This window comes from Petromyzon marinus, chromosome 5 (assembly GCF_048934315.1).
Source record: "Petromyzon marinus isolate PM22_M1 ecotype Great Lakes invasive population chromosome 5, UKy_Petmar_22M1.pri1.0, whole genome shotgun sequence".
NCBI classification, from domain to species: Eukaryota; Metazoa; Chordata; class Hyperoartia; order Petromyzontiformes; family Petromyzontidae; genus Petromyzon; species Petromyzon marinus.
In genome coordinates this window covers 1100430-1229285 of record NC_133671.1, presented here as the reverse complement: position 1 = coordinate 1229285, position 128856 = coordinate 1100430, and the positions used below count along the sequence as shown (strand labels likewise).

The window sequence follows — 128856 nt, the reverse complement described above, 5'->3', positions numbered from 1 at the left end:
AGCTGTTATTTCCGACTCTCTGTCTCTCTCTTTCTCTGTGCCTGTCTCTTGGATCTCCCCCAGTGACTCAAGTGCTGCTGCAGAGTCAGAGTCCCACTTTCTGCCTCCCCCCCCTTCTCTTTCCCCCCTACAGCCGATCTCTTCGATTGCACTCTCATGCTCACAAGTTCCTCACAATCGCTGGCCCCACCCCCTTGCCCGATGCGGCAACCCCCCTCCCTCCCCCCCTTTGCTATTGATGCCCCCAGGGTCTGGAATGCTATTGCCAATAAACTGCAACTTGAATCGCCACCAATGAGATCTTCTCTCAAAACTGCTCTAGAGGAGTTGTACACCCCTAGCTGCCACTGCTATTCATTGGCGTAAAATAATATTAAATAATATGACGCTGCAAAGTATTATCTGTATTTTGATTTAGCGTGCTGATCATAAAGGTGCATTGAAAAAATGTGATACTCCGACTGATGCTTCTGTTGTTGTGGAGTAACTCATGTAGCCAACTATGGCTCTAGGAATTAGTGTTACATGTTATTTATTTAGTTAATTGTAAAAATTTGGTCACGGTCCCTATGATCACTGTTACGTTGCAATTATGGCTTTATTTTTTGGTGATTTCAAAAACGTATTTTGGTTTGGACATATTTGTTTTGTTGTAGTACGGAGTTAGACTTACCGCCTTAATCTAAGTTTTCGTTTTGTTGTTGTTGTTTGACTTGCCTCTCACTGGGATTTTTTGTACACAGCGTTGGTGTAAGGTGCTTTTTTCAGGAATATTTTGCTGTGTTTTTTTCATGGATTTTCTATTTGCACAGTCACATAGTCACTTTAAGATGTTTTCTTGTTCGTGTTTTTTTGTTTGTTGTGGTTGCACCCGATTCAAGAGCCAAATGGCTCACAGGGCTATACCAAAATAAATAAACTGAAAACTGAAACTGAAACCCTCTCGGGTCAATATAATGCCTCGTCCACAGCAGTCTGATTCTTTCACCTGAAGACGGTCGCTTGTTGTTGCGATCGAAATGTTGTGATCTATTATTTTTTCTACCTACGTGACTTTACCGAAATAACCCGAGTACTGTTAATGGTGGTAAATTGGTTACCCTGGATCGGTAGCCGTACAGACATCAGGTGGTCTGAATGGCCAATTGGAAGGCTCAGGAGTCTGTCAGCGATGGTGTTTTCCATCATGAGGCTAACGTCTGATAGGCATCTCTCCTCTTTGACTTTCCATGACCAGAACAGGGTGTAGCCGCCCCGTCTTCAGTAAGGGATCCATGCTCTGCGAAGTGAACTTTGCTGAGTGCTGCAATGTCAATGTCAAGTTTCGCAAGCTCCCTTGCCACAAGAGCTGAGCGTCTTTGTAGTCGGTTGTTTTCATCCGAGTCCATCATTGTGCGAACGTTCCAGTATGAACATTTTGAGAAGTTTGGTTTCTTTTTTTTCTTTCTGACCACATAAAGGAATGCCTGTTGGCTGCGGTAAGCCAACCGGGTGAGTTGAGGCCAGATTTGTTTTGGCCACATTTTCTAGGCCTCTCTTCATCAGGAGCAAGCAGTGCTGTTCATAGAAAAGGCTGTTTGCTTGCTCAGGATGCTGCCCGATGATGTTGTTACCTCTAGTCAACAGTCAAACGACCAATACGGCCGAGCTGCCTACAGGCAGGTTTTAAGCTGCATCTGCCAGTGCCATCTTGCACCTACCGTTTTCGCCTTTCCCCCATCGATGTAGATGTTTTCTTTTCCTCCCACATGCGCTAGAGTTAATTTAAGGCACAGATCAGCTCTCGCACACCGATCCGACTCTTTAGTCACAGGGTTACTCCACAATGGCTCAGCGAGCTAAGACGGCTATGGGAACCACAGAGCTGTCTGTTTTAATTTGGAGTGGCCTTCTCCTAGGTGAGTTGCCGCACAAAGCTATAGAGCCCCATCTATCCAGGGGGGTATTTGGAATTCTGTGATCGTACTTAATCCGAGACCACCCGCTCGACCTTACCGCCATGGGTGACCCTACCAGGAGCATAACTCCCGACGGCTTCGCTCTCTAGATCATTGGAACAGTTTCCTGCTCTTTTTTCTTTTGAACCAAGCTGACCAATCCCAGTTCAGTATTGCCTCTGGCACCTCCCCGGGTTGGGCCTGCCCTCTGATGTTGAAAGACTCCTCCCTCTCTCCCTGTTCCCGAGATGTACTCCTGTCCAAGTATACTATCCTTACACAGATAGAGTGCACAGACTAACGTTTTGGCTCACATGCACGCGGAACAAAAAAAACGCGCGACAAATAAACCGCCAAGGAAAACATTCGACAATAATCATTAACGCACACTAAGAAAACACCTAGATATATTCATCCACGAATAAAGATCCGTCGGATAGCCCACACCAGACTACGAGCACCTACCTTCAAACACATACATATTTTCACACCAAACACACAAATCTGACTACTACAAAGACAAAGATCCCTCGTATAGCCTTATGGACTGTTGGGGCAAGTCCTTTTAGCGAGGGGTTGGATGGCCAGCACCACGCTCGACCACCACTATCACCACTACCACCATTACCAACACTACCAGCAGCGCTACCAGCATCATCACCACCATCATCAGAAACCATCACCTCCACCACTATCACCATCATCGCAAACACCAATACCTCCACCATTTCCACCGTCCCCCATCGCTCACCTGGCTGACCAGGTAGACCGAGTGGTGCACTCCCTGTCTCTTGAGCATGGGGTGCAGCTGCTTGAGCAGCAGTGCCAGGTGGCGTTCTTGATCTCGGAACGGAATCACTGTGGCAACGCACTGCTGGGACCACTCACCCCTCAGGGCGGTAGCTGCCCTCAGGTCTCACCAGGGGGTTGGCATGGGTCACCGTCTCCAGGCTGGGAGTGGAGGAGACCTGGACATTCATGGGACCTATTGTGTGGGTGTGAGTAGGTTTGTATGGGGGTTTGGTGGTGTGTGTTGGTGTGGATATTTTTCCCCCCCAAAATCCCTACATCTCTGCTTTATTGACCTGGTCAAGGCCCTTGGTACCATCAGTAGGCCTGGGCTCTGGGTTGTTCTTCGTGTTTTCAGAGTCTCTCACTCTCTACTCACAATCGTTAAGGACCTTCATGATGGTGAGCAGGCCCTGGTAAAACTATGTGGCTGGGAGTCGGATCCGTTCCCTGTTCACCTTGGGGTGCAAGAGGGATGTCCACATTATTTAACATCTATTTCGACCACGTAGTTCGTGAAGCTTTTGATGGTTGTATCATAGAAATTGACATCTGGTACAGATACAATGGGAGGCTGATCGATGTCTATGTGTGGTTAAGGGATGGCTCGCTATTGGTCAATGATGTTACGTATGCGATGAACTGGTGATTGCTGCTCACTCAGAGGAAGCGTTGGAGGTGCTGCTGCTGAATCTGGAGCGTACCTCTAAGAGGTGGGGCATTACCATCAGCCCCACCAAAACTAAGCACCTGCCTGGGTATTTGGTGCCATCACATACTACACCCCGACAACTCCCAATTGATGATGGGGGAGTTGGGGAGAGAGTGGAGAGTGTTCCATACCTGGGCAGCGTGCTCATGACCGGCTCTGGTTTGACTGCAGAGGTCTCACTCCAAATTTGTTGAGAGGCATGATAATTTAATCGGCTGCGCAACACTCTGGGAAGCTGGCTGGTCTGTCACTCCACACGAAGCTTGGGGTTTTCTCGGCCATGGTCATGCCCTCCCTTCTGTACGCTTGTGAAACGTGGACCCCACTAATGGAACATCTTCGCCGGTTAGAAACGTTTAGGCTGGCCTTCCTACGATCCATCCTGGAATTAATCAAGCTGCTTATGTGAGGAACTCAAAATACTTGAAAGATCTGGACAAAGTTACATCGGGAAGCTCTATCCAGCAGGCAAGGCTGCGTTGGCTGGTTCATGTAGCCCGCATGCCCAGCCACGGCATGCTTAATCAGCTTTTGTTCGGCTGGATAGAGGGAGCTAAATGGGCGCGACATAGGCTCGAAAAGAGATGGAGTGAAATGGTACAGTAGGATGTGGAGCTGAGTGGACTTGCCAATGACTGGTACTAGCAGTGTCAAGATAGGCCTCTGTGGAGGAGGTTCGTGAAGGATGCTACTCGGCAGTTGGAGGCGGTTGCCTTCCCACAACAACGGAGGGCAAAGGAGCGACGTTCACAACCCACAGCAAATTGGCACAGTAGGGGGCACAGGTGGTACATCGGCCAGTCATCTCAGTCAGTCAACCCATGGCACCTGGTCTGCCCCGTGACCTCCTTCCAGCAGGCGTTCGACACTTCACGTGCCTTAACATGCACATAGCCTGTAGTGACGTCACTGCAACTTAGTGGCGAATGGCGGTTGTTGGTGAGGAGGTGAGTTGATGTGCGTGGGGAGCGGTAGTATAAGTGGTTTTACGCACTCCGCTAGGTACCTTGCAAACCGAGTTCGATTCCCGCTCACGGTTAACACCAGTAACGTTTATCTGAACTGTTCCTGGGCCTCCCTTAGGCCGACTCGGTCTCAAATAAGTACTTAGTGAGGTGTGTAAAGATCGCGACTAGGGAGATAAAGGCGCCGGGCGTGGTGCTGGCCACGCCCGGCCCCTCGTGTGCCGTGCTGTCCTTCATAGGTGCTCACTAACAGCACTTGACCCAGCTTTCTTTTAGATTATCGGAGGGATCTTTATTTGTGTAATTGTGTGTGTAGGTGGCACAGTGGGGAGAACAGCAAGTTGGTGCAGCTGCCAGTCATCTCAATCTACCCATGGGTCAGTCCCGTAATCTCCTGCCAGTAGCGAGCCTTCAACACGTCACGTTGATTAAGGTGAACCTAACCTAACACAAGCTCCGTGGTGACATCATTGCCACTTAATGGTAAACGAAGGCTGTTGTGTTTTTTCGATTTAAAGCTTTCGTGACTGCAAGGATTTATCTTCTTTGGTTCTTTCGGTAAAGTCACGTAGAATGAGAATAAAATAATAAAATAAAACAATGAAATTCTCATGACGTTTCGGCCACAACACAAGTAGCCGTCCTCAGGTGAAGAAACAGGACTGTCCAGAAGACAGCGCTTGAGTGAACCCTGTCAAGCTTGACAACGTCTTTTAAGCTGTGTGGGAGGAACAGAGAGCCTTGACAAAGGAGCATTAACTGGGAGATTAGCATTACGGAGAGCGAACGAGTACATAAAATCTGTGATCTGGTTCCATCTGTGAAAGATGCTGTTCCAGATATACAGTACCCGGGCGTTTACAAACTAAAGTGCCTCTGAGGTAGCAACTACATTGGGGAAACCAAACGACATATCTCGGACCGCATCCGCGAACATAAAGCAGACTTGAAACACGGCAGGACGAACTCTTCTGCCGTGGCAGATCACTGATATAATTCAGTGGGTTCACATGACATTGACTTCTCCAAGACGCAGGTTCTTTGCAAGCCAACCGGCTACCATGAGAGATTCGTTCATGAAGCCATCCACATATACAAACACGGAGACAATTTCAACCGAGAGGATGGATTCTGGCTTTGTAACCATTGGAAAGATGTTTTAAACCATTTCGGTTCTTAATTAAGTGTATTTTGCGGTGACCGTCAGACCGCAGCTCTTTCGCTGGCATTGTGACTGTTTCTCCCTCCCCCCTCCTCCCTTCCGAGTATGGATTGACCCGTCAGCCTGAATGTCACTGTCCTTGGTGCTGGTTGTTGAGGAGATGGGAAAAACCGCCATTTTTTCTCTCCTTGGTGCTCTTCTTTCCCTCACACCAACGCTAATCCCCCAGTTACATGCTAATTTATATGTAAACTCCTCTCCCCCCGTCCCCCGGTCCGAGCTCGTCGTTCGCAGTGGTGCTAATCCCTCACACCAACATCATGCTGATCCCCCAGTTACATGCTAATTTATATGTAAACTCCCCCTCCCTCCTCCAGTCCCAGCTCGTTCGCTCTCCGTAATGCTAATCTCCCAGTTAATGCTCCTTTGTCAAGGCTCTCTGTTCCTCCCACACAGCTTAAAAGACGCAGCCTGCTCTAGACCAATTCCGCGACCACATCAATTCCATACACCCAGCCATCAGATTTACCATGGAGGTCGAAAAAGATGGCAAACTACCCTTTTTGGATGTCTTAATTAAAAGGAGACATGATGGTTCAATGAGCCACTCTGTCTACAGGAAAGCTACCCATACAGATGCTTACTTGAAACCGGATTCCCACCACCATCCATCCCAGAAGAACTCTCTCATCAAGACTCTATACCATAGAGCCCAATACATTTCCGACCAGGAACACATTACCAGTGAACTCAAGCACGTACACCAGGTTCTCAGGGCTAATGGTTACTCCGACTACACAATCCGCAAAGCCATCACTCCAGTCATGAAGAAGGTTCCTCTTGTGGAGCCACTCAAAACCATCACCTTACCCTACATTGCAGGGGTCACTAAAAAGATCTCCAAAATCCTGAATAAACACAAGATCCAGGTCCGATTCAACACAGTACATAAAATCCGTGATTTAGTTCCATCTGTAAAAGATGCTGTTCCAGACATACAGTACCCGGGCGTTTACAAACTAAAGTGCCTCTGTGGTAGTAGCTACATTGGAGAAACCAAACGACATATCTCGGACCGCATCCGCGAACATAAAGCAGACTTGAAACACGGTAGAACGAACTCCTCTGCCGTGGCAGATCACTGTTATAATTCAGTGGGCTCACATGACAATGACTTCTCCAAGACGGAGGTTCTTTGCAAACCAACCGGCTACCATGAGAGATTCGTTCATGAGGCCATCCACATATACAGACACAGAGACAATTTCAACCGAGAGGATGGATTATGGCTTAGTAACCATTGGAAAGATGTTTTAAACCATTTCCGTTCTTAATTAATTGTATTTTACGATGACCTTCAGACCGCAGCTCTTTCGCCAGCATTGACTCTTAATACCTCTCACACCACGGTTAATGGTATGGTTTACAACATGGAGTATAATAGCGCCTCGCAGCTGTCTCTCTCCCCCTCCTCTGTTCCGACCATGGATGAACTCGTCCATCTGAACGGGGCCCGTAGCTATCCGTGTTGCTAAAGTTGTGGGTAAGAATCCACCCATTTTTTCACCATATAGCATTGTGATATATAACGACTTATTGTTGGTAGCTTAGCTGATTGGAGAATATAGAGTTTATTGATAACATTAAGGTAATTTATGTTTTAGTTTTTATTGGTTCACTATGTAGTATTCATTATATATTGTATACCCAGTTACTGTGAATAGCTCAGATGTGTAGGCCTTGACTTCAACATAGCCATTTCTGTGACCAGTCACTAGCTAATCACTTAGTTATTTCAATGCTAAATTCGCATAGTTATTTCAATGCTAAATTATCCTGTTTGATTTATACTAGGTGCCTCGGTGAATGTGTATGCTCTGACTTTAACATAGCTATTTCTGTGACCAGTTACAAGCTAATCACTCAGCTATTTCAATGCTAAATTCTATGCTAATTCCTTTGTCAAGGGGTGCCTCTGCGGATGTGTATGCTTTAACTTAGCTATTTCAATGCTAAATTCTATGCTAATTCCTTTGTCAAGGGTTGCCTCTGCGGATGTGTATGCTTTAACTTTAACATAGCCATTTCTGTGACCAGTCACAAGCTAATCACTCAGCCATTTCAATGCTAAATTATATGCTAATTCCTTTGTCAAGGCGCTTTGTTTCTTCTCACACAGGTTAAAGGTCGTGATCTGAGCGTAGCTTTTTCACTCCAGCGCTGTCCTACCAGACAGTCTCGTCCCTTCACCTGATGAAGGCCGCTTGTGTTGTGGCCGAAACGTCGTGAGAATATTATTGTGTTATTTTATTTTATCAATTTATTATTTTATTCTCATTCTACGTGACTTTACCGAAAGAACCAAATAAGTTGAAAGACGATGTCAAGCTTGACAGGGTTCACTCAAGCGCTGTCTTCTGGACAGTCCTGTTTCTTCACCTTGAGGACGGCTACTTGTGTTGTGGCCGAAACGTCGTGAGAATTTCATTGTTTTATTTTGTTATTTTATTCTCATTCTACGTGACTTTACCGAAAGAACCAAAGAAGCTGTTGTTTTTGTTTACATGTGTGTCGGTGTGTGATGTTGATACCGCTGATGATGTTGGTGATGGTGCTCCTGATAATAATGCTGATGTTGCGACTGATAATGATGCTCTAATCTTGGTTCTTTCGGTAAAGTCACGTAGAAGGGAAGCAACAACATAATAACAATATAAAACAATAAAGTTATCACGACGTTTCGACTGCAACACAAGCAATCATCATCAGGTGTGAAAACCACAGCAAGAAATTTTGAAAGAAGTGGCGGTTTTTTTAAGGTTAGCACCACGGAGAGCGATTTGGCAGTTATTCAGATGTACGAGTCCATCTATGTTCGGAAAAGAGGAGGGGGGAGGCGAAAATAATGGATGCGGTCTGAAAGCCACCATAAGCTTGAACAATCAATTAAGACCCGAAATGATTTATCAAATACTTCCAATGATTGCTAAGCCAGAATCCATCTTCTCGGTTGAAATTTTCTCTGTGTTTGCTAAAATAAGCTTCAAATCAAGATTGAATAAAATGTCTGTTTAATCGGTGAGCCGAGAGATTGGGACCGGAAAAGAGGGGTCCCCCCCCCCTCTCAGCAGATAAAAGAGAGTGGAACTCGGTAACGCTCAAGCGTTCTTTCTTCCCTTCCTCTGCCCTTTCTCCTGTTTCCCCTCACTGATACTCTAAACGTTCCTCATTAGTTTAGTTATACTTCCTTACCTCCACCCCCCCCCCCCTGCACATTTAAAATGTTGATGGCCTCCCTCAGCTTGGGCAGCGGGCCCCCCCATTCAAACCCCCTTCCTTCTCCCTTCTCTTGTATAGAGCTCAGTTGCATCGGGACGGCTCTTTGCGACTGTTCACTCATGGACTTGATTTGTAAAGTGCTCGTGTTCTGTCAAATTAAAGCCTAATAATACAAAAATAACTGCTGTTTGCGTTTACTTTGTTGTCCTTCCCTCTGCACTTCCGATTAGCACGGTTGGCTGGTGCAAAAGAAGTTCAACATACATAAATACGGGTCAGAGCATTGAGCTGGTACAGTTAGATCCTGGGTTTAAATCTACCTGTGATTAAACCAGCTTCTTCAGTGTCAGTGAGTTCATGGTCTCAGCCCAGTCATTAACAATAATGCTAAACAACCCATTTAATTAAATTGGTTACGTAATGTGATGGATGACGCCGTGTGGTATAATGTTGTGCTGTGTACGGTGGGAGGTGTTAAGTATTGCCGTCTTGGTGTGCTGTCTGGTTTGAAGATTTGTCCATTATTTTATTATGTTTATGCAGTGTTTTGTGCTGAGTTCTGTCACTTGAGTTTGACAATCGGCTTGAGAGTTCATCACGATAAGGTGGTGCTTAAGTGATTGTTGAAGATGCACAGTGGTTGTGAAATGATTAAATTTCTGTAAAACTGTCGTGGTTAAGCGTCGTGTTGAGCTAAAGTTGGAATTACAACTTTGCTCAACATTTTTTAAGTTTTTCTTTGATATACTTGTTTTAGTTGGTAAATGACTTGAGATAATTTATTTCAGGATGTACATCTACGGAGCGTTCGTTGGTAGTGTGCTGGATGACTTGGACTTCAGCACATACACGGAGTGAACTAATGGGGTAAATAAATGATAAAATAAATGGGGAAGCAAGGGGAGCGATGCACTTTTAAAACTAAATTGAAAACGTATTTCTTTAGAACTGCTTTTTGTGTTTAGTTTGTTGTTCTTCCCCCTGCACCTCCAATTTGCACGGTTGGCTACGTACGGTGTGAAATTAGTTCAACACACATACATACATACGCTGCCAACTGTAAAACTTGTTTGCAGAAAATAACGAATTTAGTTCTTGTACGGTGTGTCCTCTAAACTCCATGGTAATTCAGTGGTTGGGTGCCCGTGTCCATTTTCCTTGCAAACAGTAATTTCCACAAATACCCATTTACAGCTTGTAATGTTGATTTAAAACATGTTTTTCACAACAAAACCATGATCCATGTAAGTTTTGGTTAAGGCCACATATTCGTTTATTCCAAAAAGCTTGTAATGTTGTTTGAATTTCATTATAAAAATATAGTACAATAAAACCCTCTCTATCTGCGAGGGTTACTTTTTAATCTTGGCAGAAAGTCTCAGATGCAGGATTCTGTGCTCACCTCCCGGGTGTCGGTGGTTTAGCACTACGTATGCTCGCAAATACAAGAGTCTGGTGGGTCGCGAATAGGGAATTGGTATACATTTAGTAACTCGCGAATCTGCAAAACTCAAGAATCCAGAGCTCGCGAATAGAGAAGGGTCACTGTACTGATGCCACTAAAAACGAGGCATTTCTGGAACATACATTGCAATGCAAGTAGCGACTGTGCAGTGCAGTAGTACTACGTTTGGATTACCCGATTCGTTATGGTTCTGCGTAGCGTAAATATGCAGCAAACAACAGATCACTATTGTCTTGCGCGGTGTTGAATGTGTTTACATCAAGAGTGTGATTTTCTTTCTAAAAAACTTTCGTGGTTACCAAAAAATTACCATTATTTGCAGGGCATGGTATATCCGCCCACGTTATTTTGAGAATACACGTACGCTGAAATTGTTCAACATTAAATATTGTGCATATACCACACATACACACAGAACATTCTGTATAGTGGAATCAGTGGCGCACTTTCAACAGAATACACCCAAAATACACATACCATAAATCGCATAGTGGAATTTATCCAACGTTAACATCTCCAGGTACACACCATTATAGACACATACGTTGAAATATAATAACGTTAAAATAATAATTCCCCCGAAATGTAGAGGTGCCTAGAGTTATAAAATGTAGGTTTTTTTTGCAATGTTTGTACTGTATACATAAAACAACGATTTTAAAAGTATAATTGCAAGTCAATGTCGAGTGAAATCTCATGACAATGTCTGTGCGTTGTGTAACTTCAGCAGTTAACGCAGGAATCCCGTATTTAGAGCTTTCTAGCTCACTGGCACCCTATTGCAGGAAGAGGGAACTGAAATTTATTTCCCTCCTTTATAATGAAACCACTGCACTTTAGTCTAAGATGACAAAAAACATGGTGCACAATATTTATTTATTTAAGTATTGCCTCCTTCGATTAGGCTGAAGCCTCATGCATATCACAGTTTAATACATTTCCATGGTTTTACATTTCTGTCCTCTGGAAATGTGAATACAGAAGCAACTTTATTAAATTATTTCAAAGGCAATTGCGTGCAGACTTTATCAGTCAAACCAGCACACATCACTGTAATGTGACGTGACGTCACAGCCCGATATGATTGAGTTTGCATGGCGTCGGCATAGCCAATCGCTGTGATGGTATTGCTGTCCATTCTCTGAATTACCATACTGGTACAAAGGTGCGCTTTACGTTGTAGCGGTAAAGACAAATAAAGATCAGGACTTTAAATTGACGAAGTTAATTTTAAATGCACGTTATTTACGCGGTACATCTGCTGGGGACGTTTAGAGAAAACAAAGCATTAATGCAAACAATATGTTGATTTGTTGGAGGTTATAAGCGAGGCAACAAAATATTATAATAGATTACCTGCTTTGCCATATGGATCAGAAAAATGGATGGTTGACCTTGGAAATGTAACAATATCTGAAAGGTGTGCAAAGTAGTACAAATGTAACTATTTAAACATTTTTTTGTATTATACCAGGTAAGGCCCACTGAGCTATACAGCTCTTTGTTAGGAGCAACCTGGTCACCAATGATCGCTCAACGAAGTAGATTATCACATGGAAATGTAAAGCAGCCAAATAGTTTTGAAGCTTTCGTGACTGCAAGGATCCATACTCTTTGGCTATATTCGGTAAAGTAACGTAGGTAAAAAATAAACAAAAATCACGACGTTTCGGCCACAACACAAGTGGCCTTCATCAGGTGAAGGGACCGTACTGTCCAGAGGACAGCTTGGAGTGAAGACAGTCAAGCCCAGGTCGCGTCCAATTTCAACCGAGAAGATGGTTTCAAATTAAACAATCATTGGAAAAATGTTCTAAATCATACCAAACATTAAACTAATTTTCAATGGTACAGTACATTTATCCAAGTAGTGATATACTAAACTTTCACAGCAGCTTATTTACCTTCACACCAACATTTGTAAACTCCCCTCCCCCGTGTCGGTCCTCTACGTGCTTTACGGTCATTTTATGCTAATTCCTTTGTCAAAGCGTTTTGTTTCCTCCCACACAGCTTAAAGGACGCGACCTGGGCTTGACTGTCTTCAGTCCAACTCTGGACAGTACGGTCCCTTCACCTGATGAAGGCCACTTGTGTTGTGGCCAAAACGTCGTGATTTTTGTTGTTTTATTTTTTACCTACGTGACTTTACCGAATAGAACCAAAGAATAAGCAGCCAAATACTTTAAACGTGTGACGTTGATTCAAAATGTGGAGGGAAAACCGGAGGACCCGGAGGAAAATCTACGAGACCTCAGGGAGAACACACAAACTTCAAGCATGTTTCTCTCTCCTCCACATTTAGAAGCATGCATTTAGAGTTTTTGGCTGCTGTAAATTTCTATGTGATAAACCATTTCGTTGGGCCATCATTCATTATAGGCAGGTTGCTTCTAAAAAAGAGCTAAATAGCTCAGTGGACCTTAGCTGGTAAAATAAAAAGTAGTTTTTAGTTTTACACAGGTGTCAGGGTCGCCATCGAGCCCACAACCTCTTGTATACAAGGCGAGGTACATCTCCCAGCCACCGTAGCGCCCTAGAGAGGGTAACTAAAGTACGCTTGGACTGGACCCTTTGTGGGAAGATATGATAGTCAGCGGTCGACGTTATTGGTGGAGACGGAAGGATGAAATCAACTCGTAAGCATCAGCTTCATGGGTTGTTGTATTGCGAGACCATGAGGTGTAGATATGGATTGTAAAGTCCTTCACCTAGAAGTGCGCAGATCATGGCTGCGCAGATCAATTATGATGTTTCATCAGCCATGGAAACTATCTTTGGGTCTTCACTGGGGTGTGATGAACGAGTGGGTAATTGTAATGCTATTCAAGGATTCCTTGTCATTAAAAAATAAATGCAGCCTCATGATAACTTGCTGGATTTGCCAGAGGACCATCTTGCGAAATTGGAGTATCTGGTGAAAATGGAAGCACTGCAACACAAAGACAAGCACATGAAAATATCAGATTTATGACATTTAAATGTGGCGATATGTCAACTAAATATTAATTCACTTGCCTGGTCTGCATGATGTCATGGGTTCGATCCCGACACTGATGCCTGCTGTATATTTGGAGTTTCATGTTCCCCCCATGGTTGTATGGATTTTTCTCCGGGTCCTCCGGTTTTACCCTCCACATTTAGAAACATGGTTTTAGAGTATTTGGCTGCTATAAATATCCACATGATAAGCCACTTCATTGAGCTATATTTATTTCCAGGTCACTTCTAAAAGATAGATATATGTCTCAGTGGTCCTTACCTGGTAAAATATAAATAGTTTACAGTTCAGTTTATACCTAGCTCACTGACAGATTTATACTTCAAGTCTGCTGCCCCTATAGTTGGAACCTCATTTCCATAACCATCTGTGCAGTTGACTCCCTACCTATGACTGACTACCAAATATGAAACAAATGTCCACCGTTTTTGTGTTCATAATGAGATGATTTATAAAAAAAAACCTACATTAACATAACGTCACGGATCTGTAGTAGGATAACGATGAGAAGAAGAAAAAAGAAAGCAAATTATTTAGAAAGCTGTGTTAAGAGAATGTGATAGGTTTGACACAGGCTCAACAGTTTTGAAATTCCAATTTACGGGTCCCACGCGGGGACCCATAACTCAGCCCCTCACCTCGTGTGCTTTCTCATTAAATCACTAATTACATCGGCATTGGGTTCCTATGACATCCTGCATCATGTGCAATTAACTATTTTACGTATGTACTGTATGTTGACATTATTTCGCACCATACAGAGATAACCACGCGAATGTGAGGTGCGGGGGGAAGGACAACAAACTAAATACAAAAAGCATTTCTAAAGAAATTAATTTTCAATCAAGATTATTCAAAAGTGCATAGCTCCAGTGGCTTTCAAAAATCGGAAGGCAGAGCGTTCCAGATGGCCGCAGCAGCGCATCTGAAAGTGCGCGATGTGGTGCCCGTCTTTATACAATAGCTAACCACAAGCCACTGCGATGGTTTATGCTCCTTGACGATAGTATACACAGTACATGGTAAGGTTATGTTAACAGACCAGCGTGGTATGGGGTCAGGCAAAGTGAGGTTCGCATATAGATTAACACGCCCGTGCATTGTGCATGCGTGGGAAATAGTTATAACAGCAATTTATATTTAAAAAATGGTAGAAAACTTTGACATTTCTAAACAAACCTGGAAAATGTCGATGACAGATTATGTTTATTTGCGCTGAACGTGCGCAAAAAACAATTTAAATGGGATCAACATCATTGTGATTTGAACTATCTCCCTGTGAAGTACAAACTCGACTTCAAGATTCTGCTTCTCACGTTTAAGGAATTCAATGGGCTGGTTTCTAAATATCTCGCCGATCTGCTCAAGTTGTATATGCAATGCGAAAACTTAGATCAGCTAAATTTGGTCCACTACTCGTCATTCCAAGCATAAAACTGTCATGTCATATGGAAGATGGAGCCTCTCACGGCCAGGCTGGGTAAATGTGGAATCCCCTTACTCGGTCCATGAATTACATCTTAAAACTCACCTATTTGTACAGCAGGTTTGTCCTGTAACTTTATATTGGTGTCTGATTGGATTAATCTGTAAGTATGATCATTCGCTTTTAACATAGCTCCTCATTTTATTTGAATTTAGAGTGTAGTCATTGATATTGCTATCAGCTTTCTATTTCGTTGACATGTTATCTACACTTGTGAGTGTAGTTTTATTTTCATTTACAGCGTTTTGAGATACCTAAATATGAAAGGCGTGTTATAAAATATATGTTATTATATTTAATATTACTATTGTACTATGAGGTCATCTGTGGCAAAAGCTCCCGGCCAAATTTTCGTTAAAGTTGTTGGGGGTGCCTCATCCCGAGAGTCAACACACCTGCCTAGTTGTATGGAGATTTCAGATATCTGCAAGTCTATGTGTCTTCATAAATAATCCCGGGCACTAGGTGTGAATCTATAGGGCTCTATGCCAGTCATTGGTGATGAGCCACTAAAGTTGAGTACCTCATTTGAATCACAGGTGGCGGAAAAACATCTGAGCCACCTCCTCGAGACTTCTCTGTTGCATAACTCACCCAGCGAGGTTAGCCACTCGCGTAGCCTCTGATTGTAGTGTTTCTGCACGGCTGTCAGAGCTACCAGCAGCTTCTGATATTCCTCCTCTCCACTGATGAAGTGCTTCAGAATGAAGGCCGCACACTCGCCCTTGTCCTTGATGTCTCTGGCCGTGTTATAGACATGCCGCTGTATGTACCACTTGCTATCCAGCTCGTCCAGCAGGACCCAGGGGTCCTTAGCGATCCACTGCTTTAGATCTTCGCGGCTGGTGATCATTCTCTCTCGCGTTCCCTCCTCCACAATCACAATCGCTGCCTTATTTTCTGTGGCGCAGTTAAACAATAAATACACATTTACATGTATTACTTGGTTAAAGATGTACGTGACTTTCATCCAACGTTTAATATTCATAATACATACGTATGTGGGACTTCTTTCGCACCGTGCATAGCCAACCGTGATAATCTGAGGTGTAGGGGAAGGACAACAAACTAAACACACAAGGGCATTCCAGACGGTAGTATATTCATCCAATTTCAATGCATAGAGACAGACCAAGGGTGAGAAACTCTTTCCCTGAATGAAGGCCAAAGATAACATTCAAACACGTTTAGAAGGTAAAACAAAGCCTGTAACAGACTATTGGGGTAAGTGCTGTTAGCGATTAGCAGCACCCCATGAAGGCCAACACTGTGGCAAACGAGAGGGTCGGTGGCCAGCACCACGCTCGGTCGCATTTGTCTCCCACGTGGTAATATTTACACACTACACCAGATACTCATTTGTGGCTGAGTCGACCTAGGGTATGCCCAGCACCGGTTCAGATTATCTTAATTGGTGTTGGCCGTGAGCGGGAAGCGAACTCGGGTCATGAGGTTTATAGCACAGCGCGCTAACCACTACACTACCGCTCGCCATATAGAGGGCAAGCGAACATAATCAGATGCCTCCGTGACTTGTGTCACTGCAATAGGCTCTGCAGTGACAGCAGTGACTGAGCACGGGTGGTATCATAATAGGTGTTGGGCCTCCGCTTCACCGATGAGTAAAAACAACTTTTTTATTTTACTATATAGTTTTTTGTCAGAAGCGACCTGGCTATCACAAATGATAGCTCGATGAAGTGTCTTATCACGCAGAAATTTGAAAGCAGCCAAATACTGTAAATGCGTGTTGATTATAAATGTGTAGAGAAAACACGGAGCACCCGGAGTAAAAATCCACGTGACCACGAGGAGAACATGGAAACTCCTGAGATGCATCTCGTGGAGGCCTTTCCTGCAGCAGCGGCGTAAGCAGCAAGCAATAACATACCGAGAGAGCTGAGCCACTGCTTGTTCTCGGGGAATTCGTCCTTGAGCTCCTGGAGTGTCTCCAGCAACTTTTGACACTTCCTCTCTCCTCCGTCGATGAGATGGAATTTCGGATAGTTCCGAGTTATCATTTTGGTCAAAGCCATCAATGCGACCGTATCAGGTCAACACTCCCTACCCTTCTGCTAGATCCCGCAGCTGCTGTAAAGTAGACACGTGACCTCCCAACATCTGCCCTAACAGTAATCCCACCAACCTGGTCTTCATGGGAAAATAATACCAAGGTTTTATTCTTTCTGGCAAAAAAACAAGATATGTTAAGATGCACAAACGCCAAATAGATACTTTTGCAAGGCATCAGTTTGTAATAACCACATGTACTTGTGGCAAAACATGCAATAAAACATCCTCTGAAAATATTGTCATTGTTTTTTAAGCTGATTGGCCTGTACCATATTATCAGAGCATGTTTGTTTGCATGTTTCTGCCACAAGTACTGTGTGTGGTTAATGCAGACTTTATTCCTTGCAAACGTATATATTTGGTGTTTTAACATCTTAATGCTATTTTATTTCCATGAAGGGTAAAACCTTTGTTTATGTTTCATACTTGGATACTGGCAAAGAGGTCCCATATATATAACCTGGTCTTAGGTCTATCCCTGGGTCGCCAGACTCGTGGGGACCTTTATTAATTCCTTCCTCGGTAACCTGCCATCCCACACCCTACATAATCATATCTACAGTGCTCACCATGTCACATTTCGGCACAGCTAATCCTGTATCGGCACGGAATTCCCAGGATCAGTCTAAGACATGTGTTCAATGCCAACAAACTCCTTTACCAGCTACTTCGTTCAACTCTCTCACCCATACAATTTTACAGAAAGCAATACCATTTTTTTCTACTAAAATCCATCTATTGCCTTCCAAAATAGTTTCCATAGCACATCAATAGCCTGCCCTGCCAAAGAAATAAGCCTCTTGGCCTGCTTCTCAACCCACCGCATGATGGACATTGCTGCCTAAGTAGATTACTACCTCGACCTTTGCTTTTCATATCCGGTCTGGTGATCCTGCTGTAGGAGTCCTATTTATAGCTGCTGTGATTAACTTTGTCTTAGAAAATGTTATCTCAAGACCCCATTGTCCAGCCTCATTGCCTAAGACTGCCTCCAAAGCTGCATAACATTAATATTCCAAGTCCTGCACGCTCATCACACTTTGAATGATTGCTGAGTTTTCTACTGTGCTAACCCCATTCATGGTGCAAGTGTATACGGAATATAGCATAACGATGAATACGAAAATATTCTTAATAAAGAATAATAAAATACAATTTTAACGAACACCTGCCCTAACATCAAATCATTATGAATTTTTACCTTCTATCCATATACAGCCCTGACCATCATCTTAGAAGTTTTTGTATCAGCCAACTTATTTTGTGTTGCCATGAGTCTAGCAGTTCCTACAGACCCTCTTGCCACACAGTCACAGCTCCCTTGACCTTCACAAAGCAAAGCCAAGGATCCTTCCCATACTTCCAGCTGTTCTATCAAACATCTTACTGAGCATTTTCGAAGTTTGCAGTTTGACTGCGGCACAAAATGGCATCCTCAATTCGAACGACATCAAAGATCTTTAATATCCACTGTGAAGCAAACGGAACGTGTTTTATGTTTACTTCGTTATAAACCAGTGCGGGCTTTTGGAATTAAAGTTGTGAACTTCTGCAAACAAGCGGCAAATGTTCCATTGTTGGTCCAAGTTTCATTAAGGAGTATAAAGCATCACCACGTAAACTCCGGAAATCGTCGTTTGCAGGGGGTTTAGGCTAATCATTGAACAAAGACGGTCGGCATATTGCGCACTTTCAGATGCGCATCTGCGGCAGTCTGGAACGCACTTCCTTCTGATATTAGGAAGCCAACTGGAGATACACACTTTTACATCATCTAGATTGACAAACTAATTTCTTTAGAATCGATTTTTGTGTTCAGGTTGTCGTCGTTCCTCTGAACCTCAGATTTGCACGGTTGGCTTCGTACGGTGATAAATAAGTTCAACTTACATACATTCATCCTCGCTGTTGCTTTTGGTTAACCATACTTCTCACTATAATTTATAGGGATTCACTTTTACTTTAACTCTGGGCAGCCCAAACAATACTGATGGTGGATCTTCTGTCATATACGCTCTTGGGGTCCACTAGGATCTTGTTCCTTGCATAATAAACGACTTCCACGACGAATCGTGACTGGTGTCTTTTATTAAACTTTAATAAGGCACGACTCCACTTTCTCTCTTCCTCCGCATTAATCACAACCGTCTATTGCCGTGGACAAGGCGCTCTCTCTCCATTCCATCATCGAGGGTCGCGCCTCTGTCTCTCTCCAACCCACCGCTGGTTGACGGCGTGCTGGGGAGGAGAGGTGAGCTCTGATGGTGACTTCGCCACGTGGCCGCTGGTGAGGAGCAGAGGCGCAGCCCAGACCCGAGGCTTCCCACCCAACCTTGAGTTCTCCTCTGGCTCTGATTATATACCAATTGGTGGAGCTGAGCTCCACCTCTAGCCACGCCCCCTCGTGGAACCTTCCTGATGGTTCTCGGGTAGTCTTCCCAACTGCCTTTGGCCCAGATGTTTCCCTGCTCCGGGTTGGATACCAATGAACCCATAGAGCCCGTGCAGTAACTCTCTATATCTAGCAGATGGCGATCTCTCATTACACTTGCGTGGTTATGTTGAAAGGACTATTTACAGATAATTCCTGATCTTACCTGGGGGATTGGTGCTGTTGGTTTCCCTTGTGAGTTCTGTAAAGAGACACATACACACGGTGCTTGTTACAAATGAACCACAATACCTCGTTGATCTTGTCAAGGAACACAAACCATCATCACGTGAACCCTGCTCATCCTTGCAATGTCTTTTTGCTCGCCATCGAACAAACATGGTCACAGCATTGCGTGCTTTCAGATGTGCTTCTGCAGCCGTCTCGAATGCTCTTCCTTCCGATACTAGGAAGCCACGAGAGCTATGCAAATGATCTAGTTTGAAAACTCAATTCTTAATAACAAAATGTTTACGTGCGTTGTCCTTCCCTTGCACCTACAATTATCACGGTTGGCTACGTATGGTGAGACAGAAGTTCAACATACATTCAAGTACATGTAATTAGATAGAACATCACCAGACTAGATTGCAACGAAAAGGTGCAATAAGTATTCATCTCGCAATTAATATAATGGGCAATACTGATAACCATTATCATCATCACCATCCATAGTGTCCCCTGCACATTTCGTCATATTTCCACTTTCCTCCGTCTTATGCCAATATCTTCAAGTCGTGCCACATATTTCCGGCACCAATCACTTCTCATATCGTTGTCAAGCCTTTCTCTGTTGGGTCTTCCCTCTCTTTCCGGTTCCTTCCATTTTTCCAAAGAACACACTTTTAATTTTGCTGTTGTTGTCCATCCTACTACATGTGTCTAAATCGTGCCAGTTTCCTTCTTACTTATTTGATGACCATGAATTGCCCATTAATAAGAAGAACTAGCTGCCACGAACAACATAACAAATTGCACACATTTATATTTATATCGCTGACATGACATGGTCATGTAGGGGCAGTTCTAGGTCACCCCTGTCCACGATGCGCACACAGCGGCAGATTGGGGCACAAATCAACTTATCTATTCCCTTTGGAAATGCGTAAAATTCAGACGAGGAAGAGCGAGACTTCCCATGCGAGTGTTAACGTGGATGTGTGCAACCGTACGGATTTGGTCTTTTTGTCCATCTCCTCCCACCTCTCATTCTCCTCCTCCGTTCTCCTGCCGCTTTCCACATCCTCCACTCTCTGCTCTCCCCCACTCAATCCCTTGCCTCGTCATATTTGATTACTCCATACCTGAAACCCTGTCGGTTTACCTTTTTCTTCCCTCCCTTGCTCCCTTCTACCCCTTCTTGGTACAGTTCTCTAATCGCTCTTTTTCTTCCTCAGCTGCTGTACAGTTTTTTGTCCCTCTCCCCATAGTCTCCCTGATTTGTGAGCCCTGCCCACTCCGGGTGCCCCTTCCCCCCCCCAATCAGAGGTCTCCTCCCATTTAACCTCCCTTTGCCTGCCCCCTTGGTTCAGTTAGTTGACAAGGCAGGGAGTAACGGAGTCATCCTGGGCTAAGGCCCAGGAGACCGAGATACCCTCATATCCACTTGGTGTTCTTCATTCCTCAGTCTACACTCAGCTCTCTCCCTTCCTGTTTAACCCTTGTCATACTCCTCTTATCCCCTGATTAGAGCTACATCCAAAGCTCTCTTATCATTACCATATGTTCAGATTTCTTTGTTTGAGCCCAAAGAAGACAATTCCATTTTCCCTTGACTACAGTCTCAACAATATCAAGGGCTCGGGCCCGTTTACTACCCCATCCTGCCATCCCCCGCCCATTGTTGTCTCCTCCCGTGCATTTAAAGCGTTGGGAATGATGCTGCAATGGGCGCCTTTATTTGTTCGTCAAGATCACTTTGTTATCCATCGACTTATATTGTTGGTTGTGTTCTGTTTATTCAATTATGAGACGAAGTTAGATGCTGCACTCGAGTCTCACCAGAAGCCAAGGTTTTGTTGGGGGGTCCGGTTTGAACCCAAGGGTTTTTATTTTGGATGGGACTCGACTGTGCGTAGTTCGGTTGTATTTTGTTTTTCCCCTGTATCCCTTTTATTTCATGCAGCAATGGTCCGCAGCCAAAGTAAGCCTCCACCCTCTGAAAGGACTCCCAATAAATATGACTAACAACAGACATTGGGTCCCTCTCCCCTGACCCACAGTAACTCTGAAAAAAACCACTCCCCCCCTCTGTGATCAACTAAATATAGTCTACCTCAATGTCAATGGCCTGAACGACCCTATCATGAGACAGCGTACCCTTCTATTTTTTTAGGCAAGCATAAGGCAGATGTTGCGTTCCTGTAAGAAATGCATCTCACTGAATGAGAGAAGTAGCTATTCTCATTAATGAAAGGATATAAATGACCCAAGAGACGCTCAAATTAGACCCCGAAGGGGGTACATATATCTTGTAGGAAAATTGTAGGGCAAGGATGTCACCCTTCTGAACGTCTATACACCCACCCGGTCAATTCAAGTTTTACCTAATCACGGCTCTGATTGAGAAAAGGAATGGGGACATTCTCGCAGGAGGAAATTGGAACCTGGTTAAGGCTCTCGTTCTTGATAAATCACACTCACCTGTTTCTGACAAAAATGCGGCACAGCAGCTTCTGCTCGCTGAAACAATCACTCAACACCAGTTGACAGACCATTGGAGGACCCAACCTACTGAAAGAGATTTCACTCGCATTTCTAGAACCTATAAGACGCTTTCCAGAATCGATTATTATTAACTTATCTCCAGGCCCCTGTTACCACACGAAAGCAGATAAAAACTAATTATTTGTCCCTAGACCATTGATTTTTAGAAGACAATCAACTGGTTAAAGATCAAAGAGGAAACTGAGGAATGCATTCAGATTCATTCTGCTCTATTCTTGCCTCTCTCTTCTCAAATACTATGGAACACTCTTAAAGTGTACATATCAGAGGTTATCTAATGGAAACAAGAGCACGAGGCTTATAAAAAAATATCTTGGAAAAAACAACAGCAGACTCCCCAGAAGATATGGTGGGTAGCTAGAGGTCACTATCTCTGTTAAATGCAGACTATAAGGTATTAGCTAAAACTTTAATTGGTAGAATTAAAAGGATTCTGCCAGCGATTATATGGACAGCTCAGACAAGTTTCTTCAAAAATAGAGACTCTGCTGAAAACGTCAGCACCCTCGACAATGCAACAGAGATTATTAACAGGCACAATCTCGCCGCACATGCCTTGATGCTGGATGGGGGAAATGCGTTTGATAGAGTTGAATGGGCCTTTCTATTTAGGGTAATGAGTAAAGTTAAATTTCCCTGACAATTCATAGACATGTGCAAACTCATATACACACATCCCACGGCCTCAGTTATGACAAACGGAATAATATCTGAGAGTTTTTCGCTGGGGAGGAGGTCGAGACAGAGCTGTCTGCTTCCCCCTCTACTCTTCATCCTGTCAATGAAACTACTCCCTGCAAATGAGGATAGGTTTTCCCCTTTTATCTGGCAACAAAACAGGTGTTAAGATGTTCAAACACCAAACTGAAACCTTCTACAAGGAATCATGTCTGCATTAACCACAATACTTGTGGTCAGAATGCAAACAAAAAATAGTATATGCATTGTCATTGAAACTGATTGGTCCACACCAGAGAGAGCTTTATTTGGAGCCTAGTCTCAAATGGTGTTAGACCAGAGGACGCCTTTTGGCATCCTCTTGGCGTCCTCTTGTCTAACACTTCCTCTAGTCAATCAAGATGATGTAAAAGTGCATAGATTCAGTGGCTTGCTAAATAGCAGAAAGAAGAGCATTTCACAAGGTCGAAGGAGCGCATTGGAAACCTGCGATGCTGTGACCATATTTGTTCGATGGCCAGCCAAATGCTGCTGCCGCGAGGATGACCTGAGTTCGTGTGATGGTTTAAAAACGTAACTAGAGTATCACTTACCTAGGGAGCTTAGCCAAGTACGTAGTGCATCATCGTAATGTAGATGCACGGCTTTCAGAGCTACCAGCAGCTTCTGATATTCCTGATCTCCACTGATGAAGTGCTCGAGAATGAAGGCGGCACACTCGCCCTTGTCCTTGATGTCTCTGGCCGTGTTGTAGACATGCCGCTGGATGTACCACTTGCTGTCCAGCTCGTCCAGCAGGAGGCAGGGGTCCTTGGCAATCCACTTTTTCAGATCCTCGTGGCTCTTGGTGATTCTTTCTCTCATCCCCTCTTTCACAACCACGATCTGCGAGTTGTTTTCTGCGGTACATTCATCACCGTTGTCGTCACGCTGGTGCGGGGTTTGTCGTTAAAAATGACTTCATCATATGCTAACTGCAATACCAGCTTGCCTAGGAATACTTACTCTCTGATTCTCTCGGTAAAGTCACATAGATAGAAATAATAATAATAAAAGAACACGACGGTTTGGTCGCAACACAAGCGTCCATCATCAGGTAATAAATAATGATCTGCTGTTGTCGCTTCATATAGGCACGGGAAGGGGGGGATTGGGGGGGTTGGGGCTTTGTAGAGTTGTGGCTGCAGGAGTTCACTGGGCGAGGGTTTGTGGCGCGCAGGGACGGGTGGGGGCTGCATAAATTAGCATGTCCATGAGCTCTCCCCCCCATGAACCCCTCCAGCAACGACTCAAGCTCATGGACATGCGAATTTCTCCAGCCCCCACCTGTCTCTGCGTGCCACAAACCCTCCCCACTCTCCCCCCGTGAACTCCTGCAGCCACGACTCTACAAAAACCCAGCCCCCCCCCCCCTTCCACCCCCTCCCGTGCCTATATAAAGCCACAATATGAGATAATTCCTTCTCACCTGATGACAGACGCTTGTGTTGTGACCCAAATGTGGTGTTATTTTATTATTATTATTATTATTTTCTATCTACGTGACTTTACCGAAAGAACCAGAGAGTGTGGATTCCTGCAGTCACGAAAGCTTCAAATCAAGATTTCCTATGAATACATTCACATTATGCTGAATATCATAACAAAATGACCTGAATTACCGCCTCATCTCATTAGAGATGGGGCGGTATAGATTGAGAACAAATTTCTTTAGAACTGCTTATGTGTTTAGTTTGTTGTCATTCCCCCGCACCTCCGAATAGCACGCTTGGCTACATACGTTGCGAAATAAGTTCAACATACTTTCGACATAAATAAGCACTGATAGTAAATATTGTACAAGTGCGTTCCCGTACCAAGTGAATCCAGCCATGTGTCAACTTGTGGGTAGTGCTCTCTGAGCTCCTGAAGTGTCTCCAGCAGGCTATGACACTTCCTCTCTCCTCCATCGATGAAGTGATCGAGCAGGAATCCGGCTTGTTCCATTGTGACCATCCCCGCAGCTTTGGAGTGGATGTGCTCTGAGATGTGTCGCCTCGTCTTCAGCTTGTCCAGTAAAGTAAATGAGGAGCTGTTACTGGCAATCCACTTCTTCAGTTCAGGCTTTTTGCCACGGATCATGTATAGCGCATTGCCGTCAACGACCACAATCCTCGCCTTCTCAACTGCAAGAGAGTTGTTTTCGCAAACAATGCAGTACCATACAATATGGGATTAACATAGCATCTCAATGCGAATTTGTCTCAGGAAGCAGTAAAGAAAGAGTGGCTAGTAGACTTGCATAAAGAGAAGTGAGTCTGCCGTATCGAGAACCTGACTTTATTAAATATTTAGGCTCTTTATTTTATATACTTCTGCTTACATAGGCCTATCTAAACTAAAAACAATAAACCTAAATATATTACCAGGTAAAGCCCACTGCGCTATATCGCTCTTTTTTTCAGAAGCGACCTGGCCACAAATGATAGTTCAATCAAGTGGATTATCATGTATAGATTTATAGCAGTAAAACACTCTGAACGCATGTCGATTCTAAATATGGAGGAACACACAGGAAGACCTGAATAAAATCCACGCGACCACGGGGTGAGAGAGAGACATGCATATACCAAATACACAGCAGGCGTCAGCGTCGGGATCAAACCTACGACCTCCTGTATACTAGGCGAGGTAGTTAACATATCCTAGCCACCGTGGCGTCCCACGGTGTTGAGGGGTCTATTCTCTTAATAAGATGGTATGACCTTACCTTGATTCAAACTATTCTCTTCTTTGTAAAGATCCGCCTCCATTTCTATTGGGTCAGTAAAAGTATAATGTTAGAAATTTAATGTGAACATAATCAATTTTACAAAGCAAATATGTGTCAGAAACATGGACAACTGATACAAATAAAAAGTGCATGAAGAAGAATGGACATGTAGAGGAACACGTGGATTAGGGAACATAACGTAATAAGAATCTTTATTTAGACTAAGGGAACAATCCAATGAGCTATGATGTTCTTTTTCACAGATGTCCATTATGGGCAGATCTTGAAGTTACAACAGCAAGCAATACAAAACACGATAGGAGTGAAAAATTGAGGAAAAGGGTAAGCAAGTCAATAAATAGTAATTACTGTATATAATTGCTGTATATAAGTCGATTAATCAAACTTGGGCAAGTCAGCAAAAACAACAGCAAATACAGTCCCTGACCACATCGAGATACCACACAGCAGTAGTAGTACCTCAATAAAATGGCACATGGACATTGAACTATCGATACGACACGGGTAAGAATCAAAGTTTTCCAATGTGACTTTAATCCAACACTAATCTTCTGCTTCACACTTGGGCTACGCCCATCTCAAAACCTTTATAAACAGTTTGCCTTTAGAGGCTAACCCATTTTCCTGATGACGACCGTTTGCGTTGCGATCGAAACGTCGTGGTATTTTTTATTCACTTGATTTTTATTATTTTTTCTATCTACGTGACTTTACCGAAAGAACCAAAGAATATGAATTCCTGCATTCACAGACGTTTTAAGTCAAAATTTATCCGTTTATGTGGTAGAATGCATACAAAAATCTGCTCATTGTCTTAGAAATGTGCAGTTTACCTTTCAATGCATATATTTTTTAAAAATTTAGCTCCAATATACGTTACAGGTCTGAACGTTTGACTCTCAAGCCTTTCCCGTTCCGAGATGACTGCAAGTCTCAGGGTGGGTGTCATCTTCACTGTCAAATCTCAGAATATCCAAGCGATTCAGCATTAAATGTATTTTGAGAGGCATAGCAGTACCATTGTTTTAAAATACTTAATAACTCACTGCAGAGAACTGTAGCGACAAGACCACACTCTATGATAGCTGGCGCCAAACTGTGCCACACATTGTCCCGTATGGTCTTGTGGGAACCTCGGTACCAATCACGTTATTTTATTCTGATAACGAACACGGACGTCATCGGAATGGGAAAGGGTTTATATCAAGGGAGGAGCACACGTTGTGTAAATGAGGATGGCATGATCAATCTTGGGGATCGCAAAATAGGATCAGGTCAGGAAAAAACGCACTTTGAATCAAAATGTGGATGGAAAATCCAGAGAACACCGGAGACAAAATAACCGACCACGCGAAAAACATACACACTCCAAATATACAACAGGCATCATTGTTGGCATCGAACCCACGACTTCCTGTATACCAGGCGAGGTGGTTAACATATCGGCACCGTGGTAGTCTCGTACACACTCATGTACTTACCCAGGATGCTCATCCATTTGTTAACTTTTGGGTACCTGAGTATGGTTTTAAGCACATCGAGGAATTCCCGACACCTCTCCTCCCCACAGCTAATAATGTGATCGAGTAGGAAGCCGGTGACTTCTAAAGAATTGCGCTGATTCTTGGCCTCGTCGGAGGCGTCCTTCTGAATGATAAATTTATTCTCCAGCTCCTCAATGAGGTAGTCTGGGTTATCGCTGATCCACCGCTTCAGATGAAGTTTATTTCTGCGGACGAGATGCATATTTCTTCCTTCAACGACCACAATGGATTTACGTTCTGTCAGGACACACACAAATAAAACATTTAAGATTATAATTTGTTTCATATTATACAATATATATTTATGTCCTATATGTGTGAAAACTTGGAGAAGGATTTGATAACGCCTTGGACATATTGTTTTTCGTGATTTGCTTAACTTCCCTATACTTTGAACGCCTTTCATGCCTTTGTATTGTTTGTTATTGTAACTTTCTGACCCCGTGCCCCTACTGGACATCTGATGATGATTGCTTGTGTTACAGTCGAAACGTCGGTAGAATTTTATTGTTTTATATTTTTATTATTTTGTTTCCCTTCTACGTGACTTTATCGAAAGAACCAAGAATATTAATCCCTGCAGTCACGAAAGCTTTAAATCACAAGCTTAAAAGCCCTTCAGATTCCTCCAGCATAAATATTTGGATTCTAAAGTAGTCCATGAAAAACCCACCGCAATAATGTATGTATGTTGAAAATTTCTCACACCCTATGTAGCCAACATTGATAATCGAGGTACGGGGGAAGGAAAACAAACTACGCACCAAGTGCATTTATAAAGAAAATTTGTTTTCTATTTAGTATAGTAGCGTATTGTAGTGTATAGTGTATTGTATAGTGCAGTGTATAGTGTAGTGTATAGTAATGTATAGTGTAGTATGTATGTTGAACTTCTTTCGCACCATACGCAGTAAACAACCGTGCTTATCGGAGGTGAGGACGGAAGGACAATTGCATGTCATGATCCACAATGAAGCTACATACCGAGGGAATCCAGCCAGTCCGCAAGGTCCGGATACTTGTCTCTGGTTGCGTGGAGGGCATCTAAGAGGTTCTGGCAGGCCGTCTCGCCGTGGTTCAGAAATTGTTTGATCAGATTTGCCGCACGGTCAGAGCTGGTGCGAGTGTCCTGGACCTCTCGGTAGACGCTGTGAGAGATGGTACCCTGGCTGTCCAGTTCATCGAGGAGGTGTTGAGGGTTTTTGCCAATGGAGCTCTGCAGCCTTTTTATGTTCTTGTAAATCAGTTTCTGTCTAGACGTCCAGTGTCTCACCTGTGATCATGCGAAAATAACCAATTATACTTGTGCATGATAAAAAATAGACGTATTTGTTTTAAACTTATTTCGCACCATACGTAGCCAACCTGAATTTAAATGTTGTATTGCCACAGTTATAGTGGAGTGTTAATGCCTTTTTGCCAATTTAGCAGGAGCTGCATTTCTTATGTGCCCATGGTCAGAGTAGTGGTCCTGATAAATTCTTAGATCTTTTCATAATGTACTCTCCAAATTTGACACTTTTCAATTAACAATACAGTTCCAGGGCGTGCAATTCAACACAACCTTAAAGTTAACGGTGATTTTGATACACACTTCACTATCTTTAATGCTGACGTAGGGTGTATACATTTACCGGAGATTTTCATTTTTTATTGTAATGTTACTTCGAATTACTATGTAGTCATAAACACAATGAATCGGACTGATTTACCACGGAATTTGTCGTGCATCTTTGGAAAATATTACAGTTAGACGTTGAGTTGTTTTTCCAGATTCATAATTTGTTGAATTTTAAACGGTTTAGGTATAAAAACAGGTTTAAAAAAAGTATACTCACGTTGAAAAGTCTATCAATCAGAGAGACTTCTTCATAATCCCTTCCATTTAAAACTTCCCACGGTTGGGTTTCCATACAAATGAGAGATACAAAGTTGGTGAGCAGTGCGGTAGTGAACGATAAAATAAATAAATAAATCCGTGAAAAAAATTTCGAGCTTTCATGTATCGCTCTATTGGCAATCCACTGCTGGATCAAGGCTGCCCACACTGTTTAGATCATGGGCGGCGCTGGTCGGCGGTGGGGGTTTTGTAAAGGCGGGAAGCGTCGACATGGAGGGGTAGAAGTCCAGAACCGGCATGAGCCGGCCTTATTTTCAGAACTGTAATAAGCCGGCCTTATTAATAAAAAACTACTTATTATTTTACCATGTGTAAGGCCCACTGAGCTACATAGCTCTTTTTCCAGAAGCGACCTCGGCATTGAAAATGATAGCTCAACGAAGTGGATTATCGTCATCACGTGGAAATGTATAGCAGCCAAATACTCTGAACGCATGATGTTGATTTGAAATGTGGAGGCAAAAAACTGGGGGACCCGGAGAAAAATCCACATGACCACGGGGAAAATATGCAAACTCCAAATATACAACAGGCATCAGGGTCGGGATCGAGTCTTCGCCCTCCTGCATACCAGGCGAGGTAGTGTGTGATGAGTGAGACCTTATAATGTATTTGTTTGGCAACCGGAAGCCAATGCAGCTCAGTGAGTACTGGACGTATCTAAAGAACGATATAGATGGACATATTCTTAGCTCCCCCAGTACCCTAGTGTCTACAAACTAAGTTGCCTCTGTGGTAGTAGTTACATTGGAGAAACCAAACGCCATGTCTCGGACCGCATTCGTGAACACAAAGCAGACCTTAAACACGGTAGGACCAACACCTCTACCGTGGCAGATCATTGTTATAATTCAGTAGGCTCACATGACATTGACTTTTCCAAGACAGAGGTTCTTTGTAAGCCATCTGGCTACCATGAGAGATTCGTTCATGAGGCTATCCACATATACAAGCACAGAGAGAATTTCAACCGAGAAGATGGATTCTGGCTTAACAATCATTGGAAAGATTTGATAAACCATTTCAGGCCTGAATTGATTGTTCACGCTTACAGTGGCTTTCAGACAGCATACATTAATTTTTCGTCTCCCCCCTCCTCTTATCAGAACATATATGGACTCGTCCTTCTAAATAAACTGCCAAATCGCTGCGCGTGGTGCTGACGTTTTTTTATAAATAAATAAATACACCGTTTAAAAATAAATACATTTATGCAAACCGACACACCTGATGACGACCGTTTGTGTTATGGTCGAAACGTCGTGAGATTTTTGTTGTTTTATATATATTTTATTATTTTATTGTTTCCCTTCAATGTGACTTTACCGAAAGAGCTAAGCATATGAATTACTGCAGTCACGAAAGCTTTAAATAAAAATGAATGGACATGTTTTTATTTTACCAGGTAAGGCCAACTGAGCTATGTAGCTCTTTTCAGTAGCAACCCGGCCACAAATTATATCAGCTCAACAAAGTGGCTTATCATCACGTGGAGATTTATAAGAGCAGCCAAATACTATGTATGCCTGACGTTGATTCTAAATGAGGGAAAATTTGAGGGCTAGGAGAAATTTTAAGATAAACTTTTACTCAAACCATAAAGATCTTAACCTCATAGGATATATTATTTGGTCAAACCCCATTTCACTGGTATTTGTGAGCTCGTAATTCCTACGGACGCACTATTACGTGTTGTATGTGTGTGTAGAACTTCTTTCACACCATATGTAGCTAACAGTGCTAATTGTAGGTGCGGGGGGAGGACAACAAACTAGCAAACCGCCAATCTTATGAGTTTGAACTTCTATGGCTGCAATCTTCATGAACGGATAATGAGAACCCCTGTGACGATGTACCATAAACACACGTGACATTTTGCATGAGGCAGTATAGGATGCAGTATAGTATGGGATGAGAAATTATCAATGTTTTCCCCTATTCTTTTTTGCGCACATAGAACCAAGACTTGTTTAGGACAAAATCCTGAGTATGTCCCAAAATGGGTAGAGTTATTGGGGTGTGGCAAAGGCACAGCACAGAGACCATCTCTTGGAAGAATAGGGAGCCCATGCCTGGAACCTGCTCCATAAACCTGCGACAACACCACTCGGGTTGGATGAGAACCCAGCTGCTTGGACGTGTCTGCTACTGTTGAGAAGGCATCTTATTATTATGATTATTATCTGTGTAGCTCCTCTGCAAGTGCTTCCAGCATCCTCTTATCTGAAGCGGGTTGCCTCCCTGAAAAGTCCAGAAGACCTCCCCTCTTTGCCAAACGCGGTTTTCTGCTCAAGAAGATTGTGAGTGAGAGTGTCGCGTGTCTCCATACTTTTTATTTCAGAACTCTTAATCACTCTTCCTCTTGCTGTGAACTACCTCGTCTGGTATACAGGAGGTCGTCGGTTCGATCTCGACCCTGACACCTGTTGTATATTTGGAGTTTGCATGTCTCTCTCCCCGTGGTTGCGTAGATTTTTCTCCAGGTCCTCAGGGTTTTAGAATCAACGTGCGTTTAGAGTATTTGACCACAATACATTTCCACGTGATAAGCCACTTCATTGAGCTGTAATTTATGATAGCCAGTTTGCTTCTGAAAAATAGCTGTAGAGCTTAATGGGTTTTAGCTGGAAAAATAAAAAAGTTTCATTTAATTTATTTTAATGCGTGGACCTTAATAATCTTTCATGACCCACGCAGTGGCCAAAATGTTGTTTTGTTTCAATCTGATTCATAATTAAGCCGTGGTATTATCAGCATTATCGGTGTGGTGGTTAATACCTTTGCATCTCCATTTTCGGTAAAAATAACATAATGGCAGAATTAAAGAAATGATGATCAAAATCAATGTCATAATTAGACCAACCACCATCCAACCTGGAAGAAGAAAACAATAATAAGCATTAGTTTCATGATTTAACACTTAATAGCATATCTATTACAGGATCGATTTCTCATCAATGAGCTTAAACCATCACGCAAACTCCAGTCATCCTCGCAGCAGCTGTGGCTTTTGGCTGACCATCGAACAAAGACGCTCACTGCATCGCGTGATTTCAGATGAGCTTCTGCGGCCGTCTGGAATGCACTTCCTTCCGATATTAGGAGGCCACTGAGAGCACTGTTAAATTATATTCATAGCTCTTTCGGTAAAGTCACGTTGAAGGGAAACAATAAAATAATAAAATATATATTTAAAAAAAAATCTCACGACGTTTCGACCATAAAACAAACGGTCGTCATCAGCTGTGTCGGTTTGCATAAATTTATTTATTTTTAAACGGTGTATTTCTTTATAAAAAACGTCAGCGCCACGCACAGCGATTTGGCAGTTTATTTAGAAGGACTCGGCCATCTATGTTCTGAAAAGAGGAGGGGGGAGACGAAAAATTAATGTATTCTGTCTGAAAGCCACTGTAAGCGTGAACAATCAGTTAAGACCTGAAATGGTTTATCAAATCTTTCCAATGATTGCTAAGCCAGAATCCATCTTCTCGGTTGAAATTGTCTCTGTGCTTGTATATGTGGATAGCCTCATGAACGAATCTCTCATGGTAGCCAGATGGCTTACAAAGAACCTTTGTCTTGGAAAAGTCAATGTCATGTGAGCCTACTGAATTATAACAATGATCTGCCACGGTAGAGGTGTTGGTCCTACCGTGTTTAAGGTCTGCTTTGTGTTCACGAATGCGGTCCGAGACATGGCGTTTGGTTTCTCCAATGTAACTACTACCACAGAGGCAACTTAGTTTGTATATATATACTATATTATATAATATATGCCCAATATACACATTATCAACGTATTCTGTGTTATTTTTTTATTATGAAAATGCCATAATAAAGGAACATATGTTGAACTGAGCTGAATAATCTCAGCGAATACACAAAGCAAATTCTTCATCGCAGATAGCATTACCTGGTCCTGGGATTGTCTTTTCACACTTCTCTGAGTATGTCGATCTGCAGTAGCCTTCCTTACACTGGCAAACAGTATTATGTGTGCTTTTACAAGGAAGCACCTCCTCTTCACCTGTTGCAGATTACAAAAAAATAGTAAAAATCACCACTTATTTTCCCCTGCTTCTCCAAATATAAACCTCCGATTAGCACGTGTGGCTCTTCATGGTGCGCAGGACGTTCTGATACCACCTTGCCCCAGCCTACATCATTGACATGCTTCACCCATGTCCCCTTAAGGTCCCCAAAGTCTGGGGATGCAGACCTTCTCTGTATTCCCAGGTCGAGGTTTTGGTCTATGAGTGACCAATAATTTATTTCCTTGTAGTCCCTAGGCTATGGAACGCTCTTCCACGAGAAATCCGGTATCTCTGAGCTTGTGGACATTTTTTAAATGCGCCTTAAAACCTACATATATGCTTCCACTTATTAAATGTTTAGTTAATTTAGTAAATTATTTTTTAAATGTATTCATGAAATTATTTTGAAGTGTCTGCTCCTGCTGTCCTATACAGCGCTTTGAGATCCTAGATGAAAAGCATTCAATAAATGTACGTATTATGATAATCTTCCCATAGGCATCTGTCCTGTTGCATAGATCGTTTAAACCCGCAAGAATGACTCTTGGAGTGTGAGAGAGCTGTGAGATCACCATAACATTGACTCATCACTAAACTAAACTAAAACCAAACTAAATTATAATTTGTATTTCATCAAGTAAGGCCCACTGAGCTATGTACGGTGTCTCTTTTTCAGAAGTGACCTGGCCACAAATGATAGTTCAACGAAGTGGATTATCACGTGGACATTTTTAAGGGTGCCACGGTTGTGAGATATTATCTACCTCAAATCCATGACATCCTGCCTCTCTCCCCGTGGTCACGTGGATTTTTCTCCGGGTTCTCCACACTTTGAAAAAAAATCACACGTTTACATAATTTGGCTGCTATAAATTTCCACGTGATAAGCCACTTCGTTGAGCTATCATTTGTGGCCAGGTCGCTTGTAAAAAAGAGCTGTATAACTCACTGGGCCTCATCAGGTAAAATAAAAATTGTTGAGTTGGATAGTTTAGTTTATAGCAGCCAAATACTCTAAATGCATGTTTCTAAATATGAAGGGGAAAACTGAAGGACCCAGTGAAAAATCCACGTGACCACCACAGAGAGAATATGCACACTTCACATATACAGGAGGCATCGTCACGGTCGGGATCGAACCCTTGACTTCCTATATACTAGGCAAAATATTTAACATATCCTAGCCACCGTGGCGCCCAGCGAAGGCTCACCGAACAAATGAACTGGCACACCTGTTGCACTCACCAACACTGCAGGAGCTGCACTCGTTGCAGTTTGCTAAGTGGTTTTGTTCTTCCGTGTACGTTTCACCCTCCACGCAGGAACCGCAAACTGAATCTTCACCACTGGATTTGCACTCACTTAAGACAAACGTCCCTGAGAAAAAAACATAATTTAGTGTTTTGGGAGGTGAAGAGACACATTTTTGTTACAATTATTAACAACACATAGTGCCTTAATAAAACTGCACGTACAAATGTAACAATCAATACATGTTCTTGGTTCTTTACCCAAAGAACCAATAATATGAATCCCTGCAGTCACGAAAGCTTTAAATAAAAAATCAATACATGGTTAAGAATTAAATAATATTTTAGGTTTCATTTTTAAAATATCTGTTTTCACTTGCATACACGTCTGTGTAGGTTACGTGCCTTTTACTAAACTATTTAGCTATTTTTATTTCACCAGCTAAGGCCCACTGAGCTACGTATGTAGCTCTTTTTCAGAAGCGACCTGGCCACACGCGATGCTAGCTCACCAAAGTGGCTTATCGTGTCGAAATGTATTGCATCCAAATATTCTAAACGTATACCATAAACTAAATCGTAACAAAATATTATATTGTGTTATTTTATTTTATCAAAATATTATAATGTGGGCCAAATAATGCACTCAGTTAATGTCATTTACATTTTAGGATTAACACATTTCTAAGCAATACAAAAACGGGGTACTTGACCAAGTGAAACAATACTTTAATGGATGTTTAATGGACAACTTGTTACCAGGTTACAAGACTCGCCGAAAATTAATTTCTCATTTCACTAACTCACTTTTTTAGAAGTGCTTGTTGTTGTGTTTATTTTGAGCGTGGTTGGTTACGTACGGTGCGAAAGAAGTTCAACATACATAAAAATGATGGCAAGGTTTCATGTCATACACTTCAATTGCGCGTTGGTTGCTATGTACTTCCGTGTGCTGTACATTGTTGCAGGACGGGAGAACAAAAGAAAAATGATCCGTACTTAGGGGAAAATCTAAGTTTATAAGCAAAGTAGCTGTAATCCTGGGCATTATAGCATTCGAACCGGGTAATTGTTGATCATAACTTTCTGGTGGATGACAGAGCCCGCTGAGCTGCACTAAAATGGATCACAGCGCTTGGTGTATCAGCCACCACTTGCATACACCCCTGTACATGTTAGAGCAGTGGTTCTCAATCTGTTTTGGCTACTGCTGTACCCCCTTGTTGAATTTTGTTTCAACCGAGCACCCCCTTGCCTGACCCAACTTTGGTTCTGAGAAAGAAATCTACTAATAATGAACGTCGATATTTTAAAAGAATTGCCAATTGTTTGAGGTATATACCCTAACTAGCTGCTAGTAACTGCAAGCGAATAAAAAAATCACCGGACGCTCTCGGTGCGTGACGTAATTTGTTCACGCTCGCTGGTTACTATTGCAAACCACATTGTTTACGATCAAGGAATTTATTTTATTCATCGTTCCAGGTTACCATATGGATTTAAATGTTATCTTATTTATTTTATATTGACAGATTCATAGATTATTATTCACCAATGACTCTCATGTATGATATAATTTCACACATTCATAAATCACCTCACGTGCCCCCAGGGGTCCGCCGTACCCCCGGCTGAGAACCGTTGCGTTAGGGTGCCTAAGGCAGCAATCAAAATCATAATATTTTATTTATTACTGGATAAATCTGATGAGCTATGAAGCTTTTTTTATAGATGTCCAAGGCAGCCGCAAAGGTGACCGGAGTTTGCGTGATGGTGTATGCTCCTGGACAAGATCAGCAAGGTATTGTGGCTAATTAGTGGCAAGCCTTTTATGTGTAATGTATTCGATCGGCGACCTAAAGCCAATGCAACTCGGCGTGCACTGGACGGACACGGTCGGATTTTGCAGCACTTGTCTCGACACGTGCCAAAGAGGTTTGTACACGCTGCAGCTTGTTAATGTTTTTTGCCAGACGTCCCGTAGAGTCGTGAGTTGCTAACATCGAGCCGTGTCGATATACTAGGCTACACACCACCGTGTTGGCTATGACATGACGCCGATTGCACAATCCGAATATATTTGGAGAGGACAAACAAGCAATGTATTTGTTTTCTTCCTACAGAATGTGTGAGTGACACGACTGAGTGTAGCTAAGCCAGGCTATTGTGATGTTATCATTCCCTCTCCCCTGCAATGTGGACATTTGACAGCTTCATAGTTGGGTAATTTTGACATTCCACTGTGCTCTCACAATCAATGCGCTATTCAATATCAAAGCATACACATGCAGGAAAAAAATACCAGTGAACTACCAACCGTGCTAATCGCACCTCCAATTTGTATGGTTGGCTCCAAAGGTCCCTTGCGTTCAACCAATGCTGTTGAATTTTTGCACTACCAGAAGGCTATGTGGCTGATGATGGGATGCTGATTATTTTGCTGCTATAAATTTCCACATGATGACAAGTCACTTTGTTGAGCTTTATTTTGTGGCCAGGTTGCTTCTGAAAAATAAATAATAGCTCAGTGAAGTTGAGTATGTATTTTCTTACAGTGATTTGCTTACCTTTCCTATAATTTGAACTCCTATCATTTGCGTGTTGTTTGCTGTTGTAACTCTGTGACCCCGTGCCCCTACTGGACATCTGTGAAAAATAGCTTCATAGCTCATCGGATTTCTCCATAATGAATCAGGATTCTGATTCTGAAATATTGTTTTACGTAAATACATATAGTTTGCGTATTTATGAAGTTGCATATAGTCTCCATAAAATTGCTAATGATGATGTTGTGTTATACTGTACGTTGAATCGCATCGCAAGGCAATGGTTGGCCAAGATCACACTTTATCTCCCCAGTGCTGATGCTTACAACGCCACACCAGGAAGTTATTTAAGGTATTTGTTCTCTAAGATTTGAGCAATGGCGTTTATGCCCAAGTAAGGTTAGGAATTACTTCATCAAAGACAACGATTGCCAACAGCGTACGAGGACTTGTGGGGGCAAGTGCTGTGAGATGATGTAAAGCTGGCGTGGTTTGTAGGTGTGGTATGTTTTGCCGCAGGTAAAACCCACTGGACAATGTATGGTTTATCGATGGGGAACTGGTTATACAAGAGAAACCTTATATATTATTATTTTATTGTTTCCCTTCAACGTGACTTTACCGAAAGAGCTAAGAATAAGAGAAACCTGGTTATGTATGTATGTATGTTGCATTGAACTTCTTTCGCACCTTACGTAGCCAACCGAAGGACAACAAACTAAACACAAAAAAGCAGCTCTAAAGAAATTAATTTCAATCTAGGTTATTTAAAAGTGCATAGCTCCTAATATCGGAAAGAAGAGTGTTCCAGATGGCTGCAGAAGCGCATCTGAAAGCGCTCGATGCAGTGACCGACTTTGTTCGAGTGCCAGCCAAAAGCCACTGCTGCTGTGAGGATGACCGGAGATCACGTGATGATGATTTATGCTCCTTGACGAGATGAGCGAGGTATTCTGGTTCATTTGTGGCAAACACTCTGTGTTTAAATAATTTTTGTTACAACTATAAATACCAACAACAGCAAGGAACATACGGCCGTGTGCGTGGTCAAGTTTCCAATGGCAAGGTCGTGCGTTCAGGGTGCAATTTAGCACCAAGGTATGAAGTTCGTCACAAAAGCACCTTTGTCTACCCACACTGCCACTATTAGGAATGTCAATTTGAGTAGAGATTTATAAAACAAATATACTGAGAATAGGTTTTCCCCTTTTTTTCTGGCAACAAAACACGTGTTAAGATGTTAAAACACCAAACTGAAACCTTTAACAAGGAATCATGTCTACATTGACCACAATACTTGTGGTTAGAATGCAAACAAAAAAAATACTCTGAAAATATATGCATTTTCTTAGCTCTTTCGGTAAAGTCACGTTGAAGGGAAACAATAAAATAATAAAATATATATGAAACAATAAAAATTATCACGACGTTTCGACCATAACACAAACGGTCGTCATCAGGTGTGTCGGTTTGCATACATTTTTTTTTTTAATGGTGTATTTATTTATAAAAAACGTCAGTGCCACGCGCAGCGATTTGGTAGTTTATTTAGAAGGACTAGTCCATCTATGTTCTGGAAAGAGGAGGGGGGAGACGAAAAATTAATGTATGCTATCTGAAAGCCACTGTAAGCGTGAACAATCAATTAAGACCTGAAATAATTAATCAAATCTTTCCAAAGATTGCTAAGCCAGAATCCATCTTCTCGGTTGAAATTGTCTCTGTGCTTGTATATGTGGATAGCCTCATGAACGAATCTCTCATGGTAGCCAGATGGCTTACAAAGAACCTCTGTCTTGGAAAAGTCAATGTCATGTGAGCCTACTGAATTATAACAATGATCTGCCACGGCCGAGGTGTTGGTACTACCGTGTTTAAGGTCTGCTTTGTGTTCACGAATGTGGTCCGAGACATGGAGTTTGGTTTCTCCAATGTAACTACTACCACAGAGACAACTTAGTTTGTAGACACCAGGGTAATGTATGTCCGGAATCACATATTTTACAGACGGAACCAGATCACGTATTTTATGTAATGTGTTGAAACGGACCTGGATCTTGTGTTTATTCAAGATTTTGGAATATCTTTTTTGTGATCCCCGCAATGTAGGGTAAAGTGATGGCTTTGAAAGGCTCCTCAAGAGGGTCCTTCTTCATGGTTTGAGTAATAGCTTTGCGGATTGTATAGTCGGAGTAACCATTAGCCTTAAGAGCCCAGTGTACGTGCTTGAGTTCACTGTCTATGTGTTCCTGGTCGGATATGAATTGGGCTCTATGATACAGAGTCTTGATGAGATAATTATTCTGTGATGGATGGTGGTGGGAATCCGGTTTCAGATAAGCATCCGTATGGGTAGTTTTCCTGTAGACAGAGTGGCTCATTGAACCATCAGGTCTCTTTTTTATTAGGACATCCAAAAAGGTAGCTTGCCATCTTTTTCGACTTCCATGGTAAATCTCATGGCTGGGTGTATGGAATTGATGTGGTCGAAGAATTGGTCTAGAGCAGGCCGGCCATGTGGCCAGATGACCAAAATGTCATCCACGTACCTCTTCCATAAGGTTGGGCGCAGAGTGGCAGTCTGGATGGCGTCAGTCTCAAATTTCTCCATGAAAATGTTAGCTATAACCGGAGATAGGGGGGAGCCCATTGGGGTGCCTTCAGTTTGTTTGTAGAAAGTGCCATTCCAAGTGAAGTATGTATTGGTTAAACAGTGTCTCACCAGGGGCGGTACCTCAGTGTTTAGTCCTTGATGAACCAAGTCTTCAATGATTGCGATGGTGTCAGGTACAGGGACCTTGGTGAATAAGGAAACTACATCAAAACTGACAAGCAGGTCGTCTGGGGACAGTGAAAAACCCTTGATTGTCGATACCAGGTGAGTAGAATTTTGTACCGCAGAGGTGGTTTTTCCAGTGAAAGGACGCAGGATTTCAGGCAAAAAAACGAGCCAGTATGTAGTTAGGGGAGTTGATAGTAGAGACGATAGGACGAAGGGGTGTATCTACTTTATCTATTTTTGGTAAGACGTATAATTTTGGTGGCCTGGCAGCAGAAGGTTTCAACGAAAACTGTTTAGATTGATCAATTAATGCGGTTGAATCAGAAATTATTTTGTTGGTTTGTGTGACGAGGCTGTTGGTGGGATCTCTTTTTATTTTTGTATAACTACCATCGTCGAGTAATTCTTTAATTTTGTTGTTGCATTCTATTTTATCCATGATTACAGTAGCATTGCCCTTGTCAGCTGAGAGGACTACAATATCATCCCTCTTTTTTAATTTATATAATTCAAAACGCTCATCTTTGCTGAGGTTGCGAGCTGGCATCTTAGCGTTTTTGAGGGTTGCAGCGATTTCAGATCTTGCTACATCTGCAGCGATGTGACCCCGGCCCCTGAGAGCAACGTCTACTTGGGCAATTATATAATTAACTGGTATGTGTTTAGGTGTTACTGCAAAGTTTAGACCTTTAGTTAAAACGGATTTCAGACCATCGGAAATAGAACTGTTACTGCGATTTAATTACGACTTTGTTAACATCTAACTTTTTGGTGTGTGGGTCCGGTCTTTTGTTGAAGAGGAGGTTAAATTTGGAAATCAGGTTGTCCTTACATTTGGTCGACATAGTAGCAGCTGAAGAGGCAGTCATATTGTCTACGTGTTCCCAATCTGATGTGGACATTGTTGCCGTCAATGATAAGTGTGATTTGTAGAGTGTCTTGTCTAACTGATCTAGTTCGGTGCGTATAAGTCTGATTTTTTCTGAGATAAGAGCTAAGCTAGTTTTGAAAATAATCCGTTTCGCATTAGAAGAAGTTACTGCAGCAGAGGTCAGTGTAAATATGAATTACTGCAGTCACGAAAGCTTTAAATCAAAATTTAACCGCCTCTACGGGGAGGGTTTCCACATAACTTTAAGATCCTTCAACAAACTCCGGGATAAGAAGGCTCAGCTGATCGAGTCTCTCACCTTTCTGAAGAGATGCCGCATCTCTGGGGTAATACCAATCGCATTTACACTGACCTCTGCGGCTGTAACTTCTTCTAATGCGAAACGAATTCTTTGCAAAACTAGCTTAGCTCTTATCTCAGAAAAAATCAGACTTATATGCACCGAACTAGATCATTTAGACAAGACACTCTACAAATCACACTTATCATTGACGGCAACAATGTCCACATCGGATTGGGAACACGTAGACAATATAACTGCCACTTCAGCTGCTACTATGTCGACCAAATGTAAGGACAACCTGATTTCAAAATTTAACCTCCTCTTCAACAAAAGACCGGACCCACACACCAAAAAGTTAGACGTTAACAAAGTCGTAATTAATCGCAGTAACAGTTCTATTTCCGATGGTCTGATATCCGTTTTAGCTAAAGGTCTAAACTTTGCAGTCACACCTAAACACATACCAGTTAATAATATAATTGCCTAAGTAGACGTTGCTCTCAGGGGCCTGGGTCACATCGATGCAGACGTAGCAAGATCTGAAATTGCTGCAACCCTCAAAAACGCTAAGATGCCAACTAGCAACCTCAGCAAAGATGAGCGTTTTGAATTAAATAAATTAAAAAAGAGGGATGATATTGTAGTCCTCTCAGCTGACAAGGGCAATGCTACTGTCATCATGGATAATATAGAATACAACAACAAAATTAAAGAATTACTCGACGATGGTAGTTATACAACAATAAAAAGAGATCCCACCAACAGCCTCGTCACACAAACCAACAAAATAATTTCTGATTCAACCGCATTAATTGATCAATCTAAACAGTTTTCGTTGAAACCTTCTGCTGCCAGGCCACCAAGATTATACGGCTTACCAAAATACATAAAATAGATAAACCACTTCGTACTATCGTCTCTACTATCAACTCCCCCACCTAAAAAATGGCTCGTTTTTTTGTCTGAAATCCTGCGTCCTTTCACTGGAAAAACCTCCTCTGTGGTACAAAATTCTACTCACCTGGTATCGACAATCAAGGGTTTTTCCCTGTCCCCAGACGACCTGCTTGTCAGTTTTGATGTAGTTTCCTTATTCACCAAGGTTCCTGTACCTGACACCATCGCAATCATTGAAGACTTGGTTCATCAAGGACTAAACACTGAGGTACCGCCCCTGGTGAGACACCGTTTAACCAATACATATTTCACTTGGAATGGAACTTTCTACGAACAAACTAAGGGCACCCCAATGGGCTCCCCCTTATTTCCGGTTATAGCTAACATTTTCATGGAGAAATTTGAGACTGACGCCATCCACACTGCCACTCTGCGCCCAACCTTATGGAAGAGGTACGTGGATGACACTTTTGTAATCTGGCCACATGACCGGCCTGCTCTAGACCAATTCTTCGACCACATCAATTCCATACACCCAGCCATCAGATTTGCAATGGAAATCGAAAAAGATGGCCAGCTACCTTTTTTGGATGTCCTAATAAAATAGAGACCTGATGGTTCAATGAGCCACTCTGTCTACAGGAAAGCTACCCATACGGATGCTTATCTGAAACCGGATTCCCACCACCATCCATCACAGAAGAATTCTCTCATCAAGACTCTGTATCATAGAGCCCAATGCATATCCGACCAGGAACACATAGGCAGTGAACTCAAGCACGTACACCAAGCTCTTAAGGTTAATGGTTACTCCGACTATACAATCCGCAAAGCTATTACTCAAACCATGAAGAAGGACCCTCTTGAAGAGCCTTTCAAAACCATCACTTTACCCTACATTGCGGGGATCACAAAAAAGATCTCCAAAATCTTGAATAAACACAAGATCCAGGTCCATTTCAACACATTACATAAAATCCGTGATCTGGTTCCGTCTGTAAAATATGTGATTCCGGACATACATTACCCTGGTGTCTGCAAACTAAGTTGTCTCTGTGGTAGTAGTTACATTGGAGAAACCAAACTCCATGTCTCGGACCGCATTCGTGAACACAAAGCAGACCTTAAACACGGTAGGACCAACACCTCTGCCGTGGCAGATCATTGTTATAATTCAGTAGGCTCACATGACATTGACTTTTCCAAGACAGAGGTTCTTTGTAAGCCATCTGGCTACCATGAGAGATTCGTTCATGAGGCTATCCACATATACAAGCACAGAGACAATTTCAACCGAGAAGATGGATTCTGGCTTAGCAATCATTGGAAAGATTTGATTAACCATTTCAGGTCTGAATTAATTGTTCATGCTTACAGTGGCTTTCAGACAGCATACATTCATTTTTCGTCTCCCCCCTCCTCTTTTCAGAACATAGATGGACTAGTCCTTCTAAATAAACTGCCAAATTTCTGCGCGTGGCACTGACGTTTTTTAAATAAATAAATACACCGTTTGAAAATAAATAAATTAATGTGGACTGACACACCTGATGACGACCGTTTGTGTTATGGTCGAAACGTCATGATAATTTTTATTGTTTCATATATATTTTATTATTTTATTGTTTCCCTTCAACGTGACTTTACCGAAAGAGCTAAGAATATGAATTACTGCAGTCACGAAAGCTTTAAATCAAAATTTAATATATACATTGTCTTTGAAACTGATTGGTCCACACCAGAGACGGCTTTCTTTCGAGCCTAGTCTCAAACGGTGTTAGACCAGAGGATGCCAAAAGGCCTTCAGCCCAAAGACAATGCACTATCAGAGTAATGAGAGCTCGGGGTGAGCATCTACATCAGAGGTCCCATGAAATAGCTAAATCGGTTAGTAAAAGGCACGTCATCTACAAATACGCGCATGCAAGTGAAAACAGATGTTTTGAAATTAAACCTAAAATATTATTTCATTCTTAACTATGTATTGATTGTTACATTTTTACGTGCAGTTTTGTTGAGGGCCTATGTGTTGTCTTGGTGTGGTCTGGGTTGGTCTTGCTCTTGTTTTGTTGCATTACCAAAGTTTCAGCAATGATGCACTTCTGCAATTTCAACTAATATATACTTTATTTTACGTATGTATTCTTTAGTGATTTGCTTACCTGTCCTATACGTTGCACTCCTATCGTTAGTTTGTTTGTATTGTTTGTTGTGGTCACGTTCTGACCCCGTGCCCCTTCTGTGAAAAAGGGCTTCATAGCGCATGTTGCCCATTGAGCGCAGGTTTCTCCAAGGCACACACAGGTGGCTGGATTCTTTTGAGTGGCATCGCCACAAAGGTTCATAAGGTTTCAGCAGATGAATGAGGTATAAGAGAGCCAACCCCTTTCGTATGTATGTATGCATGTCGAACTTATTTTGCACGGTACGTAGCCAACCATGCTGAGGGTTAAACACGAAAATTTTTAAATTTATCCTAAACTTAAATACACGTAACCAAGGCAAAGAATGGAGAATATAAGTAAAATGAGTTAATCATTAAGCTCACGATACATGGATGAGAATATATTTGATACAATATATAAGCTGTATATAAACTGTGTATACATATACATCCCACCCCCATCTTCTTTGGTTCTTTCGGTAAAGTCACGTAGAATGAGAATAAAATAATAAATTAATAGCTCTGTCGTCCCGACAGGTCTGTTCCTTTCACCTGAAGAAGGCCACTTGTGTTGTGGCCGAAACGTCGTGAGAATTTAACCGTGTTATTTAGTTATTATTTTATTCTCATTCTACGTGACTTTACCGACAGAACCAAAGAAGATGAATCCTTGCAGTCACGAAAGCTTTAAATCGAAATCCCACCCCCAGTTTGTTGGTTGGTTTATGCAAATTCACGTGTTTATATATATATAATTTGGTATCGTCTTGAAAGCACAGTCGTATTTGGGTGTGTACAAACAACAACAAAATAGTCCACTACCTTGCGTTGCTAAGTTATGAGTGAACCCCCCCCCCCCCCCAAAAAAAAAAAAAAACAACGTACTAAATTTTGATTTAAAGCTTTCGTGACTGCAAGGATTCATATTCTTGGTTCTATCGGTAAAGTCACGTAGAAGGGAAACAATAAAATAATAAAAATAATAAAAATCTCACGACGTGTCAACTGCAACACAAGCAATCATCATCAGGTGTGAAAACCACAGCAAGAAAATAAAAAAAATTGATTGCTTGTGTTGCAGTCGAAACGTCGTGAGAATTTTATTGTTTATATTTTTTATTTTATTGTTTCCCTTCTACGTGACTTTACCGAAAGAACCAAGAATAACCAATGCACTGTGGACTACAAAAATAACGTTTCTGTGATGACCACGAGGGCACATCGTCAGCCTAGCAACGGCGTCCATAGAAACGGCTGGGCCAGGAGGTCATTAAGAGAGCGTCAGGGAGACTGGTGCGTTGGTTCTGGAGGGAATGAGTGATTGAATGAAGCAATAATGATAATTAATAACCAACAATGCAAAAACGCGATAGGAGGGCAAACTATAGGCAAGGTAAGTAAATCTCGAAAAAATAAATGGACTTAAACTAAATTATTTTTTATTTTACCAGGTAAGGCCCACTGAGCTATTAGTATTTTTTTCATAAGGAGCCTGACCACAAATGATAGTTCAACAAAGTGGCTTACCACGCCGAGATGTTAACTACCTCGCCTGGTGTGCAGGAGGTCGTGGGTTCGATCGCAACCCTGACGCCTGCTGAATATTTGGAGTTTGTTCTCACTGTGGTCGTGTGGATTTTTCTTCGGGTCCTTCGGTTTTTCCCTCCACATTTAGAATCAACATAAAGCATTTATACTCTTTTCGTGCTAAAAATATCCACATGATGATAAGCCACTTCGTTGAGTTTATCATTTGTGATAGCCAGGTTCCTTCTGAAAAAGAGCTGCATAGCCTCATTGGGCCTTACCCGGTAAATATAAAAGTACAAATTGTTTCGTTGTTAGTTTTAGTCTCGAGGAGCGTTTCCCAAACTTGTAGAGCCCACGGATCACTTAGCCGATGTAAACATTTCTGCAGGCCAACCAGTCGCCCGCCCACTCCTGGTGACAAACCGCATTCACTTCTCTAAATCCGAATAATAATACTACATGATTCATGTTATCGGAATGTAAACACTTCTTTTTTACGCAGTTATAATTTTTTTACGGGGTCATTTACATCTTGGGGTTAGGGTATTTTAATCAGGGAAGTTTACCTGACTCTATTATTTTGTAATTAAATATCACAAGTCAAATATGAATGCATGTCTGAGCAAAAGGAATGAACATTGTAATTTTGTTCTGATCAACCTAATGATCGTCTGTGGAAAATATCTTTATAGCTCAGAATTCCTCTTGTATGAATAAAATATTCTGGTTTTGATTCTGAACCTGCGGTTGGCATCACAGCCACGGCAGACCTCCGGGAGGAGGTTTTTGGACCACACTCTGAGAGCCATTGCCCTAAAGGGTTAGCTTTGTTAAGGAAGTAGACACCAGGGAGGTAGAATTTATTGACTTACAAAGACAGGTTCAAAATATAAAACGTTGGTAATCATCATTTTAACACGTAGGCTTTGGCGACCAATATTATTAATAAAAAATAATTTGGGTTAGATCACGTAATTATAAATGTGTCCTTACCCCACCACCACGACCCGACACAGCCAATTAGTGAGGCTAATTCTGGCAAATTGCCAGATGAAGCTGGTTGTGATCACCAGCGAAACGTCATACTCAAATTGTAAATGGGTTTACTTTCCAACACACAACCGGTATGCTGAAGTAGTAACTAAGTGGCATGTTTTGTTTACGTGACAAACCTTACTAATTGGCTGTGTCAGGTGGTGGGTTAATGAAGGCATTTTTAAGTACGCAATCTAACAAAAAACTTTATTTTGAGTAATAATCATTGTTCATCGCAGTGTCTATAATACTGGTGGCAATTTCCAAACATGGTCCACTGTGTGTACCCGAATCATTTGCTCAATTAAATACTTTTGGGAAAAAAAACATTAACACGTTTTATGAAAAACTACGAAAAAAATAAACTCAACTATTTTTATTTCACCAGGTAAGGCCCACTGAGCTATGTAGCTCAGGTTCAAAAGCTGCCTGGACACAAATAATAGCTCAACGAAGTGGCTTATCATGTGGACATTTACAGCAGCCACAAAAACGCATGCTTCTAGATGTAGAAGGAAAAAAATCGCAGAAGTCAGATAAAAATCCACGCGATCACGAGGAAAACACGCCAACTCCAAATATGCAGGCGTCAGGGTCGGGATCGAAGCCATGACCTCCTGCATACCAGGCGAGGTAGTTAACATCTTTCCACCATGCCGCCCCAAATATACTTGCCCAAGCAGGTAAACCGTCATTTACATTGTGGGCTTGCACCGACATATTTACCTTCCATACACATATTGCAGCACACACCAGTCTTGCTGCTATATTTCCCTGGGGGGCAAAACTTGTCATCTAGGGATGGAGCTTGCACAAGAACCTTCACAGGGAAAGACAAAACAAAGTGTTACTATGCAGCCAATGAAACCACAATATTACTTTCAATGATTCAAAGTGAGGTTTCCGCTAACAAATCGGAGCTGGTCATGAACCAATTACACACATGTTGCAAGGCATCATCAATGTTTGTTTGAATGTTGAACTTCTTTCGCACCATATGTAGCCAACCATGCTAATCGGAGGTGCGGGTGAAGGACAACAAACTAAACACAACAACATGGACTCCGAAAGCACGAAGAACACACACAGGGACAACAACAACCGCCATTCGCCACTAAGTGGTGGTGACGTCACCACAACGCTTGTGCCAGGCTATGTGCACATTGAGGCCACGTGAAGTGTCGAACGCCCGCTGGCAGGAGGTCATGGGGCAGACCCAGGTGCCACGGGTCGACTGAGACAACTGGCTGATGCACCATCTGTGCCCCTTACTGTGCCAATTTGCTGTGCTTTAGCTACCCGGCGTTCCAATCGTTGTTGTGAGCGTCGCTCCTCCGCCCTCTGTTGTTGTTGGAGGGCGACTGCCTCCAACTGCCCAGTAGCGTCCTTCACGAGCCAACTCCACAGAGGCCGATCTTGACACCGTTGGTACCAGTCATTGGCAAGTCTACTCAGCTCCACATCCTCTGTACCACATCACTCCATCTCTTCTCTAGCCCGTGCCGCGCCAGTTTAGCCCCCTCGATCCGGCAGAACAAAAGCTGTGGCTGGGCATGCGGGCTACATGACCCAGCCAACGCAGCCTTGCCTGCCGGAGGAGCTCCCCGATGGGACTTTGTCCAAATCTTTCAAGGATTTGTGAGCTCCTCACACAATCCAGCCTGGTTAAACCCAGGATGGATCGTAGGCAGGCCAGCCTAAATGTTTCTAACCGGCGAACATTTTCCATTAGGTGGGTCCACGTTTTGCAAGCATAGACAAGGGAGGGAATGACCATGGCCGAGAAGACCTGAAGCTTCGTGCGGAGTGATAGACCAGGTAGCTGCCACACAGCGTTACGCAACCGATGAAAAGATAATGCCGCTCGATTGATTCGGAGTGAGACCTCTGCTGTTAAACTGGAGCCGGTCATGAACACACTGCCAAGGTATGGGAAACTCTCCACTCTCTCCACAACTGTCCTATCACCATTTGGGAGTTGTGGTGGTGGAGTGTCCGATGTTACAAAATACCCAGGCAGGTGCTTTGTTTTGGTGGGGCTGATGGTAAGGCCCCACCTATTGGTGGCGAGCTCTAGGTTTAGCAGCAGCACCTCCAACTCCTCCTCTGAGTGAGCAGCAATTACCAGATCATCGGCATACATAACATAGTTCAGCAATAGGGAGCCATCCCTTGACCGCACCCGGGCATCAATCAGCCTAACATTGTATCTGTACCAAATGGAAATTCATCCGGTATAGCTATTGAAGGCTTCCTAAACTACGTGGTCAAAATAGATGTTAAAAATGTGGGAACCAGAGGACATCCCTGTCGTACCCCAAGGTGTACAGGGAATGGCTCCGACTCCCGGCCACGTAGTTTTACCCGGGCCCACTCACCATCATGAAGGTCCTTAATGATCGTGAGCAGTGGGTCAGGGACTCCGAAAGCACGAAGATAAATCCATAGCCCAGGCCTACTGATGGTATCATAGGCCTTGACACACACACACACACACTGGGAAACACGCACACTGGGACACACACAAGCACACACACACTGGAACAAAAACGCGTGTACTGGGACACTCGGCTCACCTCTGAGAAGTAGAACGTGACCAAAAAGAAGACGAGCGTGCGGAAGAATTTCACTGTGAGCTCCATCGCTCGCTGCCGCCGGAGTCTCGACAACGAAACTCTGACGAAACTCTAGAGCTGCGTGCGATCTCAATGGTGCTGGCTCTGTGAGTGTCTCTCTGACTCGACTATGTTGGACCAACCCCCTTCAGAGACTCACACCCTGACACATGGCCCTAAGCTAGCATCTCAGCAGTGACAGATCCAGTGAATGCAAATAAAAAATGTTAGACTTACTTCCTTGTGAGTTACCATTGTTGAACACATAGTTTCGGAGCCACACCTTTCACGACTCAACTTTTTTATTATCGTGAGTTGAGTGAGTGTGTGGGTGAGTGAATGGGCGAGTGGGTGTGTGAGTGGGCGAGTGAGCTTGTGGGCGAGTGAGTGGATGGGCGAGTGGGTGGATGGATGGGCGAGTGAGTGGCTGGGCGAGTAAGTGTATTGGTGAACGAATTATTGTGTGGGCAGGTGAGTGAGTGTATTGGCGGGTGAGTAAGAGTGTGGATGAGTGAGTGAGTGGGTGGATGGGCGAGTGGGTGTGTGGGTGGGCGATGTGTGGGTGGGCGAGTGAGTGAGTGTATTTGTGGAATGCCTGGTGTTGTCTGCCGGCCGAGTCGCCCCCCTTGAAAAATATATATTTCGCCACGGGAGCGAGATGTTATCTTGTTTGATCTGATGGCACATGCCGTGTGAAATATCGTTCACGCGGAAATTCGATTTCAAAAAGTGTCCATAATTTGTCCATTGCGTAAATGTGGAGTTTCGTAAACTGAACGTTCGTAAATCGAGGGATATATGGATTTCAGAAATACGCAGTTTACTTCGTGACGAATTCATTATTACTCGTATGTACCTTGAACTTATTTCGCACGGTACATAGGCAATTAAGCTAATCGGAGGAGCAGAGGAAGAACAAAACACAACACAAAAATCAGTGGCAAAGAAATTCGTTTTAAATCTTGGGCTTCTGTAGCTCTACAACGATCAGGAGCCATTGCTTGAAATGTTGCCTATTGAATGGTTTCCTCTTCATGGCAGTGTTTTTTGACGAGTTGGTTGATATGTTATTTGTGAAGTCCTTTTGAGCGTAATCTCAGTCTCCACCTACCTCTCTAAGCCACACCTTGCCATATAATCTTCACTTCCCTCATATAGGTGGTGCATTTGGGCTGCATCGGAGGTTTAAAGGACAGGTGTTATTGCCTTGAAAAAGTTAAAAAAATATAATAAGTCTTGTTCCTCCATGAAGCAGTGAATTCGGCCTACAAGTGAGTATTCAACGATATGTGAATGTGTAGATGTGTGTGTATGAGTATGTGTGGACTTAGCGGGGAGTGGTAGTGTATCGGTTGGCGCGCTGCGCTGTGAACCCGGCGACCTGGGTTCGATTGCCGCTCACGGCCAACACCAGTGACGATTATCTGAACCGGTCCTGGGCATCCCCTAAGTAGACTCAGACTCAAATGAGTACCCAGTGTGGTGTGTAAACATCACCACTGGGGAGACAAAGGCGGTCGGACGTGGTGCTGGCCACCCACCCCCTCGTGTACTGTTGCAGCCTTCATAGGTTATCGCTAACAACACTTGCCCCTACAGTCTGTTAAGGCTATACGGGGGATCTTTGTCTTTGGGGAATCAGCCTGGCACAAGCGCCACCTAGTGGCGAATGGCGGCAGATGCTGTTGTGGACTTTTAGCCACCGGGCGAAGTACGCACAGTATGGGGTACATCTGGTGCATCTACCGATCATCTCAATCAGCCAACCCATGGCACCTGGGTCTGTTCCGAGACATCCTGTTAGCGAGCCTTCGTCACTTTACGTGGTCTCAAAGTGCACCTGGCCTGGCACAGGCGCCGTGGTGACGTCACCGTCACTTAGTAGTGAATGGCGGGTATTGTATTATTATGTGTGCATAGGGAGAGCGGTAGTGTAACGGTTGCGTGCTGCGCTACAAACCTACCCTAGGTCGACTCAGCCTCAAATGAGTGGTGCGATTTGAAAATATCGCCACAGAGGAGACAACGGCGGCCGGGCGTGGTGCTGGCCACCCACCCCCTCGTTTGCTTATCAGCCTTCATACAGTGAGGGAAAAAAGTATTTGATCCCCTGCTGATTTTTTTACGTTTGCCCACTGACAAATAAATGACCAGTCTATAATTTTAATGAAATGTTTATTTGAACAGTGAGAGACAGAATAACAACAACAAAAATCCAGAAAACGCATGTCAAAATGTTATAAATTGATTTGCATTTTAATGAGGGAAATAAGTATTTGACCCCTCTGCAAAACATGACTTAGTACTTGGTGGCAAAACCCTTGTTGGCAATCACAGAGGTCAGGCGTTTATTGTAGTTGGTCACCAGATTTGCACACATGGCCTTTACCAAATACGAAGAATAGAGAGATACATGCTTGGATTTGCAAACAGGCAGACAGATGAACATGTAAATTTAGAGAATGTATGCGAGTTAACGGCATTATCCAAAGTTTTGTCGCCATACATTGCTAAAAGGGATGATGGCCGAAAGGCAAGAATGACGACGAAGTGGCAAATACGGAATGGGACGCATCTGTAAGCAATTGAAACAGCTCGTTTCCAGACGCTTTGTGGATTATTGCATCTTGGGATCGTGGGAGATGGCGATGGCTTGGGAAAAACGTCATCCAGCAGTGGCTTGATTTTGGCTGATGATCACTGTTTATGATTACGCGTATCAGAATGTTACCTGAAATTTTAAAATGTTGTATTGGATCATAGTTAAAAATGTAATGTACTTTTCTTATCACCAGGAAAGAGCTCAATTAAATTAACTTCCTGTTGTATATGGCATACTTTATTTTAACAAATGAACGCACATTGACATTGTCAACTAAGCTATTAATTAATCAGATGAAAGTCCATTCGGATTAATGTCTCACGTAATTGACGTTTTTTTTATTTAACCACGTGACAGCTATTAACATAAATTACCGTTAATAACCGACGTCCGTTATTTAACCATGTCACCTGTTGAATCGTGTCCTTGTAGCCAGCCCATCCGGCCCTGTCTCCCGGCGTGTTCATAACGAGAGAACAGGCCAGATGAAGACCATTCAGAGACAAGTGATGTAAAATTTTTATTTAAAGCTTTCGTGACTGCAGGGATTCATATTCTTGGTTCTTTCGGTAAAGTCAGGTGGAAGGGAAACAATAAAATAATAAATATAAAACAATAAAAAATTCTGACGACGTTTCGACCACAGCAAGAACATTTAATTGCTGTTTTCACACCTGATGATGATTGCTTCTGTTGCAGTCGAAACGTCGTGAGAATTTTATTGTTTTATATTTTTATTATTTTATTGTTTCCCTTCTACGTGACTTTACCGAAAGAACCAAGAATATAAGCGATGTTAAGTTTGCGTTGTGTTCGTTTCCTCTTCCTCATCGTCGCACGGCTGCTTGAGATTACTGGACAACTTCGCGCAGGAACACACACGAGTGGGCAACGTGACAGCAACACTTTGTTTCGAAATGTTCTCTTACGGGGAGCCTTCTTGTCTCTGCGACATTGACCAAGAGACCCTGCGTCGGCCCACGTGCTACAAAAACCCACAGTGCTCAATCACCCTACTCCTGCTTGCCCAGCTCGCGAAATGATCACACATTCCCCGCACCTCCGATTAGCACGGCTAGGTTACACATTACGAAAGAAGTTAAACTTACGTACATTTATCACATTTGAACAAAAGTACCTGCAAAAATTATAATTTCCACGGAAATTTCTACTAAATTTAAGCATATTATTGACATGCAATCATAATAATATATATAGAAGATGTAATATGTAATTATATTACTACATAAATGAGGCAAATCATAGTTTGCTAAACACGAGTATAAAATATACATTTTGTTTCCTATCGGAATCAACAGCCAAATGAATCTCTGCCAAAACACTGGGAAGACTGTGTTCACACCAAACTCCTGAAGCTCAGTGCTAAATCCGAGTCTGCATAGTGGCTATGTTGTGCATTGTAGCCAATAGTACTGAGAAAGTTTAATCACGTTGAATGAAAATAACTGCCCTAAAATGGATTCTATTTTACCATCACAACGTTTAAATCACCTTCAAATTGCTTCATAGATATATTAATTGACCAAAAGTACCCCAAACAACCGTTAATAATGCTCGTAAAACAATGATACAACCGCGACACATCTCATCACATCTCTCATCGTACGCCGCCCTTCACCAACACCCTCCTGCCCCCTGGCTCTAGCTCCACCGAATAACTCGTCACACATTCCACTGTGAAATGTAATATATATAATGTGATGTCATTTTACCTACCTTTTTCACCCCCGACGATGGGGGGCGGGGGGGGGTGTAGATTCCTAAAACTCTATAACCGCAAGTTATGGGTTTAGCTCAGGCCTGGAACTCGGCGTTGTTTAAAGTCTGTCTGTTGAGAGCATACGATCCAAGATCAAGATCTCTTACTATCTGTCCCAGGTGAACCATCGCCACCCACGCCAATGATCACTTGTCGGCAGGTGGGGACTCGTCTTGCCAAACTGATGCTAAGGAAACAACCACTTCATGCGCTTCGCCCTAGGGTAGACCTGAAGCAGGACATCCGATTTGGCTCCTGGAACCTACTAACCGTAAAAGACGATGGAAAGCTACCATTACTGGCGAGGGAGCTGCGTGACATCAGAGTGGAAGTGGACGCTCTGTCCGAGGTGCACCGTCCGGGCATTGGAGAGATGTAGTACGTATGTTGAACTTCTTAAGTGTAGGTAGCTTCACCTTCCACTGATCTGGATACGCTGGGGGCGTGCATCGGAGAAGAATAGCATTTTCAATCTCCTCACGGCTGGCCCTGCCAGTAAAGAAGATCCAGGCCATTGATTAGGGTTTAATGTACATGAGAATGAGGCACTCCTTGGAATGCATCTCTTGCATTTCAGCGTACGCTCCAACCGAAGAGAGTGATCTTGAGAAGGAACATTTCTACACTAATCCATTGGCCACATTGTGTGACTTTAATATATTCGGTGGCATCAATTGAGCTGGCTATAAATTTGTATTGGGTCCCCATGAAGCTTTTAAACAGAACACCATTGGCTCGATTCTCCCAGACTTTGCAAAGGAAAGAGGGCTGAGAATCGCAGGATCCTGACTTCTAAAACAATCTTGCATTCTCGCACCCTGAGGGGGGGCGTGCCCCCCAAGTTAAGAACCACTGAAATAATGCATTGGAGTGAAACTTTCCAAAAAACATCACTTTACATCTGTAGAGATGCTGAAGACCATTGAAAAGAGCCACACAAGAAGACTGAATGGTAAGATGGAAGTGCACAGGAAACTGAGTGGCGAGGTGAGATCCTCTTGGGTGATGGGTTGAGGGGAGGTAGAGGGTCGCCTGTGGAATGGCAACCCTAGACTTGCTTACCTAGCCCTACAACGTCTACGTGCAAAGCCTCAGTACTAGGGAACCTCAATCAATGCAAGCGATAGAAGGCTCTTATCAGAACGAGAATAATGGGCTGAGTATTTTTTAACAACTACTCAATGCTGCCCCATCTACTGGTAGAACTACATACTTTTCTGAAGATACTGTGATTTTTGCTGAGTCTCTCAAAGTCCTTGTTATAGCTCCTGAGATCCTGGAACTGGAACTAAAACCTTTGGGATTACAGGTCTGCTGGATGAAGACAAAATATAGGCATTTTGTCACTCCGTGGATTAAGCTATATGGCCAGTCAAAGTGAGCGAAAATGTAGAAGTGATGAAGAGATTCACTTACCAGGTAGTGTTATTCAGGATAATGGGAGCTCAGAGACAGAGGTCCAAAGACTCCCGCACGTCCAAATAATTTCCATGGCACTGTGAGCCAGGCCCAGAAGTCTAAATACGTCCAAATACGTGGAAAAGAGGCCATGGAAACGTTCAATCATAGTGTCTGGCAATGCCATCATCTGGACTGGAGGTTACAGGTTCAGGTCTTCAAAGCGATAGTCGTCCTTTACGGAGAAGAGACTTAAATACTCATACCTGTCAACCCATATGGTTTGCCTGTATTCATTTACAAGGAAATTTCGTTTTTAGGTCCATACGGCGTACAGCCGATCCAATACAGGCCAACATATGTATATTTGTTTGTTTCTCCCTTATGATGGGACTTTATAGGATGAACGCTGAGATATTTAAGGACACGGGGTGACCAATAAGATTTGAATTGATCTGTAATAAAGTAGGCACTGATAAGGGGTTGACAGGTATAGATACTTAATAAGTAATTGAAGTTAAAACTGAACTCTTTTGTCACAAAATCCTTCATAAGAATTCGGGGATATTGGTGGGTTGACTTTATTTCAAACTAAAGCATACTCGTGGAAGCTGAGATGGGACTAATGACCTCCTTGATAAACGTGCACGTGGCACGTGTTTCCGAATGGTATAACCTACCAACCAGCTTCTCTGTGCTGAAATGGCATCAGCCATAAGGAGGTGGAAGAGACGAAGAGGGTGATTATGTGCTGCATGGCTTCAGCAGATGGATGACCATTATTGAGGGTTGGGCATGGTAAGGACGTTGGGTTGGGAGGTCGCCAAGGGGAATCCAGATGGCTGGCACCTCGAATTGGATGTGGCAATGCGCTGTCGTGCCGTATGCTGCCATATCTGATCTGATCTGACAATGAGGTCGCTGACGCCATTTCCTTTTACACTGCTGTGCCAAAAACGGTAAATCACGCAAAAACAAAGAAAATGCTTAAAATAACAAATCGTGCCTTCAACTGTTACCAAGAGACACAGCATCATCCCACATGCCACAGCTATTTTATATATAAAATTATTAAAATCAACTTTCATATAAAATGTAACTATACATAAATTAACCTCCATTAGCCAATTAGCTAACAGTAAATTAACATTGATGTCTCATAATTATCATTAAAGTGTATTATTATTAATTTTAAAATGTACACCTAAGCTCCAAGACAATGCACGCTTACCCATCTTCAGCCTTTTCAAAATGAATTTGTAAGCTGCTGTCTGGGCGTGGCCTAATGTGTACTTGTGACTTAGGTTGCAATCCCTGAGTTACTATGCATTACGTGATACTTCACCTTACTGATAGTAACTGTATGGTGCACTTTATGCCTTAATTCACGTGTCATTTTCACCCGAACACGTAAAATGCAGCAGCAAGATACCAAACTCTCAATTTCCACAGGGGGACTCTGACATGCTGTTGAGTGATCAATTGTATGTGCGATTCATCACAGGTAAGTCCACACCTGCTACACAGTACAATGAAGATCTGGGTGTCTGTTAATTTGTTTTGTATTCTTTTACAGGAATCCTGACCTGCATTCATTAAATAATGGACCGGTGTCATCTTCTCATATTTCTAATACTCTGTAAGCATCATCATCATCATTAGCAGTAACAATATCATTACCACCAACACAAATACCAATGTAACCACACTACTAGGGTTGCTTTGAAATAATCAAAAACATATGATGAGTTATCACATTTCATTATATTAAAGCAAAGGCTGACAGGTCCAAAATGCCAAGATCACAGCAACGAAAGGGTGCCACAGATGTCCGAAGTTGAGTCGTTCTTCTGGTATATTACGAGGTTATGGGTGAAAAGCTAAACTTGAAAGTTGAGGTTCGTGAGCTACATAATAACTTATGGTGGTGGTTTTCCTGATACTCTCGAATTTTCCTGTAACGCATCTTTTACAGGCAAGAGTTAAAATTGTGTTCCTTTGGTTACCATATCCACAGTCACATGGTGAAATATCTTTGGAATATCACCACAGACTGGTATACCCTCATTGCAGTGTTGAGGTGAGGGTTGATATTTCTTAAGCACGAGATATGTATGTATGTATGTTGAGCTTTCACACTGTATGTAGTCAACCTTGCTAATCGGATTTGCTAGCCCAAAAGACGAGCGTGAAGTACGAACCAAGATTGGTTTGATTAGAATTATTCTAAAATGCAGAACCTGCCCGACTAGAAAATGTAATCCCCTCGTATATGGAAAAATAACATCTGACACCAGCAGAAGAAACAGTCAAACCAGCAAATCAATGTTGTAGCCCAAACAAAAAATACATATTAAAAACAAGTTGTGGCAAGAAAAGGACAAAACGATCGAGCTTCACACTGATATACATGTCATTAGGAGCTTTATTCTAGGCTACAAGGGTCATTTACAGTCCAAGCACCTATGGTCCCACGCCACGTTGAGCCCAATTATTGGTCAATGCTCCTTAATTAAAATGAAGTCAGATGGAAGGAGCATTTCGAAATACTACTGTACCGTGAGTCATTGATTCCACTATTTGAATCCATCCCTCTCGCTAACCTCCCCCTCCCCGCTGTCTTCAAAGAAGTAAGAAGTGCTATCATACAAGCCAAGTAGAACATGTCTGCAGGACCAGATGGCATACCAGTTAAAGTCTACAAGGTCGGAGGTGAAGAACTGATAGAGATGCTCCACAAACATTCTTCAAATCTGGTACAATGACAAGGTTCCGGAGGACTTGATACAATGCAATCATTGTTATAATATGTAAGTAAGGAGATACATTGGAATGTGGACATTATCAAGGTATTGGCTTGATCTGCCTTGATTCCTACTGCAGGGAATTTTCTCACAGAGAAAATATTGCCGGAATTTCAGTGCAGGTCAAGGCCATCACGCGGGACCACTTATATGATCTTCATTGCTTACTAAGTCCAGGACAAGTGTCGGGAACACAATCAGAACCTGTACATGGTCTTCATCAATTTAACAATGGCCCTTTACAAGGCTTCATGTAAATTTACTGGACATTTTTGAAAAATAGCTTCATAGCTCATTGGATTTTTTCAGGAAATATACAGATTATGATTTTGATTCAATTGTAACGCCCTATTGAAGGTACTGGCCAGATTTAACTTCAATACGAAATGTATTAAGTTGCTAAGGCATATTCACGGTCAGATGAATGCCACTGTTTTCTCTATTAGTACTGAAAAGGAGCTCATTCGTAATGAAAACTGGGGTTACGCAAGGAGGTGTTATTGCTCCAACACTGTTCTATATCTTCTTAGCAGTCATTCTGGTTCACGTTAAAGACTGTTTCTCACTGGAATTGGCAGCCGATAGAGAATGAATGGGCAGCTTTTTAATCTTCATTGTCTCTGCTCAAAACGAAAGTATCCAAGGCATTCATTCTGTATCGTCAGTTAACTGTGCCAATCTCGCACGTACAAAGATTGACCTCCAGTCCACATTGGATCCTTTTTTACAAGCTTACCAAAGCCTAGGATTCTCATGTAACATCGAGAAGACAAAGATGCTCGATCAGCCTGCCTCGCGCCGTGCACATGACCCACCACAGATCACCATCGAGGACATTCTTTGGAGACAGTTGAGGACTTCTGTTACCTCGCTTGTCATCTCTCTCAAAGTGCCAACATGGACACTGAAATGAATCACAGGATCCAGCATACAAGTGCTTCCTTTTCAAAACTTATACAACGTGTTCTCACGGAACTGTGACCTACGGAAGAATACCAAGATTCAGGTGTATAATGCAGTCATCATCCCTATATTCCTTGAGGGATGTGAAACCAATTTAGTGAAACCAATCTGGAGAGGTACTGCCAAACGATGCTTCTGGAAGATTCATCACATCGAGTGGGAATACCAGTGGAAAAATTCGATTATCCTCTTTGAAGCCAATTGTCACCTGCATCGAGGTAATGATCCTCACGCACAAACTTCGCTGGACCAGATATTGTTTGTGTGGATGCCGAATTCTCATCTCACCAAACAAGCCGTCGACTCCCAGCTCACCTGCAGTGAGAATTCCTATGTTTGTCAGAGGAATTGCTACAAAGACACACTGAAAGGATATCTTTAAAAAAAACTGACGTGGACATCACAAGCTGGTAAGGGCAAGCCCTCAACCGACCTCAATGGCGCCACATCCTCTGCCAGGCAATTTCTGACTTCAAGGAGAAGGAAAGTCAAGATAGGTCCTACTAGCTGCAGGCAGCCGACCAGACCCCACTCATAGTCACAAAAAAATAAAAAAAAATAATCGATAAACTTTCATCGATTTTTTTTACTTCTCAGTGTTAGTCTGGTGGTGATCTGTGGTGGGCCATGTGCAAGGCGAGCGGCTGGCTGATAGAGCATATTTGTCTTCTCACGAGATCAAATAGAGTATCAGGCTCCACCAAAAATAAACCTCCCCACAAAAATTTTGACTGAGGGCACCACTAAGGTCACGGAGGTGCTGGGGTTTATCACTGAGAAAGACCCAGAATGGGAGCACAGCAGCTCCTAAAACCTTGTCTCACACTGCTGCCTTGTGAAAGTGCAGTAGAATGTGAGTAGAGTGCATCATACTGATATTTTAATACACCATTATTTTCATGGTCTAACACCGTTTGAGACTAGGCTCGAAAAAAAGCTGTCTGGTGTGGACCAATCAGTTTCAAAGACAAAGAGTAATGCATATATTATTAGAGTATGTTTTTTGTTTGCATTCTGACCACAAGTATTGTGGTTAATGCAGACATGATTCCTTGTATATGGTTTCAGTTTGGTGTTTTAACATCTTAACACCTGTTTTGTTGCCAGAAAAAAGGGAAAACCTATTCTCATATGGTGTGAAATAAAGTTTATCACCTGTATTATTGTTATTATTATTAGGGTGATTACCGATACCCAAATTATGACCTGATATATTGCTCATAAGAAATAAATAACGAACGCTTTACCGTGCATACATTGTTGTAATGACCCTTTTAGTACTACTTCGTTTAGTACTCACTTCTCCAGAAACGTATCTTAAGTGCTAAGCGAGGTCTGCCTGTATAGGCAATACATGGCAGGTCAGTTAACATTGTTGTGGCAGATTAACAGAAAAATACACTCTTAAAACGTTTCGGGAAATTTCCTGAAACTCTCAGGTATACTGGCCGAAGCACTTCAGACTATTAAGGGACAACTCAAATTTCAGGGGAACAAGCCTCAATTTCAAGGCCAGAAAACTTGAGACAATTATGTTCAGGTTTTTACTTTAAAGTTTGCAAGCGATGACCTCAAATTTATGACGTGAAAATTTAGACTCTTCCTCTGACATTGAGTTGTCCCTGAATAGCCTAAAGTGTTTCAGGCAGGATGCCTGAAATTTGAAGTTGTTCATTTGTAATGTGCGTTACACAGTGCATGACACAGCAATGACCCCTTTTAGTACTACTTACGCACTGTGGGGTCTTCCTCAATTTTTGGCTTTGGGAAATGTTTTGTCCAAATAATTTAACATCCTGTAATACAACTTAGCATACATTGTTAAAAAATAAAACCTATAATAATAGTACTATAATACAAAATTATTCCATGAAATGTAATTAATATATTCTACGGTGCATTATTCATTGAGAAAGACAGAAAAAAAGTATTCTGAACAGTTTATCGCAATGTCTGTTTAAATTCAATGATTGTAAGATATGAGAAAAACAATGAAGTCTATATGAATAAAATGCAGCTTTCAAACATTCCACAATACATCTCAATTTCACTGCAACAATAAATGACAACTAGTTTCACAGGAGTAACATTTCTTGATTTAGATGCGAAACAAGTGATAGTACATTACAAATTGAGTCCAGCATTCAGTATTCTCAACACAGAACACATTCATAGGGAGCTTCTGGAAGGTGTGCTGAAGGAGCCATTAACCAGGCTATTTATTGTTTTTCGGAGCCCTTCTCAACCGACCTGAATTAATGTACCGATGCCTTCCATCAACCCTTAACTGGACCCCAACCACGACCATCTCTTTCCTGTAAAAATGATGCCTCATGCCCTCACAATGTTCACAGCCAATAACATGCCTGCACCATCGGTGGTATTTAAAACTGTTTTGTTGCATTGCATTTTCTGGGATTTATATTACCGTTTGTTTATAAAAATGTGATTACGTTGTTTCGTATATTTATTTTATATTTGTCAAGTATATTTTATTGCTTAAAAATATACCCAGTAAATAGTTATTGTTGTGATTGGTGAGTGTTGGATTGAGTGGTTTAGTTCGTGGGAGGCGTGGTTATCGATTTATAACATGATCGAGTTTTATTTTCTTTTGAGCCCTCGATCTATAAGGGACTGCCACTTGGTAGTTCAGGTCAAACTACGATGGATGGTACAATTTTCCTTAAACGTGCTGACATAACGGGATTAACACAATGCCCAACACTTTAGAATCAGTCACCAACCGAGGCTCATATTGAGTCGTCATTTGTTGTAAAAATAGGTTGTGCACCAAGGCAATTGTGAATAAAAGTCAAGAAGGCTATGCCATTTGGCAAATGTTATAAATACAAATAATGTGTTTAGCCTCATTTTTCAGGCAATTTAAGTAAATTTAGACATTGGTTAGATGTGCTCAATTGGTACAGTAACGTAAACTTTATTTTGAGTTGAGTCAAATGTTAGGAAGGCATGGGCGATCTGCGATGAAATCTGGTATGTGAGTAGTATAGTTAACACGTTTTTCAAGATTGGTGCCATTCCTGTTACAATCTTTCTACATATACCCTCTGCAGCTTAGAGGAATGTGTGAAATTTTGTTTTGAGCCCCACTTGGAAAGCCGCATTGCACGTTGCCTGTGTATGTAAGTGTACGTGCTTGTGTGTGCCTTTGTTTTTAATAGACCAAACATCGGCAACACCCATTCCAACCACAACTCCCACTGCAACCACAACTCCCACGCCAACAACAGATGTGCCATATGGCAAGCTGCATTACAGAGCCATCATTACGATCACCCTTGGAGTCCATGCTGCAGTCCTTATTATCATTTATATTTGCTGGAAGAGAAAATACTGGCATTCAGTAATCTGTAGAACAGCAGCCCCGTGAGTACTGACTGCACCTGCACTGATAGTACAGAGTGGTTAATAGCACACAGCTCATAATGGCCGTATCAAATGTATAAGGCTTGCTCGGATATAATTGTTTACTATATGTAACTTTGTCATTTTAATTTGCATTTCATTGTAGTTTATGCTTTGCTGTAATTGCAGGATCGCAAAGTATGCATGTATGTTGAACTTCTTTTGCACCGTACGCAACCAAGCATGCTAATCAGAGGTGCGCGGGAAGGACAGGAAACTAAACACAAAAAGCAGTTCTCAAGAAATGCGTTTTCAAATGATTTATTACTTAAAACGATTAAGGACGTCAATCATTAGAGATAATCAATCTCGATGTTTTCTAACACAGTTAGGTAAAGGGCGTCAGTTTTAATGAGCAATATGAATTAAATATATCCTAGTTAAGGCGTATCAATCATAAAACATAATGAATCTCAATGGGCTCGCACACGCTTAAATAAAGGTGAGCAAAATGATAGACGGAGTAAATGTTATTGTAATTATTCTATGGAAGTGTTTGGCAGCTGGGACATCTGGGTTCGATCCCCATCCAATGACAGGCACGATGTAAGTCAAGGTGGTGATGTGTGAACGATGTGTGTCCACTTCTGCCGTTACAGGCATCGTGAAGTAATTCTACTGAATAATATCGGAGGAAGAGAGTTAGAAAGATGCATCCAGAGCCCCTCAAACAGGTAAGAGTAAGAAACACAAAATATGATCTGCTCTAACTGAATAATTCACTCACACACGTCAGTATTTTAACAGCACCATGGGTGTGTCATATAAAGAATGTGTATGTAATACAATGCATAATGAAGTAACAATTGCAATCGGGTGTGATGCTGGCGACAAAACCACTTATTTGGCCATGCCAGCATTAATAGGTGCTTGCAAATAGCACTTGCCAAAACAATATCTAAAGGCTTTAGAGGTTGGCGGGAGGAGTAGAGTATTTTTATGGACTATGTTCGCATTTGTATTAACTATGTATCTTTGAGAGAATCTTGCACTGATGATTTCATACCGTCACTTATCGATGACTGCTGTCTTTGTGAGACAGCTTTTAAGTTGCACCGGACAGGCTTGGATGAAGATGGAGAATGCAAGACCCCAACTTAGAGAAGCCAGAAGTCTGGTCAACCATTCCCAATCATCTTTAACGAAGGCAGCAATTTTACCGAGAGGCTTTCCAGTGTAAACAATCAACACTCATAGAGTGAATGTTTAAGATACCAACAAATTATAGAGATTCTGTTGAACCTATATACCGTGTTAGTTCCGTGTAAAGCTATAAAAAAAATCCTTGCTTGGCTAGGACAACGCCGATCTCAGGCTGTCCTGGTCTCTCCCTGAAGCTTTGTCTGTTAAATGTGGTTTTGTCCTCTGTTTACAATTTAATTTAACCCGCCCATAAATGTTGTCACTTTACAAGAATTCAAATCATAAATTGCTGCCTTAGCAACCGAGTCAGCAATGATTGACATAGAAACACATATTCACAGAGACGTGACTACTGACAGATTCACCCATAGATACCAACAAATTATAGAGATTCTGTTGAACCTATATACCGTGTTAGTTCCGTGTAAAGCTATAAAAAAAATCCTCGCTTGGCTAGGACAACCCGATCTCAGGCTGTCCTGGTCTCTCCCTGAAGCTTTGTCTGTTAAATGTGGTTTTGTCCTCTGTTTACAATTTAATTAAACCCGCCCATAAATGTTGTCGCTTTACAAGAATTCAAATAATAAATTGCTGCCTTAGCAACCGAGTCAGCAATGATTGACATAGAAACACATATTCACAGAGACGTGACTACTGACAGATTCACCCATAGACTTTCACAGATAAATAGACTCAGACTCACGGAGTGGAACTGGTTTAGCTTTAGAGAGTAAGGATCCATTACAATTTCTCAATGTAATTATTTGGCTTCTGACATGATGTTAAACGCACAATGAAACAATGATAAATTAAGGGGAAAAATATACGGAAAGTACTTTTTTATCACTATATATGTTTAGTCTTTATACCTACATTCTGTATACATTATAAGGTCACACTCATTACACACAAAGTGCTTGCCACAAATGAACCACAATAGCGTGCTGATCTCGTCAAAGAACATAAACTATCATTATGCGAACTCCGGTCATCCTCGCAGTAACAGTGGCTTTTAGCTGGCCATCGAACGAAGATGGTCACCGCATCACGCACTTTCAAATGCACTTCTGCGGCCGTCTGGAACATTCTTCCTTCTGATATTAGGAAGCCACTAGAGCTATGCACTTTAAAATCATCTCGATTGGCAAACTCATTTCCGTAGAACTGCTTTTTGTTTAGTTTGTTGTCCTTCCCCCATACCTCCGATTAGCACGGTTGGCTCGATACATTGCAAAATAATTGTGATGGTGGTGATTGTGATAGTGTTCGTGATGGTGTTGGCGTTAGTGGTGGTGATGGTGTTGGGTTGCTGTAGTGTAGCGGTTAGCGTACTGCACTACAAACCTGGTAACCCGAGTTAGATTCCAGTTCATGGCCAACACCAGTGACGATTATCTAAACCTGTTCTCAGCCTCCTCCCCTAGGTCGATTCAGACTCAAATTAGTTCCTGGTGCCGTATGTAAACATCGCCACTAGGGAGACAAGGGCGGCCGGGCGTGGTGCTGACCACCCACCCTCTCATTTGCCCTTCCAGCCTTGATAGGTGCTCATTAACAGCACTTGCACCAACAGTCTGTTCAGGCTATACGGGCAATTGTTGTCTTTGATTGTGTTGCATGTATGTATGTTGAACTTCTACGTAGCCAACTATGCTAAACGGAGATGCGGGGGAATTACAACAAACGACGCCCAAAAAGCTATTATACATAAATAAGGTCTCAATCTAGATTATTTAAAAGTGCATAGCTCCAGTGGCGTCCTAATATCAAAAGAAAGAGCAATCAAAATGGCCGCAGAAGCGCATCTGAAAACGCGCGATGCAGTGACCATCTTTGCTCGATGGAAAACCAAAAGCTACTCTGTGAAGATACCCGGAGCTTGCGTGATGATTCATGCTCTTTGGCAAGATCAGTAAGGTATTGTGGTCCATTTTTGGCAAGTACTTTGTGTGCAGTGTGTGCGCCCCCATAATGAATTCATTCGGCAACATGACACGTGCCAAAGATGATTGTACACGCTGCAGCTAGGTAATGTTTTTGACAGATATCCCGGAGGGTAGTGAGTTGCAATAATCAAGCATTGTCGATACTATGCTACATGCTTCTAAAAAATAATCTAATCGTTCAGTGGATTTGCTTGTCTTTCCTATACTTTGCACTCCTCTTGTCTATTTTGATTGTTTGTTGTAACTTTCTGACCTGCCCCTACTGGACAACTGTGAAAAAAGCTTAAGATTTTAGATTCTGGTGTTAGTGGTGGTAATGGTGGTGGTAGCCATGAGCCGGATTCGAACTCGGATATTTGTCTGGTACGTAGGGCACCAATAGACTACCTCTCTCCCTGTCTCATCTTTATTTCTCAACCGATTATGTACAACTTTAAACTTCGTATTATTTTTGTTGCTGTATTTAGAGAACCCCTCATATTGTGAGGCCCTTAGCTGTAGCTGACACAGCTTAGGCCTAAGTCAGGCCCAGGAGCCGTTTCAGATTTATGAATAATTTAGTCTCAACACTGAGGTGGGCGGATACCCAGTGTCATATGTTCTCATAAAGGTTCGATAATTGCCAGATGAAAAAACGCCAGTTAGACAACTTCATTGGTTTATTTACATAGTTTTCTCCACTTAGGTTCCTGGGAAACTTGTACTTTTTAAATACAGGTGTCTCCGATTTAAGACTTTCAGATTTACGCCACCACGGATCGATTTACGACGCAGGAACTCGATGTACGACGCATCTTCTGACACGACTCCCAACATCTTTGAACAGTGTCAGTCATGTTTCTGGTATGACCTGGCATGGAGCTTTTGTTATTCTCGAGTGTTTGTGTGGATGTTTACCTAAGACACCCTGTTAATTGTGGCTAATAAAATGAAAAGCACATCGGCAAGTAACGTTTCTACTGTTTCTGCTGCATGTCTAGACAGAAGCGACCTCCAGTTAATCAGCGAACATTCTTTAACCACACCCATGCATCGATCAGCCTCCCATTGTATCTGTACCAGATGGCAATTCATCTGGTACAGCCATGAAAGGCTTCTAAAGCTAAGTGGTCGAAGATGATGCACCATAATATAGGAGCCAGAAGACAACCTTGTCACACCTCAACGTGAACAGGGAATGGCTCTGATTCCCAACCATTTAACTTTACCCAGGCCTGCCGACCATCATGCAGGTCCATATTGATTGTGAGTCTAGATTCATGGACCCTAAAATTAAGAAAAACCAAGAGTTTATACTCTTTGGTTCTATTGGGTAAAGTTACGTAGGTGAAAATAAAATAACAAAAAATCACGACGTTTCGGCCACAACACAAGCGGCCTTCATCAGGTGAAGGGACGAGACTGTCTGGAGGACAGCGCTGGAATGGGAGAAGCCACGCTTAGATCACGACTTCTAAGCTGTGAGAAGAAAAACACCAAGCGCCTTGACAAAGGAATTAGCATATAATTTAGCATTAAAATAGCTGAGTGATTAGCTTGTAACTGGTCACAGAAATAGCTACATTAAAGTCAGAGCATATACATTCGCCGAGGCACCTAGTACTCATCAAACAGGAGAATTTAACGAAACACAACGACGCTCAGACAGCGGACCTAGATTTGAAGCTTTCGTGACTGCAAGGATCCATACTCTTTGGTTCTATTCGGTAAAGTCACGTAGGTAAAAAATAAAACGACAAAAAATCACGACGTTTCGGCCACAACACAAGTGGCCTTCTTCAGGTGAAGGAACAGAACTCTCGAGACGACAGCACTTCAATAAACGCTGCTAATATTCGCAGCGTCTTTTTAAGCTCGGTGGGAGGAGCAGAGCGCCTTGACAAAGGAGTTTACATATCAAACAGGAGAATTTAGCCTTGAAATAGCTGTGTTAAAGTGTTGAAGCAGCAGGGTGTTAAAGTCAGAAAACTGGCATGTAACTGGAAGATTAGCATCCTGTTGTTGTGTAGAGATTGCGGGGGATGGGTCACTGTGTGTGTGCAATAGAAAGAAACAAATTAAAAAAATTAAAGTTCGGCAAGAATGTGCTGTAACGGGGGGAGTAGAAAACAGGGGAAATAGAAAAGCTTAAATGCAGGTTAAGGGGGGGAGGGGGGTGGAGGAGCCATGTAGGGGACCTTGGTGGGGTGCGGAGCTGAGTTAATCCGTCTTTTTGTTGTGTAGAGGGTGATGCGTCACTGTGTGTGTGCAATAGAAACGGAAAATAGAAAAATGAAAAATCGGCAAGAATGTGCTGTAAGGGGGGAGTAGCAAAATAGGGTTTAATAGAAAGTTCGGAAGCAATATGATTGGTATACCACTACTTGAAATTTAGCATTGAAATAGCTGTGTTAAAGTGTTGAAGCAGCAGGGTTTTAAAGTCAGAAAATATGTTTAATTTCTTTTACACTGTATGGAGCCAACCATTCTAATCAGAGGTGCAGGACCGCCCAAGCTTGAAACCACATTGGGGCTCCGCAAGCCTCTCCTCAGCATGACTGGCAAGAATATTTTCCTGCACACTGAGGGAGATTTCCACGTAGTTATTACAGTCTGTGTGCCCCCCCCCCCTTTTTAAAGAGGGGAGCCACGATGGCATTTTTCTAATCCTGTGGAACCTGTCTTGTGGTGCTGAATATTGTGATCATGTAATGTAGGACAGTCTGCACACAGATTCCACCCTCCCTCAGCAGTTGATTTCCTTGGTCTCAGACTGCGGATCGTCCCTAGTACTTCAATAGATTTCACTTTGGCCTGCTACTCTGAGGAACAGCAGTCTCAGCAGGGTCGTCCCCACCTTGCCTCATGATATCTGGGATGAGAGAATTCCCCTCCCTCAAGACTTCACAGAAATGCTCTGCAAACCTGCAGACCTGTTCCTGGGGGTCTAAGATCAGATCACTGTTCTTTCCGTGAAGGGTGGTGATAGGTGACGTACTGTAAGTTACTTTTTTATGTAATTAAAAAGTGACTTGTGATCGTGGGCTACCGAGACCGATTCCATCTCCACAGTAACCCGCGACCACCATTCATCCTTGCAGCACCACACAGCTCTCAGAATCTCCGAGCAAAGGCAGCGGTAAGCCTCCTCATTCTGCGATATGTAGACGATAGGAGTGGGCCTGTCGTTTTCGTTCAATTAGCTGGACCACCTCCTTTTTCAGCCAGGGTTTCTGGGGAGGTCTGGACTGCCCACCAAATGCAGCCATTACGGCTGCATGAGTAACAGTCCTGAACCTCACCCATTTCCCCTCAGCATCAGGAAGAGGGGGGGACGATGCCAACCCCAGCTCAAAGTAATATTGAACTTCCTACTTGCAACTATCTTCAGCTAGCTGAGACCAGGCTATTGTGGGTTTGAATATGGTCCTAACTGGACACTACCAGAGTGGAAGGCAGACATCTTACAGATGTCAATCCGACGGTCAATGGACAGATCAGTTCCATAGCAGGTCCTAGTGTCGTGTTAAGGACATGGGCTTGCATCCACTGTTCCATCAGTATATAGTTGATCAGATATTTGTGCATCCAGGCTGCTGTGTGGATGCGCTCATGCTGGAACAGTGTGTTCGTAATTACAAGCCCCGGGCTGCACTGAAGTCTAGTAGCCTCATACTGTTGTTGTTGATCTGATCTGGCCCATGCCTTCCAATCACTTAGGCCTAGGTATTTGTTTCATTACCCACTTGCCCATTAAAGTCACCCAACAGGATGACTCTATCCCGGGGGTGCACTTTAGCTCGTATCTGGGACAGGTCATAAAATGCGTTTAACTAATCGGCCTTGTCTGCATCTGTCGACTGATGTTCATCTTTGGTGGGGGAATAAGCAACCACCACCACCTTTCCCGACTTGTTGATCGGGAAGTGAGCCCACGGTAGTCTGGGGCTTACAGCTTCCCAAACCTCACTTCCACGCTCCCACACCCCTTCATTATTTTGCTCAGAAGCAACAGAAGCCTCTTGTTTGGAATTTTCATGCCTCGAGTGGAGGACTGTCCACCCCTCATGGTGACCGGAGCAGAACCAGTTCCCCGGACCTCTTGTATTCCAGAGGTCCAGGCGATACTTGTCCATATCCTGACAGAGCAATGGCAGCCTCTCCTCCATGGCGAGAGTTTGAACATTCCACGTTGGCAACTGCAATAGTCTCCTGGAACTACGCCAAGACGTGGGTTCAGTCTGTCCCCTGGGGCCTCCAGCACGAGCTTGGAGAGGTTGCCAGCACCTTGCAAACTAACCCAACTACACACCCAACCTCCATCCACACCAAATACAAAGATCCCCGGTATAGCCTTAACAGACTGTAGGGGCAAGTGCTGCTAGCGAGCACCTATGAAGGCAAGAACGGTACACGAGGGGGTGGGTGGCCAGAATCACGTCCGACCGCCTTTGTCTCCTAAGTGGTGTTGCTTACACACCGGTCCAGGTACTAATTTGAGGCTGAGTCGACTAGGGGAGGCCCAGGACCGGTTCAGATAATCGTCACTGGTGTTGGCTGTGAGTGGCAATCGAACCAGGGTCACTGTATTCATAGCAAAGCATGCTAACCACTACACTACCGCTCCCCACCATGGCCCACATGTGATCATGTGGAACCTGAATCGATGTTTCTATTTTATTCATTCTGCTCAGTCGATCTGACAGCCACGTTAGAGTATTGATTCATCGATAGTTAATCACTGCGTTGATGCATTGGCAAGTAGTATATGTTCCTGTGGAACGTACGTTTACGACAGACCGAATGCAAAGGTAAGTACATAGGTAGAAAAAAAAATAGATCACGACATTTCGATCGCCACACAAGCAATCGTCATCAAGCAATTGTCATTGTCATATTTGTATTCATAATATGATTTAATACATGTATAAGGTGTACAGCATCATTATTATTACGAAGAACGCATTCTGAAGGCCGACAAAGACAACGACAAAGGTGACGCATCTCCATTGGAACCATTTATAATGACCTCCTCTAACGCTGTTTCGTAATGTACTCCATCTACGAAGAACACATCCTGAGCCGACAAAGACAACGACAAAGATCCAACATATAGCCTTCACAGTCTGTTAGCGAGCACTTATGAAGGTCGGCATAGCACACCAAGAGGTGGGTGGCCAGCACCATGCCTTTGTCTCGCCAGTGCTGATGTTTACACACCGAGCATGCACAGATTGATACACACAGGGCGAGGGACCGGTCATGGATCCGAAGGCTCAACAGACGTAGGACAAAAACATGTCCACCTCATTCTTGACGACCCAGCCGGTGGGGTGAACCATCCGCATGCCGATCGCCGCCGTCATATCCCATGCATCCACGAAGGCCACGCGGAGGTCCCCGAAGGCCTCCAGTGTCACGTCGTTGAAGCGAAACGTGTTCCAATTGCTGTACAGTTCAATGTTGTTGGCCGTCTCACGAGTGTTGGCCAGCTTCACCACCACTGTGGCCTCGGGGATCCTGGCATGCAGCCTCTGCAGCGCCGCCCTGATGTTCAGAAGCCTCCGACGGAAGATGGCCAGTGGGAAGGGCACAAAGTGCGCGCCAAGGCTGATTGCGACGACCACTCCGCGCCCTCCTTCTCCTCCACCTCCTCCTCCTCCGTCCCCTCCTCCGATAGCGTCAATTCGCTTTGAGACGTACTCGACGTCCTTCGTGAACGTGTACTGCGTGAGCACGGGATAGCCGTGGCAGTAGTAGTGCAGCGTGGTGTTCATGTCAGTGTTCAATGCCATCCTCAGCTGGTTCTTGCCCCGAGTCAGGATGCCTGAACTCTTCGTATCTGTAGCACGGACAGACACAGCACACGTGCGCATGTGAGAGTGACTTGGTGAGCAAAGTCATCATCTTGATAGTTCTGACAAGAAATGGTCACATAGATATAACTGTTCAACCCGAGAATTAATGCTTTGAAAATTCCATCGTCATTGTACTGCTCTACTTTTAGCGTTGTTCTCTGATCTAACACTGGTGCAGAGACAATGGCATACTGAAGGATCTAGCTCTGGTGTAGACCAATCCGTTTCAGGGACAATGCGTATATTATTATCAAGCGAGTTTGTTTGCATTGTCCTTGAAATGTTCATTTTACCACGAGCTAGATGTGTGGTTAATGCAGACTCTACGATGCTTTGATATGATAATCGGTGTATAATTGGTATTTAAACATCTTAACACCTCCTGTATTCTTACTGGAAAGGGTAAATAAAGCCTTTTATTTTTTCAACGGTTTTACTTAACTTGATTCCTCTTGTTGGTCGTGGTCAAATCTTGGAATAAAAATTTAGTCCACTTCCCCGTTGTCCAATCAATTCCACATTTTGCACACGTACTCAGATCCGGTGACAATGCATGTCTGTATCAAAATAACCATCAATAAATTAATTCGCTACTTTAAATCAATTTACATTTTGTATGGACGCCTTATTATTTATATATTTGTGTAGGTAAAAAATGCCGCGGTCCCTAAACTGTGGAATCGCCTCGCACAAAAAGCAGGCACCGTGTGTCTCAGGTGCTATTGATGTACTTCTCGACCGTGAGTTTATCGAAGTTGTTAATAATAAAACCGATGTAAAAAATATAAGGAGTTTATTCTTTATCGTTATTGAGTCTAAAGGTGAGAATGATTTTCGACCACCTGCCCGTTTAACAGCCCTGATCAAGCGGTGGAAATCCCATGTCCCTAGAGCGAGAGGAGTCCATCAATAGGACAGCCACTGTAGGCATCCCTACGAAGTGGTTCCCTGTATGACACGTGCCGTCTAACACCCTTGACTGAATAAGTGGTGGAAATTCCACGTTCCTATAGCAGGATGAGTCAATCCCTAGGACAGCCATTGTCGGCATCCACACGAATTGGTTAGCTGCATGACACCTGCTCGTTTAACAGCCCTGATTAGTCGAATGGTGGAAATTCCACGTTCCCATGACGGGACGAGTCCATCCATAGAACAGCCATTGTCGGCATCCCCACGAATTAGTTAGCTGCATGACACCTGCTCGTTTAACAGCCATGACTAGTCAAGTAGTGGAAATTCCATGTTCCTATGACGGGACGAGTCCATCCATAGGACAACCACTGTAGGCATACCCACGAAGTGGTTAGATATATAACAAGTGTGACTAATTACATTATGGGATTCAATTTCATCGCCAACTACCGGGCAAGACGATATATATGCAGGACAGTGGTAATCCAGGAAAGACAGGACTATGCATGAGTGCTATGCATCACTGCACATATCTCACCAGGACATATAACTACCAGTCCAGTACAGTATTTGTAGACCTGGAAAATGAAGTTGTCAAAAAGTTAAGTTTATTTTTGGATTCAACATGCTTAATGCACTTCCAGACACAACCTTTCCACCCAACGCGCGATCATAATCATAATCACTGGAGGAAGGGCCTTTTATATTGATGCTCACAGGGTCTGGAATGCTATCACCAATAAACTGCAACTTGGATCACAACCTGTGAGATATTAACTCAAAACTGCTCTAGAGGAGTTGTACACCCCTAGCTGCCACTGCTATTCAGAGTGGCCTGAAATCAAATGTATCGTTCCCGATGACCGCTACAAAGTATGATCTTGAGTTTTCTTAGTGTGCTGATCTTTAAAGGTGTATTGAAAAATGTTGATACTGCTACTGATACTCCTTCTGTTATGGAGTGACTCATGCAGCCAGCTATGGCTGCAAATTTTAGTCGTACATGTTATGTATATTGTTGATCACTGTTACATTGTTTTTATCGCTTTATTTTGGTGATTTTGAAAACGTTTTGGTTTAGCCATGTTTGTTTGTTGTAGTACGGAGGTAGCCTGATAACTTTAATCTAAAATGTCTTATGGTTGTTAGTGTTTGACTTGCATCCCACTGGGATTTTTGCACACAGCGTTGATATACGGTGTTTTTTTTCTGGACGACTTTGCTGTTTTTTCCTGGATTTATCTGTTGCGTGCAGTCACGTTAAGATGTTTCTTGTTCATGTTTTTGTTGGTTGTGGTTGCACCCGAGTCAAGAGCCGCATGGCTCACAGATTTATCTATATATAAAAGGGAAATTTGTGAATATGTGTGTCTGTTCAAAATGTTTAGCGTACTTGAAATTTGCCATGTGGGTACTAGATGACCACAGTTGCACACTTCTGGAGAGTTTTTTTATTTATTTTCTATTTGTGCATCTGCAACCATGATCTGTGCAGTGGGATGCGGTTTATGGTGGACCATGAGCTTCGTGGAAGATCAAACCCAGATATGGCGAGTGGAAATAGATAAGGGACTGAGATGCAGCGACACACACAAAGATGGACGGACATACATCAGCATCAGAGTCTGTGTTCAGAGAGCAGAAGGAATCCAATGAGCTATGAAGCTCTTTTTTCACAGATGTCCATTAACTACACATCATGCTTGTGGTAGAACATGTAAACAAACACTACTTTTACACATTGTTACACATTGTCCTTGACACTGATTCACCTAGACCAGAGAGATCGACATCCTTCTTGATCTATGCACCGGTGTTAGATCAGACAACAACGCCAAGAGGGGAACAGTACAAGGACAAATGAAACAAACACTGCTTTAATTTGATGACAATGTATGCATCATGCTAATGTACGTTACTGGCAGAGTCTGACAGGTAAAACTGGTTGACCTGAGCCATTAATTATATGTATATTTGCATTTTCCTTGTTCTCCTCGCCTTTTGGCATTAACAAAGCCGATATATTATTTATCATAGTCAGTCACCCCCCACCGTGTGTTTGTATATTTGTATGGATGTTGTTTATCATACCATGCGTAGCCAACCGTGTTAATCGGAGGTGCCCGGAAGGACACAAATTAAACACAACAAGTTGTTGTAAAGAAGTTAATTTTAAATCTAGATGATGATTTAAAAGTTAATATCTGAATGCAGTGGTTTCCTATTATCGGAAGAGTGTTCCAGATGGCACAGAAGCGCATCTGAAAGCGCCGCGTGATGCGGTGACAACTGTCTTTATTGAGGAGTAACTGCGTCTTTTATGAGGCTGTTTAGTTAGAGAAACGCCACAAGCTGACGACAAATCACTTTCTCTCAATTAGCGTCGACGTGAATATCAGATTGGAAATCGGCCCTGTAGTTATTCATGGTCAGGTTCCTGCTCCAGCCTTCGTCATCGTGATGTGATAATGGCATGGCCGATGGCTGGTTAATGGGACAGCCTCGAATCGGAGGGTGCTAATTAGAGGTGCGATAGTCGGAGGGAGTACTGGGGACACCTTACCGGGAATAAACTTTCTCAGATAGTCCCACCACTGCCTGATGGTTGAGTCACCCAGGAGATAGACGTCCTTGCTCTGGAGGCACGACCTGACCTCCTGGGCCGTGGCGAAGTTCCGGTTGTCGCAGATCGAGGACCTCCATGCGTTGTGGATGTAGTGGCCGTTTGGACGTGGGTTGCCGAGGCCCGGAACGCAGGGCCGAGACGACGATGACATCGATGATGACGTGCCAGTCACGTTACCTGCGCACCGTACACGCTGTTGGTTTTTTGCCGTGGTGATGTTGATGCTTCTGCTGATGATGTTTGTACTGGTGGTGCTGATGATGTTGGTGGTGTTGATGTTGCTGATGGTGTTTATGATGATGACGATGCTTGTTAATGCATTGGCATGGTGGTGGTGTTGATGCTCCTGCTGATGTTCATAGTTGTGGTGCTGATGATGGTGGTGTTCATGCTGATGTTGATGTTTGTTAGTGGTCATCGTGGTGTTGTAGCTCCAGCTGATGATGTTCGTAGTGGTGATGGTGTTGATGCTGATAATGGTGGTTGTTGAAGCTGCTGCTGCTGATGCTGCTGATGTAAATCGTAGTAGTGATGGTGGTTATTGACGATAGTGTTGATGCTTCGGTTTATGATAGTGGTGGTGGTGGTGGTGTTGTCGATGATGGTGGTGCTGGTTGTGATTTTGGTAGCTGACAGAGTAGGGGGCACAGATGGTGCATCTGCCAGTCATCTCAGTAAAACGATGGCACCTGGGTCTGTCCCGTGACCTCCTGTCAGCAAGCCTCGACACTTCACGTGGCCTCAAAGTGCACCTGGCCTGGCACAGATGCCGTGGTGACGTCACCATTCTTAGTGGCGAATAGTGGCTATTGTTGTTATTGGTAGTGGTGAGACAGTGTGATAAGATCTATTAGTGTGATAACCACCAATACAGGTCAAGTTTAATTCCATTTAAACATATGCCAGCGATTGTGGCTACAAAACATCACTGTACATCATCCAGACTGGCACTGATGGACTGGGACCGAAAATTAGCCCAGGCATTTTTAAACACACTGGCCCAAATTCGGGCTATGCATAATATATTTTTTTTGTTTGGTTGTGCAACAAACTGTGTAGTACTCGTAGCCAGATTAGCGATGTACCGTGTGAGCGTGACGTTGCCATTATTACCTTATTGGCCACATTTGGGTCTGAGTCCAAAAACACAAATGGGCCGCCGATGAGGAATAGTCTTTGGGGCTGCCGAATATCTGGCAGCTTAATACCAACTGAGAGTGTAAATAAGCAATGGAGCGTACACATTTGCGGTGCATGAAATATTTTAGAAAGTTTTTTGTATATAATAAAATTTTAGAAAAATTGTTTAACTTCAATCACATTTGCCATTTCCCCAACCAGGCCCGCCAGTCGTCAGAATCGACCGGCCCATGGCCAGTCCGAGCATGCAGACTGGGGATGTCCGTACCACTTCCTGATGCCTCTTGTACTTGATAGACAATATCCATTGGCAAGATCTGTTCACTGAAACGAGAATTGTAACAACTCAGCTCAGATTTTTTTTTGCTCGTTTCGCAAAACAAAACTGGGTCTGAATTCAAAATGTATTGTTATCGCGAAGTCTTGTTCAAAGAGAACTTGTTAAGCGATACAACGCGAGCATGCGTCAACTGCATTTACGTTTAAGGAATCTTTCACTGCTCAATTCAGTTCATATGGATCACGGCAACTGATGGTGATATGCTTTTACATGTATAGGGCACTTGACATATCAGGAACTCAAGGTGCCTTACATCAGATTTTATCTCAACCATTTCAACTCGTGGGAGAGTTCGAGGTAAGGGGACCCCCCACTGGCATCCATAGCTGCAAAGGGTAAAGCCTATTATTTTTTCATCATGTTGGTTTTGTGTTTAGTTTGTTGTCCTTCCCCGCACCTCCAATTATCACAGTTAGCTACGCACGATAGCGAAAGATGTTCAACATAAATACATAGAGACCCACAGAATCAAATAGATCGATAGACTCACACAGAGACCCATAGACTTACATAGAGACTCACAGACCCAGATTGCAAACTGTGGATTGAAAAGCATTTTTTTAGAAATGCGTTTTGTGTTTAGTTTGTTGTCCTTCCCCCACACACCCGATTAACACGGCAGAGACTCAACAGCAGTGTGGTAGAAGAACTGCCAGAGTAGAATGGAGTTCCAAAGGGATTTACCCTATAAAGAGTTCCTTTCTCTCGTCGGCAAATATCCTGGGCTTCTTGTCGTAGGACGAATGGTACTGCATGGCGTCGCATGACATATTGTCCGGCCTTTCACAGGCCCACCTCTCGCCCAGGAGATCATCATCGTAGCTGCACACATCCTTGGTGGCGATGGTGGTGGCATCCAGAACGAAGTGGCAAGTAGTTGTCCTCTTCACCTTCCCGGAAACGAAGTTGCCTCGGAAGCTCACTTTGTCCATCACAAAATCTCTGGCCCTCTCCAGGACGCCCACGGCCTCACTGTGGTGCACTACCTTGACCTCCAGCCGGCTCTCGCCCGCCCACCAGAACATGAACTCCACACTGTATGTGCCATTATCATGGTCCGTCACCTGCCACACCCCACCATGTGCGCACAGCAACGACAATGAGCAGTGGTGCAGCAGTTAGCATGCACTGCGAACCCGGTAGAGACCCGAGTTTGATTCCCGCTCAGGGGAGCGGTGGCGTAGTGATTAGCCACCACTCCCCCTGCCTACATCCACACGTTGATTCTCAAATCGCTCTCGGACGTGCCTGTGCTGATTGTCCACCTGCCAAATCTTTCATTCAGCGAGTGCTGTTTCCCAGACCAGTTTAAAATGGCGCAGGTAACGCCACTCCTGAAAAAGTTGGCTTGAGCCATTGACCCAAACTCAAACCAGAGCACTCTTTCAAAGGTCATAGAGCGCCTTTGTCTGAAAAGGTTACTTCCCCACGTCACTGCGATGGGCAGATTAAACCCGTTGCAGTTGGCAAACCGGAAATTCTACAGCACTGAGACGGCTCTACTAAATATAATTGATGACCTCTACAAGATCATGGATGACTGGTGCATTGGTTGGCCCCGATCTCTCAGCCACCTTCGACACCATCGACCGTGAGATACTCATTGGGCGGCTAAGGTCATGATTCGATGTATCAGGTATGGCACTGGGGTGGATTCAGTCATACCTACATGGTCGATCACAATTCATCAAGCTAGGCAACGAACAGTCTATGCCTATGTCGTGCCTAGTCGGTGTACCGCAGGGGCTCGTCCTTGGGCCCTTCCTATTTTCCACATACGTCTCGACAATCGGCAATGTCATCTCATCGCATGACATCAAGTTCCATCAATATGCTGATACAAAATTGTATACTGCAGTGAAGTCAGCATTTGATTGGAGATCCTTGGTAACCTCAAAGATTGTACACGAGCGCTACAGGACAGGTTTGCATAAAATGAAATGATGCATAATCCATACTAATTGAGGGCTCTGCTCGTTTTCACTCAGGTAAAACAAATTGTGGTTAGATTGAGGTGTGACAGCCAACATGGTGGTGTGTAGCATAGTATCGATAAGGATCGATCATAGCATCTCACTACGCTACGGGACGTATATAAAAAAAACATTGCCAAGCTGCAGTTATTACAACATTATTGGCACATGTTGTGGCGGGTATTGCAGATCCGACCATCTCCGTACTGTGCTCGCGAAGCTGCATTGGCTTCTGTTTGAAGAACAAATCAATTTTTCTTAGTTTTTTCGGTAAAGTCACGTTGAAGAGAAACAACAAAATAATAAAATATATATAAAACAATAAAAAATTCTCACGACGTTTCGACCATAACTCAAACGGTCATCTTCAGGTGTGTTGGTTTGCATAAATTTATTTTTAAACGGCGCATTTATTTATTTATAAAAAACGTTAGCGTCACGCGCAGCGATTTGGCAGTTTACCCAGGACTAGTCATCTATATTTTTATGCAGACGTTGCTCTCAGGGGCCTGGGTCACATCGCTGCAGACGTAGCAAGATCTGAAATCGCTGCAACCCTCAAAAACGCTAAAATGCCAGCTAGCAACCTCAGCAAAGATGAGCGTTTTGAATTATATAAATTAAAAAAGAGGAATGATATTGTAGTCCTCTCAGCTGACAAAGGCAATGCTACTGTCATCATGGATAAAATAGAATACAACAACAAAATTAAAGAATTACTCGACGATGGTAGTTATACAAAAATAAAAAGAGATCCCACCAACAGCCTCGTCACACAAACCAACAAAATAATTTCTGATTCAACCGCATTAATTGATCAATCTAAACAGTTTTCGTTGAAACCTTCTGCTGCCAGGCCACCAAGATTATACGGCTTACCAAAAATACATAAAGTTGATACACCTCTTCGTCCCATAGTCTCTACTATCAGCTCCCCCACCTACAAACTAGCTCGTTTTTTGTCTGAAATCCTGCGTCCTTTCACTGGAAAGACCACCTCTGCGGTACAAAATTCTACTCACTTGGTATCGACAATCAAGGGTATTTCCCTGTCCCCAGACGACCTGCTTGTCAGTTTTGATGTAGTTTCCTTATTCACCAAGGTTCCTGTACCTGACACCATTGCAATCATTGAAGACTTGGTTCATCAAGGACTAAACACTGAGGTACCCCCCCTGGTGAGACACTGTTTAACCAATACATACTTCATTTGGAATGGAACTTTCTACAAACAAACTGAGGGCACCCCAATGGGTTCCCTCCTTTCTCCAGTTATAGCTAACATTTTCATGGATAAATTTGAGACTGACGCCATCCAGACTGCCACTCTGCGCCCAACCTTATGGAAGAGGTACGTGGATGACACTTTTGTCATCTGGCCACATGGCCGGCCTGCTCTAGACCAATTCTTTAACCACATCAATTCCATACACCCAGCCATCAGATTTACCATGGAAGTCGAAATAGATGGCAAGATACCTTTTTTGGATGTCCTAATTAAAAAGAGACCTGATGGTTCAATAAGCCACTCTGTCTACAGGAAAGCTACCCTTACGGATGCTTATCTGAAACCGGATTCCCACCACCATCCATCACAGAAGAATTATCTCATCAAGACTCTGTATCATAGAGCCCAATGCATATCCGACCAGGAACACATAAGCAGTGAACTCAAGCACGTACACCAAGCTCTTAGGGCTAATGGTTACTCCGACTATACAATCCGCAAAGCTATCACTCAAACCATGAAGAAGAACCCTCTTGAGGAGCCTTTCAAAACCATCACTTTACCCTACATTGCTGGGATCACAAAAAAGATCTCCAAAATCTTGAATAAACACAAGATCCAGGTCCATTTCAACACGTTACATAAAATCCGTGATCTGGTTCCGTCTGTAAAAGATGTGATTCCGGACTAACAATACCCTGGTGTCTACAAACTAACTTGCCTCTGTGGTAGTAGTTACATTGGAGAAACCAAACGCCATGTCTCGGACCGCATTCGTGAACACAAAGCAGACCTTAAACACGGTAGGACCAACACCTCGGCCGTAGCAGATCATTGTTCTAATTCAGTAGGCTCACATGCCATTGACTTTTCCAAGACAGAGGTTCTTTGTAAGCCATCTGGCTTCCATGAGAGATTCGTTCATGAGGCTATCCACATATACAAGCACAGAGACAATTTCAACCGAGAAGATGGATTCTATCTTAGCAATCATTGGAAAGATTTGATAAACCATTTCAGTTCTTAATTGATTGTTCACGCTTACAGTGGCTTTCAGACAGCATACATTATAAAAAAATTTCGTTTCCCCCCTCCTCTTTTCAAAATATAGATGGACTAGTCCTGGGTAAACTGCCAAATCGCTGCACGTGACGCTAACGTTTTTTTTTATAAATAAATAAATGCGCCGTTTAAAAATAAATTTATGCAAACCAACACACCTGAAGATGACCGTTTGAGTTATGGTCGAAACGTCGTGAGAATTTTTTTATTGTTTTATATATATTTTATTATTTTGTTGTTTCTCTTCAATGTGACTTTACCGAAAAAACTAAGAATATGAATTACTGCAGTCACGAAAGCTTTAAATCAAAACAAATACATTATCAAGTCACACTCATTACACACAAATTGCTTGTTAAAAATTAACCACAATAGCTTGCAAATCTCGTCAAGGGGCATAATCCATCATTACCAACAAAGATGGTCACTGCATCGCACGCTTTCAGATGGACTTCGGCGGCCATCTCGAACATTCTTCCTTCTGATATTAGGAAGCCACTGGATCTATGCATTTTTTAATAATGGAGATTGAAAACCAATTTCTGTTAACCTGCTTTTTGTGTTTAGATTTTGTCCTTGCCCTGCACCTCCGATTAGCACGGTTGACTACGTACAGTGTGAAAGAGCTTCATAATACATACACCCACACCCTTGTGTACCATGCTGGCCTTCATAGGTGCTACTCGCTAACAGCACGTGCCCAAAAAGTTATCTAAGGGTATATGGGGATTTTGTTCCCCATTTCTTAACATGGGCTCATAAACTTTCCATGGGAACCGGTTCCCTATCTGTTAATATTGTCCCATAGGCTTTCTATAGGAACTGGTTCCCTTTCTCTTAACATTGCCTCATAGACTTTCTATGAGAACCCGTTCCCAATCTCTTAACATGTCCCATAGGCTTCTATGGGAACTGGTTCCCTATATCTATGAGGGGGATTAAAAAAACAGTGCTATAGCAGGTCACTATAACATGGTTACATTGGAGATGCGTTCCTAACAGTGCTATGTTTTACCTATGAGCGTTATTAGGAAACAGCGCTATGGGAAGTCAACTACAACATGTTTAAATAGAGATGCATTCCCAACAGCTTTATATATTGTAACCTTTGAGTGTTATTAGGAAACAAGAGTATAGGAGGCCACTCTGACATGTTTGCAATGGAGATGCGTTCCCGACAGTGCTATATTTTTGCTTTACCAATACGTGTTATAAGAAAATAGCGCTAGATGTGGCGGAACTATAAGAGTTACGCCTGCACACGGTAGTAGAGGCCACGATAAGAAGAGCAGATCAGATAACCTGTCCTGTGGCCGCGTTGCCGAGGGCCATGTTGTAGACGCGAGCCAGGAGGAAGTCGCAGCCGTAGCCCTTCGGACGGCCAGTGCCGTCCATCATCTCCACGCGGAGCATCACCGAGTCCCCCACGGCGACGCTGCGCCTTTCATTCACGACCCTCGCCACCGTCCTCTCAGCCGAAGAGAAGTGGAGCGGCTCGATATTCAGGGGCAGGGGCCACTGCAGGGGGGTACAGCCCAGACGGCCCTCGAGGGCGAAGGCGGGCGATGGCGGGTGTGCCGGAGACGGGGGAGGGACGTGGCTGGCACCTTCGTAGTGCTGTTGGCGTGGTTGCTGCTGGTGGTGGTAGAGTGGTGCCAGTCGGGAGTTACCCTGCCTGGGAACCTAAAGACACCGTTCAGAATCAGAATCATAATGTGTTTAGACTGAAGAAGAAGAATCTGATGAGCTACAAAGCTCATTATTACAGATATCCAGTAGGTGCTGGGGAGTCAGCAAGTTACATCTCTATGTGTATCTATGTATGTCTATGTATCTGTATGTGTTTCTGTAGGCTTAAATGTATCTTTATGTGTCTCCATGGGTCTATATGCACCTCTATGGGTCTCTATGGGTCTTTATGTATCTCTGTAAATCTCTATGCATCTCTATGTGCGAGGAAAGGACAACAAACTAATCACAAAAGCAGTTCTAAAGAAATTAGTTTTTAATCTAGATGGTGGATTAAAAGTGCATAGCTCCGGTGGCTTCCTAATATCGAAAGGAGTGTTCCAGGTGGCAGAAGTGCATTTCAAAGTGTGCGATGCATTTACCATCAAATAAATTACTTTCAATATGTGTATTACTGTCATGTAATGATAATGAAAGTGTATACATACCCAATAGACAATGCTCAGATACACCAGCACACCGAATAATGCCGAACATACAGTCAACTTGTAGAGTGATCTCGATGTCTTATCGAAGCATTGCCTGGAATTGGTACCGACATGTCCTCCGGGCGCGGTCTCCCACACAATAACAACCATCCTGAGAGTCTCCCTGAAGAAGCAATCAGTGTTAATTGGTTACCACTTTAGCAACATTGTTAGAGATACAATTGGTTAATCACATGACCAACCACTATTTATTAGAATCAGAATGTTTATCGATACTGCAGGAGGGCTTTGAAGCTATTTTTCATCTGACAACTGCCCAGAATATGCGTGCATATATTTTTTTATTCCCATTATTAATTAGGATAAATGTTATACTTTTAGATGAAGATCCATAAACTCGCATGAAGAATTCCAGAGACGCACATAGAAACCAATAGATTGACACAGATACCTATAAACTCACGCAAACACTCATAGACTCACACAGTGACCCATATAATCATATAGGGACCTATTGACTCACACGTACACCCATAGACTCACACAAACACCCATGAACTCACATCAAGACCAATAGACTCACACAGTGACTCAGACTCACATAAATATCCATTGACTCACACAGACATCCACAGTCTCACAGAGGCACACAGACTCACACAGACACCCATAGACTCAAAGTCCCATAGACTTACACAAAGACCCAAATACTCACACAGACCCATAGACTGACACAGACATCCATAGTCTCACATACAGACTCACAGACACCCATAGAATTACACAGAGATGCATAGATTTACATAGACACCCATACACTCACACAAAGGCCAATAGACGCATACAGAGACCTACAGACGCACACAGAGACCAAAAAACTCGTATAGAGACCCATAGACTGAAACAGACGCCCACGTACTCACACGGACACTCATAGACTAACACAGAGATCCGTAGATTCACGCAGAGACCCATAGACTCAAACTATATACTCACAGATACATCCATAGATTCACAAATAGATCCATAAATACATACAGAGACCCATCGACTCACACAGACACGAATAGACTCAGTGAGATCCATAGACTCACACAGATTACGATTAACTCACACAAAAGACCCATAGACTCACAGATACTCATAGACTCACATAGAGAAATATAGACTCAGACAACTATGGACTCCCATAGAGACCCATAGATTCTCACACACACCCATATACCCACATACAGATCTATTGCCTCACACACGGATCCATAAACTCACCCAGAGACCCATAGACTCACACAGACTTAGAGGCCCACATAAAAACCTATGAACTCACGCAGAAAACATAGACATACACAAATCCCCAAAGACGCACATATAGACATCTAGATACTCACACAGATCAATAGACTCGCATACAGACCCACAGATTAAAAGACCCATAAACCCACCCAGACACCAATAAACTCACAGAGACCCATAAACTCACATTGAAACCCATAGACTAAAGAGAAAACCATAGTATCATATAGAGACCCATATACTCTTAGAGACACACTTAGACTCATCCAAATACCAATAGGCTCACACAGATAACGATAAACTCACACAAATACCCATAGACTCACACAGAGACCCATAGATGCACACAGAGACATATAGACTAACACAGATGCCCATATACTCACATAGAGGTCTATAGACTCAGACATATAACCAGAGACTCACATAGAGACCTATAGCCTCACACGGACACCCAGAGGCACACAAAGAGATCCATAAATTTACAAACAGACAGGTGACCTCACGCAGACACCTATACACTGAAATAGAGACCTATAGACTCACAAACACAACCATAGACTCCCACAGAGACCTATAGCCTCACACAGATACCCATATACTCACATATAGATGTTTTATATGCCGGGTATTGAAATTTTAATGAAAATAATACAAATTAAATGAAATTTGGGAATATACGTAATTTGCCGAAATTATGTTATTTAATGTAATTATGTGCATAGATTATGCTAATTAAGATGTAATAATATTAACTTATGTGAATGTGTACGAATATGCTAATGTACGCAGTTATGATACTTAGGCTTAACCTCGTTGTCGAGGGTAGTATTATCAATCGGGATAAGACAATTATTGTATGAAGTTATGCAGGTGTGATGTAAGTATGCTAGATTAAGCTCGGCTTCGCTGTCTAGGGTTGTATTATCAATCGGTATAATACAATTGTTCTTGCTTTAACATTTACTGATTATGTCTTAGTGTGTTTATATCAGGTCTCCAAATTCAAATCTCACCGCAGGATACAGTTCTTATAATTAAGATTATTATGCATGAACTTAGGAAAGAAACACTCAAACACTTCTGTGTTAAGCAATTTTAATTTCTAAACAAAACCTTAACACTCTAATATGCAAACTCTTATGCTTGGAATTGTCACAGTACTCCAGGAGATGTTCCCCCTCATTGATCCATACATTTAACCCTCAATGGTCACGTTTGCTAACTGGGTAACAATACAATCGATTATTCCTCAGAGTACGCGAGCATACACAGCGAGAGGAAAAGTCATTAAAAAGTCATGCAACGATATTCATACGAAGGGCAATAAAGAAACATGTCCCGAAGGCAAGAGTAGTTATCAATGAATTCATTGGTAAGATTATGCAATAAAAAAAAAACTAACAACGAAAATATTTCTAAATGACTGTATCCACGTAGCTCAATGGGGAGCATGTTCTTCACGATCAGTTGATATGTAATGCACCAACTTGTAATTGTAACCCTTCTTGAAACACAAAGATAACTTCTTGGAACAATCTTATTTGTCCCGATATGCGTGTTGTGTGTCTTATTTGCCACTTGTTCAATAATTTGTGTAAAGCAGACGCCGGGCGAAGCGTCGTGAGGGTGTGAGTGTGGGCGAGGGTCATACAAACGGCTTCGTTCTCTCTTGCTCGGGGGCGGCCACAGTTTCGGTCCACAGCTGGTTTTTATCAGAGATTTGTTCACGAGGCAATTCAGACCTACAAGCGCAGACACAATTTCAACCGAGAAGATGGTTTCAAATTAAGCAACCATTGGAAAGATGTTCTAAATCGAACTAAACATTAAACTAATTTTCATTGGTACAGTATATTTTTTCAAGTAGTGGTACCCAAAACTTTCGCAGCACAGGCTGGTGCACTGCCGGTGCCGATCACTGTGCTACACCTTTCATCATGCTAAATCCGCCAATCAAATGCTAATTGTTACGCTAATTCCTTTGTCAAGGCACCTTAATCCCTCTCACACAGCTTAAAGGTGCACTGCCGCGTGCTACACCTTTCATCATGCTACGTCCGCCAATCAAATGCGATTTTTTATGCTAATTCCTTTGTCGAGGCACCTTAATCCCTCTCACACAGCTTAAAGGTCGAAGTCTGAGCTTGGCTCTGTTTCACTCCAGCGCAGTCTTCGAGACAGGCTGGTCCCTTCACCTGATGAAGGCCGCTTGTGTTGTGGCCGAAACGTCGTGATTTTTGTTTTATTTTTTACATACGTGACTTTACCGAATAGAACCAAAGAGTATGGATCCTTGCAGTCACGAAAGCTTCAAATCTAGAAGATTTGTAATGTCATTAGATGTTGCCTCCGGTATTTCAAGGGTTTTATTACTTTTTGCTGCCTGTCTGCATCCAGGGATCCGTGCTTTTTATTCTCGAGGTCAGAGATATAGCTTAGTTTGGACTTAAGTTTTCGTGATTGCAGGAACCCATGTACTTTGGTTCTCTTGGTAAAGTCACGTAGATTGAAAGATACAATAAGAAATAATATAAGGAATATTGCAGTCTTTAATGTCGACTTAATCTCATACCCAAGGTTCAACTTTTTCCATACAAAAAAAAACCATCAGTTTTAATGTCCGTTTGCCCTGTGCTCTGTGTCTGTGCCTGTGATTCTGGATATTTGTTTGTGAACTGTCCTTTGGCAATCTGGAGATTTTGCAGATAGTCTTAACCTCCCTTTGCCCCGCAGTTTATTATTTAATGGCCTTTAACGACCTCCAGCTGCTTGGTGCTTGTGAGAGGTAGCGTGTTTGAGGGTGTTTTATTTATTTATTGCATCGATTATTATTATTAAAAAAATGGCAGAATTATTTTTTATGTAAATTTTTGGAAAAAGACCTATATAGACAACATAGACCTATATACTCACACAGAGACCCAGAGGCTCACAAAGAGACCCCTAGACTTACAAACAGACACAAACTCACATATACACCCATATACTGAAATAGAGACTGATAGACTCACATAGAAACCCGTAGACACACATAGAGACCCAGCGACTCAAACGAAACCCATAGACTCACATAGAGACCCATAGACTCACACCAAGACCGATAGACTCACACAGAGACCCAGAGGCTCACAAAGAGACCCATAGATGTACAAAGAGACACATGAACTCGCACATACACGCATACACTGAAATAGAGACATAGACTCGCATAGAAACCCATAGACACACATAGAGACCCAGCGACTCACACGAGACCCATAGACTCACATAGAGACCAATAGACTTACAACAAGACCCATAGACTCACACATAGACCCATATACTCACCCAGAGACCTATGTACTCACATAGAGACCCATAGACTCACATAGAGACCCATACACACAGAAACCTATAGATTCATACAGAGACCCATAAACTCACAGACATCCATCGACTTACACAGAGAGCCATGTACTCACATCTAGACCTATAGACTCACACACACAACCTTAGACTCACGCAGAGACTCAGACACTCGCTCATGCAGACACCCTTACACTCACACAGAGGCCCATAGACTGACAGTCATCCATAAACTCACAAGAGAGCAATATACTCACATTGAAACCCATAGACTCACATAGAGATCTACAGACTCAAACAGACACCCATAGATTTACACAGCGACCCATAGACACTCATATATTTACACAGAGACCAACAGACGTACACAGAGACCTATAGACTCACACCGAGACCTATATACAGTACTCACAGAGAGACCCAGAGGCTCACAAAGAGACCCATAGACTCACAGACACAGACACCCATATACTGAAATAGAGACCTATAGACTCACATACAAACCCATAGTCACACATACACAGACACCTATATACTGAAATAGAGACCTATAGACTCGCATACAAACCCATAGACACATATAAACATATATATTCGTACAGAGACCTATAAACTCACACAGAGACCCATGTTCTCACATAGAGACTTCCAGAGACTCACACAGAGACTCGGTTCGTAAATGCTCATACGGTCAGTGTTATGAAATGTGTTGTTACGATTCAAGAAAAAAGGTAAGAATCTTGATTTGAAGCTTTCGTGACTGCAGGAATCCATACTCTTTGGTTCTTTCGGTAAAGCCACGTAGGTAGAAAAAATAAAATAAGTCACGACGTTTCGGCAGCAACACAAGCGGCCGTCTTCAGGGAAGCATTGTTAAACTCATAAATAAGACTAAATATTGTACATCTGCATGCATTACTGTAATACATACTGTATAGTAAATAAAACATAAAATAAAGTGTCATGAATAGAAAAAAAAATCTGTTTAATTTTCACTTACCTTGAGTCCTGATGCTGGCTTCCTTATCAGAAGCGGTGGAATGAGTCCCTACAATGGCGCACAACAACAACCTTCATTCGCCACTAAGTGTCGGTGACGTCACAACGACGATTGTGCCAGGCCATGTGCATCTTCAGGCCACGTGAAGTGTCGAACGCCCGCTGGCAGGAGGTTAAGGGGCAGACCCTGCAGGTGCCACGGGTCGACTGACTGAGATGACTAAGATGACTGGCTGATGCACCACCTGTGCCCCCTACTGTGCCAATCTGCTGCGCTTTAGCCACCCGGCGCTCCGCTCGTTGTTGTGAGCGTCGCTCCTCCGCCCTCCGTTGTTGTTGGAGGGCGACTTCCTCCAACTGCCCAGTAGCGACCTTCACAAGCCTCCTCCACAGAGGCCGATCTTGACACCGCTGGTACCAGTCATCGGCAAGTCCACTCAGCTCCACGTTCTCCTGTACCACATCACTCCATCTCTTCTCAAGCCCGTGCCGCGCCCGTTTAGCCCGCTCGATCCGGCCGAACAAAAGCTGTTTAGGCATGCGGTGGCTCGGCATGCCGGCTACATGACCCACACACTCACAGACACACTCACACACTCACAGACACACTCACAGACACACTCACACTCTCCCAGACACGCACACACAGACACACAAAGACACACTCACAGACACACTCCCAGACACGCACACACGCAGACACGCAAAGACACACTCACAGACACTCCCAGACACGCAGACACACAGACACGTAAAGACACACTCACAGACACACTCCCAGACACGCACACACAGACACGCAAAGACACACTCACAGACACTCCCAGACACGCACACACACAGACACGCAAAGACACACTCACAGACACACTCCCAGACACGCACACACACAGACACGCAAAGACACACTCACAGACACTCCCAGACACGCACACACACAGACACGCAAAGACACACTCACAGACACACTCCCAGACACGCACACACACAGACACGCAAAGACACACTCACAGACACACTCCCAGACACGCACACACACAGACACGCAAAGACACACTCACAGACACTCCAAGACACGCGCACACACAGACACGCAAAGACACACTCACAGACACATTCCCAGACACGCACACACAGACACGCAAAGACACACTCACAGATACACTCCCAGACACGCACACACACAGACACACTCACAGACACACTCGCACACACTGAGCACGCACGCAAGACAACGACACACCCACACACGGGGCAAATACAAAGATCCCCCGTATCCCCTTCACTGCTTATTGGGGCAAGTGCTGTTAGCGAGCAGCGCCTATGAAGACCGGCACGGCATACGAGGGGGTGGGTGGTTAGCACCACGCCCGGCCGCCTTTGTCTCCCGAGTGGCGATATATATACACGCCGAACCAGGTACGCATTTTGAGGCTGAGTTGACCTAGGAGAGGCCCAGGACCGGTTCAGATACTCTTCACTGGTGTTAGCTGTGAGCTGGAATCGAACTTGGGTCGCTAGCTTCTGCTGCACTATCGGTCCACAGACACTCACAGCAGAGTGCTGGGACTCGTTACATATCACGGATGGCTCCGCTGAATAAAATAATTCCATTGAAGTGCGGATGTTCATGAGTGCGAGTGTTCATAAGTGCGGATGTTCATGATTGCAGATGCTCATAAGTGTGAGTGTTGGTAACTCGAGGACTAACGGTGTTAAACATTCGCGATGTGTTTCCAACAGTCAATCCGACTCTACTTTTAACCTAATATATACTACGCCTGTGTCACTTTTCAAAATATGCACGTAATAATGATGAATTTAAAACGAATGAATTTAAAACGATTGAATGACAGTTCATTTAAAAAAAAACATAGTTCACCTTTTCAGGGAACTCAGCGAAAGATCTGCTGCACGTTGGAATGACTGGCAATGCGATGTGGACGCCTCTCCACGGTGGTCTTGAAGCGGTTGGAGGAAAAGGTTTGAACGGGAAACAGAGCGGGACCCAGAGGCGACGTTCGGGAATCGTTCGAGGAGAAGGGCAGGAAAAAGGAGTGAGGGAAGATTCGAGAAAGGGGGAACGAGAAGGATAAAAGGAGAGAGCACGAGAGGAGGGGACGTTCGAGGGAAGGGAGCACAAAGCCTCGAGCGAGCGTTTGTGACTGCGTCTAAAAAAAAAGAGGCTACTAGAAGTCCATCCTCATTTCACCTGTATCAAAACTGCATAATTAACAATAACTATGCCAACTTGATACAGACGATCAAACGTGTCTACTTACTCAAACTAAACGATTTGTTTTTGTTATTTTACCAGGTAAGTACCACTTAATTATGTCGGTCCTTTTCAGAGGTGACCAAATGATAGCAGCCAACACACTCGAAATGCGCGATGTCGTTTGTAAATGTGCATTAAAAAAGCCAGAAAATCCACCCTACCACGGGGAGAGAGAGTGAGAAGTAAACTCCAAATATACGACAGGCGTCAGAGTTGACGATTCACACCAGGCGAGGTGGTTAATTAGACAATATGTGGTTAATTAGACAACCAATATTACTCTAAGGCATCATCAAGTATTCTGTATTAACCACACATGCTCGTAGTAAAACATGCAAGCAAACATGGTTTTACAATAATTTACGCACTTTGCTTCAAACTGATTGGCCTGCAACAAAAAATAAAGCAGCATCGTCGACCTTCGAACTGATTAAAATTAACTGTCAAACAGCGACACGAACCCGTTCAGTCGCGTTTCTTCCTACTGGAAGTACAATGAAGTAAAATACAACACCAAATAGAGGAGGTTGTTACGAGTACACAGTTCATTGAAGCTTAGGGTGTGTGTGAGAGCCGGTACAGAAAGCAGGAGACGAAGTTCAGCATTGCATACATACTTGAGACTCCCTAAGTCACACGCAGTTTTCCTGATTCTGTCGAGCAGTCAACGTTGTTCGTTTGACGCACTGACAAATCTGCAGGAAAAAAAATCAAACAGAGCACAAACTCTACGCTCGGGATTACATTGAGAGCCGGGCATAGAGCGAGAGAGACGTGGTTAGTGCTCTGTGTGTGTGTGGGGACTGGTGGTGCAGTGGTTAGCACACTGTGTGTGTGTGTGGGGAGTGGTTGTGCAGTGGTTAGCGCAATGTGTGTGTGGGGAGTGGTGGTGCAGTGGTTAGCGCAGTGTGTGTGTGTGGGGAATGGTGGTGTAGTGGTTAGCACACTGTGTGTGTGTGTAGGGGGGGGGAGTGGTTGTGCAGTGGTTAGCGCAGTGTGTGTGTGGGGAGTGGTTGTGCAGTGGTCAGCGCAATGTGTGTGTGTGGGGAGTGGTGGTGCAGTGGTAAGCGCACTGTGTGTGTGGGGAGTGGTTGTGCAGTGGTTAGCGTAGTGTGTGTGTGTGGAATGGTTGTGCAGTGGTTAGCGCAATGTGTGTGTGTGTGGAGAGTGGTGGTGCAGTGGTAAGCGCACTGTGTGTATGTGTGGGAAGTGGTGGTGCAGTGGTTAGCGCAATGTGTGTGTGTGGGGAGTGGTGGTGCAGTGGTTAGCACACTGTGTGTGTGTGGAGAGTGATGGTGCAGTGGTTAGCGCAATGTGCGTATGTGGGGAGTGGTGGTGCAGTGGTTAGCACACTGTGTGTGTGTGTGTGGCGAGTGGTGGTGCAGTGATTAGCGCGCTACGCTACGAACCCAGCGACCCAAGTTAGATTTCCGCTCAATCATTGGAAGGACGTTATTTACCAGGTAAAGTCTTAACCGACTGTGATGTTTCCATCCTACCTGTCTATGTCAGCTGTTATTTTCAACTCTGTCTCTCTCTTTCTCTGTGCCTCTCTCTTAGATCTCTCCCCCAGTGACTCAAGTGCTGCTGCAGTCCCACTTTCTGCCCCGCCCCCTTTCTCCCCCCCCCCCCCTTCTCTCTCCCCCCTCCAGCCGATCTCTTGGATTGCACTCTCATACTCACATGTCCTTTGGATTGCACTCTCATGCTCACAAGTTCCTCACAATCGCTGTCCCCACCCCCTTTCCCGATGCGGCAACCCCCCTCCCTCCCCCCCCCCTTTCCTATTGATGCCCCCAGGGTCTGGAATTCTATTGCCAATAAACTGCAACTTGAATCGCTACCAATGAGATCTTCTCTCAAAACTGCTCTAGAGGAAAATTCCGATTTAAAGCTTTCGTGACTGCAGGGATTCATCTTCTTGGTTCTTTCGGTAAAGTCACGTAAAATGGAAATAAAATAATAAAAACAAAACAATTAAATAAAATTCTCACGACGTTTTGGCCACAACACAAGTAGCCTTCCTCAGGTGAAGAGACAGGACTGTCCGGAAGACAGCGCCTGAGTGAACACTGCCAAGCATGGACAGCGTCTTTTAAGCTGTGTGGGAGGAACAGAGCGCCTTGACAAAGGAATTTACATTTAAATTAGCATGTAATTGGGGGATTAGCATGATGTTGGTGTGAGGGATTAGCACCACGGACATCAACGAGCTATGTTCAGACGGACGACAGGAGGGGGGAGAGGAGTTTACATATAAATTAGCATGTAACTGGGGGACTAGCATAATGCTGGTGTGAGGGATTAGCAGCAGTTTACATATCAACAGTGAATTAGCATGTAACGGGGGGATTAGCATGATGTTAGTATGAGGGATTAACACCACGGAGAACGACGAGCTTTGTTCAGACGGACGAGTCCATCTATGTTCGGAACGGAGGAGGGGGGGGGGAGTGGAGGAAACAGCCACGGTGCGCTGCTCTGTCCTGTGTTGCGTTATAACTATACTATAAACTACACTACTATACATTACAATATGATACCTTCCAATCTAAACTACATTGTATAATATCGTATCTATAGACAAACCCCACCCTTGAATTATACAATGCGTTACTATACACTACCCTATACTTTAGACTATGCAATATTAGACTTGTAGTATTACACTATGTATTCTACTAACCCTACTATATACCACACTGCTGTATATTCACTATACAATTATGGTACTATATATTGCCTAATGAATTATGTTAAACATTACACTGTTATACTATTTATTATTATAAAAATGCTATAAACTATACTATTGACCGTCGTGTGATAGGTACTAATAGGCAGTGCCAGCGAATGGACTGCGGTCTGAAAGTCACTGTAAAATACAATCAATCAAGAACCGAAATGGTTTATAATGTCTTTCCAATGGTTACTAAGCTAGAATCCATCTTCTCGGTTGAAATTGTCTCTGTGTTTGTATATGTATATGTGGATAGCCTCATGAACGAATCTCTCATGGTAGCCGGATGACTTGCAGAGAAACTCCGTCTTGGAGAAGTCAATGTCATGTTGGCCCTCTGAATTATAACAGTGATCTGCCAAGGCTGCGGTGTTCGTCCTACCGTGTTTCAAGTCTGCCTTATGTTCACATATCTCGGACTGCATCCGTTGTTGCTGTAACTGCTGTAGCTGCTGTTGTAGCAGCCATAGCAGCTGCTGTAGCTGCTGTAGTAGTTGCAGCAGCTGCTGTAGTTGTTGCTGTAGCTGCTGTAGCTTCTGCTGTAGTTGTAGCAGACGCTGTAGCTGCTGTAGTAGTTGCAGCAGCTGCTGTAGCTGCACCAGTTGTTGCTGTAGCTGCTGTAGTTGCTGCTGTAGTAGTTGCAGCGGGAGCTATAGCGGCTGCTGCAACTACTACAGCAGCCACAGCAGCTGCTGCAACTACTACAGCAGCAACTACAGCAGCTACAGCAACAACGGGTGCAGCTGAAGCAGCTGCTGCGACTGCTACAGCAGCTACAGCGGCTGCTGTGACTACTACAGCAGCAGCTACAGCAGCTGCTGCAACTTCTACAGCAGCAGCTAGAGCGGCTACAGCAACAACGGATGCAGCTACAGCAGCAGCTGCTACAACAGCAGCTGCAACTACTACAGCAGCAACTACAGCAGCAGCTGCTACAGCAGCAGCTGCTGCAGCAGAAACAGTTACAGTCGCAGAAACGGATCCAGCTACAGCAGCTGTTACAGAAACTTCTACAACAGCAGCTACAAGTGTAGTGTTGTAAGGACGAGCAGACTTCTTTAGGAGGCACACTCTGTTTATTGTATTATTTCCTTATACATCGCTTAACACACACAGGGATATTCGGTCCCCTCACCCGATACCCTAGGGAGGTACAGCCTCCGGACTTGGCGGGACTCACACGTCTACCGCTAACCTCCTTGATACCTAAGGAGGTACAACCTCCGGACTTGGCGGGACTCACACGTCTACCGCTATCCTAGTCCTCCGGCTAGGACCTAAGGGAGGCTATCTGACCCACCGCTGGCCCGGTGGGTCCTGACCACTGGGTATGCCGAGCCTTAGCCCTTAGAAGGGCTGAGAGGCTGGTCCAGGGTCCTAGCTAGGCTTCAGCCCAGTCTTCTGTCTTCGTGCAGGGAGTGAACTCCTCGAGGTCCGTTGGGTCACCCGTCTTATACCCCTTCGTGGCCAGGTAGAACCAATCATACATTCCCACGTGGAACCGTCTGATTGGTTCGCACCAAACCCTGGCCACGATCCGTTTCACCTCGACTGACCCCAACCGTTGTACCCAGGGGTAATGCTGCACCGCCCTGGTGGCAACGCGGGTTACGCAACAGCGCGTAGTTAACACCTCTACACAAGTATATACATTTTTTCATTTTCCGCTTGTGTGTTAATCTGTGTTTACCCCGGATATTTTAGAGATGGCAATTATCTTGCTGTGTATCCTACTGCTGTCCCTCCCGGCCATATCTAGTGCCACACTAAACTCTACAAACAGCTACTCTCATTACTTTGCGTCCATACTTGTTGCTTGCTTTGCCACTACACCTGCAAATGAAACAGCTCATATACACTTCTATACTCCATCTTTGTATCCTTTTTAACCCTATCTTTGTCCCATTACTTCACCAGCACTCCTTCCAAACTTCATTCTGCTCTTAAAAATTACACCATCTGCGAGCTGCTGCTATTCGTCCAAGGCTCGCCGCTCTTCATCCTTTCACAGAAAATACTTGTGCAAACTATTAATTATACTTTTCTTATTTATGGGTGGTATTGAGCTTCATCCTGGCCCAAATGTAAAGAACTCGTATAATTCTGCAGATTTTTCTGGCAGAAAAGGTGTTGGTGTTCTACATGTCAACATCAGAGGGCTTGTGACTAAATTAAGTCAACTAAAACTAGAAGTGGCAAATCTTGACCCGGACATTTTTTGCCTAACATAAACATTTCTCACTCCTGCCGTCAATGACTTGCAGATTACGATTGACTACAACCTTTTTCGGCTTGACCGAGGATCTAAAGGTGGTGGAATTGCCATCTATGTTCGTAATACTATTGCATGTTCACCAGCTCACTCCTTGTTTAAAAAATGTTGCTTTGAAGGTTTAGCTCTCAGAATAACTCTCCCAAATAATCAACAGATATTGGTAGTGTGCTGCTATAGACCGTCTAGTGGGAAGGATGTTGAAGCTGCATCTGCACTGAGAGAGCTTTTTGAGGGCCTCCCAAAAGGTGAAATAGTTTTAGTGGGTGATTTAAATTGGAATTGGCTAAACCCGCCAGCCGTGGCCACAAATTTTACAGATGAATTTAACCTGTTTCAATTAAGAAATGTCCCCACAAGACCCAACCTAAAAAATCCGGGACAGTCAACTCTGCTTGACGTCCTATTGACAAATGCCCCTCACAGTTTCGCACTGACTGGTGTTCTGGGTAATAACCTTAGTGATCACTCCTTCATTTTTGGGGTGAGATCATCAGCCAGACCCAAAGCCCCCCCTAAAATTGTTGAGTAGCACTCTTTGAGGCACTTCAGCACTCAGGCATTTACTAATGATGTGCTTCACTCGGATATTGACAAGGTCTGTGATATCCCCAACCTGACTACGGCTTGGGAGACTTTCAGGTACACGTTTCTCCAAATTCTTAACAAACATACTCCATTGGTTAGATTTAAAACTAAAGGCAACCGCCCAGCATTGGTATGATCCTTTGATTACAAAGCTCATGATTATAAGCTCATGAAAACTAGGGCATGTGCTCAGAAAAGTAATTTGGTAAATGACTGGCTAGAGTACAGGATTTTAAGGAATAGATGCGTCAAAAAATACGGCATGCAAAAAAATGCCTACTTTTCCTCCACTCTCCTGGAATCACATGGAAATGCAGGATTTTTTGGAAAACAATCAAATGCATCGAAAAGGCATCAAAAACAGACAATCTGCCCGTTGAGCTAAACCGAAATGGGGAATATATTTCAGATCCCAGAAAAATAGTTGACAATTTTAACCTTAATTTTTCTGAAGCTGGTAATCTTTTTGATAATGTATTGGGAGTCACCCCTGCTCATGCAAATTCCGACACTCCTGTCCAAACATTAAAAGAATTTAGTTTCCAGCCAATCCCCGAGAGTAATGTTCTGAAACAGCTGTCCTACCTCAAAGGGTCCTCCTCTTCCGGAGCAGATAGTTTTCCCGTCTTTGCTCTACTAACTGTTGGTCACCTCATATACAAACCTATAGCCCATATTTTCAACCTGTCCATCAAATAAGCATCAGTTCCTCTAGAATGGAAACATTCCTATGTCCGTCCACTTCACAGAGGGGGCCCTAAAGATGATCCCAAAAACTACCGACCTATCTCAATTTTGTCGCCATTGATGAAAATTTTTGAAAAATTATTGAACTACCAAATTAGCAGTTTCCTGTCCACCAACAATCTACTACATTTAAAACAATCTGGGTTCCGAAAAAAATACAGCACCACATCTGCTGCATTAGATTATCTGAATCAAATTTACAGTAGCCTTGACAATAAGCAGTAATGTGCCTGTCTTTTTCTTGACCTGTCCAAAGCTTTTGATACAGTAGACTACAACACCCTGCTTGGTAAACTAAGTTGTCTCGGTTTTTCCAAAAACACAGTAAAATGGTTAAAAAATTACCTATTTTCTCGCACCCAAACTGTATTCACAGATGGTTGGAGGTCAAACAGTGTTAAGATAACAAAAGGGGTTCCGCAGGGTTCCATCCTCGGCCCCCTCTTGTTCTCTCTTTATGTCAATGACTTGGGCACTGACCTGGATCATTCCAGGGTAAATCTTTTTGCAGATGACACGATACTGATTACTGCTGGCCGCTCTCCGGATGACGTGATTGCTAAGCTCCAGGGTGATTTCAACAAACTACAACATCAGCTAATTGCTCTTAAACTAGTCCTAAATACCTCCAAAACCAAGGTGCTATGCTTCTCACCGGGACTAAAGCAGGAAGTTATTTTTCCCAAATTACATTCCTTAAATAATTATCAAATAAAGCAAGTCAAGTTCTATAAGTATTTTGGGGTCATCCTGGATTCAAAACTGAATTTTGAAGATCACATTGATTATATTGGTAAAAAGACAAAAATAAAAAATATATTTTCTGTATCGACACAAGCACTGCTTCCCCCCTATGTTCTGTTTGGAATTGATAAAAGCTAGCATACTGCCTCTACTTGATTACTGTGATATCGTGTATAAATCAGCCCCAAATACTGTACTGAAGAAGCTTGATTCCATCTATCACTCGACCTTAAGATTTGCATTGAACTGCCCATATTGGACTCACCACTGTGATCTCTACATTGGGTCGAACTTAACATCTCTTAATGTTCGACGGCTTGTACACCAGATCTTATTTATTCACGATGTACTTACAAAAAAATCCGCAGACTACCTGCTGGATCTCGTCTCTGTTTCAAAGAACAAATTTGAACTCAGGTCTTCGCTCATCTACCAGCTTCACATTCCCTTCTGCTGTACAAAAACCGGAGGAAGGGCCTTTGCTATTGATGCCCCCAGGTTCTGGAATGCTATTCCCAATAAACTGCAACTTGAATCACTACCTATGAGATCTTCACTCAAAACTGCTCTAGACGGGTTGTACACCCCTAGCTGCCACTTCTATTCAGTGGCCTAAAATAAAATAAAGTTTCGCTCCGGATGACCGCTGCAAAGTATTATCTGTATTTTGATTTAGTGTGCTGATATTAAAGGTGCATTGAAAAATGTGATACTCCGACTAATGCTCCTGTTGTTTGTGGGGTGACTCATGCAGCCAGCTGTGGCTCTAGGGTTTGGTGTTACATGTTATTTATGTAGTTTATTGTTAAAAAGTCGGTCACAGTTCCTATGATCACTGTTAAATTGCATTTATGGCTTTATTTTGGTGATTTCTAAAAGTTGTTTGGTTTGGCCATGTTTTTGTTTATTGTAGTACGGAGTTAGACTGATGGCCTTAATCTAAGTTTTGTTGTTGTTTGACTTGCATCCCACTGTGATTTTTGCACACAGCGTTAATGTACGGTGCTATTTCAGGAATATTTTGATGTTTTTTTCCTGGATTTTCTGTTTGCACATGCACAAAGTCACTTTAAGATGTTTTCTTGTTCATGTTTTTGTTTTTTTGTTTGTTGCGGTTGCACCCGATTCAAGAGCCGAATGGCTCACAGGGCTATACGAAATGAATGAAAACTATGAACTATGACCGGCCGCCAAAATGGCGGCCGCGTGCGCATGATGCGTGAAAATTTCTCGCCCAGTAACCCGCATCAGCGGCGGCGGCGTCCTCTCTCCTCCAGCTCTGGCGCTCTCTCTCTCGATGGCGGCAAAGCAGCGGCGTGATGTGCGTCCTGTTGCCCCGCCTGCAGCGCCGCGGGAGGTGCGGCTCTGTCGTCGGCATTTTCCGGCGGCACGGGAACGGCCGCGGGCTGGCTTGGCACCATCGGCAACGCCAGTTCCGTCCGCCGGGGGAGCGGCACCCACTTGTCCTGACGCGGCAATCACGTCCACGTCGTTGCTGTCGTCGGACGAGTCCGTCGGTACGTCCTTTCTCTTAGCCGATTTCTTCGACATGTCGGCGTGGTTCCGTAGTCACTTCTGACACCAAATGTAGTGGTCGACTTCAGGCGGACAACTTTATTCTTTTATCCGACACCACTTTTATTACAAATGCCCACATTATGTCTATAACTTCACAGTTCCTCTGTTCGCGGGTCCCTCGCCACGCTCCGCCCATCTCGCTCGCTCCGCTTCCTCCCCTGTTTCCCACTGTCTCTCTCCGTCACTCGATGTCTCTTTCCCTCTCTCCACGACTCGCTGTCTCTGTCCCTCTCTCCGTCACTCGCTGTCCCTGTCTCTCCCCGTCACTCGCTGTCTCTGTCTCTCTCCCTCACTCGCTGTCTCTCTTCGTCGCTCGCTGTCTCTGTCTGTCTCCGTCACTCGCTGTCTCTGTCTCTCTCCATCGCTCGCTGTCTCTGTCCCTCTCCCACTCTGCATCTCTGTCTCTCTCTGTCTCTCACTCCGTCTCTCTCTGCCTCACTCCATCTATCTTTCCGTGTCTCTCTCTGTACTCTATCTGTGTCTATGTCTCTCTCTCTGTGTCCCTCTGTCTCTCTATGACTCACTCTGGTTATCTCTCCCTGTCTCCCTCTGTCACTCTACGACTCACTCTGGTTATCTTTCCCTGTCTCTCTCTGTACCCTCTCCGTATCTATGTCTCTCTCTCTCTCCCTCTGTATCACTCTGTTTCTGCTTCTATCACTCTCAGTCACTCCCTGTCTCTGCTTGTCTCTGCTCCACTGCTAGCTGTTATGTCTCCTATGTCTTCTCCCCGCTTCTCTCACACCTGCGTCGTTCCAGTTCCAACCACAACTCCTCTCTGTCTTCCCGTCTCCCGAATATATCCCCGTTCTCATTACCAACCCATTAATTAGGCCACGTGCCACTGATGCCCCGCGTCCCCCCGCACCTGTTACTTGCCCCCTCTATTCCCAGACATCCTGCCGCCACTCCGCCCTTGACAACAACCCCAGCCAATCACAGCCGTACATCGCTCTCCAGCTTAATTGGCCCGTCATTACCGCACAGTTTCCCGCCGCCACACCTGGCCGGCCCGACGTAACCCCACTGACCATAACTCGCGCGTCTTTACCATTTCCCCCTGTATGCGTGTGTTAATCCACTACACATATAATATATAATCTACATTTAAAACTCATTTCTTTATAACTGCTTGTTGTTGTGTTTTGTTTATTTTCCTTTCCCCCACATCTCCAAATAGCACGGTTAGCTAGTTATGGTGGGAAAGAAGTTCAACATACATCCTGAGGGTCATCCATGATGTATTTATGGCAGCTGACTGTGGTGACGTCACGCTGCTATCCATATTGGACCTATCTGAAAAGGTTGTTCACAGCGTCTTCACCTTTTCCTATTCCGGCACGACTGCAAGTTGCAGGGTGGGCGTCCCGATAACTGCCAAATCTCGGAATGTGCAAGAGGCTAAGCGTTACCTTCATTTAGAGAGGAGTGGCAGTGTCATTGTTTTAAAATATATTGTTACTGCAGAGCATTGTAACTACACGTCCGCACTCTATGATATATCTGGAGCCAAACTGTCACACACCCTCTCCACATGGCCTTGTGCGAGGATTTGTACGGATAAAGTTAATTTATTTAAAAATTCAGGAAGGTCACATGTGACTTGCGGTGTGCCACAAGTTAGTGGACTTGGCCCTGTGCTCTTTCTACTCTCAATCGCTGACGTCTTGGCTGCGTGGATTTTTCTCCGGGTCGCCTGGTGTTTTCCTCCACATTTAGAGTATTTGGTTGCTGCTATATATGTCTACATAATAAGCCACTATGTTGATATATCATTGTTGATCCAGGTGTTGTATATATAAGGCTTTTCCAAAATTGATATTAATAATATTTGCTTATAGATATATGTTTTTTTAATAAATAAAGAAACACGTAAGCCACACAGAAAACCAGATGTCGATCATAAACAGGCCATAAATAAAGAAAGAAATAATAAAACTCTTGAGGCGAGGATGTTAGCAGCTATCTGCGAAGATCTCCAGATGAACAAAAGTTTGATGTGCCCGAAGGAAGGTGGGGGGGTCTCTCAGGTGTCTGATCCGCCAAGCCAGACACGAGGACTCCAACGGGTTAAACCATATTTTTTGTTTCCTTATTTGCTACTTGAAACAACGGTTAAAATTTAAAAGGGCAACAACAAGAATAAGCTAAAGTTAGCGGTCCTCGCGCACACTCCAATTAAGACCAGGCCACCAGATACATCAGTGAATTATTATCCAATAATTAATTCGCTATTAAATGATTTTCACCTTTAATACTTTTACTGTTAAATCACAAGCTTTGGGACGGAAATACCGAGTCACATCAAAGGTTATCGAGAAGGAATGAGACGAACGGGCAAACTTACGAAAGAGTTTAAACAATATCCTAAGCAACCCCGACCGCCTAATGTATCTCCCGCAGAGCGCGAGGAAGGAATTTCACGCCATAGCCAAGAGAGCGTTATCGCAAAGGCCATCTGTACACGCACGCAGGCTTAATAATGGCCCCACCCCACAACCACGCCAGCGTCAGCCAGGCGAAAGAGTTTTAAGTGACAAGGAAATCGCAATACATCTATATGGTGATAAGACACATAGAATGACGAAAATAAATAAACTAAGTAAGAGCCGGGGTAACGGGGTGGATCAAACTGGTTGAATCAAAGGTTGGAGGGAGAGAGAAAGATATCCCGTCCGTCTTTGTATCTCCCACAGAGCGCGAGGAAGGAATTTCACACCCCAGTGAGGAAAGCTTGTTGTTACAAAGAGGGTCGCCCCCTCCCCCCAGGGGTGTGGCAGATGGCACACAAACACACACACGAACGCACACACACACACAGACCACGCGCACCCCTCCCCCCACCCACTTTTTCACTGCGTGGAGAGAATTATTTTTGAATATAACGGCTGAGCATCAAGTCAGTCTTCCAGTCAAGACAGATGAGCGATTCAAGACGTCGACAAGACACGAGCAGCAGCAGCGAGCAACTGGCTCCAAGGAGCGATCCTCGCTGAGTAGCGAGGATCGCTAAGTCGCGATGTATCAACGAAAGTTATTTCAAAGCTGAAAGGTGAAGTATCGCTTAAGACCCTTATTTCTACATCGAGTCCAGCTGTAGCGCGACCGACGCACCAAGCAAGAGTTTCTGCAACAAGCGGCCAAGCGTGCGACTTGAGTCATACAGCAGTGGAGGAAACCTGCTGTCAGAGAGCCAGCGAACCAGCGCTGCGAGCGCTCGGGCACCTCAATAGAGAGAGCGCGTGCGACTCGACTCACTCAGCAGAAGAAAAGCTTGGCCAGCCGCCAACAACTTCAGCAAAACCAGCGACCAAGCGCGTGCGACTTGAGTCATACAGCAGTGGAAGAAACTGCTGTCAGCGAACCAGAACGGGCGCGTTCGCGCATCTTCAAGGAGAGGCAGCGCGCGTCACCAGCGCCAGTACGCGCTACAGCGCGCCACTTCGCGTCACCAGCGCTGAGAGCGTTCGGGCAGGCCCAGGAGAGGGCCGCGGGCCCGCACTCAACACCCATCATCATCATCATCGCGCGACGACGGCGAGCGTCGCGCCGACTCTTCCAGCCAGCAGTGGACCGAAACTGTGGGAGCCTGTTCGTATGCCCCCCCCCCACACTCTCCCCCCACACCCCCCACCGCTCCGCAGTGAACAAACATATTTTTGACAAGCAAAGCCAACCTAGGAGTTTGATAAGTGCGTCAAATATTAGCTGACAATGGAAAACATTGCCATCTAGAATCGTGAATACGGTCACTTGGGATTATTTGAGTCGTTCGTTTTTTTTTCTATTGCATAATCTTGCTGGTATCCATGAATGAACCAGACGAATCTATGAACGCATATTTGTGCCTTTAGGAATAATACTGGTTTGAGTGCCTTTTCAATGTCATTGAGTTGCATAATAATCAATCGTCCTACTGTTAACAACGTGACAAGAATTTCCCTTAAGGGTCGCATATGATCCATGATCAAATGCCGTGTTGTGTGACAATTCAAGTATACGAATTTGCATATAATAGAGTTAAGGTGTTGATAGTTTTGCATGTTTAATCTCTCTCTCAACAACCGATTGATTGCGTTACATGTCGGGAATTAACCACAGGTGCCGTTATCGAAGTGAAACAACGCAATCGTGAGGTGTACCATGTTAATGCTGTGTTGAAATTCCGAGGTTGAGAGTTCTCATATTATCCAAAAATTAAAGTTTGGTTAGAAAATGAAACTGATTAAAGCAGAAGAGTTGTGTGTGATTCTTTCCGTGATTCTGCATAGAATTGTTCTGTGAATGAGATCTGAATCTTGGGGACCTATCGTAAGCACACTAATCACTAATCCAGCACATAATCAACAAGCGTTAAATCGAAGATAATCGTATCCTTATTGATAATACGGAGTCAAATAACAGAGCCGAGTGACTCTCTCTCATTCATGCTCACAACACCTACAGAACTGCATACGATTAATTGTGTTGTTCCAATTAATAACCAACCTTCGTCACCGAGGCTGGACCTAATTATCATAACGATCTGCATTAGCATAACCACACCCACTCGCGTAAATTAATTCGATTATCTTTCGAATTAGCATAATTTATGCACATAGTTACACCAATTAACATGATTTCGTATAAATTATAAAATTTCTAATTTTATTTAATTTACGTTATTTTCATCAAAATTTCATAACCTACATATACAACACAATTGTGGACATCGTCCGGGATCTCTCGCAGATAGTTTATGCTCGAATTAAGGAACAAATCACTATCTTAACCAAGGTATTATGAAATAACATTGCCCTGTGACTGTAACGGGTGTAAAACAAACAAAAACGCACTCTGAAGAGAAATTCCATAGTAAGCAGAGTATAACAAAGACAGTTGGAGTAAGATTATTTGCTCGAGCTGAACTGACCACATTCTGTGATACAACTGTTTTGATATGCACTCTGAAGTGAAATTCCAGAGATGCTTGTATTAAGAGGAATTTTTGAGTTGATTGCGGGAAATTGGGAACTTGTACCAAAACGGTCAGGCCGATCTGCTACAGAGCAAACAAATCAGGGAGACACATGGAAGGACAGCCGTATTGATGACACTGGGACACTGTGTAAGGACTGGATAAAATTATTTCCATCAAATTTTCATAACCTACATATACAACACAGGTCTCTTCTGAAAAATAGATATATAGCTCAGTGGGTGTTATCTGATCAAATAAAAGAGCATAGTTAAGTAGAGTGCAGTCGTCGGCATTGCACATCATCATATCAGCGTGCATGCATATGTCCATCGTGTGCAGCTCCAGTATCAATCAAAAACTAATTTGCGTGTATTTTACATTCCATGTCTGATACCGTGCATTGACTACATAAACAGCTGGATGATGTCAAACTGTCTGAAGTCAAACTGAATTAATCACACTCAGCAACCGCCATTAGCTCACAAGAATAAGATGGTGAGTCCATCGCACATAATCAGCCGGCACATTCCAGTGGCGGATAACGCAACGTGCCTCGACATTCTTGCTGAGAGTGAGTTGACGTTCAACGCTCACATCAGGCGCTTGACCGGACGATACTTCTATCGGCTTTGTCAGCTGCGCACCTGTCCATCGTACACTGATTCCATCGTGACGTGTATGTGTGGTGCCGCCGCAGCGGAGCCGCTCCAGCGGAACCGCGCCCACTACCGCGGCGCCATCACCTATGCCGCGGATTTCCCGCCACTCTCCCGGAGCCGGTGCCTTCTCAGACGTCCGCGTTTTGGCCCCTGCACAGTCGTGAGGCCGCTGCAGCAGGGCCACTCTGCCGAGGTCGTGCCCACCGCCACAAAGCCGCCACCGGGGGATGGCGACGCCGACGCTGCGCACCCTCACCCCCCCCCCCCCCCACACGAACGTACACACGCCCCACGTAGAGCCCCTAGTGGGATCGAACTTCATGGTTTCCTGCGGCCGGGAAATTGGGCGATCTTCCCCCTGTAGCTGACATGCACTGCGGCGCCGCGACCTGATATTAAAGTTGCAAGGTCGCGGCAAGGGCCATCGAACCACCGCGAGTGGAGCCTCACACATGCACGGGTCAGTGGACTGGTAGCGGGAGAACAGAGAGCGGACGTCGGTGAGATCACTGCGGCGACGTCACCTGAGCTGGGATCCGGGCATCGAAAGGGCGGGAGAATCCGAGCCCCTGATTGGACGGGTGGCCAGGGGTCGGAAAGAGCAAAAAATCCCTTTGTTATAGGTAGGATAAAAGGAGGGGGATTGGGGTAGCAGAGGGGTTCTTCTGGTTCAAGATCATCGCGGTCCCGGGAGCAGGAGAGTCAGCCATCAGAGACGTCCGTGAGACGTACTCCAGCATCGGCAGGCTCGTCGCCTCATTCCCTCACAGCGGTCAGTACATCGGGGAGAAGTAAGTACGAGTGAGAGAGGCGTAAGCTCAGCCGTTTTAAATCCCGGATAGAGAGCGGGGCGAGCGGTAGGGGAAATCGACTCGTAGACCTCCGAGGGAGAGATTAGCGTCCACTGACCATACCATCACAGGTAAATCAAATTCGCTAGTAGGGGGATAAAACTGTGTTGCGTGGTCTTTTGGGAGTGTGAAGTGGAGGGCAGTGTGCGCTGGGTGTCTACGTGTATGCGCGGCTTTGCACCTCGAGACGAAGCGTGGGGTGTTTACGTGCCCGCACGATTGCCCACCATAGTGCTTAGCGATCGCGTACCTGGGTGGCGGTGCCGCGGTCACGCACCCACACACGTGTCTGGTCGCGAGATAGCGAGTTAGAGCGCCGAGTGCGCGCGTATTCGCGCGACTGTTTGAGCGGGACCTTTAACTCATAGCCAAGCGAGCGTCCCCAATCAGCGGTGCGCGCACGGCAGAAACCCCGCCCGCCCGTCCCCCGGCTCCAACCCCTTCGTGTGCGATTGGTCTGTTTACGGGCAGAGGGTAGGGGCGTGTTTGTTATTGTCGGCACGCGTGAAGCGCGGGTGGGAGGGAAACACGCACCGCGCCTGTTGGTTTACGGGTGGTACGGAGATTTACTGGCGAGCGCGCTCACAGCCCCACCCCGCCGTTGCACAGTGTAACACATCGCAAGCGCAAAGCGTACGAGCCGCTAATTAAACTATGCAAACGCGGTCGACATCCCAGGCAGAGGTACAGGGGGGCGAGACGTTAGGGGTCGTTAGTCTGGACCTGACAGAGGAGCCGGGGGGTAGCGGTGTGAGTGGAACGGGGGAGTCGGTGGGCAGCGGCCCCGACAATTCAGTGATGGCGGGGGACGGTAGCCCCCACAGTTTGGCGTCAGAAGCGGTACGAACCCCCGCGTTACCCCACGCGAAAATAAGGCATATATTCACTGGCCGGGGTACACCTTCGTGGAAAGCATTTGCCCGCAACGTCCTAGGGGCTAAGGAAATTAATGGGTGGACGGACGCACAGACGTTACGTCAACTTAATATGAATCTGGATGGGCGGGCCGCCGATTTTGTGGAAGCCCTACCCGCAAGCGCGCAGACACAGCTAGAGGAGCTGATGCGCCGACTTGATCTGTTTTTCGGTACGCGCGATAAGGAGGAGGCAAAAGCGGCCTTAGAGGCACGCCGTCGCCAACCCGGCGAGGACCTGCGCGATTATGCCGAGGATGTGCGTGAGCTAACAAGGATCGCACGCCTGGGGTACACAACGGAAGTGATTGAAGAGCTGGCCGCAGAGAAAATCCAGCGATACTTAACGCGCACGGCGTAGTGGCAGCCAGACATGAACTACGCGCCTCCCCTTTAACGCCCTTGTCGAGCGCGCGCGCAAATGTGAAAGAATTTCTAGCGAACGCGCACAGCTCCGAGGACTGGGACGGGAGCGCACCATCGCAAGTCTGTCCACCGAGGAGGAAGAGGAGGAACAGGAGCTCGCCAGGATGGTAAGGGGTCGGGAAAGGGAGCCTCCGGTATCCCGCGAGACCACCCCGGGATGGGTAGCGGGGATACAGGCGGGCATCCGTGGGATCGACAACAAGGTAACCCAAGTGGACAACAAGGTAACCCAAGGACGGGCACATATGACTACGCTGCAGACTACGGTAGAGACGGTTCAGACCGAGTTGGGAGGGCTGGCCGGGAGGGTAGCCCGACTAGAGGCGGAGTCTGGGCAGCGGCGTACGGGAGGGGAAAGAGGGAGCGGGCGGGGAGGCTCCTACGGGGCCGCCGCCCTTCCCCGAGCATGCTACCTGTGCGACCAGCGAGGGCATCTGGTGAGGGACTGTCCCCAGATCGCCCGCGCTAGAAAGGCGCCAGGGTTAAACGCCAACGCCCCCTAGAGAGTGGACCACCTAGGGGTGCAATCAACGAGGTCCCGAAACAAAACGACGATAATACTAATGGTAAGCAAGTGACACCCACACAGGTCCCGGCCACAACACCCAAGGACGCGGTGAGGACGGGCGGCTGGCTACGGGAGCTGGTGGCAGGAATCACGGGGGCCACGTCACTGGTGGAAGGACAGGTGAACGGGCAGCGCACCCGGATCCTACTGGACACGGGGGCCGTAGCCTCACTCGTGAGCGCCGCGCACTGCAGCGTACTCGGGGTTGACGTGAGCCGCCTGCAGGCCCCGGATTGCGCGCTGCACACAGCGAGCGGAGCCGGGATGGGGTTGCTGGGAAGGATCTCCCTCGAGGTCCGTCTCGGAAACCAGGTGTGCACCCAGGAATTCTACGTCTCGAGTGTGTTGTGCCACGAGTGTATTGCAGGTACGGACCTCCTGGAAAAGCTGGGGCTCAACGTGCAGCCCCGCCAGCGATGTGCCACCGTGGAGGGCAGCGGGGAGCGGATCCCGTTCCTGGGACCCGAGCCGAATCGCCCTCGCTTCGCACCCGTGGCCGCTACGCTGGTATCGGCCGTCACCATCGGGCCACTCGCCGAGATGCTGGTGCCAGTGGCATCCCCCTCCGCCGACCCCGCACACCGACCATCGGGCGAGGTAATGCTAACTCCTCACCCAGAGTTGGCAGCGCGGTACGGAGTCGTAGGGTCAGCCACGTTGGTAAACGCAGATGGGGGCCGACTGTTCATGCGGGTGTTTAACCCACACAGTACGCCGGCGATGCTACGACGACGCACCGCAGTAGCCACCATACACCCCCTGCATGCGCGCCACTCTAACGACTCGGTGTTTGCACTCTGGCCAGAAGACCCTGGCCACTCCGGGGACAACCAGGATCTGGCCTGGCGGGTCGGCCCAACCCCCCGGGCCGAGATCGCTCCCCTGCATGATGCGTTACATGTGCCTTGGGCAGATTTACCTAAGGGGGAGGCCGATCAGCTGCGCGGGTTGTTACGGGAGTACGCCGACGTGTTCAGTGAGCACGATTCAGATGTAGGCCGAACAGACCTTGTTAAGCACCAAATTGACACAGGTGCAGCCCGACCGATCAAACTCCCCGCATACCGGGTGGGCGCACCCGAACGGACCCAGATCAAGGAGGCAGTCGCGGACATGCTACGTGATAACATAATTCAGCCCTCGACAAGCCCCTGGTCTGCCCCAGTTGTACTAGTGACGAAAAAAGACGGGTCAACCCGATTCTGCGTTGATTACCGAAAATTGAACGCCGTCACCCTCGGCGACGCCTTCCCCATACCGCGCATCGACGACACCTTTGACAGCCTCGCAGGAGCACGGTATTTTTCCACCCTCGATCTGGCGTCCGGGTACTGGCAGGTGGAGATGGCGGAGGAGGATCGGCCGAAAACCGCGTTCACCACCCCGATGGGGCTGTTCGAGTTTCGAGTGCTGCCGTTCGGACTCACTAACGCGCCCGCGACGTTCCAGCGGTTGATGGAGTTGGTAATGCGGGGCTTACAGTGGGAACAGTGCCTGATTTACCTGGACGACGTGATAGTGTTCAGCAGATCTCTGTCCGAGCACTGGTCCAGGTTGCGAGAGGTGTTCCAGCAACTACGAGCCGCTCATCTCAAGCCGCGTAAGTGCTACATTGCGCAGTGCGAGCTGGCGTACCTCGGACACCGAGTCAGCGAGGCGGGGTGCGCACCGATCCGGAAAAGGTGCGCACTGTAGTGGAATGTCCACGGCCCAGGAATCTAACGGAGATCAGGTCATTCTTGGGACTCGCCACCTATTATCGTCGATTTGTTGAGGGATTCAGCGAGATTGCACGCTCCCTCACCCAACTCACCTCCCCTAAGAACCCCTATCGATGGACAGAGGCCTGCCAAACGGCCTTCACCACCCTCAAAGACCACCTCACTCACACCCCTACCCTCGCTTTCCCCGATTTCACCACGGATTTTATCTTAGACACCGATGCCTGCAGCAGTGGGCTGGGCGCGGTGCTGTCACAGGTGCAGGGGGGGACGGAGCGGGTCATCGCATATGCCAGTCGAACCCTGAGTGGGGCTGAGCTGAATTATTGCGTGACCCGTCAAGAACTGTATGCCGTGGTCTTCGCGTGTAAACAGTTCCGACCGTATTTGTACGGCAGGAAATGTCGGGTACGCACTGACCATTATGCCCTGCAGTTTCTCCTTACATTCAAGGAACCGCGGGGGCAGATGGCCCGGTGGTTGGCGCAGCTGCAGGAGTACAACCTGCAAATAGAGTACCGAGCTGGGCACACGCACGCAAATGCGGACGCCCTGTCGAGGCGGCCCGCGGTGGGCACCGAGACAAGGGCGGAGGAAGCTTGCCCGTGCTTCACGGGGGGCCGTTGCCGGCAGGTGGTGGACCCCCAGGGGCGCACCGAGACTAACCCTCCCCCGGTGAGAGGCAGTGCAGTATGTGCCACAGAGACCCCGGTAGGAGGAACCAGGGGCCCGGAGGACCACTCGGCGGACACGAAGCCCTCACCCCGGGGCCCGACGGGTCGCTCAACCCCACCCGATCGGATCCAGGAGGACGTCGGCTGTGCCTTCCCGAGCCTGGACGACGAGCAGCTGAGGCGGATCCAGCTGCGGGATCCAGATCTAGCGGCGGTGGAGTCGGTCCTACGGAGAAAGAGGACACCCTGCCAGGGCCCTGGAGTGGTTTGTATGCCCGATTGTGCGTGCAGAACGGGGTGGTACGGGAGCTAACCGAAGCCGGCCAGCCGGGGTGCATCTGCGTCCCCGCCCAGATGCGACCCCAGCTGCTGAGATTAGTGCACGACCACCCGCTCGGGGGCCATGACGGAGAACGGCGCACTCGTGAGACCCTGCGCCGCCAGTATCTCTGGCCCAAGTTGGCACAAGACGTGGCCGCCTGGGTGCAGGGCTGCCGCGCGTGTCAGCAATGCGGGCCGAAACCGGCGCGATACCAGGTACCCCTGAGGCCGTTCCGCGTCAGCCGGACGAACCAGTTGGTCGGGATCGACCTGCAGGGGCCATTCCCGCGATCCCACCGGGGCAACCGATATATTCTTGTAGCGGTGGAATACTTCACACGCTATCCCGTAGCGGTAGCCATCCCGGATAAGACAGCCCTCGTAGTGGCCCGAGCGTTCGTGGAACACTACGTACTGAAGCACAGGATCCCCGAACGGGTCATTACTGACCAGGGTAGTGAGTTCGAGGCAGAACTATTCCAGGCACTGTGCCGGGAGTTCGGGATCCAGAAGGACCGAACTACGGCGTATCACCCCCAGGCAAATGGGATGGTAGAGAGAATGAACCAGACCCTAGCGGGGAAGCTTAAACGCATGGCGGCCGCGAATCAACGGGACTGGGACGAACACCTCCCCTATGCGCTGTTCGCCTACGCCACCACAGTACACACCTCCACGGGACAGACCCCGTTCCTAACGATGTTTGGTCGCGAGTCTCGCCTGCCTACAGATCTGCTGTTCGGTGTCCCTCCGCCGCAATGGGAGAAAGGGAGCCACCCCGTGGAGCACCTGATGGGGACCCTGCGAGAAGCTAGGGTCCGTGCCTACCCGCAAGGCGAGACCGCACACCGGCGGCGGGAGCGGGGCGCCCAACCCCGGATGGAGCCCCCCTTCTACTCGGCGGGCTCTAAGCTATGGCTGCACACCCCTCGCGTCGGGGCCGGGCAGGTGGGGAAGCTAACCACATACTGGCGGGGGCCCTGGACGGTGGGGCGACAGATCTCCCCTTGGACGGTACTGATTCAGGGGGGGGGGAGAGGGGCCGGGAGATGGTAGTTAATGTTCGGCGACTAAAACCGTGGAGGGCGGCCCCAGCGAGGGAGAACCCTGCCGTTCAAAGACCCCAAAACTCCGGGGTCCCCACACCCCTGAAACCCGGGGGCCTCGCAGAGTATATGGGCCCCACGGGGTCCCGGGCCCCAGGGAGTCCCGGCCCAAGCCAGGAGGGACGAGGACGGCACCCCCTGAACCCTACCGCCCCCGAGTTTGTCTCCAAGCCTGCAGGTACCCAGGGCCGGAGGGAACCATTGGAGTGGAGAAGGAGACCGCCGCCGGAACCCCAAGAGACGGAGCCACCACCGCCGAGACCAGCCACGAGAGCCGGGCGAGTCCCGCGGACCCCGCGGCGCTACCTTGTAGGGGCAACCCAGGCGAGGTGCTCCAGTCAACCCGGGATGGGGACTGGCACCTCGGGGGGCTGTGTGGTGCCGCCGCAGCGGAGCCGCTCCAGCGGAACCGCGCCCACTACCGCGGCGCCATCACCTATGCTGCGGATTTCCCGCCACTCTCCCGGAGCCGGTGCCTTCTCAGACGTCCGCGTTTTGGCCCCTGCACAGTCGTGAGGCCGCTGCAGCAGGGCCTCTCTGCCGAGGTCGTGCCCACCGCCACAAAGCCGCCACCGGGGGATGGCGACGCCGACGCTGCGCACCCTCACCACCCCCCCCCCCCCCCCCCACACGAACGTACACACGCCCCACGTAGAGCCAGGAGGGGAGGTCACCCGGCTGATAGGTTTTTGTCCAGAAGTCCCTAGTGGGATCGAACTTCATGGTTTCCTGCGGCCGGGAAATTGGGCGATCTTCTCCCTGTAGCTGACATGCACTGCGGCGCTGCGACCTGATATTAAAGTTGCAAGGTCTCGGCAAGGGCCATCGAACCACCGCGAGTGGAGCCTCACACACACATGCACGGGTCAGTGGGCTGGTAGCGGGAGAACAGAGAGCGGACGTCGGTGAGATCACTGCGGCGACATCACCTGAGCTGGGATCCGGGCATCGAAAGAGCGGGAGAATCTGAGCCCCTGATTGGACGGGAGGCCAGGGGTCAGAAAGGGCAAAAAATCCCTTTGTTGTAGGTAGGATAAAAGGAGGGGGATTGGGGTAGCAGAGGGGTTCTTCTGGTTCAAGATCATCGCGGTCCCGGGAGCAGGAGAGTCAGCCATCACAGACGTCCGTGAGACGTACTCCAGCATCGGCAGGCTCGTCGCCTCATTCCCTCACAGCGGTCAGTACATCGGGGAGAAGTAAGTACGAGTGAGAGAGGCGTAAGCTCAGCCGTTTTAAATCCCGGATAGAGAGCGGGGCGAGCGGTAGGGGAAATAGACTCGTAGACCTCCGAGGGATAGATTAGCATCCACTGTGTTGCGTGGTCTTTTGGGAGTGTGAAGTGGAGGGCAGTGTGCGCTGGGTGTCTACGTGTATGCGCGGCTGTGCACCTCGAGACGAAGCGTGGGGTGTTTACGTGCCCGCACGATTGCCCACCATAGTGCTTAGCGATCGCGTACCTGGGTGGCGGCGCCGCGGTCACGCACCCGCACACGTGTCTGGTCGCGAGATAGCGAGTTAGAGCGCCGAGCGCTTTCGTGACTGCAGGGATTCATATTCTTGGTTATTTCGGTAAAGTCACGTAGAAGGGAAACAATAAAATAATAAAAATATTGTTTTATATTTTCGGTAAAGTCGCATAGAAGGGAAACAATAAAATAATAAAAATTAAAATATTGTTTTATATTTTATCATTTTATTGTTTCCTTTCTACGTGACTTTACCGAAAGAACCAAGAATATACCTCCAGTATTGTTGCCGGAAAGGGTAATTAAAGTTTAACACGTAGGCTTTCGCGACCAATATTATTCATTAATACATATTACAATTCCTTATAGGGGAAACACATACTAATTAACTGATTTCTAACGTAGTATATAATTACAATAACACACATTACAACTAATTACTAATCTACAACTTATTACTAATCATAATAATTAACTGATTACTAATCTATTATATAATCCCCCCTCACCTTTAATTTCTGCACTTGAGTGGTTATAGTATTTGGGTTCAGTTAAATAATACACACTACAACTAATTGCTAATCTACAATTCATTACTAATCATAACAATTGACTGATTACTAATTTATTATATAATTACAATACCCCCCTACACCTCAAATCACTGCACCTAAATGAGTTAAATGATGACGTCACCCTGCTGCTCTATTTAAGACCGGGAGCAAGTGAGGGCTTTACCATTCTGGCGAATTGCCCGATGAGGCTGGAGGTAATCACCAGCGGAACCCGTTCTTCCTGAGGTGCCACTGCGGCACAGCCACCCCGGGGTTTGCGAGGGCCCCAGACCGGGCGGTCTGGTGTGGCCTTGCTGCCGGAGGGTGGGGGAGCCACACGCGCTGCGGGAGGGGTGATCTCACCGCAACGAGCGCATGGAAACGGCGGGAGAGGAGACGGGGACGCGGCGTACGCCACGGACTATTGAGGGTGCCCGCGAGGCCGAGAGTGACCGGAGGGACGGCGCGGGCCCGTCTGGAGCGGGGGAGGTGATGGGTGAGGTGCAGCGAGGGAAGGGTGTGGAGGTGGTGGATGGGCCGGAGGGAACGGGGAGGGAGGAGCGAAGAGGACGAGGGGAAGCGCCGGGAAGATGGGGAGGGAGTGCCCCCGAGCAGAGTACGGGGGAAGGAGCAGGAGGGGTGCCAGCAAGCCGGGGGCCGTGGGAGGGACAGTGGAGGGAGAGGACAGCGAACGCTGGCCCGGTGGGAGCGTGGAGACCCTGCGGAGGAGCGGGGAGGTGGCGCAGTGGAGCCGGGGTGGGCTTGACGCCAACGCACGCCAGGAGGCACAACTGCGTAAAGGTGAAATTCAAGGACGACGTGGAAGAGGAGGTGACTCTGGATAGAACAACTTTTGTGAGGACGATGATCCTCGGGATACTGCGGGTGGAGGTGGCGAATCTTTACTGCCTGATTGCTCTGCTGGGGGGAGAGCGTTTGACGTGAGCTTTAATTCAAATCTCCAGCTGAAGAATTTCCTCACCCGCTTCGAGGAGAGGGCAGGGGAGAAGCCCCTGACATCCATGAGGACGCGGCTGCTGTCAGACCTGGAAACGAAGGTTGTAACCGTCTTCCTGTACAACGATGCGCTACATGACCAGGATGTGGAGGTGTGGCTGAGGCAGCACCGCGTGTTGTTGTCTGGCTGCAAGAGGGTGCAGGACACGGCGGGGATATGGACGGGGGCCAGGCAGTGGAGGATGCGCCTGAAGGCGGAGGGGGGGGGGGGCTCTGAGGCATATCCCGAGCGCCTTGAACATTGGGGGGAACAAGGGGTACGTCGTATACACGGGCCAGCCCAAATTGTGTAGGAGGTGTGGGGGAATGGGGCACCTGGCGGCGGCATGCGAGGCACGGGTCTGTTACAGGTGCAAGGCGCCGGACCACATGGTAGAGGAATGCGGGGAGCCGGTCCGATGCAACCTCTGCGGCAGCAGAGGGCACCTGTATAGATCCTGCCCGGAATCATATGCCAACAGGGTGCGGGCGTACCGGAGTGGACAGGTAGGGGAGGTGGTGGAGGAGGCGGCCGGACGGGAATCGGGCCGGGAGCTTGGTGGGGAAGAGGAAGGAGAGGTGGCGGAACCACGAGCCCCCGGGGAGGGTGAGGGGGGGGGGGACCTGTGGGGAGGGAAGCAATACCACCACTGGACTGGGAGCGGGGGGAGGAGGGGAGGGGAGACGGGGGAGAAGACCCAGGAACCCCAGTGGGGGACTGGGCGGAGGTAATGGGCGAGGAGGAGGGTGAGGGGGAGCAGCGGGTGGAGGAAGGAGCTGACGGGGCATGGTAGGAAACGGTTGGGAGGAAGAGGAAACTGGACAGAGCACGACACGGACCCTTCAGGCTCCTCGCCGGACACGGAGGAGTCTGGATGGAGGAGGGCGGAAGGGGGGGGACGTTTGAACCGGGGGAAGCCCCGGAGGTTGAAGGGGAGGAAGAAAGTGAGAGAGAAGGCGGACAAGGGCGGATGGGGGGAGCACGCAGCGGAATCGGAAACAGAGTAAAGCACACTTCGGCATGGACATTTCCGTGGCGTCTATAAACGTGAGAGGGATGAAGGGGAAGGGAAGGAGAGGGGCAATCATGCACCTGTTGGAGACCACCAGAAGAGATGTGATCTTCCTTCAAGAATGCCACCTACCATATACCCTGGGTTCGGAGGCCCTGCTGGAAGATTGGAACGGCCACTACGTTTGGTCGGGTAGCAATGGGAACCGATGGACTGGTGTGGTTACCTTCCTAGGCAGGAGGGAAATGAGGGTGGAAGGGACCCAGGAAGTGATACCGGGCCGGCTCCTCTGTGTGGATGTATCCTACCAAGGCGTGGAGTTGCGGCTGGTAAACGTGTACGCCCCGGTACGGTGCATGGAAAGGACAGAGGTGTAGGAGAGCTTGGCGGCCCTATTGACCACCAGGAGACAAGTCATCGTGGGGGGTGATTTCAACTGCCCGCTATACTTGGCGGACCTGGTGTCGGTAAAGGGGAGGAGGAAATTAGACCCTTCCTCCAGAAAACTGAAAGAGCTGAAGGAGGATCTTGGTATGGTAGATGCATTCAGGAAGGTGCATGGTGCACGGCCCGGGTATACGTGGTCAGATACGAGCGGGGGAACGCAGTCACGGATTGATTTTATTTTCGTCTCTGCCAAAGTAGAAGTGGGAAGTGCGGGGGTGGAGCCATTTCCCCTCTCAGACCACAAAATGGTCGTGGCAGGGCTCGCGATCCCAGGTGGGGCGAGGAGAGGGAAAGGAGTACGGAAAATGAATGTGGGCCTGTTGGAGGACCAGAAAGTGGTGGGGACTTTGTACAAAAATACAAAAGCTGGAGGACCTTGCAGGACTGTTTCCCCACGAGGGTGGAATGGTGGGGCCAGATAAAGGACAGGATAAAAACGCTCTTCCAGCACCATAGTAGGAGGAAGGGAGTGGGTAGGGAATTGAGGCAGTGGAATGCCAGGCTAGAGAAAATGTACAGGCTGCTAGAGCTAGGGTTCCCGATGGGGGAAAGGATAGGGGAGTTGAAAGGGAGGGTAGCTTCAGTTTTGGAAAGAAGGGCTAGGCAATTAGTGTACAGGGCGAGGGTCAGGGCAACGGAGGAAGGGGAGAGGTGCACAAGGGTTTTCTTCAAAACAGGTAGGGAGGGAGATAACGCAATGAGGGAATTGGTAAGTCCTACCAGGGGTAGACAGACGACGACAGTAGGGATGATGAGTATAGCGGAGGATTTCTATAGGCAGTTGTATGAGAGAAAGGGGATATATGGGGTGAAGTGGGAGGAGCTGCTGGGGGCTTTGGGGAAGAGGGTTGGGAACCCGGAGAAGATAGAGGGAAATATTCGGCAGGGAGAAGTGGAAGAGGCGGTAAAGGGGTTGAACAGAAACAGAACCCCAGGCCCGGATAGGATCCCAGTGGATTTCTACGTCAAGTTCTGCGAGCTCCTGAAGGAGGACATACTGCAAATTTGCAGGGAAACTTTAGAGGAGGGCTGGGTGCCGGATGATATGCGGGAGGGTTTGGTTACTCTGATCTATAAAGGGAAGGGGGACCGTAAGGACTTGGGGAGCTGGCGGCCGATAACTCCCCTAAACGCAGATTATAAGATCCTGGCAAGGATAGTCGCGGCGCGATTAGGGAAGGTGGTGGGGGAGGTGGTAGGGCCGGAGCAGACGTGCGCAGTCCCGGGGAGGAGGATCGCAGACTCCTTGGTGGTACTGAGGGAGGCAATAGAATGGGAAAGGGAAAGGGGGTGCCCACTAGGCATTCTGAGCTTGGATTTGGACAAGGCTTTCGACCGACTTTCACATGAATATATGCTGGCGGTGATGGCGAGGATGGGAAAGAGTGGACCCCTGGTGGAGTGGGTGGCACGACTATATGGTGGGCTTAGAGCTAGAATTTTGATAAACGGGGAACGTTCGGGGGTCATCCAAGTAGGGCCCGGGATATGGCAGGGATGCCCGATGTCCCCCTGTCCTATTCGTTATGAGTATGGAGCCTCTAGCGCAGGTAATAAGAGACGACCAAAGGATTAGGGGGGTGATAATATCGGGGAACAAAGAGCAAGGGAAGGTAACCTTGTATATGGGCGATGTGGCCGTGATGCGCAGGGACGTTGCGTTGGTATGGAGAGCACTGGAGGGGACAGGGAGGTTCTGTGCGGCCTCCAGCTTGAAGGTCAATGCGAGAAAGAGCGAGTTAATGGCTTTTGGGGACTCAAGGCTGTTCGAGGGTCGACCGCCGGTCGGCCCCTCGGTATTTGCTTTGTTTTTGTTTTAAAAACCGTAATTACCAGCGAAACCTCGTTCTCAAAAATTGTAAATGTTGTGGATTCACTCTTCAACACACCGGTGGGCTAAAGTCATTAACTATTTGTCTTTTGTCAACGTGCCACTTTTTTACTGATTGGCCGTGTCGGGTGGTGGAGGGTTACAACACATTCATAAATAACGCGATATAACCCAAAAACGTTTATTATGAGGGTAATTAAAGCCTTTTCATTGTTTCATCATCGTGATACTGGCAAACAGGGTCCCATAGATCTAACATCAATTATCACACCAAAACCACATCATTACAAAGACATGTGCATTTAATATTCTTGTGCAGTATTCATGGTCGGTCGGATGGGCTCAGAAGGATTGAGTTGCTAAGTCCAGATGGCACGTGCCCATGATTAAACTTGGCTATCAAGTGAACATAGTGGCATTAAATATTAATATCAGAATCAGAATGTTTATTTAGACTGAAGGAGGAATGGGATGAGTTATGAAGCTCTTTTTCACATCGAGTTCCATCGACTCGCACAGAGACCCACGGACTCGCATATAAACACACAGACTCACTAAAGAGACGCACAGACTCACCACGCAGATACCCGTAGAACTCCATAGACTTACAGACCCAAAGACTCATATACTCACACAGAGGCACACAGACAGACACTCACACAGATACCAATCAACTCGCATAGTTACCCATAGACTTACACCGAGACCCAGAGACTCACGTAGACCGATTTGTGATTAAAACGGCTGCAGAGAGATCCCCCGTGTAGTCTTGAGCAGTCTTTTAGTGCAAGTGCTGTTTGCGAGCAGCACTGTGAAGGGCGACACGAGGGAGTGGGTGGCCAGCACCATGCCCGGCCGCCTTCCTTTGTCTCTTAGTAGCAATGTTTACACCCCACACAAGGTAGTCATTTGAGGCTGAGTAGACCTAGGGGAGGCTCAGGACCCCGTTCAGATCATTGCTACTACTTTTGTTTGTGGTCGTGGCCGTGAGCGGGAATCAAACTTGGGTCCAAGGGTTCGGCGCACATCGTGCTACCGCTGCCCAAAGAGACGCAGGCACACACGAAACATCGTTATACAGTTATGTGATTTAATTTGCCTAAATTCCTGCTCAGAATAAAAACGTTAACTCTTGGTTTGAATTGGTCAGACATTACCCTCGCATGGCACGAAGGGTAGGGCAGTGGAGCGGTGCTGCCCTCTGCTGAATGTACAACCCCCATTGTGCTGAGCACTGCATCGTTTTCGTCCGTAAAGAAAACGGCCAACATACTTGGATTACCTAATTAGTATACTGTATATTTTTGTTTACAGAGAGAGAACACTTTCACCCCAAAGAGTTCACAACACGATGACGGAGTGGAATGAGGCATTGGGGAGGGTAGGTGGTCACGAAAGAGGGGCGCGTAGGGGATAGGCAAGGGTAGATGAGCGGACGTGGTCACGATAGAGGGATGCGTAAGGGTTAGGTATGGGGAGGTTATGAGGTTTAGGTCCGTCAGATCCGATATGACCTCTCTCCAAAGCCCTCGTGAAGCAGTCCAGCCCACTCGCTCCGAGCATCGCAGCCACTCTTCAGCAAAGTCAACCGAATCGAGGAACCACCGACTTTTAAATTTCGATTTAAAGCTTTCGTGACTGCAATGATTCATCTTCTTTGGTTCTTTCGGTAAAGTCACGTAGAATGAGAATAAAATAATAAATTGATAAAATATTATTGTGTTATTTTATTTTATCAATTTATTATTTTATTCTCATTCTACGTGACTTTACCAAAAGAACCAAAGAACACCGACTTTTAACCAACAAAACTTTAATAAGAACAAAACTAAACAATCACAACACCATCAGATTAAACCAACCCACTCGCGTCTCCCCCAAGGCACCCAACCGCAGTTTGCTATGTACGGTGAAAAATAAGTTCAACATACAGCTTAAGCAGGAGCAACTTGAAGCTTCAGACCCCTGAGCTAGACTCAGGAGCGGGTTACAGCATCTGATGCAGTGAGGACACGCGCCTGTCACTAATTGCAGCAGGGTGAAAGCCTGAGAGGAGACAAGCAGCCTGCGTACTCGCAGAAATGTGGGGGTCTTAAGAGGCTCATCAATGTGGAGCTCGCTCTCATTGAAAGCGCACGGCGGAGGCAGAGCACGACCAGCACCTAGACAGAGCACGACCAGCACCTATGTATTACATTGTGCGGGGGCTAATGCCCCCCTCCTCCTCTCCCCCTTGGACCTCCTCTCCTTCACGCCGGGCTGCTACCGATTGAGTCATCGGCCTCCCCGCACCACCGTCCGCTCTGTGGGACATGGCTCGTGGCTGGCCCTCCACCGCCTCGCGTTATTCTGCCTTCCCACACCCCGCGTAAACTACCACTCATGCTGTGGGGGCTGCGGGTGCACAACAGGACCTGCTGCCCACCACGTGTACGCGCAGCCACCCGTACCTGTTGCTGTTGTATATGAGCCTTTTCCAAAATTGATATTAACAATAATATTTGCCGTTATATATATCATATTTTTTTAACAAACGAAACAAAATAATTAATAAAACCCGTAAGCCAGGCACACAAAAAAACCAGGTGTCGGTCATAAACAGGCCATTAATAAATAAAGAAATAATAAAACTCTCGAGGCGAGGATGTTAGCAGCTATCTGCGAAGATCTCCAGATGAACAAGAGTTTGATGTGCCCTAAGGGAGGTCAAGCAGAGGGAAGCCCTCCCGCAAGCCAGAAATGAGGACGCCCACGGGTTAAACTATTTTTTTTTAAAACAACGGTTCAAATTTAAAATGCAATAACAAGAATGAGCTAAAGTTAGCGGTCCTCGCGCTCACTCCAATCAAGACCAGGCCACCAGATACATCAGTGAATTATTATCCAATAATTCGCTATCAAATTATTTTCACCTTTAATACTTTTACTGTTAAAACAAAGCTTGGAGACAAAATACCGAGTCACATCAAAGGTTATCGAGAAGGAATGAGGCGAACGGGCAAACTTACGAAAGAGTTTAAACAATATCCCAAGCAACCCCGACCACCTTTCTCTCTCTCACAGCGCGGAGAAGCAGGAATTAAACCTTATCACAAGGGGCCATCTGGAAAAGCCAGCCGGGTTTGATGAGGAGACACACCCCACACACGGCAACCAGACAAACAAGTTTTAAAGAAATTGCAAAATAACATTAATAATAATGTGTTAACCTTAAACGATATTCCATTATAGAACCTTACAGAACCAAGGGATATGGATTCCAACAATCTGGAAACGGACCTCTTAAACTCAGGATGAAAATTATTTTTCTTTTTAATAATTCCATCATAACATTTCGAACCTCGGTAAACCGAGAGGTGTCGGGAGGACGTAGTTACAAACACGAGTCGTGGCGAACATGGGACCAAATGGTATTTGAGAAATATAAGTCGAAAGTATAAAGAGATAGGTGCTCCCGACCACCTTTGTCTCTCCCGAAGAGCGCGAGAGAGGAATTTCACGCCAGGGCAAACAGATCGTTATCGCAGGAGTCATCTGTACACACAAACACACGAACTCACACACAGACCCCGCCCCCCCCTTTTCCACTGCGCAGAGAGAATTGTCTTTGAATATAACGGTCAGCCGCATTTTTCAAACCCCAGTGAAGTTAAGTCAAGAGTCAAGACAGATCAGCGAGTCAAGACGTCCACAGGACGAGCAGTCGCATGGAGCGGCTGGCTCCGAGCCTCGCTGAGTAGCGAGGATCGTTGAGTCGCGATGTATCAACGAAAGTGAGTCATACAGCAGTGGAGAGAAACTGCTATCAGCGAATCAGCGCTGAGAGCGCTCGAGCATCTCCACAAAGAAAGCACGTGCAACGTGGCTCAACCAGCAGCGGAAAAGCTTGGGCAGCCGCCAACAACTTCAGCAAACCAGTGGCCAAGCGCGTGCGACTTGAGTCATACAGCAGTGGAGGAAACCTGCTGTCAGAGAGCCGCCAACAACCTCAACAAAGAGAGCGCGTGCGACTCGGCTCACTCAGCAGAAGAAAAACTTGACCTGTCGCCGGCGAGCGCAGCGGCAGATACTACAGCAGCGGAAAGAGCGCGCGCCGGCGTAGCTCATCCAGAAGTGGAGGAAACTGCTGTCAGCGAATCAGCACGGGCGCGTTCGCGCATCTTCAAGGAGAAAGAGCGCGGCCAGCAACGCCAAGCAAGAGCGTGCAGCAGCTCAGCCAGCAGTGGAGAGAAACTGCTGTCAGCGAACCAGCACGGGCGCGTTCGTGCATCTTCAAGGAGAGGGAGCGCGCGCCACCAGCGTGCAATCAGCACCAGCATCAGCACCAGCGCGTGCCAGCAGCGTGCCACCAGCGTGCTACAGCGCGCAACTTCGCGTCACCAGGGCTGAGAGGGAAGCGGCCCCGCACTCAACACCCATCGGCGCGACGACGGCGAGCGTCGTGCTGACTCATCCAGCCAGCGGTGGACAGAAACTGGCAGCCGGTCGTATGCAACCCCTCCTCCACACTCTCCCCCTCACTCCCGCGCCGCAACACACAGCAAACACATTTTAGACACAAGAGATGCTAACCTCGGCGTCTGCTTTACGCAAGGAATTGAACCAGTCATAAAGAAGACACACGATACGCATATCGGGATAATCAAGAAGGGTGCCACTCCAAGGTGGTGCATTAAAAATCAATTCATAACGAAAAATACTGCTGTCATTGAGTTGCATAATAACCAATCGTCCTACTGTTAAAAGCGTGATAAGAATTGACTTGAAGGTCTATGAATGGATGTGGTACTGTGTGGGCAATGTTTAAATACGAATTTACATTATAAGGTTAAGGTTTTGATAGAATAGTTTGCATGTTTAATCTCTCTCTCAACAACCGATCGATTGCGTTACGCGTCGGGAATTAACCACAGGTGCCGTTATCAAAGTGAAACAACGCAATCGTGATGGTATCATGTTAACGCTGTGTTGAAATTCCAACATCCCGAGATTGAGTTTTCATATTATCCAAAAATTAAAGTTAGCTAGAAAATAAAATTGATCAAAGCAGAAGGTTTGTGTGTGATTCTTCCTGAAATTCTGCATAATATTGTTCTGCGTATGAGATCTGAATCCTGGGGACCTATCATAAGCACACTATCACCACACATAATCCATAACACACATAATTCGTAATGTTCAATCGAGAGTAATCGTGTCCTTATCGATAATACGGAATTAAAGAGCAGAGTCGAATCGACTCTCTCTCATTCACGCTCACAACGCCTGCGTCACTGCATACGATTAATTGCGTCATTCCAATTCATAACACAATCCTAGTCACCGAGGCTCGACCTGATAATCCATAACGACCTGCATTATCCTAACCACGCCCACTCGCATAAATTAATACGATTATCTCTCGAATCAGCATAATTATGCACATAATTACACTAATTAACATAATTTCGGATGAATTATGCAAATTTTAAATTTCATTTAATTTTCATTATTTTCATCAATTTTCATAACACCTATATATACAACATATTGGGCGCGTCGTCCGGGATCTCTCGCAGACAGTTTATGCTTGAATTAAGGAACAAATCACTGTTGTATTAACCAAGGTTTTATGATCTAACGTTACCCTGTGACTGTAACGGGTGTAAAACAAAAAAAAACGCACTCTGAAGGGAAATTCCAGAGTAGCAGGGTATAACAAAGACAGTTGAAGTAAGATTATTTGCTCGAGTCAAACTGACCACATCCTGTGATACAAGTGTTTTTATACGTGCTCTGAAGGGAATACCAGAGTCACACGAGTCGAACTGATGCATTCTGGATACAACTGTTTTGATATGCACTCTGAAGTGGAATTCCAGAGATGCTCGTATTAAGAGTAATTTTTGAGTGGATTGCGGGATATTGGGAACTTGTACCAAAAAGGTCAGGCCGATCTGCTACAGAGCAAACAAATCAGGGAGACACATGGAAGGGGAGCTGTATTGATGACATTGGGACACTGCTTAAGAACTGGATAAAATGGGAGAAAAGCGAACACGATGTAAAAACATCAGGAATAGCTACGCTGAACTCAGACCCTCTCGCACAGACAGACAAACAGAGATTATGGGATGAAGAAAATTTCGGAAAAGAAACAGGTGGGACTGATAACCCCGAAGTCAGAGTGAGACAGAATATTAAAACTAAATCACCAGGAGATTATGTACTAATAACGCGAGAAAGGGCGGAGCCGAAGCTCCGAGGCAACTCTCCAGGAAAACGCACCCCACGCACAGACGGCCGACACAAACATCGCGACAGGCACGACGCACCAGACAAATATAAATCAAACTCCCCACAAAAACCACATAAGTATGAGCCATGGGACAAACATGAGTCACCGAGCAAAGTTGACCCACGTTACAGGCGCAAAATACACTACAAAAATCATGTTAAGCAACGCCACCGTGATGTTAATGACTCATCCGAATCTGACTCGGATGACAATGATCAACTTTCCGAATACTCGTTCAGTAGTAACACTCTGAAATTGATGGACAAAGCTCTCGTCAGAATTCCCTATTTTGATCCACACAATAAGAACAGGGACATTCACACTCACATCGCAACGGTAGAAGCAGAAGCAATGATCAGGGGTCTGAGGAAAACGGATGAAAAAGCGAGTTTGCTGAAACGCAGCTTGCATGGACAGTCCATATCATGGGTAAAATCGCTACCATACGAGGTTCGGAACGATTTTAAAAAGCTGAGCCTGGCAGTGATTCGGAAGTTTGGAGAATATTCAACACTGTCTGAGGGATTTAACGCTGCAAAATCTATGACCCAGTGTGCAGACGAGGATCCTCGGGATTACCTCATGCGATTTAAAAGAGCGTACTATGCGGGCGATGTGGATCAGTATCACGAAGGTGACAAAAGGTTCAAAATTATGTTTTTTGGATCTTTAAGTCCAGATATTACAGAAATTGTGGGAATGGTCTTGAATCCAGAGACAGCCTCCTTAGACCACATAGTGGATCGGGCACACATGGCTTGGCTGTACCGGGCTAAAAACAATGATTTCACAGCACACAGTGAACGAGACAAGGCAACCAGCCTATTAGAGGAAAATAAAAAACATGTGAGGCATTTGATGCACGCAGGCCCACAGTGCAGAAAACAAAAAGCACCCACGGATTACCAACATAATTACATACACGGGTGGTCAAATAACAATTACACGAGACAATGGCACACAGACCAGGAGCGATCGCAGCATGCACGGACGCGTATTTGCGAGAATCGCAATGCGTGGAGACCACGAGCAAAGTCAGACCAGTTCCAAATTCCACGGCACACAGGCCAGGAGCGTTCGCAGCGTGCAGAGACGCGTATTTGCGACAATCGCCACGGGTGGAAGCAAAGAGCAGGACCACATCTTCACCCAATGCAACGGCACACAGCCGGCCAAAATTACCCACACAGATGGCGAGATAACAATTACGGTCGACAGTGGCACATAGAGAATGGGCGGCCACGACACACAAAGACACATAATCGCGAGAATCACGGCGTGTATAGGCCAAGAGCAGAATCACGCCGATTCCCCATTCCACGATACACAAGGGGCACACATGGCTTGGCTGTAACAAAGAGGGTGACATGGGCACGTGATAAATCGCTCACACTGGTTGAGAGGAAAATGACAGGGAAAGAGGTGTCCGCTGATCTGAAAAAAAAATCACAGCCCTTTGAAAAGATCAAGCAGGTTGGAGGTTACAAACAGAACCAGGAGGGGAACCATGATTGTGGAAAACTAAATGCGCCATGCACACGCTTTGATGTGGTGGGGAACGCGAGAGTCGCTTCCGTGGTGAACCCACCTATTCAACAAGGAAAATTAACCATGAAGCGTGATCTAACAGGAAATGATAACCAACAGGATCGGGGGGAGGAACATGCTTGTTTGGTAAGTGGAAACGCGATCAATTGTGTCGCAAAATTGCGTGAGAGTACTGTAAAAGTGCCAGGGAAACGCGTTACGGAGACAAAAATCCATGATGGATCGGGGAATGTGTGGAAATCCAGCACACACAAAAACATGGAATCGAATCGAGGCACGGAATCGAATCGTGGTACGGAGTCAGCAAATCTGCACATGGCTGCGGAGAAGGCAAATGACCCCAACAGTCGAGCACGGAAACTCGTGTTGTGTACTAATCCTGGTGGCGGACGACATGGCTTGACGCCACATAAACCCACAGGGAAGGCGAGGGATAAAAAAAATTACCGATACGAACCAAGGAACCGTGCTCATTTGGCTAAAGCCATACCGACGATGGACCAAAACGACGATGTGATGATGTTGCATGGAAAGGTCACAGGTTACTCTAAAATACCTGGTCATGAGAAAAATTATTCTGTACTTTTGACCAAACGTGGCAGTAAGGTTGCCAATAACTTGGTAAATAGAAAACAAAGAGGTGAATGGAAGGAAACGGTGTACCACCGGGCTCGAAACCGCTATCCAGTGTTTCCCAGGAACTGAAACAAAAATCAAAGTATCAATAATTGATAACAACCGATGTAACATGTTGCCTTTATTTTTTCTTTTTCCTGTTCTTTTATTTTCTTATTTCAAATGTAATCATGCTGTGACACGTACGCGCGCGTTGTAAGGAAAAATCAGTCAACTCGAGGAATGTCGATGGTTCTAGATGGAAAAGGCATTTTTCTTTTATTTTTAAAAATAATCCGTGGCAGACCACCGATCATTTTTTTAAAGGGCGGTGTGTTGTATATGAGCCTTTTCCAAAATTGATATTAACAATAATATTTGCCGTTATATATATCATATTTTTTTAACAAACGAAACAATATAATTAATAAAACCCGTAAGCCAGGCACACAAAAAAACCAGGTGTCGGTCATAAACAGGCCATTAATAAATAAAGAAATAATAAAACTCTCGAGGCGAGGATGTTAGCAGCTATCTGCGAAGATCTCCAGATGAACAAGAGTTTGATGTGCCCTAAGGGAGGTCAAGCAGAGGGAAGCCCTCCCGCAAGCCAGAAATGAGGACGCCCACGGGTTAAACTATTTTTTTTTAAAACAACGGTTCAAATTTAAAATGCAATAACAAGAATGAGCTAAAGTTAGCGGTCCTCGCGCTCACTCCAATCAAGACCAGGCCACCAGATACATCAGTGAATTATTATCCAATAATTAATTCGCTATCAAATGATTTTCACCTTTAATACTTTTACTGTTAAAACAAAGCTTGGAGACAAAATACCGAGTCACATCAAAGGTTATCGAGAAGGAATGAGGCGAACGGGCAAACTTACGAAAGAGTTTAAACAATATCCCAAGCAACCCCGACCACCTTTGTCTCTCTCACAGCGCGGAGAAGCAGGAATTAAACCTTATCACAAGGGGCCATCTGGAAAAGCCAGCCGGGTTTGATGAGGAGACACACCCCACCCCACACACGGCAACCAGACAAACAAGTTTTAAAGAAATTGCAAAATAACATTAATAATAATGTGTTAACCTTAAACGATATTCCATTATAGAACCTTACAGAACCAAGGGATATGGATTCCAACAATCTGGAAACGGACCTCTTAAACTCAGGATGAAAATTATTTTTCTTTTTAATAATTCCATCATAACATTTCGAACCTCGGTAAACCGAGAGGTGTCGGGAGGACGTAGTTACAAACACGAGTCGTGGCGAACATGGGACCAAATGGTATTTGAGAAATATAAGTCGAAAGTATAAAGAGATAGGTGCTCCCGACCACCTTTGTCTCTCCCGAAGAGCGCGAGAGAGGAATTTCACGCCAGGGCAAACAGATCGTTATCGCAGGAGTCATCTGTACACACAAACACACGAACTCACACACAGACCCCGCCCCCCCCTTTTCCACTGCGCAGAGAGAATTGTCTTTGAATATAACGGTCAGCCGCATTTTTCAAACCCCAGTGAAGTTAAGTCAAGAGTCAAGACAGATCAGCGAGTCAAGACGTCCACAGGACGAGCAGTCGCATGGAGCGGCTGGCTCCGAGCCTCGCTGAGTAGCGAGGATCGTTGAGTCGCGATGTATCAACGAAAGTGAGTCATACAGCAGTGGAGAGAAACTGCTATCAGCGAATCAGCGCTGAGAGCGCTCGAGCATCTCCACAAAGAAAGCACGTGCAACGTGGCTCAACCAGCAGCGGAAAAGCTTGGGCAGCCGCCAACAACTTCAGCAAACCAGTGGCCAAGCGCGTGCGACTTGAGTCATACAGCAGTGGAGGAAACCTGCTGTCAGAAAGCCGCCAACAACCTCAACAAAGAGAGCGCGTGCGACTCGGCTCACTCAGCAGAAGAAAAACTTGACCTGTCGCCGGCGAGCGCAGCGGCAGATACTACAGCAGCGGAAAGAGCGCGCGCCGGCGTAGCTCATCCAGCAGTGGAGGAAACTGCTGTCAGCGAATCAGCACGGGCGCGTTCGCGCATCTTCAAGGAGAAAGAGCGCGGCCAGCAACGCCAAGCAAGAGCGTGCAGCAGCTCAGCCAGCAGTGGAGAGAAACTGCTGTCAGCGAACCAGCACGGGCGCGTTCGTGCATCTTCAAGGAGAGGGAGCGCGCGCCACCAGCGTGCAATCAGCACCAGCATCAGCACCAGCGCGTGCCAGCAACGTGCCACCAGCGTGCTACAGCGCGCAACTTCGCGTCACCAGGGCTGAGAGGGAAGCGGCCCCGCACTCAACACCCATCGGCGCGACGACGGCGAGCGTCGTGCTGACTCATCCAGCCAGCGGTGGACAGAAACTGGCAGCCGGTCGTATGCAACCCCTCCTCCACACTCTCCCCCTCACTCCCGCGCCGCAACACACAGCAAACACATTTTAGACACAAGAGATGCTAACCTCGGCGTCTGCTTTACGCAAGGAATTGAACCAGTCATAAAGAAGACACACGATACGCATATCGGGATAATCAAGAAGGGTGCCACTCCAAGGTGGTGCATTAAAAATCAATTCATAACGAAAAATACTGCTGTCATTGAGTTGCATAATAACCAATCGTCCTACTGTTAAAAGCGTGATAAGAATTGACTTGAAGGTCTATGAATGGATGTGGTACTGTGTGGGCAATGTTTAAATACGAATTTACATTATAAGGTTAAGGTTTTGATAGAATAGTTTGCATGTTTAATCTCTCTCTCAACAACCGATCGATTGCGTTACGCGTCGGGAATTAACCACAGGTGCCGTTATCAAAGTGAAACAACGCAATCGTGATGGTATCATGTTAACGCTGTGTTGAAATTCCAACATCCCGAGATTGAGTTTTCATATTATCCAAAAATTAAAGTTAGCTAGAAAATAAAATTGATCAAAGCAGAAGGTTTGTGTGTGATTCTTCCTGAAATTCTGCATAATATTGTTCTGCGTATGAGATCTGAATCCTGGGG

The 128856-nt window shown here is 45.3% G+C and overlaps 2 protein-coding genes and 1 long non-coding RNA gene across 4 annotated transcripts; 1 reads left to right on the top strand and 2 right to left on the bottom strand.

The window, feature by feature from the left end:
• Positions 1-10788: 10788 nt before the first annotated feature.
• Positions 10789-49569, bottom strand: LOC116938930 (uncharacterized). 2 transcript variants are annotated; one of them, XM_076060778.1, is made up of 14 exons: positions 48915-49569; positions 47065-47158; positions 34205-34336; positions 32839-32952; positions 31701-31796; positions 28861-28913; positions 28007-28295; positions 26960-27259; positions 25455-25499; positions 24562-24870; positions 23299-23604; positions 19467-19502; positions 15391-15696; positions 10789-13241 (listed from the first exon to the last, which is right to left on the bottom strand). In XM_076060778.1, the coding sequence occupies exons 1-14, from the start codon at positions 48978-48980 to the stop codon at positions 13153-13155; spliced, it is 2235 nt and encodes a 744-aa protein (XP_075916893.1). In that variant the 5' UTR covers positions 48981-49569; the 3' UTR covers positions 10789-13152. The 2 variants fall into 2 exon arrangements, with proteins under 2 accessions (XP_075916893.1, XP_032802555.2); XM_032946664.2 differs by lacking the exon at positions 31701-31796.
• Positions 49570-49964: 395 nt separating this feature from the next.
• On the top strand, positions 49965-65965 carry LOC116938928 (uncharacterized). Its single transcript, XR_004402345.2, has 5 exons — positions 49965-50224; positions 56310-56372; positions 61686-61890; positions 62529-62603; positions 62972-65965. It is a non-coding gene; the product is annotated as an uncharacterized LOC116938928 (long non-coding RNA).
• A 3915-nt stretch (positions 65966-69880) lies between these two features.
• LOC116938927 (NXPE family member 4-like) lies at positions 69881-89288 on the bottom strand. Its single transcript, XM_032946659.2, has 8 exons — positions 87958-89288; positions 85264-85354; positions 82317-82479; positions 81442-81822; positions 76561-76940; positions 75805-75860; positions 74334-74573; positions 69881-70839 (listed from the first exon to the last, which is right to left on the bottom strand). Exons 3-8 carry the CDS (start codon positions 82464-82466, stop codon positions 70274-70276), a joined length of 1773 nt encoding a protein of 590 aa, XP_032802550.1. The 5' UTR covers positions 82467-82479; positions 85264-85354; positions 87958-89288; the 3' UTR covers positions 69881-70273.
• Positions 89289-128856: the final 39568 nt, after the last annotated feature.

Bases quoted from the DNA above. Each gene is read 5' to 3' on its own strand.
- LOC116938930 (XM_076060778.1), bottom strand. From the start codon at position 48,980: ATGGAGCTCACAGTGAAATTCTTCCGCACGCTCGTCTTCTTTTTGGTC. The intron at 31,797-32,838 runs GTAATGCTATCT...TTCTTCTTCCAG, and splicing joins AAAGACAATCCCAGGACCAG to GTTGGATGGTGGTTGGTCTA. The intron at 24,871-25,454 runs GTAAGGTCATAC...ACTCTCTTGCAG, and splicing joins AGAGAATAGTTTGAATCAAG to TTGAGAAGGCGAGGATTGTG.
- LOC116938927 (XM_032946659.2), bottom strand. From the start codon at position 82,466: ATGGTTGTTATTGTGTGGGAGACCGCGCCCGGAGGACATGTCGGTACC. The intron at 81,823-82,316 runs GTATGTATACAC...CGGTGTCTTTAG, and splicing joins ATCTGAGCATTGTCTATTGG to GTTCCCAGGCAGGGTAACTC. The intron at 76,941-81,441 runs GTTATCTGATCT...GGGGTGTGGCAG, and splicing joins GCAACGCGGCCACAGGACAG to GTGACGGACCATGATAATGG.